We start from the raw sequence: 144,179 nt of genomic DNA, 5'->3' as shown, positions 1-144,179 counted from the left end.
GCACATAAAAATTTCTTTGTGCTAATGGAGCGGGAGAAAAGGACTCATGAACTTAGAAAATGACAAGTCCTCTACGGTTAGGCGCACTACCTGCACAATTTTCTTTTACTTACTCGTCACTATCAGTGAGAAAACAAATTATTTTTACGCATGTCGCCAGTTATTTTTCATTACACATGTACTATACTGAATATGTCTACCTTTTACAAAGGCAACTTGCTGAGGAGAGTCCAGGTTAGACATAATCAGGCTTAATCTGTCGGCCAATATTTTAGCAATAATTTTGAAAAGGAAGTTGACAACAGCAATGGGACGAAATTGACCAACCTCAGTGGCTCCATGCATTCTCTGAATCAAAGCCACAAAATTAGAATTTAAGTTTAGGAGAATCATACCCTGCTTTAAAATTATTGAATATAAAAAACGATCATTCCCAATAATATCCCAAAACCAATGGAAAAATAAGCCAGGAAACCCATTGAGACCTGTGGCACTAGAGGCATCTAAACCAAAAATACCATCCTTTTTCCAGACACATTAGGAACAATAGTTAGCATATCATTATCATCAGGACTAGCTTGGTGATAACATTACAAATGGAAAGATCTGTATTAGAATCCAAATACTCAGCATACAGATTTTGATAAAAATTAAACACTGTGAGAATGGATTCAAGTTTAGTTTCTCCATTTACATCAGTTGGAAATTTTTTTGTTAGATTCAAGAGTAGACATCAACTTGTTTAGTACATCAATATCATAAACACATTTCAGTTCTCACATATTAGTTCAAAATTTAGATTTTATGTTTATTTTTACGATAATACGCTACCCATTTAATAATTATGAGTAAACTAAGGTCCTCAGTTAACCAAGGTTTTCAGTTGGAGACTTGAGAAAGCAGCTATGTTAAATACTTGGTAGGAAAGTTTTGCCACCCTAATTGTCCTACTTAATGTGACCTAATGTGATCGCTGGATACGAGATGATTTAATATAAAAAAAAAAAAACTAATCAAGCTCACCAAATAAACAAAACCACAAATAATCTCACAAAATAAGAAAGCCAAAAAAGAAAGTCATTAAAAAAAATGCAACAGGAGTAGATTTTTGTCGGAAATTTTATAAAATTATTATTTTTTAAGTAGAAGGTGGACAATTGCAAACAAACTTTAATTCACTATCTTTCCCATGATATCAAAGAAAATTTTAGAAATTGTCTACAACATATACGATAAAAGATTTGGCTAAAAGCGACTTTAGAGAATTGTTAGTTTGCATGTGAGCGTCGACACTGATTACTAGTTGTGACGTTCCACACTCTAATAATTAAAACGTGTGCATAAATATCTTCACGGATAAAATCATACAGCTGTCTTTCAATCGGAGAAGTCTATCTTACAGATTCTGTAACATACATCCCCCACTCCATGCACTCCACGTGTCCCACCATGTGAAAACAAAGCAAGCAAATGGCACCACTGGGGGCTGGTTAACCGGGTCTGTATGTTACAGAATCTGTACCGTAGCTAGCTCCCTTTCAATCTCCTGAAAAAAAAAGCATTTCATTTGGAAAAGTGTGGCCAGAATCCATTGACGTCTGACGCACTAAACATAGTTTGTTGGCAATAATTAATTACAAAATAAACTGAACGGTGTGTTTAGTCGTATAATTAGACAATTGGAATCTGAAATAAGAGTAATTGGTGATAATTATTATGTTGTGTTTATTTGTTACAGTGAGAGTGGAGAGTTTAGATTACTAGATTTTTTCTACTCTAATATTTATTTATTCATTTAAGAAAGGAAGTGGGAGTCTCAATTCATTCCTTCATGGCTCCCATGCATTTTTAGAATGAGGAGGGGGATTTGCACTCCCATTGGATTTCCATTTTCACCTCTTTCTTTTTCCCTTCTTTTATTAAATATAACATAATTATATTTACTAAAATAAAATATTGTTAAATTTATTTAAAAATAATAATATTAAACTTATTTAAATATAACATTGTTATATTTGATTTAAAATAATAATTTATGTTAATTCTAAGTTAAAATTATTTTAAAATAATATTATAATATCCATAGAGAATTAATAATATCATTACATAATATCTTTATTTGAAAATGTAACATTATTATATTTGTTTAGTATCAATAATTAACAATAATAAATAGTTTATTTTAAGAAAATATTAATTTTGTACTTTATTATTAATAATAATGTTTCATTTGTGTTGCTCTTATCAATAATTTTTAGTTTACATGATTAAGCTTAAAATTAATAAAAATTGTGATTTATCTAAATAAAAATAATAATTACTATTAATTTATATAATTAAAATTAATAATAAAATAAATATTTTATTTTAAAAAAATATTTTTTATTCACTTTATAATTCAAAACTATAATTCTTTAAAATAAGGATAAAACTGTAATTTAAAATAATTCACTCACAATCCAAGACAAAGTATACACATAGATGAAATTTTAATTTCTATTTCACATGCTCATTCCAGTGTAAGTAAAAAATTACTCACAGTCTCACTTCACAATTCCAATCCCAGGATTCCCACTCCTGATGAATTCCTACTCCAATATGAAAAGTAAATGCTATCTTATAGTAGAAGGGAGAATGAAAAGAAAACTTGCAAGGTCCACATATTCTTGGATTAACGAATGAGATCTTCAATTACTATGGGATTGGGAATAAAGTTTTCATTCTTCAAATTCCTTATTTTACCCTTTTTGAATTTTCATAACTCTAAATTGCCTTCAATTAAATTTTGTCAGTTTTACGTTTTGTAGTATTTACAAATAGTTCCTTCATTATTATTATTATTAAGAATAATTATTTTGAATAATAATAATAATAATCATAATCACAAATATTATAAAAATAACAACAATAATCAACTAAAGTAATTTCGGTAACTTGTATAATTCATTTTGATTTCAATACATAATAAACACATCAATGGTCTGTTGTTAGGAATGGGAATGAAGTGCTAGGGCCCACACAAATTTAGGGGTGGGCAAAATTGGATACAGATTGGATTTGGATCAATCCAATCATATTTTGAATTGTTTGGATTGATAAAAAAAATCATCCAAATGCAATCGAAACTTAAATATGATCCGAATATGTTTGGATTGGACTTGGATCAGATGAATAATTCACATTAATTCAAATTTGGATTGGATCGATAATATCATTTTAAAATTGAATTTGGATGTGTTCGAATATATTACAATCACTTGCAAGTTGCAATAAAAAATTAAAATCACACAAATTAAAAAACAAATGCAGTAAGCCGGTAAATGGAAAAAAAAAGGCAAAAAATGAAAATGTGATCATTTTAACTCTTCAGCAACAATTGCATCCCAAAAGCAAGAAAGCTAAATCAAACAACTAACTTTACAATCACCAAAAAAGCAAGTACAGTGACATGCAGGCAAAAGCAGTTTCACAAGCTATTCAAAATACCCAAACCTCTGCAAGTTTCTCAAAGTATCTATTCTTATAACCTCTGCACCTAATAAGCTTTGATGGATTCGACTCTATTTGAAATGCTTGCAACAAACAATTAAATGCAGCTGCTAGAGAATATGTTGTTGTTGGCATAACCAATGCAGTTAGCTCAAAAGGGAGTTCAGTCACTTTCGGATCCAGATTCAATGATTGTTGAGTGAATGAAGTTAGTAGCCAATAGGGCTTGAGAGATACGAAACTTTAAGTGGCCAAGAAAAGGATGAGTGTCGCTTAACTATTTAGGACTAAAAGAATATTGAACATGGATCCTAGGACTTCTGTGATGTGTGGCTCACGGGCTCAGCGGCTGTCGGCTGGAACGTCGTCGGCGTGTGGCTGGGGCATGGACGGCAACTTGACTTTCTCTCAAAGAGAGTGGCTGAGTTTGTGGGTGATATGGCTAACGGTTTTTTTTTTTTTTTAAACAGATGTGGCTGAGTTCGTGGGTGATTTGCGGCTTTAAAGATTTAGGGTTATCTTTTATTTTTATTTCTTATTTATAGTTAAGTTTTTTTTTTAATTGTAAATGCAATCCAATCGGATTAATCCAGATCTGAACCAATCTGAATTAAATCGGATCAGATCTTAAAATTTTTATCCGTTTGAATTTTGAGTTAAATCCAAATCTCCGAATCTTACCCAAGGCCCAACCCTACAAAAAATCAAGTTTGATTACTGGAGTTTTGATTCTGTTGGGGCATTGGGAATCTCATTCCCCCGAATGACAAATTATCCCCACTATGTTCTTAGTTTTCTTAAAATACACTCTTTGCAATTATAAAAAAAAACAAACAAAAAACCAGAGTCCTTAACCTAGATGATTAAAAAAAAACATGAAATCTTTAACCTTCCGACTAACCCATCTTGTGTTTATCACTAGAACCAAAGAAACGATTGGCAGTAGCACCTTCGCCAATTGCAGCCCATCTTTGTCGCTGGTCGGAATCATTGTCACTGTCATGGTTAACCTCTCTGTCATCGTCGAAGAACCAGTCGATGATGATGATTATTAATGGTAAGATTATTGACGAAGATGATGTTTTATGACAATAATGATAACGATTGATGATGATGATTATTATTATTGATAAACTAATTGTGGTGACGATGATGATGATGAAAATGATGTAATTGTGATGACGATGATGAAGATGTAAATGAATTTTGATGTTGATGAAGAAGAAGAAACGAAATTAACAGAAGGAAGAAGATGATGAAATTGACCTGATTGAGGATGAAGAAGTAACAAAGAACTTGCAAAAAAGAGAGAAAGAAAACAAAGAAGAAGAGAAAAGGAAAAATAATAATAAAAAACAAAAGAGGGAAAATTTAATGTCATTTTAACTATTATTATTATTAACAATAATTTTCTTAATAAATAATAATCATAATCATATAATAATAAAACAAAAGTAATAATAAACTAAGGGTATTTTTATAATTTTAAACAATTCATTCTGATTCCAAGACAAAGTAAACATATTAACAGCAACACAGTTCATTCTGATTCTTACTGCTAATAACAATTTATTATAATTCTCATTCCTTATTTCTATTCTAGCCTATTCTAATTACTTATTAGTAAGCACACTATAATGGTAATGTTTCTGCTTTCTATAAGGGAAAATTATCATTCGTATACCCTTAGTTTACTCCGTTATCAAATTTACTACAACATTTTAAGGGGGTATCAATTGTCCACCCTAAATTGATAAAAGTTATCTGCTGACCACTAAACCGTTAATTGCCGTTTGAAAGTTAACGGGACTATAGTTGATTGACAATTTTACCCTTTAAAATTATCACTTGTATACCCTTAAAATCTCTTATTATCACTTATATACCCTTAAATTATCACTTGTATCATATGAAAAGACCAAATTACCCTTTTGATGTCATCCTATTTAAATGGCAAATAAAGGTTTGGTGGATAGCAGATACATTTTGTCAATTTAGAGTGGACGATTGATATACCTTAAAAGTGTTGAAGTAAATTTGATACCGGAGTAAACTAAGGATATACGATTGATAATTTCCCTTTCTATAAGTAAAGTTAACAATTCATTTTGATTCCCATTTCCCATTCTGATTCCAGTTGAATTTTATTCCAGTCCATTCTGATTACTAATTAGTAAATGCACATAACAATAATTAACAGTCTTTTAATTTATTTATTCTAGAACTTATATTAATAGATATGATTAGGTATGCTAGTTGCACACTTTATAATATGCATGTGTGAAGTAATATTTGGGAATTGTAGGATTAACAGCACAACATCCTCCAATCATAGCGCACTTAATCAAGATTCTACATATTAATTGCATTTATAAAGTTTGGTGGGAGTTGCCAAAGTGTGGTAATCTATTGAAACATTTTTTTCCTCTTCCATAAGTAGTAATGTAGCTTATGGCACAAGTTTCGTTTAGTTTGCACCCTCTTTGACGTTGCAAATGAAAAGGTAGTCTTGGGAATGAAAAATGAGGAAATTAAGCCGAAAGAATAAGGACTATATGTAGTTTGGTACGTTATGTAATATCCCAAGTTATACATATATGTTGAAATGATCTCAAACTCATTCGAACAACTTGTCATTTTAAAGTTGTAAAGATGAGTGACATGTCATTTCAGTTGATCAAGATTCCAAAGCCGACAACTTGGTAATGTCGTCTAAAATCATTAAACTCTCACATGATTAATGCACACATGTTCTAAGCTTAAACGACATAGCTTGCTGTCATTTAAGAAAGGTTTTAAGTTGCGCGTGAGGAGCTCGTGATTAGTTAGTTAAGGCTGTTTATTTTGGAGGGAATTTTCTGGATCTGTAACGCCAGCAACAACTGATATATATGTGCTGGTTCTGGTGTAGTCTTGTGATATCGAGGAAAGAGTGATAATGTAGCTATGGTGAGAGTAAAGCTTTTCTGAGTGTTCTCTGTATTACTAGTTGTCATATCTGTAACCTTGAAGCTTAATAAAGTTGCTCCCTGAGTTGTTTTCTCCAGTGGATGTAGGCACCCTTAAAGGTGCTGAACCACTTAAGTTCTTGTGTGTTCTTAATTGTTTGGGCTGTGTTCTTTGATCTGTTGGTTGTTTCGATTAGCTTAGGTTTGATTCTTAAATCTTGGAGTCTGAGTTAGGTCTTGGGGTGTGATTAATCCTATGATTAAAGGCACAACAATTGGTATAAGAGCTTTAACTATGATTTCAAGGTTCAAGAATGGGTTCAAAAGTGGATCTTGAGAAATTTACGGGGGCAGAATGATTTCAACATGTGGAAAATCAGGATGGAGGCTTTGTTGATCACGCAAGGCCTGGGAGATGCCATAAATGCAGTCTCTGAGCTTGAAGGAAGTGAGGCTTCATCATCCAAGACCCTAGAACAAGTAGCAGAGATAGACAAGAAAGCCAGAAGCACAATCATTCTGAGTCTTGGTGACTCTGTAATTAGAAAAATGGCTAAAGAAAAGATTGTTGTTGGTTTATGGGCCAAGGTGGAGAATCTGTATATGACAAAGTCTTTAGCAAATAGGCTTTACATAAAAAAGAAGATGTTCTCACTGAGGATGATTGAATGAGCATCATTAAATGAACATGTAGATGAGTTCACTAAGGTCTGTGATGAACTTGAGACTATTGATGAAGGACTGAGTGATGAGAGCAAGGCTTTGCTGTTAATCAATTCTTTGCCAAAGTTATGCAAGCACTTTGTGGATGCATTGCTGTATGGGAGGCAAACACTCTCCGTGGAAGAGTTCAATATGCTCTTAGTACCAAGAAGCTGAAAGATAAGCAAGATAATCCAGAAAGTAAATCAAGTGAGGCATTAATGGCTAGAGGCAGGTCTGAGAAGAGGGAATACAAGGGAAAGAAACAAGGCAGATCAAAGTCTAAGTAGAAGAATTTGAACTGTTTTCATTGCCATAAAGAAGGGCACTTCAAAAGAGATTGCCCTGAAAGAAAGAACAAGAGTAAATAAATCAAGGAAAAGACAGGAAATGCAGCCATAGCCACAAAAGAAGAAGTAAGCTTTGAAATAACTGGAGTACTCATTGCCACAAATCAGAAACCTCAAGGTCAGTGGGTTCTTGACTTAGGTTGTACCTTCCACATGTGTCCAAATAAAAGCTATTTTACTTCTTATCAACCATGTGATGGGGGTATGGTTTTAATGGGTAATAACTCAATGTCTAAAGTACTTGGTATTGGGACTATTAGCCTTGGAATGTTTAATGGTGTGGTAAGGGAATTAAAACAAGTTAGGTTTGTTTATGATTTAAAAAGGAACTTAATCTCAATTGGCATGCTAGATCAATCAGGTTGTGTAATTAAGGCCAAAAAAAGGGTATTGGGGGTAATTAAAGGCTCAATGGTGATTATGAAAGGTATAAAACATAATGGCTTGTATGTGTTGGATGGACATACTACTGTTGGAGAGACAAGTGTAACTGATAGTGGAGGGAACAAATTAATGTTGTGGCATTTGAGGATGGGGCATATGAGTGAAAGAGATTTGAGAGAGCTACAAAAACAAGGAGTGTTCGAGAAAGATCAGATAGGAGCTTTGGGGTTATGTGAAGATTGTATTCTAGGAAAGTCTTCCAGGCTAAGGTTTGAGACTGCAGCTCATACCACCAAAGAGAAACTTGGATATATACACTCTAATTTGTGGGGGTCTGCATAAGTGAATTCACTAAGTGGGTGTAAATACTTTCTGACTTTTATAAATAATTTTTCAAGGATGGTTTGGGTCTTTGCACTCAAAAGTAAAGATGAGGTTCTGGAAAAATTTAAAAGGTAGAAGATTTTTGTTAAAAACCAAACTGGTTTGAAGGTGAAAACTCTAAGGACAAATAATGACCTGGAGTACTGCAATAAGCTGTTTGAAGAATTCTGTGAGAAAAATGGTATTCAGAGGCACAAAACTGTCACCTATACTCCTCAACAATGGCCTTACTGAGAGGATGAACAGAACTTTGGTAGAGAAGGTAAGGTGCATACTGATCTATTCTAAGCTTCTAAAAACCCTTTGGGCAGAAGCTTTAAACACAACATGCTATCTAGTCAATAGGAGTCCATTAACTGCTATAGGTTGTAAAACACCAACGAAACTGTGGTTAGGGAGAATGGCTGATTATTCAAAGCTCATAATATTTGGCTGCACAGCATATGCTCATGTAAAGCAAGGTAAGCTGGAACCAATAGCATTAAAATGCAGGTTTTTGGGGTATCCAGAGGGTGTCAAAGGCTATAGATTATGGTGTGTTGACTTAAAGCCACCACAATGCATTATAAGCAGAGATGTAACCTTCCATGAAGATGAGATTTTAAATAGACCAAAGAGTCCTGTTAACAATTATGAATCAAGTGCTAAGACTGATAAAGTGAAGTTTCGGGTGGAGCCTCATAACTTGAAAGAACTTGAGCCTGAAATTGAGGGTGCTGAAATAGAACCTGAAATTGGTGTTGAACATGAATCAGCAGAAAGTAAAGAGGACACCTGTTAATTGGCAAGAGACATAAAGAGAAGGACTATACCTAAAAGATAAGCAATGACTGATCTAATTACATATGCTTTGACTGCTGCTCAAGAGCTGAATGATGATGAACCTAGGACTTATTAGGAAGCTATCACAGGCAAAAACAAGTTGGAATGGAAGAAGGCAATGGATGAAGAGATGACATCCCTGATGAAAAACAATACTTGGGAATTGATTGAAAAACCAGCTAAGAGGAAGACAGTAAGCTATAAATGGATCTTCAAGATTAAAGATGGGATACCTGGAGCTGAGCCTAGAAGATTTAAGGCTAGACTGGTGGCAAGGGGCTTCACGCAAAAGGAGGGAATTGACTTCACTGAAGTATTTTCTCCTGTAGTGAGACATGCTTCCATCAGAATTATTCTTGCACTTGTGGCTATTTGGGATATGCATCTTAAGCATATGGATGTAAAAACAGCCTTCCTGCATGGTGAATTACAAAAGGAAATTGTAATGTAGCAGCCAGAAGGGTATGTGGCATCTGGTAAAGAAGATTGTGTTTGCTTACTTAAAAAGTCTCTATATGGGTTAAAGCAATCACCTAGGCAATGGTATTTGAAGTTTGACAACTTCATGATAACACATGCCTTTAACATGTGCAACTATGATTGTTGTGTGTACTTCAAAGAGACAAGTGGAGGGGGAATGATATATCTCTTATTGTATTTAGATGACACGCTGATTGCATGCCATGACAGGGAAGAAATCAATCATCTAAAGAAACTCTTGAGCAGGGAATTTGAAATGAAGAAACTTGGAGAAGCTAAGAGAATTCTAGGGATGGAAATTATCAGGACTAGGAGCAAGAAAATTTTGTTCTTAACTCAACAAAGCTACATTAAGAAGGTTCTGGTGAGGTTTGGAATGAATGATGCTTAGCAAGTGCAAACACCACTGGCAAGCCATTTCAAGTTGTCTGTTGCTCAGTGCCCTCAAACTGAAGCAGAACAACAGAAAATGACCTGTATACCCTACTCAAGTGCAGTAGGTAGCCTCATGTATGCCATGGTACTCACCAGACCTGATATCTCACATGTTGTGAGTTTGGTGAGCAAGTATATGTCAAATCCAAGATATGAACACTGGAGAGCTATTCAGTGGATTATGAGGTACCTGAAGAGGACTTTGGAGGTTGGTTTAGTTTATGGTGGAGAAGATAAAAATGGACGCACACTAATTGGTTATATGGATGCTGACTTTGCTGGTGATCTTGATAAAAAGAGGTCACAAATAGGGTATTTATTTACTTTGGGAGGCTGCACAGTTAACTGGAAAGCAACATTACAGAATGTGGTGGCTTTGTCCACCACAGAAGCAGAGTATACTGTAGTAGCTGAAGTTTTCATAGAAGCAATTTGGCTTAAAGGCATGACAACTGAGTTGAGAGCTAAGCAAGAGACTGTAACAGTATACAGTGACAACCAGAGTGCTATACATCTGAGCAAACATCAATCTCATCACGAGAAGACAAAACACATAAATGTTAAGTTTTACTTTGTGAGGCTTGAGGTATTAAGGGGGGCTATGAAGTTGCTGAAGATTCATACTGAAGAAAATCCAGCTAACATGTTAACCAAGGTTGTGCCTACTGCCAAGTTCATCCTTTGCATGAACTTAGCAGGAATCTGCAGGTTTTAAGAAGCTGTAGATGAGGAGAAGACAATAAAAAAGGAAGGAGCTATGAGTGTTGAGTTCAAGGTGGAGATTGTTGAAATGATCTCAAACTCATTCGAATAACTTATCGTTTTAAAGTTGTAAAGACGAGTGACATGTCATTTCAGTTGATCAAGATTCTAGAGCCAAAAACTTAGTAATGTCGTCCAAAATCATTAAACTCTCATGTGATTAATGCACACCTGTTCTAAGCTTAAATGGCATAGCTTGCTGTCGTTTAATGAAGGTTTTAAGTTGTGCGTGAGGAGCTCGTGATTAGTTAGTTAAGGCTGTTGATTTTGGAGGGAATTTTCTCGATCTGTAATGCTAGCAACAACTGATATACATGTGCTAGTTCTGGTGTAGTCTTGTGATATCGAGGAAAGAGTGATAAGGTAGCTATGGTGAGAGTAAAGCTTTTCTGAGTGTCCTCTGTATTGCTAGTTGTCATCTCTGTAACCTTGAAGCTTAATAAAGTTGCTCCCTGAGTTACTTTCTCCAGTGGATGTAGGCACCCTCAAAGGTGCCGAACCACTTAAGTTCTTGTGTGCTCTTGATTCATTAGGTTGTGTTCTTTGATCTGTTGGTTGTTTCGATTAGCTTAGGTTTGATTCTTAAGTGTTGGAGTCTGAGTTAGGTCTTCCGGTGTGATTAATCATGTGATTAAAGGGGTTAATTTCACAACAATATATGTATATGTGCTATACTCATTTAATTATTGTTATGTGCATTTACAAATATTTAAAAGCTTAATTTATTTAATATATATAAAAGCGAAGTACATTAATCCTTTATGTATATATAAGCTATTAATAAAAGCAAAAGATAGAAAAGCAACATTTTCCATTTTAAAGGAGAGCTCACAGCCAATAAAGGAGAATTGGGTGAGGGTATGGTTTCATCAAGAATTTGGGACTTTCTTGGAAAATTTTGATTTGGAGAGTGATTTTAGAGCATTTTCAACCTTAAATTTGTTTGGGAGTACCCACTAATAGAGAAATTAAAGGTGAAAAGTGTAGAGAGAGAGTGTTTGTTTAAAGTGAGTGAGGTGTAAATCAAGCAAACAATTTGGATTTTCTACCAAAGGGAGCACGATTAGTAAGATTTATCATTCTATATTTACGTTGAATTCCATGGAAATGAAGACAATTTATGGATTTTGTATTTCATTTAAAGTTGGTTCAAAGTTAATTTGTGTAATTGGTGGATTATTTTAAGAGCACAAGGGTAACAACAAAATATTTTAGAGTTGGGAACGTTTACCCCTCATTTTTTTTTTGATTCGATAGATAAATAGCTAATGGTTCTGGATTATCTTTATATAGTTTATGGCAGGTAATAAAATTATAGATAATTGGGATAGTTTATTAGTATTATATGACAAGAAAATTTAATAATTGAGATTGAGTATGGAATTTTTGTTGTATATATTATTTAAATTAGCAAGTGATATAAGATTGCTCATGTTGTATGTAAAAATACACCAGTTAGGTTCCCAGGAAACACTGTAGTCATCATGGTCTTACTAAAAACTTAAACTCCTTAGACAATGTATATGGTCTTAGTGACAGAACCTTTCTAATGGACTTAAGCTTACTAATAAGCCTCTTACACAATTATCACTTATCATAAGTTTATAATAATAATAAAAGTAAATTGAAATGGCATATATATAATATATAAATAAAAAATATGTAATAAGACAAAAAACCACTAACTTAAGGCTGTAAAGATACAATGTCCTTATAATAGACTCGCCACCTTTACAATCACTACTAGAAAAATAGTGTTCACTGACACTTGGTTTGTGACACTTTATTGAAAAGTATTAGTATTTTTATACATATGGGCCATTTTCCATGTTTAGCACATAAGTATCACAAATTAATGATACTAAGGTGTCTGAAATTTTGACATTAGAAATCCCTGACACTAAAGTATTAATAATAAAAATAAAGTAATTCTAATAATGTATCAGATGGAATTCAAACCAGGGACCTCCAGTATCGAAGCATTTAAGTTTAAAAAAAAGACCATTAGGCTTTTTCTTGGTGACACTAATGTATCAGTAAAAGAAAATAAAATTTGAATCTCGTTTCAAATTGACATTCGAACCGAAGACCTTCCAAAGCCAAAGCTTTAAAGTTTCAAGTTAGAACCGTTGTGACTTTTTGTTACTTACACTAATAAACCAGTAAAATAATATTTTTGTGATTTGAAGAACTTGAAATGTATAGAGCGCGCCTAAGTGAAATTTTTAGTGGGTTTTGGTTGAAATTTTATAGGTAAATTTATTATTTTCAGTTAGAAGCGGTATTGTTTCACTTAGAAAAAAAAATAAAGATAAGTAAAACACATCGTTTTATCTTAACCCTAACGTCAAAATCAAACCCAATTTTTTTTCTAAGTCATTCACTAATCATTCTTCACTTTTCGGTTCTCCTTCTTTGTCAAAGCTAAGTAAACAAAACCCTAAAATCATATCCTTTACCGTTGATACTGTACATTCTAATGAAACTCCACATTAATCCCAGCCAAGCCTGAAAAAAAGCAATTTCTTTAAATCATGATTTGGTTATCTCTCTCTACTGCGATAAATTCATTTATGAAGGTATCATTTATTTATTTTTATTTTTTTAATTATTATGTTTCCAATTTATAGTGCTTATTTTCCTCATGCATGTTGTTTTGTTCCACTTTAACTATAGAATGGGATTTTAAATTCTTAGTTTTATTTGTAATCTTGATTGTTTATAATTTGGGACCTGGGAAAACATAACAAAAAGGTAAAGGCAATTGAAGCTGAGGTATTGTACCAGAGTTTTTAATTAAGAGTGGTTTTATAAGTGCCCGATTTAAATCAATTTTCTTTCCTCTCTTTCTTTAGTTGCCATGTCACTGGACTTTGAATTTCATGTACACTTTAACTGGAATTGATGGATTACAATGTCAATGCAGATTTGGATTTTTCTTCTTTTCCCAATTTATCGAAATTGCATTTAAAATTTTGCATGATGCTTTCAATTTTTGGCCTAACTTGTTCCATTTAATTAGCCATTGATAAAGATACATATTCAATTTAGGTCAATTCATCAATCCTTTCCCTATAATGCACTTGCTATGAAATAATATTTAAGCAATCCAAGAGGGTGAATTGATATTTTAAAACTTATGCACAAAAAACCACACAACAATTTAAATCTATTGCTTAATAAGAACAAATAAATTTAATCAAGCACAATAATAAAAGAGTAAAGGAAGAGAGATCAAACACTTGAATTTTTCGTGGTTTGACTAACCGTGCCTACGTCCATGCCTCAAAGCTCACTGGGCTTGAGAATTCCACTAAGCAAGTATCCAAGGCTTCAACCACTTTTACAATTGACTTCAAGGTGTCAATAAACCTTTACAACAAGAGATTATTCCCAATTTCTCAACCCAAGTGTATCCCAACAATTACAACCTCTCAATTTGATTTTTAAAAAGATTACAAAATAAATCTCTCTCACATAATGAGTTTGATTACAAATGAAATTCCAAAGTGTGAGTAAGTGAGATGTATACAAGAATTTAAAACTTAATGAAAGTTGTATGCTCAATGATAATGTTGTGATCAACCCATGTTTGAATTTGATTGAGCTTATTTATACTTGGAGCTGAAAATAGCCATTATTGACTTTCTGCTCTCGGATCGCCGTTTTGACTTGAGCAAGTGACCGTTGGACAAATTTTCAAATTATCGGATCACCGTTATAGAAATATCGGATCGCCGTTTTATTCCAGTGACTTGCAAAGAAAATGTTGGTTTGTCGTTAGTGTCCAGAAGCTAAACTTCAATTCTGTTCGATGTCGATTAGCTGTTATAACGAAGTCGGATTACCGACAGTGTCTAGAGGCTAATCCTTATTTTTGTTCAATGTCGGTTAACCGTTATTAAGATGTCGGATCGCGGACAATGTCCAGAAACTAAATCACCAAGTCTGTTTGATATCGGTTAGCCGTTATCATACTGTCAGATCGAGGACAGTGTCCAGAAGGTATTATAAAAAGGACATGAATTTGAAAAAAAACTTTCATAGAATCATTTTTCATTTAAGTTCAAACCTATACTATTTCAAAATAGCGATTTATTTAAAAAGTATGAAAAACATTTGAGCTTTTAAAGACTTAATCAATCTTAATCAAGTTTGTTATCATCAAAATCATTATTAAAGAAATATTCATGTTAACAATCTCACCCTTTTTTACGATGACAAACTTTACAAAAAAATATTTGTGCAATTTTACTGCCCCTAAACTTGTGCTCCCCCTAAGTATATGGCCAATCAATTTTTCACCAAAAAACGAATTTGTATCAACAGTATAACTTATCTCCCCCTTCATTATAAAAAAGAAATGAACACGAAAAGATTAAAGAGAGAATTGCAGATATTACCCATCATGTGCAAAAATTTTGGCAGAATCTGTTAGCCAGAAGGGCTACACATATTGTAATTTTGATGATAACAAACATGTGTCTTAAGTAATTTGAAAAATATTGTATTTCACATTTCCACTAGTTCTTGAAGGATAATATTTACGATGAAGTGAATCACGTGAAATCAAGCTCAAGACACTCAACGGACAATAGCGCGATCAAGAATAAAGTTTAAAGCTCAACGGACTCATTATTGCGACAATTCTTGTAAAGCCGGTATAATTTAATATATGAATAATTTAACATTTGTGAAGCTTAGTATTTTATTTAATAAATTATTATTTTATCATAAATCATAAGTTTTACAAGTATAAGCTAAGAATTTTATGAAATTAGTTATTTTTCAAGATGTGGACTAAAATGAAAAAGTTTTGTAATCTTTGATTTGAATAAGTATTGTTTTGAATTCCGGAGTTAGAGTTATTTGCAAACATTTGAAACTTTTGGGCCACATTGTAATTTATGAAAGTTTGAGGGCCTGAGTGTAAATACTATAAGTGGACAGAGAGTTAGCAGCTAACTGCCTAAGGGCTAGCCATATAACAATTTCAAAAAGTTTTGGGAATAACAAGTATTATTTAGAAATTCTGAAATTGGACCTGTTTGCAAAGTTCTATGACATTTTAGGCCATAGTATAATTATAGAAAGTGTGGGCAAAAATGTAATTTTGTGAAAAGTGTTACTGTAGCCAAATTCAAATTTAACAATAACTTTACTGTGCTGAAGCGGAGAGTCGAATAAATTAAGCGGCTAGTTGTTTGGTTGCTGGAATTTGCCTATAACAGCTAGTTTTTGGGTTTTTGCTGTAAAAACTCAACCCAAACTTCAATTTTAAGACTCAACCTTTAGGGAAGGACAGTCCACAACAAGACCACCGTTCTTTGACGGTAATGACTACTCATATTGGAAAACTAGGATGAGAATTTATTTATAAACTTTAGATTATAAAATTTGGGAAGTTGTTTGTGAAGGTCCATACATGCCTATTACTAAAAATGAAGTAAAAGTTAATATTCCAAAACCTTCAAGTCAATGCAGTGAGTTAAAAAAGAAAAAGATATCTTTAAACTCCAAGGTAATGAATGCTTTATTTTGTACTCTAGATAAGAAAGAGTTTCATAGAGTGTCAAGTTGTGAGAGTGCTCAAGAAATATGGCACAAACTTAAGGTTGTCTATGAAGGAACAAATCTAGTTAAAGAGTCTAAAATTAGTAGATACACTCGATACGAAAAATTTTCTCGAATAGCGAGAAAGTTAAGAAAATTATTAGGTCACTTCCAAAAGAATGGAGACCTAAGAGGACTGTCATTGAGGAAGCCAATGATTTCAATGCCTTACCTGTTGATGATTTAATTAGCTCTCTTATTTCTTATGGGGAAGACTTGGCAGCGGAAAAAGGAAATGATGAGAATAAGAAAAGCATTGCTCTCAAAGCTTCAAAATATGAGAGTGATGCGGAAAGTGTGCCGGATGATGAGGAGATGGTTATGCTATTGAGGAGGTTCAAAAAAATTTTCAAGAAAACCAGTGAGCAAAGAAAATTTAGAAACCTCAAGAATCAAAAGGAGAAGAATGAAGTAATCATATGCTATAAATATAAGAAGCCTGACCATATAAGATTGGAGTGCCCACTTCTCAACAAACTCAAGAAGAAAGCCATGGTGGCTATTTGGGATGATAGCGATGAAAAAGATTCGCAAGGAGTGTCAAACCTAACACTTATAGCAATAAGAGATGATGATGAACTTGATGAGGTAAATGATCTTTCTACTTATGATGATTTGTATGATACTTTTAAAGAATTGCATGATGATTGGATAAGAATTGTTAAAAAGAATGCATGCCTTAAAAAGAAAGTTGTAGAACTCACAAATGAAAAAGAATCTCTAAGTGCAAAGATTGCATGCTTAAAATTAGAAAATGAAACTTTGCATAATAGAGTTATATTATCAAATGAGAAACCAAGCACTTCACATGAGCATCTAGAGCCACATGTAGATGATTTGAAAAAGGAAAATGAAATGCTCAAGAACAAGAATATTGAACTTAGTGATATTGTCTTAAAATTTACAAATGGGCAAAAGATGTTGGATAACTTCCTTAATTAAAAAAAATGTGTGTTTGATAAAGGAAGACTTTGCTATAAGCCTAATTTGAAACAAAAATATTATAAGAACTACTTTGTGAAGAGTACATCTATTAACAATCAAGTAGTATGCCACTATTGTAATCAAAATGGTCATATAAAGCTTAGATGTCCTGTTTAAAGAAATGCATATTATGGAGTAAAATGTATTTGGGTTCCAAAAGGAACCATTGCTAACACTCAAGGACCCAAAAAGATTTGGGTACCTAAGACTTAAAATTTTCTCTGCAGGGCTTGAAGAAGAATAAGAATAAATGGTACTTGGGCAGTGGTTGTTCAAGGCATCTGACTGGAAGCTATATGTGGTTTTCAAGTTTCACCAAAATCAAAAATAGTGGAGATGTTTCCTTTGGAGACAATTTAAAGGGAAAGATTCTCAGAATTGGTAATGTCGGTAAAGTTTCCTCAATCCTAATTGAAAATGTATATTAGGTTGAAAATTTGAAACACAACTTGATTAGTATTAGTCAATTGTGTGGCAAAGGTTATAAAGTTGTTTTTGATAAATCTAGATGTGTTATTGAGAATGCATGTGATGGCAAGATTTTATTTGTTAGAAATAGATGTGGTAATGTTTATACCATTGGCATAGAATGTGCATATACTCATAATAAATATTTTTCGGCATTACATGATGATGGTTGGTTATGGCATAGAAGACTATGACATGCAAGCATGGATTTGATTTCAAAAATTTCAAAAAATGATTTGGTTAAAGGTCTTCCAAAAATCGGCTTTCAAAATGATAGAATTTGTGAAGCTTTCCAATTTTGACAACAAATCAAAACTTCTTTAAAAAACAAGAATCATGTCTCTACTTCAAAACCACTTCACATGGATTTGTTTGGACCTTCTAGATATGCTAGTTTAAATAGAAAATATTATGCATTTGTGATTGTGGGATGATTATTTTAAATACACATGGGTATTGTTCTTAACTAATAAGGATGATGCCTTTGATGCATTTAGAGTTTTCTTGAAAATTGTTCAAAATGAAAAGGGATATGTTATTTCTTGTATTAGAAGTGATCATAGTGGGGAATTTGAAAATCATGCATTTGAGAATTTTTGTAATGATTTTGGCATTGAACATCAATATTCATCACCTAGGACTCTACAACAAAATGAAGTTGTTGAGAGAAAGAATAAGTCTATTCCAAAAATGGCTAGGACCATGTGGAATGAAAATACTTTACCAAAATATTTTTCGGTCGAAGCCATTAACACCGCTTGTTATGTTTTAAATCGGGTGTTGATTAAACCTCATCTTAATAAAACTCCCTAAGAGCTTTGGAAAGATAGAAAACCCAACATTGGTTATTTCAAAGTTTTTGGATGCAAATGTTTTATTTTGAACACAAAAGAAAATCTTGGTAAATTTGATTTAAAATATGATATTGTTATCTTTCTTGATTATTCAAATACAAGCAAATCTTATAGAGTGTATAATAAAAGAACTATGGTTGTGGAAAAGTCTATGCATGTTACATTCAATGAGTCTAACCCTTCGTCTATAGAGAAAGTTCTTGTTGATGATGATGCAGATGAAAACCTACTGGAAGATTCATCAAGGGATAGCGAAAAGGATACACACCTTGAAAATCAAGAGGATCAACATGAAGAAACAAATGTAAAGTAAAATGAAGATACTTCTCAAACACTCCCCAAGGAGTGGAGGTATAGTTCTTCTAACCCTAAAGACTTAATTTTAGGTGATCCTTCAAGAGGTGTTACCACTAGATTATCATTTAGAAATAATTGTGAGCATCTGTATTTATTTCTCAAATTGAACTAAAATCCTTTGCGGATATGGAAAATGATGAATCTTGGATTATGGTAATGCAAAACGAGTTAAATCAATTTGAGATAGATAAAGTATGGGAATTAGTTCCTAAATCGGAACATCAATCCATTATAGGCACTAAATGGGTATTTAGAAACAAAATGGACGAATCATGTGTGGTTGTAAGAAATAAAGCTAGGTTAATGGCTCAAGGGTACAACCAAAAAGAAGGAATTGATTTTGATGAAACATTTGCACCTGTTGCTAGATTAGAATCCATTATGATGTTGTTAGCATTTGCATGTCATAAAGATTTCATTTATTCCAAATGGATGTCAAGAGTGATTTCTTAAATGGTTACAATATGAAGAAGTGTGTGTGAAACAACCCTATGGTTTTGAAAATGAAAAATTTCCAAATCATGTTTATAAGTTGTCTAAAGCATTGTATGGATTAAAATAAGCACCTAGAGCATGGTATGATAGGCTTAGAAATTGCTTGTTGGATAACCATTTTTTTATGGGAATAACGAATACTACTCCCTTTGTTAAGTATAAGAACCAATATATACTTGTTCAAATTTATGTTGAAGATATTATCTTTGGTTTTACTAATGAGTCCATATGCAAGTAGTTTTCATCTTGTATGAGTAAAGAACTCGAAATGAGCATGGTGGGAGAGTTGAAGTATTTCCTTGGACTTAAATTCAAACAAAACAATAAGGGAATCTTCATCAACCAAGCTACTGCTCAAGAGATTTGACATTGATGACTCAAACACCAAGAGCACTCCAATGAGCACAACAATCAAGCTTGACAAAGATGAAAAAGGTAAAGAGGTTGATATTAAAAAGTATCGAGGTATGATCGGCTTTTTATTTACTTAACCGCAAGTAGACCCAATATCATGTTTAGCGTATGTTTGTGTGCAAGATTTCAATCATGTCCCAAGGAATCTCATTAGTTTACTGTTAAAAGAATTTTTCATTATTTGAGTAGAACTATAGATCTTGGCCTTTGGTATCCTAGAGGAACCCATATTGATTTAACTTGTTATTCGGATGCTAATTTTGCCGGGTACAAGGTTGATAAGAAAAGTACTAGTGGAACTTGTCATTTCCTAGGTCATTCTCTTGTTTCATGGTTTAGTAAGAAGCAAAATTTAATTGCACTCTCAACCACTGAGGCTGAATATATTGCCGCAGGTAGTTGTTGTGCACATGCCATTTGGATGAAACAAACAGTTAGAGATTATGACATTAATCTTGAACAAATTCCTATCAACTGTGATAATACTAGTGCTATAAATCTATTAAAGAATCTCATTCAACACTCTAGAACCAAGTATAAAGAGATTAGACATCATTTCTTGAGAGATCACATTCAAAAGGGTGATATTGCATTAAAGTTTATCTCTACGAAAAACAACTTGCCAATACTTTTACAAAACCTCTTTACGAAGAACAATTTTCAAAAATTCGGCATGAATTTGGGATGATGAAATTTTCGCATTAATATCTCTACTCATGTTATTGAGACTATTAAAATTGATTGATTAATAATTTTTTACGTTTATGAAGTGTTTAAGCATGATAGATGAATGATGTGTTTAAATTATTAATCCTTGAATGCTTATATGTTTCATGATTGTGTAAAATATATGTTTGAATTAATCATCTCTTGAATATTTATAATTATAATTCATGCATTAAAATGGCTTTTGAGATGTTTCGAGATCACGAAATGACCTCGGGATTGCTCAAAACTCAGCCAGACAGCAAAATTGTTTAGAATTAATTTTTCTCAATGTTTTAAAATTTGTTTAATTTGTTAAATTTTTTTATTTTCTCTTATTTCTTTGTGTTAAATTATAGCAAGTAGAAGTTCATATAAAAAAAAAACTTGGCAAAGAAATTAAAAGGAATTGCTACAACATCACGTATAGCATGGCAGTTAGAGGATGGTTCTCAAACAACAGAGGCATTTATCACTATTGCTGCAGCAACAGATTACTTGTTGCAACAACAATTTTTACCGTTGCACTGACAGCTTTGGATTTTTATCGTTGGAGGGCTGACATGCTTATGTCAGCAGATCATAGTTTGTGGTAAGGACGATTCTGCAATCTCTGATTTGCCATGACATATATCCTTCCCTTTCTTTTTTAAAACTTGTTTTGAAATTCAAAAAGAATATTTCCAAGATTATCCTATTACTTATCTTTCTCTTTCCACTTTCCTTATACTATAAATTACGGATTATTTCACTATAACTCTTTCTCCCCCGTTTGTAAAAATCTCAACATATTTACAATTCTTTTTCACGTTCTACTTTTCTTTTCAACAAAATAAAAAACTCAATTCAAATTGCTATAGCAATGCCGAAAATTAAAGCATGTGCTAGTAGATTGAAGGAATCTGAGCGTTTCCACCACTAAAAAGTCAAGGAAATTTTTGAAGACATTTTCGAGCCTAAAAAATGCTAGAAGAAAAAAGTTTTCAATTTCCAAAACAGCCAACGGGGATGATGAACAACATCTATGCTGCTGTAGCAAGGAGAGGATGGCTAAAGTTTTATACTCACCCCTAAGACATTGTTATCCCAATCGTTAAGGAGTTCCATTCCAACATATTACAGTAAGACCAACGCAACACCTTTGTAAGGCAAGTGCATGTACCTTTAAACTCTAGAGTTATTAATGCTTTTTATGACTTGCATCCTATGATTGATTGTGAATACACTAAATTTACTGAGAACATGACTACAAAGAAGTAGGGGGAGGTTTTTTAAGACCTTAACTGTTCAGGGTAGTGAATGGATGAATGAGGAGGATAGAGTGGTTAATAGGATAGACTTGAAGCCTATTGCTAAGGTTTGGATGAAAATCTTATTTCTTTCTCAATGATCTTCCCAACTTCTATGACTAAACCCTTGACCATAGCATAAAGAAGTATAAGTGGGAAATAGTGGTAGTGTGGGCAAGTGATGATAGAGTGAAGAATGAAGAGGCTATCATAGCTAGGGCAGTTTAAAAGATTATTGTGGAATCCACTGCCCTAGCAACCCTAAAACACCTTACTGCAGTTAAGGCAAAGAAAACCACAGGGATTTAGAAAATGTTGCATGGGCTCGGTGAAAGTATAAATTCATGTGTCCAGGCGCAAAAGGATGAAAATTAGAGCAAACATGATGAAATAGTGTGTTTATGATGAAAACCGAAGTTACATTGATGAGAAACAATGGAGAGATGTTTTAACAAGCAAGAAAACTGGTTGCAATTTAAGATTTTATAGTGAGAGAGAGAGAGAGAACGATTGCCTTTGTAAGGTATGGAGAGAGAGACTGCGTGAGGAAGACGAAACAACAATTCTTTTAATCACGAATCTGTGTAACCGACTAAATTAATAATGAATTAACCAATTAACTTATCGATTTCAGCAACATTTGAGCATCGTATCGACTAGCCGGCAAATTCATCAAGGAATTAACCAGTAAACCACTTCCACCTTAGAAATAGATGTCGTTGAATTGGTTAATTAGCTGGTTGATTTAACGACTGAACAAGCGGCTAACTGCCTCCTTTCAAGAAACTACTTAGGGGTGGGCATAAACCCACAACCCATGGGTTTATCCAAACTCAAACCAAATTAAATGGTTTGGGTTGGGTAAATCATTAAAATGGGTTAGATGTGGGTTTTATGTAGAAAACCATTTAATTATGGTTTGGGTATGGTTTACCCATGGGTTATGGATAAAATCCCAACACTTAAATTTTCAAATGAACTAAATGAAAACAAAATAAATTAACACAAATAAGTGAAAGACCACCATTAAATTTTTTACGGCGTGATCAATTGTCAACAGTTTGAAAATGAAAATAACAGTAAAAATAAATTTAAATTAAATAAATATTGTTGTAAATAACATAAATTTTTTTTCTTATTTACAAAAATAATTCCTCCCACATGGAAAGATCATCATAGAAAGAGCAGGAGACTCTATTAATGATCAATAATAACTCGGCTTGGACTGGGTCCGATATGCTAGATGTCGAGTAATTTTTGGTTAATAATTGAATGTAATGCCCATATTAAGTATTAAAACAAGAAATATATATTTTGATATGAGTAGAAAAATTAATAATAAAATTTTTTTCTTGTAATTATTTATTTTGTGAACATTTTCTTATAATAAATATTTTGTAATATTTTAAAATTAAATGTAAAAAGTATAGGTAAAATATTTTATTATTTATCTTATAATAAATTTTTATTTGTCAATCAAGTTTTCTTATAATAATTTTTTTTATCATTTGACTAATAATTTTCTTATATATTTATTATAAGAAAATTTTCAAAAAATAAATAAGTATAAAAAAATTTTATTATTAATTTTTTTGTTCATATCAAAACAAATATTTCTTATTTTTAATGCTTTATTTTTTATTTAGTTTCTATTCATGTGATTTATTTAATTTAGAATAAATATAAATAAAAGAGTAGTTGAAAATAAGGGTAATATTGTAAACTTATATTATTAGAGGAGTTTTTGGCCATTATAAAAGCAGAAGGGGGAAAAATAATATATGTTGATTACTGTAGGGGGGAAACTGGCAATCTCCCTAAAATTAAACATATAAGTAGACAACATAACGTAAAACTACCAAAACGATAAATAAAAACAAATATTGCATAATTAAATAAATAACAAAGTGGCAAAATTTATTATTAGATTGTTAATGTCATGTTTGTGAAAGTTTATTATTAAAGTGTACGTTCTTATTTATTGAGAAATAATAATTTTTGTGATTAAACTTTATTTTGATTTTCTAGTATTCTTTAATTTAAGGATTAAGTTATTGTAAAATTTATAATTTTTATCCACTATATTTTTTATATTTTAATATCAATTTAATAATTAATAACAATTAATAATTATTATAATTTTGATATAATTAAATTTTATTAAAATAAAAATTATTTTGATAATAAAATTCAAACCAAACCCAAACCAAACTCAAATGGTTTGGTTTGGTTTGGGTTAAAAATATTTGGGTTGGTTTGGGTTGGATCCAAATTTTTATGGTTTGATTTGGGTTGACTTAAAATCCAACCCAAACCAACCCATGCCCACCCCTAAAACTACTCACAATTACCCGGCTAACTGATTTGCTTACGAAGGAATGAGGCACCTAACTGTTTCCATTCAATAAACTAACAATAATTAATTGGATAGCTGAAATTTTTGGTGAACAAACAAGTGGTTAACTGCTTCAACTCTAGAAGCTCCTCACAATTGCCCAGCTAGCTGGCTTGTTTTATCAAGGAATGAAGTGGTTAGCCACCATTCCACAAACTCCCAACAATTACATGGTTAGCCAATTTATTTAATGAACAAATAAGCAGTCAACTGCTTCCACTATAAACACTCCTCACAATTATTGGGCTAGTTGAAATATGTTATTATTGATGAAAGGTCAACCGGTGGAGCCCCATTTAACATTGTGCTAGAGTGTTAGGCTTGCATTAAATGTTAAAAAAACAAAACACACTTTCTCTTAATTAATGAGGAACTATATAGTGCCATCTCTACTGGAGAATATCTCAACAACACCCACTCATTAAACAACAATTACTTTGTACTTATATCTCTTTCAACATTTCCAAACTTGAAAGGTATTCTTCATCTTAGAGGCTTAATGTTCATAACGGGCATTTATCTCCAACTAAGATATGTGTTGTTAATAAGCCATCAAAGTAGAATTATTATTGCCAATATGAATATAGAGTATGTTAAGCCATTATTGTTTTTTATGGTATTACATTTTTAATGATTTACAAGTGAATCCTGCATATCCATAATCTATACATTATGTTATTATTTTATGACTACTGGGGTTCAAAGTGGGTTCAATCATATAAGTAACTCTTATTAGGTTATTATTGTACATGGGTTAAATATGACTAGTCCATACAATAATAGCAATATACAAATATCTACTGCTCCAAGTACTCATGAATTATCATCATCATATGATAGACTGATGCAATAAACAAAAAATGAGGTTTTATTTGCATAAGATGTACTTGGCAACCATACTTCATCATCCTCTTGATAGATTTCAATGCCAAGAAAATAATGCAACATACCCATGTCGCTTAATTCATATTTTTCATCAGCTCCATTTTGAATTCTTCAATTATTTTCCCATTGTTGTCAGGAAAAATCAAGTCATCAACAAAAAGAGCAATAATAAAAATGTCAAACATACCTTGGCACTTCACATATAAAGTGAGTTCACTCTTGCTTTTGTTGAATCCTTTCTCTCAGAAGTACCCATCAATCTAAGTGTACCAAGCTCTTGGAGCTTGTTGAAGACCATACAAAGTTTTATTTAGTTTATATACCTTATGTTCTTCTCCAATGACAACAAATCCTTGAGGTTATTCAACATAAATATCTTCTTCCAATTCTCCATTCAAGAATACCAATTTGACATCAAGTTGATATAGTAACTAGCCTTTTTGTTCAACCACTGCAATAAGAGTTTGTATGCTATCAAGCCAAGGAACCAGAACAAAAGCTTCATTGTAGTCAATACCAAGTTGTTGTGAATAAACCTAGCCACTAATCTTGCTTTGTTGCTCTATACACTTCCATCGATATTATACTTCACTATATAAACTCATTTTACTCCAATTATTTCTTTGTTAATTGGTCTCTCAACAAGTGGCCACATTTTATTCTTCTCAATGACATTGATTTCTTATAGCATGGCTTTTCTCCAAGGTTCATCTTCTATGCCTCGCTCAAAATTTTCAGGTTTGAAGACACCAAAGTTACATCTTCCATAAATATCATCCAAACTCTTCATTTTTCTTGGACTTATAGACGAACTTGATGAGATGCTGACAATGGACTTGATGGTGGAGATACTTGAGATGAATTTTCATTGTTTCAATTTCAAGGATCAAATTTTTTTATTTCTTCCACATTAATAACATTTTGTTCACTTTGCTTTGCCCCTGATTCAATGTTGTTTTTTCATAAAATAACACATCACAACGTATGACAATCTTGTTACTGTTTAAACTATACTACCTATAGCCTTTAGATTGCGAGCTATAGCTTATAAAAATGCACTTTTCACTTGTCTCATCAAGTTTATATCTCTTTTCTTTTGGAACTTGTGAGTAGCAAATACAGCCATATACTTTGAAATGTCTTACCAACAACTTTCTTCCTCTCTAAGCTTCAATTGGTGTTTGATTTTAAAGTGCTTTTGTTGGGCACCTATTTATCAAATATATAGTCGTATAAACTATTTTCAACCTAAAATGTTTTAGGCAGTCCCTTTTCATGAAACATTGACTTGACCATCTCTATCACTATTTGATTTTTCCTTTCAGATATGCCATTTTATTGTGGAGTATAGCCAATGGTAAGTTGTCTTTCAACACCATTATGTTCACAAAACTTAACAAACTTTCTTGAATTTTGTTCTACTCTATCATTTCTCGAATTCTTTATACAATTTTTACTTTGTTTTTCAACAGAGCTTTTAAATTTCTTGAAAATAGTAAAAACTTAAGATTTTTACTTCATAAAAAATACCTATGTCATTCTGGTAAAATCATCAATAAATAGAATGAAGTACATATTTTTACCATGAGAGAGTGTAGATATAGGTCCACAAACATCCATGCGAACTAATTCAAGTGCTTTCTTCGCTCTCCATAGGAGTCCTTTTGGAAAAGGTTGTCAATGATGCTTTCCAAGTGCACAATCTTCACTACCTCCTTCGTCTTCAATGCAACTTGGCAGCCACACAGCCATATTATTTCAAGAAAGTAATTTCAGTCCATGGAAACCTAAATGCCCAAATCTTTTATGCCACATCCATGATTCTTCAAGATTGTCTATTTCATAGCTATATTTCTCCTATATTTGTAAACAACCGGAAAGCTTTAATTTTTCTCGATGTTTGTCGTCTTTACAAGATGCATGTTGTCGCTTTTATCATGAATACAACAGTCGTTGTCTTTAAAATTAGCCACTTATCTATGCTCTAAAAGTTGTCCAATGCTAAGCAAATTTTGCTTTAAGTCTAGAACAAGTAATACATCTTGTATAAACTTGGTTCCAACATTGGTTTGAACCTTAATTGTCCCTTTCCCTTTTACTTGTACTAAAGCATCGTTCCCCATCTTTACTTGTGAGGTAATTGAAGCATCCATATCCAGAAACATTTTTTCATCAATAGTCATATGATTACTACAACCACTATCAAGAAACCAAATAGTATTTTTATGTTCAGAGGCACTTTGACTAGCAACAAGTAAAATTTGACCTCCTGTTTTTCTCATCTACCACACTTGCTTGTTGATTGTTTTTGTTTTTACAATCGTTTTTCAAGTGTCTGATTTTTTTGCAATTATGACATTAAGGTTTGCCTTTGAACCAACAATCTTTTTTTTCCATATGACTGCTCCTTTTGCAAGTATTGCATCCTTGTTGCGTTTGTGACCCTTCTTCATCTTGTGGTTTTCTATTATAATTTGATTGTCCTCTTCCTACACTTCCTTCTCTTCCTTTCCCCCTTCCTCTTCCTTATTTACCACCCTTGAGGAATTGCTTTGATAAAAATTAAGCTTAGATTGAAACACATCTAAACAAATTTTTCAGAATGTTGCAATAATCTCAAAAGGTTTTAAAGAACCTATCAATTCTTGAATCGTCATTATAGAAAGATCTTTTGTCTCTTCTATAACAGAAACAATAGGATCAAATTTTTCCAGCAAACTAATCAATACCTTTTCATCTATTTTCTTATCTTTAATTTTATCACCATAATTGTTTTTCATTTGATTCACAAGTTCTATAAATCTATCTAAAAATACTTGCATAGTTTCAATCTCCTTCAAATTGATATTTTCAAAATCTCTTCTAAGATCTTGAAGTTTACAGAGTCCCACTTTTGAGCTCCCTTTGAATTCATTATGAAGAATATCCCATGCCTCATTTGCTTTTGTTGCACCAAGATTCTTGGAAACCCTGAGTTGGACCACTCCTTGTTGAATTTTCCCAAGAGCACTAGCATCTCTTTGTTGCTTTCCTTTTAATAATTTTTTTTTGTGCCTGTGAAAAATTTTCCGTTGATTTAGGTTCTTCGAATCCTTCCTCTACTAAGTCTTATAAATTAAGAGAGATGAAAAAAGTTATCCTTGCGTACCAAAAATCACAATTCTCACCCAACATTAGATTTTTCTTTTTAATTTTTTTTCTAGTACAGCCCCCTTTGTTCTTCAAGCTCTAATACCACTTTATGTTAGTTATGTGCTTGAACAAGTTGAGTCAAGGAACAAGCAAACCAGAAAAATAAAAGAGAATAGAGCACGCAGGATAGAAGAGAGAAGAAAGATTTTTTTTTTCTTTGTTGGCTAACTTAGTCTTACAATTGAGACATATATATACTAGCTTCAATCAACTGATAATAAGGAATTGATCTAATTTGACTTAATATTGAACTAGGATTCCTAATAAGACTAAGATTAAGTAAACTTGTAACATCACATTAATTAATACGCCCCCTATGTGATCATTTTTACAATAAAAGAGTTTTCATGACAATTTCATTAAATCATGGGTATCGTAGTTCTTTCCTCTTTTTTTCATTCCATGACTCTCTTCATTTGCAACGTCCAAGAGGAAACAGACTAAACGAAACATTTGTGCCATTAGGCACGTTACCCCTCACAGGAGAGGACAAAAATTGTTTCAACAGAGTACCATATTTTGGCATTTCTGCTCACATTTTCCAAATGCAATGACATTTTGAAAGAACTATTTAGAAGATTGTTAATTGTTGTTAATAGCCATAGATTCTGACCGCATTTTGCAAAAGAATGATTTTTTTAAAGAAATTATAAAAGACTGTATGATTTCATATGTGAAAAATTTGATCATATCTTTTAAGTTTTGAGTGGGGACCATCATAAGCATGATTTTTATATGCAAACTAATAATTCTCTATAGTCGCTCTTAAACGTGTTGCATGTTTTTTTTTTTTTTTTGGCGTTTGGCTAACTTATTTAATTTTTTATTTATTATTATTTCAAGATTATTTGTCATTTGGTTTATTTGGATAGTCGTCTTCGGTGTGCTTGAATGATTTCTTCATAGTTATTATACTGCTGGTGTACACGTGTTATCGTAAAATTAACAATAAAAAAAAAGGTCTCAATAATGCATGAACTATGCATGTATGTAGCTAGCAACCACAATGATTTTATCACATGTGCAGTAATCTGAAGCTTTCTATAAATTCAAACCCTTGTACACCAAATTGATCAACACAACAAACAGAAGTTAGCTATCCTTCAAATAAATAAATAAAATGAAGACTTCATTCGTAGTAAAACTCTCATTCCTTATCCTTGCCTTGGCCACAAAAGCTCAGTTGGGCACCTCAGAATCTGAACCAGTCTTAGATGTCTATGGCAACAAGGTCGAATCCAACCTCGAGTATAAGCTTCTCGAAGTCAAAAATGGCACTAGTGGTGGATTCAGTATACATGGAGGCACAAGTGGAGAGTGTCCGTTGGACGTTGTCCAACTAAGTTCTCCTACGGAAAGGGATCATTATGTAAGATTATTACCGTTTGACAATTCTACAGTTGTCCGGGAATCCACTGATCTCAACTTGATAGAACCAGTATGGACAGTTGGAAACTATAATGATTCATTAGGAAAATGGTTTCTAACAACCGGCGGAATCATCGGCCACCCAGGAGCTAAAACGTTGCTAAATTGGTTTAAGCTTGAGAAAGTTAGTGTCAGTATATACAATCTTGTTCATTGTCCATCTGTTTGCGATTCTTGCGTTAAACTCTGTAACAAAGTCGGCATCTTCTATGTGGACGGCGTTCGACGTCTAGTTCTGGTTCGTGATGATGATCAGCCTCTGCGGTTGGTGTTATTTCCAGCTCCTAATCCTTCAAGATCCTCTATGTAATGAATTACCTAGCTATATTATATATTCTGAATAATTTACCAGGCTAGCTAGTACTCTAATCTCTATGATTAATAGTAAATAAATTAGCTAGCCTGGGATATATTTATGCTGTTAATTTCTACTTTGTTATGTGTAAAAGGGGGAAAAAAATGACGATCGATTCCGTGGCATTTTGGACTGAAGGCTCAAGAGATTGCTAGGTTTGAGTGTTTAACACGGAGGCAATTGTTATTTTCTACGATGTAAACATGCGTCTTGATGGCAACTCCTCATTGGATTTATATATACAAAATGCAATGAATTATGTCTCTTTTTTCAATAAGGATTTTTTAGAATATTTTCTCACTTTTGAGGATTTTTATTTAAGGAATAAATAATTTTTCCTTTGGAACTTAAGTTATTCAAGAAAAAATATAACTTATATGAAGAAAGAAATATTTCTCTTAAGAAAATAATCACTATATATAGGAAGGTCAATATTTCTAGTATGATAAAAAGCGTAGGTAGAAATTGCGTATTGATGGAATTTTTAGGTGTGAGAAAAATGTTAGTAACCGTAATAATTTTTTATGTAGTAAATTTCTATTTCATTATCATTATCATTGACAACCGTGATTTTTATCTTGTATAGATAACCAATACTACAACAAAGAGAACCGCTTGACAGATCCGTTAATAAAGATAGATAACCAATAAAAGTCGAGTGAAAGTCAAACTGAATCAGAGCCCGTAGAAGAAACTCCCATTGGAGAGTACCTAAAGCCTTGGCGATATCAATATTTAGGCCCAAATTTCTACCAAAAGATTTTCGATCCAAAAGGATAATATCCTCCAGAAGCATACGTGTATTTAGAGCTGGCAAAACGGGTTATCAGATTGTGTTTGTGTCATGTCAGATTTATATCGTGTCAACATTAGATCGATTCAAACCCCACCCTTTTAATAATCGTGTCAAAATATTGAGACGCAAACTTGACACGGAAAAATAATCGGGTTACCCAGTAACCCCCTTAATATCTATATATTAAATAAAATTTACATCAAATATTTACACATTGTCGTACATACGTAAATACATATATAATTTAATGATATTATAAAATGTACATAACTACTAAAATATTACACATTTACACTATTGAAGTTTTAATTTTTTATATATATATATATCAATATTATAAAATATATATGTCTAACAATATTTTACTCATTTATATTATTGAAGCTCTAAATGTATATAAATTTTATAAATAAAATATTGTGTTTATATTCATCTTTTCAAAAAATAAAAATAAAAGAGATAATCATCTCTAATATTTGGGTTTTGATAACAAGAAGTTACAAACTATTTTAAAATATAAAATATAATCGGGTCATTGATAAGGTAAATGGGTCAAGAACTTTAACCCTAACCTGACATGAAAAAAAAAGATATCGACCCAGACCCAACTCATTTAATAATCATGTTAAATTCGATAACGCATACCCATTTATTCGTGTCGTGTTCGTATCAATAATCAGATCGTGTTAAATTTTGCCAGCTCTATATGTACTATACTGAATATGTCTACCTTTTACAAAGGCAACTAGCTGAGGAGAGTCCAGCTTAGACATAATCAGACTTAATCTGTCGGTCAATATTTTAGCAATAATTTTGAAAAGGAAGTTGACAACAGCAATGGGACGAAATTGACCAACCTCAGTGGCTCCGTGCATTCTCTGAATCAAAGCCACAAAATTAGAATTTAAGTTCAGGAGAATCATACCCTGCTTTAAAATTACTGAATATACAAAAAACGATCATTCCCAATAATATCCCAAAACCAATGGAAAAATAAGCCAGGAAACCCATTGAAACCTGTGGCACTAGAGGTATCTAAACCAAAAATACCATCCTTTTTCCAGACACATTAGGAACAATAGTTAGCATATCATTATCTTCAGGACTAGCTTGGTGATAACATTACAAATGGAAAGATCTGTATTAGAATCCAAATTCTCAGCATATAGATTTTGATAAAAATTAAACACTGTGAGAATGAATTCAAGTTTAGTTTCTCCATTTACATTAGTTGGAATTTTTTTTGTTAGATTCAAGAGTAGACATCGACTTGTTTAGTACATCAATATCATAAACACATTTCAGTTCTCACATATTAGTTCAAAATTTAGATTTTATGTTTATTTTTATGATAACACGCTACCCATTTAATAATTATGAGTAAACTAAGGTCCTTGGTTAACTAAGGTTTTCAGTTGGAGACTTGAGAATGCACCTATGTTAAATACTTGTTAGGAGAGTTTTGCCATCCTAATAGTCCTACCTAATGTGATCTAATATGATTACCGAATACGAGATGATTTAATATATCAAAAATAAACTAATCAAGCACACCAAATAAACAAAACCACAAATAATCTCACAAAATAAGAAAGCCATTAAAAAAAATGCAACATGAGTAGATTTTTGTCGGAAATTTTATATTATTTTTTAAGTAGAAGGTGGACAATTCCAAACAAACTTTAATTCACTATCTCTCCCATGATATCAAAGAAAATTTTAGAAATTGTCTACAACATATACGATAAAAGATTTGGCTGAAAGCGACTTTAGAGAATTGTAAGTTTGCATATGAGAGAGTCGACAGTTGTGACGGTCCACACTCTAAAACAATAAAAACGTGTGCATAAATATCTTCACGGATAAAATCATACAGCTGTCTTTCAATCTGCTGAAAAAAAAAAATCATTTCATTTGGAAAAGTGTGGCCAGAATCCATTGACGTCTGACGCACTAAACATAGTTTGTTGGCAATAATTAATTACAAAATAAACTTAACGGTGTGTTTACTCGTATAATTAGACAATTGGAATCTGAAATAAGAGTAATTGGTGATAATTATTATGTAGTGTTTATTTGTTATGGTGAGAGTGGAGAGTGTAGATTACTAGATTTCTTCTACTCCAACATTTACTTATTCATTTAAGAAAGGAAGTGGAAGCCCCAATTCATTCATTCATGGCTCCCCTGCATTTTTATAATGAGGAGGGGGATTTGCACTCCCATTGGATTCTTATTTTCACCTCTTTCTTTTTCTCTTCTTTTATTAAATATAACGTAATTATATTTACTAAAATAAAATATTGTTAAATTTATTTAAAAATAATAATATAAACTTATTTAAATATAACATTGTTATGTTTGATTTAAAATAATAATTTACATTAATTCTAAGTTAAAATTATTTTAAAATAATATTATAATATCCATAGAGAATTAATAATATCATTACATAATATCTTTATTTGAAAATGTAAGATTATTATATTTGTTTAATATCAATAATTAACAATAATAAATAGTTTATTTTAAGAAAATATTAATTTTGTACTTTATTATCAATAATAATGTTTTATTTGTGTTGCTCTTATCAATAATTTTTAGTTTACATGATTAAGCTTAAAATTAATAAAAAATGTGATTTATCTAAATAAAAAAATAATTACTATTAATTTATATAATTAAAATTAATAATAAAATAAATATTTTATTTTACAAATGTATTGTTTATTCACTTTATAATTCAAAACTACAATTCTTTAAAATAAGGATAAAACTGTAATTTAAAATAATTCACTCCTAATCCAAGACAAAGTATACACATAAATGAAATTTTGATTTCTATTTCACATGCTCATTCCAGTGTAAGTGAGAAACTACTCACAGTCTCACTTCACAATTGAATTAGAGAAATTATCATTGTACCACATTTATTTTGCCTTTTGTTCATCCAACCACTATAAAATTCTAACATGTTCTCTGCACTACCTTCTTGTTTAAATTTGTATCAACTAGCCATTTGAATTAACACCATTAAATAATTTAAACGAAATGATAATTTTACCCCTAAATAAATTAAAAGACCATTTTATTTTATAAAAACTTTGATAAATAAGAAAATTATTATTATAAAAATACCCCTAATTTAATAAAAATAAATCCCAAACTTAGAATTTTAATTTTTAATAAAAATCTAAATAAAAATTATAATTATAAAAACAATTACAAAATTTTAGGATTTAATAAAATCTCCTAAATTATTAAAATTTTGGGATTTATTTTTTAATAAATAAATTCCGTTATTTTTATTAAAATTTTACAAAATTATAATTTTTAATAAAAATAATTATTAAAGTTTTGCAAAATCTTAATTTAATTAAATCAGCTGAGCACTTCTATTTGAGATTTATTTTTTATTAAATTTACTGGCCATTTTATAATAGTATTTTTCTTATTTTTCAAAGTTTTAATACAATCAAACGGTCTTTTAATTTATTTAAAGATAAAAATTTTATTTCGTTCAAGTTATTTAACGGTGTTAGTACAAAAGTGGCTAATTGATACAAATTTAAAAAGAAAGTGGTGCAAAGAACATGTTAGAATTTTATGGTGGTTAGATGAATATAAGACAAAATAGAGGCGGTGCAGTGATAATTTTCCATTGAAAAATATAACATTTTGGAAAAAAAAAAGATATATTTTATCAAAAAAAATAAAAAAAGGGACTAGGACTTTGTGAAACCATTGTTAATCAATATTTATAATCATAAATTAAATTTTTGCGTGTCATAAATAAATTAAAGTGAAAATTATCTTCATATCACTCTTTTCAGAGCATTAGATCCCAACATAAACCACAAGAAAATTTTCATTTTTTTTATTTTTCACTTAGTGCGGTCGTCCTCCTATTTGTCTGCATATTTAAGATTTCTTGGAGGAAAAGCAATGACTCTCGTGGCTCTAAATTCTAATATTTCCCTTTAGAAACACCATTCGGCAAAATAAACAATCACTAACTCTTTTGAGTTTTCCACGTGAGTCCAAGATGGCGATAAAAATAACTAGCCATGCACAGATATACAAGTATACAACAAATTGCTTCCATGCTAATAAAAGTTAACCTCGCAATTTGAGGAATCGCGCCCCTTTCACAATATTATTATTTTTGTGTCTTCCTTTTTTTAAAAATAATATGTACCCATAAAGGTTGGAAAGTGGCCATAAAAATAGGATTTAGATTCAATGTTGAATTACTAACCTTTTAAAAATATTTAATTGATAGTTATTGGATAAGAATATAAAAATAATTAAATCCTAAACTGCATATTGTTATATATGCACATGTAACAAAAGACTATAAAGAGCTGAACATAGGTTCTCTGCATTGGATCCAAATCCATATAAATAACGGTAAAATCATATGGTGTTCGTATTTTTAATTAGGAAAGGATCTGAATCCTTTCCTAATCTAATATCCCTAAGATTTGTAAGAGATATAGGCACATGTCATTTTAATGACTCTAGGGACAACATTTTAATGAATTATGAGATGTTATTGTTTCGTCATATGTTTGCGAGGAAATATACTACAAACGAGAAGTGTGCCATTAGCTACATCACAACACTTGTCAGATAGCAGGAAAAAATGCTTCAGTGAGTACCACACTCATGCATTTTTCAATATTTTTGAAAAACGTTTGTCTCGTGCCATTGACGTTTGCTTTTAAAAAATTGGTTTTAAAAAATATTTTTTTTAGTAAGAAATTTGGTGGATTAAAATTTGGCAACAAAAAAAAAAAAAATAGAGTACTAGAGTTTTTAGTAATGAAATTTAAAGTTCTATTGCTAAAACTTAATTTTGTTGGAAAATAATCCATCAAAAATTTTTAAATTTGCACAATTTTTAGCACTGAAATGTAATTTATTGAAGAAATTAAAATTTCGTTGCTAAATGTGCACTTTTAGTGACAAAATTAAATTTTCGTCTCTAAAAGTACATACTTAGCCAATTTAGTTTCATCGCTAAAGGTCTTAAATTTTGGTGGAAAGTCATCTACCAAAATTTTTTAAACTTTCACATTTTTTAGTGACTAAATACAAGTTTTGTTGCTAAAAATGCACATTTAGCAACGAAATAAAACTTTCATCGCTAAAGGTTTTAAATTTTAATAGGAAGTTGTCTATTAAAATTTTTTAAATTTCACTTTTTTTTTTAGTGATGAAATACAAATTTTCGTCGTTAAAGGTGCACATTTTGTGATGAAAATATTTTATCACTAAAAATGGGTTTTAGCGACAAAATAAACATTCTATTTCAAATAACCTTTTTGGAAAGAAAAATTTTGGTCGCAAAATGTGGTTTTGGCGGTGAAGATATTTTCTCGCCATATTGAGCTTCTGCAACGAAGATGTTCATTGCTAAAACAACATTTTGTGATGAATATTCTTTCGTCATTATAGACGGAATTAGTGATGATCAGAACTGCCGTTATATGGTGTATTTCATTGCTAAATATACACTTTTTGCTAGAATAGTTTCGTCACAATATGTCAAAATTTGGTCACCAAAGATTTGGGCACCAACAATTTTTTTTACCGCTAAAACATTTTGGCGATGAAACAAATTTGTGGTCGCAATAACCCCTCTTTAGCAACAAATTTTTTCGTCGCTAAAAGTAACAATTAAATATTATTTTTATATTGTACCTTTGGCGACAAAACATATTTTTCCTCACTAAAAAGTCTGATATTCTTGTGGTGTTAAGAGATAAGTAACAAAACAAAAAAGGTGTTAATTTTATTCAGACATACAAGTTTTTGGGTTGAGTTAAAGGAAATTTACACAATTAATTAGAGAAATATAATGAATTGTATGTGTTAATTTTAATAATTTTGCTAATCTTGGCACAATTGTGGTTGGTTTTCCTTGGTGGTTTGAACCGTAGCTTGAGATATTATCGTGTTTGCATCGTGATGCTTTAGGTGCCCTAATTACCATTTATGTATTTATTATTATTATTATTATTTGGGCATGCATGTCCATTTGCTTAGGTTATTCCCTTGATTTGGGTAAGACTCATTATGTTCCTGCATTTAGGTGTATTTGTTATTTTTATTTTCATTAAATTTCCTCAAACCATCAAGGTTAATTTGCCAATGGCTCTTGACCTGTGCGAGCTATCACCTATAGGTAATGGGCCAATATTTAATATTAAAGACCTTAAACTGTTGATGAGAAAATATCCATTGGCTTAGAAATAGTTCATGGACTAAGAATATAATTTTGAGGTAACCCTCAACCTATGAGTTAACTTTTGAGTGTGATTTTAGGTCATGAGCTTTATATAGTATCAAAGCCAAACTTATGAATAATCAGTAAGCTCGCACTACCTTATCACATTACGAGAAACTAGTACTAGTCTGCATGTGTTGAGGTGTTAAGGTGATAATCCCACATTAGCTCAACTAAGAATTGATGTTAGTCTAAGTATATAAGCTTGAGGCAACCGTCAACTTTTGAGCTAGTTTTTCGATAAGAGTTATGCTCGACAAATTATTAGTATTAAAAATTGTTTGATTATCAAGCGATAAAAATGTTAATTTATGATTATATTATAATTTATAGGGAAATTATCATTCATCTACCCTTAGTTTACTCTGTTATAAAAAATACTACAAAAGTTTGAGGGTGTATTAATTGTCCACCATAAGTTGACAAAATGTATCAGTTGTCTACTAAACCGTTACTTGCCATTTAAATATAATGTCATCATAGGAGTAATCTGGTCTTTTTATATGATACAAATGATAATTTAAGGGTATACAAGTGATAATAAGAAATTTTAAGGGTATACAAGTGATAATTTTCCTTTCCTTGAATTTAAGTTTCAAGGGTAAAAACGTCAATTCGTTATAATTCCGTTAACTTTCAAACGATAGCTAACAGTTTAGTGGTCGGTAGATAGGTTTTGTCAATTTTGGGTGGACGATTAATACACCCTAAAAGTGTTGTAGTATTTTTAATAACAGAGTAAATATAGGGTATACGAATGATAATTTCCCTAATTTATATTTGTGTTTATACAATATATTAGGAATTATTAATTATTATGTCTTAACTATATTTAATTTTGTGTGTTTATTTGATAAAATATTAATTTCCATAATTCGAGGGATGTCAAATTTGAGTTCTGGAGGTCCGAAAACCTTCAGATGAGTCAAGGCTAGCTTGAAATTGAGCTTGTGCAAAAAAGTTGACTTTCTATGTTGATTGACCACTGATTGGATAATAAAATGAGCTTACAATAAATATGAGTGCATTGGACAACTGTCAATTTTAACTAAATCTTAGCCATTCATAATTCAATGGCCATGATCATGCCACATGGCAATGTTGATGAAGCAAGTTGAAGGATCTGAACCTTTGTATTTAGGTCAACCCAATCCACCTATTAACTCGTCAAATCTCAACCATTCTTTGACCAAATCGGATGCTTAACATGACGTCACGTGTAATGTTGATGTTTGAAGTTTGATCAGCCGTTGCATCTTGATCTCATGGCTGTGTGGAGTACACGCATAAAGCTTATGATGGACCGCAAAACACTAGATTATGAATGTCTTTTTCTATAAATATTACCGAATATTTGTGGAAGGTTTCTCCAAGATCGCGATGCCATTGACCCAACTGACGAAGAAAAATGCCAACTTCGTATGGATGCCAAAATGCAAGAAAAGCTTCGAAGAATTAAAATGGCAGTTGGTCACTGCTCTAATCATAGCCATTCCTAATAGCTCTGAGGAATTTTTCATCTATAGTGATGCCTCTAAAAATGGCGTAGGATGCGTCCTTATGCAAAATGAAAAAGTCATAGCTTACGCTTCGAAACAATTGAATGAATACGAGAAAAATTATCCAACATATGATTAAGAGGTGGTAATGGTGGTGCACGCATTAAAAATATAGCGTCACTATTTAATGGGAGTGAACTACGAGATTTATATTGATCACAAGAGCCTCAAATACTTCTTTACACAAAAGGAGATGAATATGTGGTAACGGCATTGGCTAGAGCTCGTCAAGGACTACAACTACGAAATAAACTATCATCTTGAAAAGCAAGTGTGGTAGCAAACGTACTAAGTTGAAAGTCAAGCCTGTAAGCTTTAAGGATTCTACCCAGGCCATTACAAAATGATAGATGCAAGGTAGAGATCGAGCTACTTATTAGAGAAAATTTAAGATAGGCAAGAAACCGATTCCGACTTGAAGAACTTAAAGATAAATGCCAACCCAAAGAAAGAGACGTTGTTCAAAAAGTTCGACAAAAGATCGTCTTGGTTAAGGATAGAATATGTGTACCAAATAATGAAGATCTAAAGAAGAAATTCTACTTGAAGCTCATACAGCCCCATATTTGCTTCATCCTGGCACTAAAAAAAATATACAGAGACCTAAAGAAATATTATTGGTGGCTTGGAATGAAGACGGATATCATCAAGTTTGTGGCATAGTGTCTCACTTATTAACAGATCAAAGCAGAACACCAAAAGCCAGCAAGACTTTTGGAATCCAATCAAATTCCTCAATGGAAGTGGGAATAAATCACAATAGACTTTGTCATTGGTCTTCTGAGGACTACATAAGTGCATAATGCCATTTTGGTAATCGTTGATCTACTCATAAAGTCTGCTCACTTCTTGCACCATGGACCAACTTACAAAGATATACGTAAAGGAGATAGTAAGACTACATGGTATACTCATTTTTATTATTTCTAACTAGGATACAAGGTTCACCTCGACATTCTGGGAAAAGTTACAAAGCACTATGGGAACAAAATTAGAATTTAGTATGACATTTCACGAACAATTCACACACTCAAAGATATGCTGCGAGGATGTGCTATCGACTTTCACGGATTATGGAGTAAGTATTTACCATTGGTTAAATTTGCCTACAACGATAGTTACCAAGAAACAATCGGCATGGCACCATACCAAGCTCTATAAAGTATAGGTCACCTATTTATTAGGATGAGATGAGCGAGCAAAAGGATCTTGGACCTGACTTAATCACTACTTCATCTGAAGCGATCAAGAAAATACGTCAAAGAATGCAGGCAGCTCAAAGTCGACAAAAAAGTTATGTAGATAAAAGAAGAACATGGGTTGATGAGGTTTGGGGAAAAAGGAAAATTAAGTCTGCAGTTTATTGGGCCATTTGAAATACGCAAACGTGTTGGGAACGTTTCCTATCGACTTGCCCTCCCATCATCGTTATCAAGAATACACGATGTCTTTCATGTCTCCATGTTAAGGAAATATATTCCGGACTCCTCTCATGTGTTAGATTATAAGCCTCTTCAACGAAAAGAAGACTTAACCTGTGAAAAATATCCAATTCAAATTTTTAATAAGAAGATAAAGTAGTTACGGAACAAAATGGTCCTTCTAGTTAAGATACTATAGCGAAATAACTCGGTGGAGGAGGCAAAGTGGGAACATAAGGATGAAATGAAGAATAAGCATCTTGAGTTATTCGGTAAGTAACAAAATGTTTCAAAGGGGGAGGAAATTGTGAGGTATGAATTTTTCACTTGAGTATAATAGAATTAACTTCAACCAAACTGCTCCCGTTAAGTATTAAATAATAATAACAACAGCAACAATAATAATAAATGTAAAATATTTAATTGTAAAGTAATAATGACATGAGCAATGACATAAGTGATGATGCAATAAGAGATGTTTGCAGAGATATCTAAGAAGTCTAGAAATTACTAAGATATTTATGGGAGGATAAATCTAAGCCATTAATCAAGAGTTGTGGTGGCAAAATCCTAATTCCATTAACTTTAGGAAAACCTATAAATACCCCCTAGCCCGTTCATTTTGCATATAATCCTAGAAATCTAATCCACTTCCACTCTAAGCCAAAACATCACAAGTAGAGAAATCCTCAAGTTAGTGAGGTTTAGAGAAGTCACGATTAAGAGGTAGGTAACAATTCAACTGCAATTAAAGAAAAAGTTCTTTTTATACTTAAATTTAGTTTTAACTAATCCTTTGTCTTTCGATAGCTACTACGATATGATTGTTTATTTTCTATTTTCTATATGGTTGGTTATTTCGCCTATACTATGATATTTTCTTATTTACCCTTCCATGGTTAGCTATACTGCCTATATTATGATATTTTCTTACTTGTTCCTTGTATGGCTAGTTGTGCCTCCTAATCCGTGAGACTTTAACTTAATTATGCTAGGGTCGGCTCCGCTATCTGTATTATGATATTCCCTTGTTTACTCCTAGCATGGTCGGTCCTGCCGCCTATATTATAATTTCATTTGTTTAATTTCTTTATGGACAACCCTGCTGCCTATATTAATGATTGTTGCCTAAATATCTTTGTGCGTTGGCTCTATTGTATATCTAGAAACTTCATATGCGATTAAATACTTCATATGTGATTAAATAAGTTGCATTGGACATATGCATTTTTCATGGATTACTTTATAAACAAGATTTTCTAAAAATAAATTTCGTAAAATGGTTGTTGTAGTACTAGGTGGCAAAGTTTCCAAGGAGGGCAAGCCCTCTAAGCTATGTAAAAAGTAATCATTTGGGGACAAGGATATGTAATACCCAAAAGATCAACTAATTAGGCCCAAGGGCGTGTTGTTTTAAAAAATAAAAGTGCTAACCTTGTAGTACAATATACCTAGGGCCCTAATAAAGTTGTTTTGTATTCCTATGTTTCTTTTAAAAACTCAATGTCATCTATGGGCATAATAAGTCATGCATACGTCAAAGTGTTAGCCCAGTATGTGCACAATAATTCATGCATGCGTCAAAGTGTTAGCTTACTGGGTATTAGCTTATGTAGTCCTTACATTGCAGGCAACATTGAGTTGGGCAAGTTGATGCTAAGTCCCAACTGAGGCAAAGTGCATATAGGAATAGTAAACATTGGGTATTACAATGGTCTCAATTGAGTTTCTATCCAGCCATAAATATCATGTGTTAATTTTTGTTTGTAACCGCAGAGTCCTTTTAAGATATATACTAGAGAACCCTTTCATTTGGTAATGAGGTTTTTATGTAACAATGTTTTATATTCTACATTTATAAAAGGCTTAATTTAGAATATGTACCTATACTAATTGTATTGAGGTTCTAAATGTTTTAAATAAATCACCTTATTTAGTAATTAGGGTGGAGCGTTGCGTGTCGATAGATCAGTTAAAGTACCAAAAGGAATAGTGGAAGACGTTTTAATACAAGTTGATAAATTAATATACCTTGTGGATTTTATTGTCTTCGAAGCTAAACTTGTTGTGAATCATTATAAACCAAATCCTGTAATTATTGTTTGACCATTTTTGGCAGATACTAATGCTTTGATTAATTGTAGGAATAGTTAAATGAATTTTTCTTTTAGAAATAAGACTTTAGAATTGAATGTTTTCAACATGTGCAGGCAATCTAATGAAGAAAATGAGAATAAAGATGATACTAATGAACAAAAAGAATTGCTTGAATCTTGTATAGAGGAAAATATTCAAAAAGTGGATTTTTTTGCATTTATTGATGTCTGTTTAGTTAATTCAATTAAGTCAAATAAGCAACTTGAATTTGATATTTCTAATATAAATTGGTTGCTTGATTCTGTATAGACTTTACAAAATTATGATGAAGAGTCAAAATTTAAAGAGTTTGGAATTATTGAAAACACAGAACAACAAGAAGCACCTAAACTGGAATTGAAACTTTTGCCTGAAAGATTGTTTTTTCTTAGAGAAGAACAAACTTATGCCGCTGTGATTTCTTCTACTCTAACAAGCGACCAGGAAAGTAAATTATTAATTGTTCTTAAAAAGCATACAAAATGCAATTAGATGGACTTTAAATGATATTAAAGGCATTAATTCTTTAATTTGCACACATAGAATTAATTTGGAAGAAAATGTTAAAACATGTCAACAACCTCAAAGAAGATTAAACCCACACATGAAAGAGGGAGTCAAAACAAAAATCCTTAAATTACTTGATGTGAGAATTATCTACCTTATTTCTGATAGTAAGTGTGTAAGTCCTACACAAGTGGTGCCAAAAATCTAGAATCACTGTTGTTAAAAAAGAAAAAGGTGAATTAATTTCAACACGAATTACATTTAGTTGGCACATGTGCATTGATTATAGACAGTTAAATGAAGCGACTAGGAAAGATCATTTTCTATTGCCATTTCTTAACCAAATCTTACAAAGAGTAGCTGGACATTCCTACTACTGCTTGTTAGATGGGTATTCAAGTTATCATCAAATTCCTATAGCAGTAGATGACTAAGAAAAGACTACATTTACATATCCTTTTCGGACATTTGCATTTAGAAGAATTTCATTTGGGCTTTGTAATGCTCCTGCAACATCTCAAATATTTATGTTAAGCACATTTTATGATATGGTTGAACATTGTTTAGGGGTCTTTATGGATGATTTGACTGTGTTTGAGAATTCTTTTGATGATTACCTTGATAATTTGGAGAAATCTTTAAAAAGATTTGTTGAAAAAGAACTTATGTTGAATTGGGAAAAATGTCACTACATGGTTACTTTCAGAATTGTTTTGTGTAATATTTTATTTGTTAAAGGAATTGAAGTTGACAAAGCAAAAATAGAAGTCATATCTAAATAGCCACAACCAAAAACAGTTAGAGATGTGCAATCCTTTTCAGGACATGAAAGATTTTATAGGAGGTTTATAAAAAACTTTAGTGTCATATCTAAACTACTTTGTATCCTCTTATTAAAATATGTGCCATTTGAATGGACAGATGATTGCCAAAAATCTTTTGAAAATATAAATTTTCTTTTAACATCTGCACCTATTATGCAATCTCCTGATTGGTCTTTACTCTTGAATTAACGTGTGATGTAAGTGATTTTATTGTTGGTGTTGTTTTAAGACAAAGAAGATATAATAAGCCTATTATGATTTATTACATGAGTAAGACTTTGGATAGTGCTCAAATGAATTATTCTACAACTGAAAAAGAATTATTTGTTGTGATATATACATTAAACAAATTTCGTTCATATTTGCTTGGTTTTAAATCTATTATTTTTACTGAGCATGCTGTTGTGAGATATTTGATAAATAAACAGGATGTCAAACTAAGACTAATTCGTTGGACTTTTTTACTTCAAGGATTTGTTCTTACCATCAAAAATAAAAAAAGGTGTTGAAAATGTTGTTGTTGAACATTTATCAAGACTCACATCCAAATTCTGCACTGACATAACACCCATCAATGATTCTTTCCCTTATGAATTTTTATTTTTTGTTACTTTAATGCCATGGTATGCTAACATTGTTAATTTCCATGTCACAGGTAAAATTCCCTTGCAATGGAATGCTCAAGAGAATAAGACATTTTTTTTTTGTTGAAGTAAATAATTTTTATTGAGATCATCTTTACTTGTTTAAATATTGCCCAAATCAAATTTTTCGGAGATGTTTTCCCGATAATGAGGTAAGCATGTTGTGGACATTTTTCTTCAAGAAAAGCTACAATTAAAATTTGTAATGTGGATTTTACTGTCTACGATATTCAAAGACACATACGAATTTTGTAAAAATTGTGAAAATTGTCAAAAATTGGGATCAGTTACTAAAAGAAACATGATGCCCTTAAATCTTATACTTGAGATCGAAATATTTAAGTGTTAGGGAATTGATTTCATGGGTCCATTTCTATCTTCTTTTGGATTTTTGCATATATTAGTTGCAGCTGATTATGTCTTAAAATGGATTGAAGTAATTTTTTGTCGAAATGGTGATAGCAAAACTATGGTTAAATTTTTAAGAGAAAACATTTTAAGTCAATTTGGAATCCCTTGAGCCATTATCAGTGATGAAAGTAAATATTTTTGTAACAAACTATTTGAGTCTTTAATGAATAAATACAAAATTACATATAAAGTTGCTATCCCATATCATCCTTAAACAAATGGTCAAGTTAAATTAACAAATAGGGAGATAAAATAAATTTTAGAAAAAACTGGTAAAAGACCTGTTGTTTAAGTTGAAAAAGTAGGTTGTCTGTCATTTTAATGGATTATGAGATTTTGTTTTGTCGAATGTTTACGAGCAAATATACTATAAATGATTAGTGTACTACAATTACATCACAACACTTGTCAGATGGCAAAAAAAATATCGGATTCGAATCATATCATATTGTGAACAAATTTCATGATTCGATCGGATGCTTTCTTGCCAACCTAATCGGATTGTGATCGGATCGGGTGAAACCTGGTTCGATCCGAAAAACCGATCAAGTTGGCTTGAAAATTAAAAAAAAATAATGAAACAAACAAAGTCACACCACGCATTCACACAGTTACGTCACACCACACAATCATATGCACATACACAAGGCTCAAGCCTCGGGGATTAGAGATAGCGGACACCAAATAGCAACTGCACGAAGCAGCAGCAACCAGTAGATTGGAGATGCAACCTCGCGAAGCAGTAGCGAGTAGTCACCGATGCAACCACACTAAGCCAAGTCATCGCTGCTATCGCGACTCACCGACGCAATCTACTTTACCTCGATGCAACTACACTAAGCCAAGCCATCGCTGCTATCGTCACTCATTGATGCAATCTACTGCACCTCGAACGGTGCTACTTGTTTTGGCCTTTATGGCTATAAAATATTGATTTTGATGATAATAAAACACATGTTTTGGATAAACAAAGAATTACACATTACGCTTTTAAAACAAGAAAATGATTTTATAAAATTAGTTATTTTTCAAGATGTGGACTAAAATGAAAAAGATTGATTTTAATAAGTATTGTTTTGAATTCTGAATTTGGACCTATTTACAAATATTTGAAACATATTGGCCATATTATAATTTTTATAAATTTGGGCTTGATCATAATTTCAGCAAGTTTTGGGACTGACAAGCACTATTTAGAAATTCTAAAATTGGACATTTTTGTAAAGTTTTATGACGTTTTAGGCTATAGTATAATTTTATAAAGGTTTGGAGTAAAACTATAATTTTAGAGAAATAGTTTTTTCACTATAGCAAAGCGGCTAACCGGATTGAAGAAAACGGCAAACCGATTATGGACAGAAACTCTCTAGAATGAAAGTGGCTAACCAGATTTAGAAAGCGGCAAACCGAATGTGTAAAAATTTAAATTTTTGAACATAACGGTAACATAAAGCGGCTAAACAAATTCACAAAAACAGCAAGCCGGTTATCACCAAAAAGTCAATAACGACTAGTTTTTTTCTTCAACTATAAATTGGCTCAAATCAAACTCATTTTAGATGATACGACCATTGATATTTTGAGCATTTCTCTACAAATCTAAAAGCATAAACTTTGTGTATTCATTTCATTTATTCACACATAATGGGCTTTCATTAGTATTCAAACACATTGTGTGAGAGAAATTTTTGTAATATATTTTTTTTTGTAAAATCCAATTGAGAGGTTGTAAGTGGTAGGATAATTTTGGGTTAAGAGGTTGGGGATAATCTCTTGTTGTAAATGTTCATTGACACTTTGGAAGTCAATTGTAAGCGTTTGAAGCCTTGAGAGGTTTGGATAGTGAAATCCTCAAGCCCGGTGTGCTTGAAGGCGTGAACATAGCGGCGATTGCCGAACCACGTAAAAATCTCATTGTTTGTTTTCTCTTCTCTTACTCTTTTGTTATTGTGATTTATTGAATTTATTGCTTTCGATTCCATTAAGGCATTAGATTGAATTACTGTGTGGTTTACTTAGCTTAAGTTTTAAAATTCCAATTCGCTCCCCCCTCTTGGGTTGCATAACTTGTATTTCAACTTGTTGCCACTTGCTCCACCAGTTGTCACAACCACTGCTGGTTGCTTCACCTCCATAGTCATCATCACCAAGCATTTCATGGTATTTCATTAGAATGTTTTAAATAATTAGTTTAAAAAATTTTGAAACAATATTATATGATGAGGTTTATTATTTTGTCTGATTGCTTTGGTGAAAAAAAAAAGATTTTGAAATTATTAAGGCTATAGACATATATAATGAATATCCATATGACCCAAGTGCATTTTAACGCGAATCCAATCCGAGCCCAATTTGAATTTTTAATCCAATCTAATCCCATCCGATTCAAACTATCAATAATTTGGGTTGAGTTTGGATGACTTTTTTCCTAATCCGATTAACTCGAAACACTATTGGGTTGATTCGAACCAGATTTTAATGAGCTAATGGAATGTAGCCACATTTTCCAACTAATTGATTTACTCTTTAGCACCACTCTTATCTTCAAAGTGCCTTATCGTATGGCACCTCTTGAGTTGAAGGAATCAAAGGTTTAACTATAAGAACTTTATGATAAGGGTTTTATCTACATAATTATCTCCTTGGGGAGCACCAATATCGTTTATAAAGAAGAAAGATGGTTCTATGTAGTTATGTATTAATTATTGACAATTAAATTCAGTCACCATTAAGAGCACATACCTCCTCCCCACATTGATGATCTTTTTGATTAACTTTCAGGTGTATCAATATTCTCCAAAGTTGATCTATGGCCTCAATATCATCAATTGAAAATGAAGAATTAGGATGTACCTAAGACAATGTTCTAAATGCGGTATGGGCATTATGAGTTCCTTGTGATGCATTTTGGGTAACCAATGCTCCAACAACTTTTACGCAATTGATAAATAGAGTATTCTGGCCTTTCCTTGATCAATTTGTCATTGTCCTTATCGATGACATATTGATGTACTCCAAAACCCTAAAAGACCGTAAGGAATATATATAGGGTGATTTTCAAACACTTAGAGAAAGGAAGCTCTATGCAAATTTCGAGAAGTACGAGTTATGACTCAATTGAGTAGTTTTTCTAGGATATATTGTTACTAAGGAGGGCATCTCTATTGATCTAGCCAAGGTTGAGGCCATGGTAAATTAGCCAAAACCTGCTAATGCTGCTGAGATTAGAAGCTTTTTGGGTTTGGCTTGTTCCTATTTTAATAATTCCTTCTTGGAGTGATGCTTATGTCATTTACAGTTATGCTTCTAAAGGGGGATTGGGATGTGTATTAATGCAGTATGGTAAAGTAGTTGCGTTTGTGTTTCAATAATTAACGAGTTATGAGCCGAATTATCCAACTCATTACTTAGAGTTAGTAGCTGTGGTCTTGGCCTTAAAGATTTAGAGACAATATCGTTATAGAAAAATTTGTGAAATTTGTACAGATCACAAGAGTTTGAAATACTTGTTCATCCAGAAAAAATTAAACCTGGGACAGAGGAGATGATTAGAGCTGGTGAAGGATTATGATTGCTCAATTAATTATCATCCTCATAAAGCGAATGTAGTGGTTGCTGGCCTTAATAGGAAGTCATCAATTGCTTTACTGGTATGATCACTACTCAAGGTCAGATACTAGAGGATTTGAAAAAGATAGAAATTAGGGTTATTTTATATGCATATTGAGGTTTAAACTCATTTGAGGGCTCAACATACCTTGATTGATAGGATAAGGTCACACATAATAAGGATCTATAATTCAGAAAACTTTTTAAAGCAATGAAGGCTACACATTCTGAGTTCAAATTTGATTAAAGTGGTGTCGTATGGTTTCGATAGAGACTTTATGTATCAGTAGAAGGATGAGTTGAAAAGGGAACTTATACGAGGAGGACACGACCAAAGTTTAAATGTTCATCCTGGAAGCACTAAAATGTATTGAAACTTGAAGTAAAATTTTTAGTGGAGGAATATGAAAGATGATCTTGGTGATTATGTTTCGAAATATTTAGTGTACCAGCAAGTGAAGACTGAGCATTAAAGACCTACTGGGTCTCTTCAGTCACTCCTTATTCTATAATGGACGTGGGAGCACATTGCCATAGATATTATGAGTCGATTGCCTCAATCGAGGAAAAGTTGTGACTTGATGTGTGTTATTGTGGATAGATTGATCAAGTCAGCATACTTATTGCCAATAAAGAGTACTGAGGAGTTTTGGAAGCTCGGGCAACTTTATTAGATGAGATATTAAGATTACATGGAGTGCCAGTGTCTATTGTCTCAAATAGAGATCCATGATTCACTTCTAACTTTTAAGGTGGCCTATAGAAGGAATTTGGGATGAAGTTGAGGCTTAGCACTACCTTTTATCCTCAGACCTATGGATAGTCAACAAAGACTATCCAAACTCTTGAGGACATATTATGGGCTTGTTTGTTGGATTTAAGAGGTAATTGGAAAGAATTTTTACCATTAGTGGAGCTTTTACATAATTATAACTTCCACTCTAGTATAGGCATGACGCCTTTTGAAGCTCTATATGGGCAAAAGCATAAGTTGCCTATTTCTTAAGACCAAGCTGGAAAAAGGAAGCTATTAAGGCTAGAATTGGTTCAGTTACTACGGACAAAATTAAGTTGATATGCGACCGTCTCTATATAGCTCAAAGTAGGCAAAAGAGTTTTGCTAATCAACTTAGACGTGATCTAGAGTTCCAAGTCAGGGATTATGTTTTCTTAAATTCTCATCTTAGAAAGAAGTTTTCCATTTCGAGAAGAGTGGTAAATGATTATCATGCGATAAAAATGTTATTTTGTGCTTATATTGTCATTTATATTTTTGTTTCTAAAATGAATTAGAAATTATTAACTATATCTTAGCTATATTTAATTTTGTGTATTTTTATGTTTATATTAGATTAAATATTAATTTCACATAATTTTAGGCTCTAAACAGATAAACGGATGTCAAATTTAGATTGCGGAGGTCTGAAAACTTTAAAACGAGTCAAGATCGGCTGAAAATTTAGCTTTTGCAAAAAAGTTCACTTTTTCGGCTCTAAACAGATAAAAGGATGTCAAATTTAGATTGCGGAGGTCTGAAAACTTTAAAACGAGTCAAGATCGGCTGAAAATTTAGCTTATGCAAAAAAGTTGACTTTTTCTATTGACCGAGTACTGATTGGATGATAAAATGAGCTTACAATAGAAATGAATGCATTGGATAGCTGTCAATTTTGACTAAATCTCAGCCATTCACAATTCAACGGCCAAGATCGTGCAACGTGACAATGGTTGGTGAAGCAAGTTGTAGGATTCGAAACTTTGTATTCGAGTCAACCCGATCCACCTATTAACTCACTAAATCTCAATTGTTCTATGACCGAATCGGATGCTTGACATGATGCCACGTGTAAAGTTTGACCAGCCGTTGGATCTTGATCTAATGGCTATGTGGAGCACATGCATAATGAAATACTAACTAGGCAACCCAAGAGGGGGTGAATTAGGTTTCTAAAAAATTAAGCAATTAAAACTAAATACAAATTAAACAAAGCAACCAAATTTGAAATAAACAAATTAATGTGCAATGAAAAATAAAGAGATAGGGTAAGAGAGAGCAAACACCCAATTTTTACGTGGTTCGGCCAACTGTGCCTATGTCCACGCCTCCAAGCTCACCAGGCTTGAGGATTTCACTAAGCGAGCCTCCAAGACTTCAACAACTCTTACAATTGACTTCCAAGGTGTCAATAGACCTTTACAACAAGAGATTATCCCAAATCTCTTAACCCAAGTGTATCCTAGCACTTACAATCACTCCAAAATAAAGATGACAAATAAATTTTCTCTCACACAATGTGTTTGATTATAAATAAAAGCTCAATGTGTGAATGAAAAAAAAAACAAGTTAAAAGCTCAATGATGGTTATATTCTCAGTAGTAAGCTCAATGATAACTCTTGGATAATTTTTTATTTGAATTTGATTGAGTCATTTTATAGTTGGAGTTGTAAACTAGTCGTTATTGGCTTTCTAAACAAAATTGGATCGCCGTTAACTGCTATCGGTTAACCGTTTTGACTAGTCCACATGACTGTTGGGCTAAATTTCAAATAATCGGTATACTGTTTAGAATTATCAGTTAGCCGTTAATTTCTAGAAACTTACAAAATAAATTTGGCTTGACCGTTCTTGCTCAGCGGCTCACGATTAAAATGTAATTCCTTTCTGGAAATTATCAGTTAGCCGTTTATTTCTAGAAACCTACAAAACGAATTGTGCTTATCTATTCTGTTCTTGCTAAAAGGTTCAAGGTTAGAGACTAATACCTCTCTGGAAATTATCGGCTAACCATTTTCAGTTAACGGTTCACCGTTATTTTCCAGAATCAACATTTTTACAGATTTTTGCAGAGAATGGTTTTCCGATTAAAGTTAACGATTATCCAAATACATAAACATGTCTAGGAATATTATAAGTCTTTTAAGTTTGTTATCATCAAAATCAATATTATAGACATATACATGTTAACATTCTCTCCACTTTTTATGATGACATTTACAAGATAAATAGAAAAGTAGATTTACTCCTCAAATGTAATTTTACTCCCCCTAAGTATATTGCCAATCAATTTTTAATAAAAAAGTATGTTTATCCAACAACAGCATATAATCTCCCCCTTCATCATCAAAAAGAAAGAAAAAATGCAATAGACGAAGAAAAATAGGTTCAAAGATTACCCATTTGGTGCGAGCAAAAATTTCGGCAAAATCTCCCCTAAGAAATGAGCATATCCTCAAATACAAAAGTAGTTAAAAACATTTCCATAGATTCTCAAACAAACTCCACTCCAACAACAAAATCAAAGTAGCTCAACTTCATCAATCCAACAACTCAAAGACAATATCCAATCCAACAAGCAACATGCATATAACCATCAATAATCAAAATCATCAAGTTAAAAATATCCATGCAATCTAAAGCCATCATAAAAACTAAATGAGTACATATGCCATAATAATATCATCCAAAATATAAAATGACAAAAGTATGCAAAATCCGAATGCTAAATGAGTACATGTACGAAAATCATATGCAAAAACTGAGATCGGGGCTGCGAGAAGGAACCACGAGGATGGGAATCGAGGATAGCAAGAATACGTCGCTGACCATCAAGAAGTTGTTGCTGATCAAGAAGCTGCTACTGCTGTTGAAGCTGAAATGCAGCAAACTGAGACTCTAGTTGCTGCTGTTGCTCGGAAAGACTTTGAGCACCACCAATTAATTTTTGTATGAGGTCATCTAAAGCTGGTGGATGCTATGAAGTTGGGGGCTGATTAGTGTCCATCTCAAGCTCCTCAACATCAGAATCTGCTGGAGGCTGTGATACGGAGCCACGACGAGGGAGTGGAGGTCTAACTCCTAACCTAAAATTGGGTAACTAAGCAGTAGGGTAAACATCATTAAGCATGCAATCGTCTTATGGAGTAACAAGGGTGTCTTGGTTCTTAAAAGTAGATGTCTTGATTGACTCCCCATTCCTTCAAGAAAATTTGATACTTGTCATACCAATCCTCTTGGTCTCCATATAAATTGAGTCTGGAATAGGTACTTGAAAATTTCGCAATATCTTAGAAATAAGACTGTCATATGGAAGTAACCGATGGTTAAATCCAAGAGTACTCAGCATATGTCTCAAAATAACATAACATAAGTTAATAAGTTAATGAGTTGTATAATAACCCAACATCCATCCTCGTCACCTTATCCGAATACTACTTCTTAGGAGTAACTATCTGCTGTAATATGGTGTGGAGCATCCTAACTTGTAATGGTAACATCTGTGATGGGAAAAGAAGAGCACAAATATCATTTGTTAGGTCTTGACGTCTACAAATATTTTGAACACCATGATGATAAACAAAATCAGCAAACGAGAGAGCCTTCCTAGAGGTATATATCTTATGTCCTTTATTCAAAATACCTAGGATATTGTTTAAGTCATTAACAACAAACTCTATGGGGACACCTACTACATGGGTAATTATTTGATCTAGCCTTTCTGCGGAAATTTCCATATTTGAGTAAAAGACACAAACTAGATTAGGATAAACACATTCATAAAGATCTATTGTCGACTCCCAGGGCAATAACATATCTCTCACACTTCTACCGCATACATAGTAAGAGTGAATTACCTTGCGTCCCATAAAGCGGGATTCAAAGCATTTGGCCAGAGGAGCTGTGGGAAATTGGATCCTCTTGAATTTTGAAGTCTCCCGTGGTGGTATTGGATTCCTACCAGAGACAACTTTTCTCTTGCGAGCAGCCCTTGAAGATTCGGCCAGGGATACAACTAAGGAAATTGGGGGTTTTGGGAAATGATGAAAATGAAAGAAATTGAACCGATGAAAATGGTAATGTAAGATAAAGAAAGTGATTATGATGCTCAATTTGGCCAAAAAGTGATAAAAATTCAGCCAAAATTGAAGAGAATCTTCCGGCTGTCCCTAGGGTTTTAATTTGGGAATTTTTTATTTGAGGCTTGATTTGGTGTTTTGAGTTGATAAAACTAGTCTGAAGATATTGAGAAATGTTTCTATCGGATTAATTTTCCAAGAAATGGCAAGAAATGAAGGATTTTAGAGAGAGATAGAGCTTGGATAACGTGGCTTAGAGAGAAAACGGTGAAGGGGTAAGTGAAAATAGAGAAGAAAACCTGGGAACAGTTTTTATCGCATGAAAACGCCGAGCCGTTTTCTGCAATCGGTACACCAATAATTTCCAGAGAGCTACTAATGAAAGACAGCTATCTGGTTGGCACTAACAATGAAGGATTAATAAAAACTAGTTCTCTATTTTTAATCAGTTCACCAGTTTTGACAAATGATTTGCCAATAATTTTCATATAATTTCCTAGTTTCTGTATTTAAACGGTCAGTCGTCTATTACCAAACGGTTAATCATTTATTTTAACTATGATTTTGCACATGTGTTTTAATTTTTGGCCAATAATTAATCCACTCTAAGATCATTTCATTGATAAGAAATATCTTAATGGCCAATTTAATGGATGATTCATGAATTCACACAATTCAAACAACCAATCTAAATAATCAATCACATTATGAACAACAAAATAGATTTGACATCACATAAAACTAAGTTATTGTGCAATATTCATCATTCCAAGTTCATGCCTAATTTTAGTAAACTATTCTTAATTAAGGGGTTTTGTGAAAATATCAGCAAGTTGTTTTTCAGTTGAAACAAAAATTAATGAAATATCCTATTTTTTAACATGATCTCTTAAGAAATGATGTTTAATCTCTATGTACTTAGTTTTTGAGTATTCGATAGGATTCTTTGACAAGTTTATAGCACTAGTATTGTCACACATGGTAGGCATTTTATCAAGGTAAATGCCACAGTCTCAAAGAGTTTGTTTCATCCATAAGGCTTGAGCACAACAACTTCCAGCTGTAATATACTCAGCTTCGATAGTTGATAGTTCAACCGAATTTTGTTTCTTGCTAAACTAAGAAACTAGAGAATGACCTAAAAAGTGACATGTTCCACTAGTACTTTCACTATCAACCTTATATCCAGCAAAATCGGCATCCAAATAACAATTTAAATCCATATGAGTTCCTTTAGGATGCCAAAGGCCAAGATCTATGGTTCCACTCAAGTAAACGAAAAATTCTTTTCACCGCAAGCAAATGAGATTCTTTAGGACATGATTGAAATCTTGCACATAAGCATATACTAAACATAATATCAATTCTACTAGTAGTCAAGTAAAGTAAAGATCCAATCATACCTTGATAAATTTTTATATCAACTTCCTTACCTTTTTCATCTTTGTCAAGCTTGATTGTTGAGTGAAATACTATCTAAGCAACCCAAGAGGGGGGTGAATTGAGTTATCAAAACTTATGCAAAACAAACCATACAACAATTTAATTATAATACCTTAATAAAAAAAATAATAAATTTAATCAAGCAAGATAATAAAAGAGTAAGGGAAGAGAAATCAAACACGCAATTTTTGCGTGTGAAATTTCACTTAAAAACCCTAATACAAAGTTGTAACTCACATCCAATTTGAGATCTGCAACCACCAAAATCAATGTCCCACGTTAAGGATCTATAAAGACAATTCAGAGAAATAGAGTGGTATATATGAATCTCAATTGGAGCTTGAGGTTAACTCACTAAAAGGACGAATGTAAATCCATTTTTTTTACATTGTGTTATTTCTTTTTATTGTTCTATTCACTTTCATGTTTGATTTAATTTTACAGTTTTCTTCTCTTTACTTTGGTATGTTTTGATTTATTTTCCCATATAAATGGTGGATAATGGTACTATGTGACTTCTTAAGTCGGTATTCTCAATTTTCCACAATAATTGAAACCCCAAAATCAAACATGGAAGAAATAAAACACAAACTATATAAATGTTTTTCCCCTCTCCCTTAGAATGCCATTAGAAAAATTTACAAAACTCGTTATGAACGAATACGTTTGTTAAATATCAATGGCATTCCTTCTAATATTAATTGGTTAATTGAAGCAAAGATCTGGTTAATAGGTGAGTTTTCTGATCCATTTATTTCTTACATGCCTGGTTTTGGTAAAAGCACATTTGCTAAAAAAAAAGGAGAGCTAAAAGACTTACCTCAAAATATCATAACTATGTAAGACTTAGTTGCAAATGAGAAATTTATAAATCTTTAAGAACGGTTTCTAATAATCGTGAAGATAAAATTAAATTCGTTAAAGAAGCCTGAGTAAAGAATCGTTAGATGATATCTTATGATCTCTTAAGACGTATCGAAGTGGATATGTACAACGTGAGATTCATAATTTCTGGATACCATTCCCAAAAGAAAGTTCACAGTTTAGTCTTAGGAATTAAACTTAAAAAGACTCTGTTTGCCAGTTTATAAGAAAACTAGATCGAAAGCCTATCCTTGACACATAGATAGCATTCAAGCCGTTACTGGATGTCCAAAAGAAGATGTGAGATACAATCACAGCTGCCAGTAAATATCCTTTTATTTTGCTATTCTTTTATCATTCACATTATTGTATTTGTGGTGTGATTTTTTATTTAGTCATTAATTGTTCTCTTTTACTATTTGCTTTTTCTAATCATTGTTTACTTTTTCTTTTTGATGTTTCCTTTTGAATTATTAAGGCACGAGCTTTACACGTTATTTGACAAATATGTCAACCTATTTACAGTTGTTTCTCATTATTTATATCACTAAGATCTTTAAATATGAGCTCCTTTTTTAAATACTCTCAACTTGTTTTATAAATTACTCCAATGACAACATCTTCTAGTAGGCAATTAAAAACAAATTGTGTGCTTTCTGTGTTTCACTATAGAAAGTACAAGGAGTTTGTTCATGCAGCTGTAGATCTTGGTCATGTCATAGCTGAGAGGAAGCTACACCTTGTATATAGAGGAGGTGACCAAGGGTTGTCAAGGCTTGTCTTATAAGCTATTTTCAGTAAAGGAGGCCAAGTACTAGGCATTATCCCAAAACCCATTAAACCTCCAGAATGCTTGTCTGGCTCACCAATCGGAGAAACATTAATAGTATCAAGTATGCAAGAGAGAATTGTTGTGCCAATTTGATTGAACTCGCAAGTGCACTAATCTATTGTAGAATAGATCAATGGTAACGAGTGTCGATCCCACGAGGAGGTGAATTTTAATTGCGTTTAGAGTTAATTTTCTAAGTGGGTGATTGGATTTATGGTGGAAGTGATTTGGATTATCCTAAAATTTAAATGAAAATGGCGGGAATCAATTAAAGTGAAAACTATTAAAATGAAGCGATTGGGTCTCTGGATCTGCACTCAACATACAGAATAGGTTTAATATTCATTATTAGTGCCAATTAAATCATGAGGGGGGTTTCCAATCCTCACGAACTGGAACTAGAGGGCGTGGCTGGGTTAAGACATGTTTATAATTTTCAGCAATCAGATAATGAATAGATTTCTTTTCAAATTTATATAGTTCTCTCCAGTGAGTTTGTTTTAACTCAAAATAATAGTAAGTGGGCTCAAGGAAGATATTTTCTAAAAAATAAAATATCCATGCATAAACAATTTGATATAATATTCACAATAAATGACAAAAATGCAAAAAACCATAAATGCATTTTTATTTATTGTAACGATAATCTAGTACCGTTTTGACAAACTATCCATTGGGGAAGTCATGTCTACACTTAATAGACCCAATTATCCATTAGATTATTTACTTTTATGTAGAGATACGATAAATAATTATTGTTATCCTTTTGGGCCTAAGGTTGTCAACAGAGTTTCGTTGGGAAGGCTAATAACAAATTTTAGTTAAGTGTATAACCATTCTTTTAATTTACGTACATTTCATATCAATAGTCACCGTTGGGGTGAACAATCGATTGAAAAATATTTTAATTTTATCTTTGAAGAAGTTCATCAAATAAAATATCTAATATATATACCATCCGAAGGGAGTATCACCGTATCATGAAGTCGAGGTATATATATAATTTATTATTGAACTAACAATGGAGCCCATGGGAAACATTATCTTGAATTTTCCATGTCCCACTCAATATTTTAAATTAGTTTTTCCTTTTTAAAACATACATTAATTACATATTGTTAATTGCATGCTTCCTATAATATTATATAGATGATATCTAATATTATTAAGGATATGCAAATTTCAAACAATATAATGAGATTCATAATTAATGAATGACAAGTATCATTATGCTTAGAGTGACACTACCTATTCTATATGACATGTTATCATGGTATGTTATCATCCAAAACATAACATATAGAAAAATAATTAAATAATTTTAATTCATGGCTTTCCTAAAATGAAAAATACATTAACCTTAAGCCTAATATTCATTGGGTTTCTTATCAATGTCCATCTTCCATAGGCTTGTCTTTGTTAATGGACTAGGGGAAATTGAGCTTTCAAATTTACTATTTGTCCAATTTTAATTTTGAAAGAAAATAAATGAAATTTTTTTAATAAAACATTTTGGACCAAAAATAAATTTAATATGTTAAATTTCATTTATGCATTTTAATCCATTAAGCCCAATTTCTATTGGGCCTAAAATTAGGATTCGTTAAGTCCAAAACTGTTTTTGGACTTAAATTCATAAAATGAAACTTGTCTGCCCAAAAGATAAAACTATAGAACTATAGAGATCTCAATGATAAAAACCATTGGAACCCTAAAATCCATCTTTTTCTCTTCCTTCTTCCCCAGCCACCATCACTACAAAACACAGCCGCTGTTCACGATTTTCACCGGTCAACCGCCATTGTTCGAGACGCCTTCCGCCAGCAGTTGTCTTGCGCACACGACCAGCATTCTCTCGCGTTTGCTGGCCCCGTTATTTGCCGCTGCAACGATTGGTTTTTTATGCTTGCAGCGCTGGTTGCAGTGTGTGCTACTGGCCACGCAGGTCATGCGCGTTGCTTGCTGCGCGTACATCGTGCGCTGTTTGGTGGTTGCCGCTGAAACTTCCAACCTCCTATTACTTCGATCTGTCGTCTCGTGATTATTCTCTAGTATTTTACAAATTTCCTAGGCCAATTTTGGCTTACAAAATTTCTATAACAGTAAACAAAATCAAGAGGGAAAATGGTGATAAAAGACCACCCCTCTAGTTACAGATCCAAAGAAAAAATGTAGCAAAAAATCTAACCATGAATTAAGACAAACCAATAGCATGCTTTATTCATATATTAAACAAATAATATTTATTTGAATAAATCGTGCCACTCTAATACAGAAATATCAAGATTGATTTCTTACAAAATTCTTATATATTAATATGAGATGACTCTGATACCAATTTTTGGAGAAAAATTAGTTTTTTTAAATTTTTATAAAAACTTTCAGGATCGATCTCATATAATACATAAGAATTTGTAATCTAGAAAATCATCTATTGAAAATCCGAGAAGATGAACAATTGAAAATAATCCAGGCTTCTAGATCATGATTTGTCACCACCACTCCTGGTAGATCATGATCCGTCACCGCCACGCTTATTGGATCATGATCCGTCACCAATGATCTTCCAGGTTATGACTCAGGTTTGATCTGCACTCGAAGAGTGGGTGCCCTTATCACCACTAAAAACAACTAGCAGGAGAAAACTTTTTATCTCAAAATTAGCGAGAAAAGATCCTTTTCTCTAATTTGTATAATGTGGCCGCCTCTTCTTTTTGGGAGAAAATAAGTCTTTTTATATCTCTATCTTAGTGGAAACCCTATGCTCCATATTTTCATATATTTTTTAATTCTATTAAATCAAAATTTGATTGAAATTAAGAAATAATAAAACCAAAAGTAGCGTTACTTTTCCTTCCCATAGGGGCCCACCTTGTAAAATAACACAAGGCCCCTTAGACACAAGTATATTATATGGAGCCTCCCACTAAATAGTATATTTAGGCTTTTAACCCAAATAGCTGGTTATCTTTGCATATTAATCCAGTAGTGGTGCAGTCAATTAAATGAGCTAACTCGGGGATCATATGGGTACATACAATAGTGGCTACAATAATTAGGCCTGTAAGTAAACTAACTCAATTATTTAATTCTAAATCTACTCCACTAAAAGATTGGAATTGACCTCCATAATTGTATGGTATCTAGGATAGTGTACTCGAATAATAATTCGACCTATACTATATTAATTTATTTACTGCATAATCATTTATACCACATCGTTAATTAAATTGATATCTCAACTGTCCAATCAATTTAATTACATCTTGTTCCTTGATACTTACTGGTTTTCTCTAATGATTATTTTCAACAAACTAAATATGTTAACACACTCGGCCTAGAGAATTCTATGATCAAGTACCGAAAACCCATCAAGAGATGTGTTGTATAAATTCTATATTGTTAATCTATAACTCCAGTACTCATAATTGCTCCCACCAAGATACCGGGTAATCTTGACAACAAGTGTGTGTCGTGCCCATTAGTAACTCAAATGGAATAAAAATTATAATCATGAAATCATAACTAACTCAAGATTAAGATTACAATAAAATCAAGGCCTATGAGGTTTAATAAGTCTGACAGTTATTAAAAAGTTAATTAAATCTCATATGTGATCATGTTCAATGTAGTCGTACTACATCAATGAATTCATACATGATTAAGACAAATCGTTCAATGAATTTATTACAGTCTATACCTAAATAAAATGCCCAACTTTATTTATCAACTGCGAACTTAATTTATTTAATCATAAGATAACTTGTATTTATGTCTTCTGTGAATCCACATAGTGATCACATAAATAAATATAATATGATTAAATGGATTTTACTCAAAATATCAATGCAATTAAGATATTTGAATAAAATAACTCATTTATTTTATTAACAAGAAAAATTGTTTATTACAATTAAATAAACATATCTGCTTTTAAAGAGTATATTTTCCCAACAGTTGAGGTCTTGCATTCCTGATGCAGCTTGTGTGATATTTTCCAGTCGCTATAGGGATGTAAATCAATCATTGTAGGTATGTAAATCAAAGGGTATGAATTTTTTTCTATGTTCAAATTGTTCTATTTATGAATTTCTATGTTGTTATTATTTTGAAGTTTTGGATGCTGATTGTGGTGTATTATATGATTATGAACAAGATTATCCTAGGGTAAAATGAGGAATGATATTTTCATTCATAGATTTTGTGGACAGGCGTATATCTACACTGGTGCACATAGTCTTTATGTCTTTTTTTTTTTAAACTCTTTTTGCTTAGGTGAGGTACTTTTGATGATATAGTTTCAGGAGCAATACGAATTAATGACTACAAGCCCAATGACTTCTAGATGGCATTCGAAGAGCATTTTCTGGTTCATCAGGGGTTTACGGAGAAGTTGATACAAGACATAAACATAGAAGTTGGAAACCCTACTTATGAGGAATCTGTTCTCAAATAGGGTTAGAAGGCTACTAGTTCAAGCGAGGATCTTGACTATCTGTTTATCGAAATGGCATGTTTCCTTTTATTAATAACCATGAGTAGGTAGGCACCTGACTTACCAAGCCTTAGTTCCAAACGTTTTACATAATTAGGACCTCTAAGTCACCTAGATATCATGCTGGGAATTTTGTATGAAATTGATGGTAATCCTATGTAAACTATTATTAAGAAATTAGACAGCAAAAATTTTTAGAGATTGTAATATAAGATTTCCTTCATATCTATTTTATTCTTAATTTTTAATTAGAATAAAATCACTAAAATACCTTCTTTTTAATATATATTTTGCTATTCTGTGAAAAGACATTTCTGCTAATCTTAGAGAGCATAATCAATCAATGCTCTAGAAGTTAGGAACCTTTTTCGTTTTCTAAGAGAGTTATGAACAATTTATAGGTTGGTCCCAATGGAAACCATAGTTTTATTTATATGTAGCCTCTTTTATTTATTTTTTTTTCTTTCTTTTAAGGACGCATAGCAGTCCCCCACCCTTTAAAGAAATTAATTCCTTTTTCTATATTTTTAGAGAAATAAATTGTTCTCTTTTAATCTAGAATGGACTGAATTTAGTTTTATCGGTGTAGGTCTCTCATGGGCAAAGAACAAATATAGAAGACCCTGTGATGGCTGTGGCATGACCCTTCCTTCTAAATCTACAAAGACAACAAAGGCTTCAATTACCAATTATTTTGTGGAACTTGTGCCAGGGTTCGTAACAAGTGCATTTGCCCTCATGGTTTTCTTATTTAGTTTCCCATTGTTGTAGTTCTATGTTTATTTTGCGCATTTTCTCACAACTGCATGCATATTTATTTCAGTTAATGAAATCAAAACAATTTTGCGGGATATGCAAGAATGTTTGGAGCCATTCAAGGAGTGGAAGTTGGGTAAGGCTATCATGTATCTATTTTAGAGTTTTGACTTATTTTCTTTTTTTGGGTTGGACATAGTGGTAATTTGAGTTTACATGATATTCGAAATATTATGATGGATAGATATAATTATTACTTCTTTTATTTGAATAGGAATAACATTTGGAGCTAAGAGTCTTGTGGCACGATCGATCACTAGTATTCTTGAGGGTAATAGGCAAACTGAATTTCAAGTTTGATTTGAATGGTGATTACAAAATTTCATGTTTAATGTATTTGAAATTTTGTATTTGAATTCATATTTTTTTAACATTAGACATTGTTTAGATTTGATTACATTTTATATTTATTTTTATATTAAAATAAATTTATATTCTCTGACAGAAAACATATATCCTCTGACAGAAAACATCAATCATAAATCTATAACAAACAAAATAAATGATGACAGAAAATGTCAATCACAAATTCCATCACAAACAAAATAATTTATCCACTAAAATTACCAGGCAAAAATCAATTTCACTACCAAAATTTCAAATTTAAAAAAAATTCAATTTTCCTGCCAAAAAATTGATTAAAATATTCATTTTTCACAAAATTTTAGTATGATAGATATATGACTTGTAAACACTATCAGAAGTCAATGACAAACTTTTTCTTTGTCTTAAAAAAGTGATAGGTACATAGATGATGGATATGTTCACTGTCATCCACCCCCTGTTATGATAGCTTTCTCTCGTCATCTATTGCTTGTTTTCTTCTAGTGTTTCAATAACCCATCTATAGAAATATGGCACTAACCTCCATGTTTCAAAACCATAGGGTTGGAAAATATTAACTCCTTGTACTTATTCCCTACATTAGTAAAGATTATCTCTTGGTTTTTTTAGTGAAGATGGTGATTTGAGTTTTTGAAAGGATTTGTTCTGTGATGTGGAAATAATTTTTTTTTTTTAAATTTTACTTGCATTTCATCCTAAGTTTTGATGGATCTTGACCTAAGGTTTTTATAGCCATGTTTTAGCATTTTCTTTAGTAAGAAATGAAAAAACTTATGTCTAATTATATTCATTATACAATTTTGATCAATATAGGTGTTACAAACTTGTTCAAATTCTCTTAAATACAAGTATAGATTTTCATACTGAAAACCATAAAAAGTAGGTAGAAGTTGAATGATACTAGACTTGAAATTAAAACAAGATGCATTAAGAGGATAAAGTATGCATGATGGTGCTCTTGTTCTAGTAGGATGCATAAAATCTCTAAGTGTCCTAGGTTGATCATGGAGATTTTAAAGGGCTTGGTTATGTCCCTACTCCGTATAGTTGTCATCGTCATTGTCACCCATGTCTAAAGGTGATGAAGGTGATCTCCTAATTAATTGGTCACTATTTGTACAAGACCAATATATCATTCCATACTGATGATATGTGAGTGTGTGTAAAATTAAGTTAAGAAAGTGTCAAATTAAGTTAAGAAAATGATGCACAAATAAATGAATAATGCATGAAACACTTAAGTAAAAATTGCACAGATGAAAAAAAATTGAGAAGTATAAACAAGCAAGTAATATAAATGTACACGAAAAAAAATACCAAATAAATAAACTGAAAATTAATTAATAGAATCTAAAAGAACTTAACAGGTAGTTAAACCAGCCATTTAAACAAATTAATTTGCAGGCAGTATAATAAAACTAGCCATGTAAATTAACTGCATAAGAAAAAGAAAAAATGGAGCTAAAGGAAAATGAAACCACAATTATAAAGATATACTTATCTGGAGATGTGAATTTCTTTTAAAACAACTATTAAAAATTACCAACTAATTAAGCAATCAATTTAAATTTAGGCCTTAATTATAAGTTTTGAAGTCAAAATTCCAAGTTCATTTAGTTCATAATGTCCAAAAGTCCAAGTTCATTTAGTATATGATGTCCAAAAGTCTAAAGAAATAAGTCACAGTTCAACGATCCAAGTTCAAATTCAGTTTAAGGACAATTTTGTAAGAACTTTTGCGATAAAATGAAGTTTTCTCACAAGTTTGATGGTAAAACTATGATTGTAGGAGAAGAAAGAGAGTTAGCTTAAATTTTACGAAAATAAAACAAAATGGCAAAGATAGGAATAAACGACGAAAATAAAGTAAAATTGACACCAAATTTAGGAAGTTGCCGGCAATGGTGCCAAAAACTCGACACAACTCAAAGTATTGATTACTCTCAAATACAATAACGCCTAATTATAATAGAACTTGGTGAGTTCGGGGTCAGACTGCAGAGAATTTATAAATCTAGTAGTAAATTATTAAACAAAAGTTAATTGTAGAAAAAGAAGTTAATGGAGACCAATCTAGAAAAGTGTCAAGGTTATAGGATCCCCTCTCGCTTTTTAAATTATGGTCATATTACTCTCTCATATTTATATTTTGGACTTCCTTGGCCAATTAATTATTATGCCATTTAATTCTCAATTAACTATTTGTACGGATAAATATGGGATCAAGTATTTAATGTGTCACAAGTATATTAAAGTATCGACACTATGTCAAAATTCTATATAAATCCAAGAAGATTTAGATCTACAAATTAATATGACATAAAGTAGCCGGTAAAAAAAATAAAAATTATAAACATGAAACAAGTAAAATGAACTTAAAACTCACTTGCTAGAATAATCAATTGCATTATTTGAATCCTTCACCTTCATCTTTCACCTCAGTTTAGAAAATGTTGCCATTCATATTTAAAAGGAAAACACTCATTTTATTTAATAAACTTATGAAGTATAACACAAGAAAATTTAAAAAAAAGGGAAAGAAAAGAGATTTTTTCCCCTTAAAATTCACTCTTGATTTACAACCAAATAGCTCGCCTCTAAAGTCCCCCACGCAATTCTCTCATTTTCTTCTTTCTCCCAAAATCTAGCACATCTTCAAGTGTGGGTCTTTACATGATATTTTAGGTGAGTTTAAATCACAACCTTACAATGAGATTTATTAATACTATCCAAGCATCTTAAATTGCAATCATTAAGAATCTTTGGATTGAACATAATCAATAGCTAAAATTCAAGTCAAACTTTATGCCTCCTTTTGCTCATTTGTCAAGGTGGGTTCAACTACCAAGATTGGTATGTTAAACCTAGTGTAATAGGGTGCACATAAGCTCGACATGTGGTACGATCTCAATCGTTTATAAATAACATCGGATCAAACGGCTAAAACTCTTCCAAAGGCTTTTGAACCTCCATCATCTAAATTTCACGTTGGTTTTTCCAATCCAAGCATCATAATTTTGGGGATTTTCCTATGAAACACAAAAATCATACTAAAAAACAAATAGCAATAACAATTCATTAAATAGGTTAGGGATGTGTAAATGTGATGAAATTGTTAGTTTATCAACACTGTAAGTAAAAAATAATAATTTTAACCTTTCTAAGTTACATTTTCTAGTGTTAATCAGTGCTCACCTCACATTGACCTTGAATACATCTCCATAACCAAAAGGTAACCAATGAGCAGTATTTTTGCGAGGGGATGTTTAAACTAAGCCATTTAAAAAGAAGACTCAGTCAAAACTATTTCAAAGAAATCAGGGATTGAGCTCCATCTTCAAACCATCATTCCGTAGTCGAAGGGCAAGAGGATTCTAACCTCTATAAAACTTCCCAAAAAGTATGGGATCTTAACCATTTTTTTCACTTTTTAAACTACTTTATCTTACAGACTCTTCTTCATTATTTACTTTTTTTGTTAAGTAGAGAGAGAGTTCGTTATTTTTTTCTTAATTCATCTTTATAAACAACCTGACACTATATTCTTTTTTTCCATTAAACTTATAATCGACTTGAGCGTTGAAGGGTTAGCGCTAGAAAAAGTTCCAGCATCCCTTATATTGAGTGCTAGAAAGTGTATATTTATAAAGGAGAAAATCGTTATTTTACACTCTTAAGTCTCACTAACATCCCTAATTTTATATATTTAAATCCCTTGTGATTTAATTATGTGTGTTTTATTTTAATTAAGTATTTTATGTATTTTTGAGGTATTATTGTCATTTCATAATGAACAAGAGATCAAAGAGCAAAGCGGACAGTAATTTTAGACTCAGGACAGTCGAAAACCTTAGAAAAAACATAAAAGGGTAAAACGGCATTGTTCACTTGTACGGTATAGTTCACGATAATGTTCGCATATACGGTCCGATGACATGGCGTAGACTGATGATGTGCCAACATTCGATTAGATGAATGATGTGGCATTAACTGCATATGTGGCGTTGACTGATGAGTTGGCATTGACCGATGATGTGTTGTGATCCTATTGGACTAAAATGATTATGTAGAGTTGATCGGTGACGTTGCAATATGTTAGTGGACCAAACACGTGCGTACGATAATGCATTACACGGAATGACAGCCCTGATGATGTGTTCTATCCAATCAGAACTTGCCACGTAGTGCAATCTTGAGTGTCCAAATTATTTTAATCTGATGGCCATGATTTACTTAGTGTATCTATAAAAAGGGGGATCCCCCCCAATTTGACACCCCTGAATCCATTTTTTAACTTCATTTTCTGTTATTCCTTCTCCATCTTGTATTTTCTATATATTGTAATAAATTTCCATTTTACCCCTAGTTCAATTATAAGTAGTTAATTTTCTTTCAAGCTTGGCTTAAAGGTGAAGTCTCAACATGTTCCATGGGCTTAATTTGGTAAATTTACTTTCTCTTCCCCTCTAATATATGTGGATGTTTTGACTTTTCGTTGACAGATAGTAATAATCTTGTCTAGACCTAGTACAAGGTTATTACTATTCGGCACGATAAGCCCTTAGCACCATATTTATTTGAGTGTGGTTCATGAGGAGTGGAAATCCCCCTCATGATTTAATTGGCACTAATAAATAATATTTAGCCCATGGTACATATTGATGCAGATCCAGATACCCAAGCGCTTCATTTTAATAGATTTTACTTTAATTTATTCCCGCCATTCTAATTTAAATTTTAGGATAAGTTTAAATCGCTTTCACCACAAATCCAACCACCCACTTAGAAAATTAACTCTACACGCAATTAAAATCCACCTCCTCGTGAGATCAACACTCGTCACCATTGATCTATTTTACAATAGATTTGTGCACTTGCGAGTTCAATAAAATTTGCACAGCACCTTATCGCCTTCTATATTTGCAGGTGCTCCTGAAGCTTTATCTCATAGTCTTTTATTTATGCTATGAGGTCTGGCTATTGGTGAAACCGTCTCTCTATATAAATAAATTCAAGTGCTGACATTGATATATGGTTGATAGCCCGCACATTGACTTGACTACATTTTGGTGTGAACAAGCATAATTATCCATAAAAAATTTGTGATTATTTTTCAAAATAGTGCAATTTTCACGAATTTTTCACCAAACCACAAGTGTCACTATCCTTCCTCATTTTTCATAATTCACAAGATTATTTTTAATTCATTAGCAATGTCCAAGAGGTAATAAAATGTTTGTTATTTACAAATTATTGTAGCAGGGAAATGTAAGCCATTAATTAGCTTGTCTGCTACATCATGACCGCCTGATTCAAATTTTAATGTCTAACAATTTTCAAATTCACAGTGCGTGCCCACCACATCCCAAATCAAAGAAGTAAACAATTTTCAAAATTAATAAAGTTTGCCGGTCCAGAAAGAAATCATTTCTGAAAAAACTAAAGAGATTTCCTGATCATTTTAATGAATTTTTGTCAAATGTTCACAAGGAGATATCTTTTGTATGATAAGTGTGCCATTAGCTCCATCACGACACTTGTTCGATAGCAGAAAAAAAGCTACAATAGAGTACCAAATTCTTCGACTGCAGTAATGATAGTTTGAGAAAAATTAAAAGATGTCTTGCAACTATTTATTGCCTAAAAGGAACTCTATTGCAAATAGATGTAGGCAGTTAAAACTTTAGAATTAACAACTTAGTTAATTTTTTAAAATATTATTCACCATTACTGTTCACCTGTTTACTATTACTATTCACAGTAACTGTGTACGGTTAATATTTATCCACATCAAAAATATTAATTTTCTAAAACATAATAAATTGCAGAAATTAAACGACATGGAGATTTTTACATTGTTTGGTTCAATCAATCTTGCATCCAAGAGACCACGCTCAGATGAAAAACAATTCACTAAGTTAAGATTTTACAACCTATGGATTAACCAAACATAAAACTCTCACTTATAGTTCATCGTAATACAACTTACTCAACCTTAGACTAAATATGCTTCTCTTGAATAATTATTACCCCTCTTGATCCACAATCCTCAAGGCACTTAATGTTTCTTCAATTCTTCAATGTCTAGTGATCAAAGATCCACATAGACTCTCAACAGAGATAAAAAGAAATAGTCTCATTACAAGACTTTAAATGAAGAAGATAAGAAAATCAACACAACATTATACGCCAAATGCAGATTCTCTAGGTAGGAGACCCAATTTTGCTTCTCTATTTTATGCTCCCTGTTGTGCTTTTTTAATTGTGAAATACCTCTCTTTATATAGGCACTGTTTCACAAAATTTGCAAGTCTTAAAAGACTTGGATTCTTTCCAAATAAGATTTTCTTTCCTTTTATAATTTCTATGAATCTGAATAGGAATAAATCCGATATTCTTGCTTTACTTGTCTCGCAAGAAATATCTAAAACATTTAATAAATTTTCTGTTTAAACTAACTTCGTACTCTAAATAAATCTTATACGTCAATTATAGAATCTCGTCACTAATAGACTTGCTAAATTAGAAATCTAATAAAACTAGGAAATAAATATTCCTAGTAAATTGGAATATCACTAAATTACGGAATAAATAAATTAATCCCTATTACAAGATATGCAACAAATAAAATCTCAATTTAACTAACTTGCCTTAAGATGTCAACTCTATAAATAATGGACTTAACATTGCCAATAAACTACATTTGGTGAGCCAATGGATTCTTGTGGAAAAAGCAATCCAACACAAGTCCTCCATGAAACTTGGTGCTAAAACATGAATAAAAAACAAGAATAAACATCAACAAAGAACTAACCAAAATAATTGGCAATTAGCATTTAGTTCATCAAATATACCAAGGCAAGAATTAAAATAAAATGATGATTTTATTGATCAATAAATTGTAAGGCAACATTAAAAACAAAATCAAGATCAATAAAAAGATAAACTCCCCCTAAGAACTAGAAATCCGAATATCTAAAAATTCTTGAACAAAAATAAAATCACCCACTAGAATGGAAGTACTACTTCCCTTAATTTATTGCATCATGCAATAAATGACTTAAAAACAAATTAGTCCCCTTCTTTCGCCAAAAGATTGCAAAAGAGAAGAATCTAGAGCATCCAAAATTATGAAGAGGAATCCAAGACAAGTGAGTGAAAAACAATGATCCCAAAGACTTCCTTACATAGAAGAACTGGTCTTGTTTAAAGAGGAGTAGAAATTCTACATTTTTAAGAAAATGAGTAAAAAAGAAGATTTGTATCCAATTTAAGGAATCATTAATCCTAAATCACATAGAAGAATAATAACCAACATAATCTAACTCAAATAAGTTAGGAATATTAAGAAAAATGCAAAAATGAAATGTTATGAATGATTTTTTTTTAAAAAAAAAGACACAGTGCAAATGAGTGAACTTTAAAATTAAAATAGAAACGAATGGGATGGAATTAGAATTTGACATATACCATTGGAATTTTTTTTAATCAACTTTCCATAGAATTTTATAGAACTGAATTTGGAGTTTTGTAGACAAAGTTATGGCCAAAAGAGTGCAACTTGTTCAGTTGTGACGGGCAAAAACATTTTAATGCACTTAAGAAAAATACAATTTGGGTTTTGCTTCAAAAATGGGTAACTCATAAATTCTAAAATCATACCATCATGTAAGAACATGAGAATGCACATGTATCAGAATTTTTTTATTTAAAAAAATGTATTAATAACAAACCTGAACAAGTAAAAAATTAATATGTCTGGAAATTTTCCACAACAAACATTAATCCATGAAATTAAGACTTTAATTTCCTATAAACTTGTGTGCGCACACACGCAAGCAATTCAATTCAAACCTTTTTTTTTTCCAAAACTTCATCAATATTCATATTCAAAGTCTTAAGTATAAAAAATAGAGCTGGTCAAATTAACATTATCCTCTTGTCTCTAATCTTTAACTATTTTAAATTTGACAGACATTTTTTCTTTTTCTTTTTCTTTTTTTTGTAGCTTAGCACTAGTTTTTTGATAATTGACAATATCTATAGTTAGGAGCTTTCACGCTACCTCTTAAGGTAGCCTTCTTTTTATTGTAGTGTTGATATATATTTATGATCTTATGACAAGATAAGAATCAAGGCAAACAGTCATAACTCAAGTTAAATATTTTCAACAAAGACAATTTCAATATTAAAACCTTGAGTCAAAGAAAAGACTAAATTGCCACTTATGTGCGTTTGAAGAAATGGTAGATAACTCTAATCAAAACTAGTTCAAAGCTTTTAAGTTTTTGAGAACATGAAAAATTGTTTATCATTTATTAATCCAAGACTTATCAAAAATATTTTAAACAAAACACAAAAACAAAAATTAAAAATTAAAAACACATAAATGCATGCCCTATATCTAATGCACAAATGCATGACTTAAATCTAAATGCAAAAATATTTTGACTTATATGGAACACACACCAAAAGCTTTCCTTAATATTCTTAGGCTCAGTTAATGATATAAAGCAAGTAAATCTTACCATATTTGCATACATTTTCCTTATGACCATTTGTTCATCAATATTACCTACAATAAAGGCATATGGGTGATTTTTCTTAATTCTTGATCATGGTTCCTTTCTGATTGGTCTTGTAGGTCCATAGTTGCCTGGAGCTTTGAAACTTTCTCCTTCACATTCTCTAGAGTTTCCTTAGAGATGTCTTCTACAAATGGTTCTTTTTTTTCTTTTAAAAAAGGTTGACTAGATTGACCTTCTACAATGACTTTATTTGTGGGAGTAACTGTAACAACCTTTGGTGTTTCCAAAATGACTGGTTATCTCTTCCTCAATTGAACAATCTATAAAATCTTGATAATCATCAATAACCGCATTTGCAGATTCAATAATACTTTGAGTTCTCATATCATAAGCATAGAATGCTCTACTATTATTGGAATAACTAAGAAAAACACCTTTATCACTTTTTGAATCAAATTTACCAAGATGATCATGATCATTCAATATAAAGCACATGCTCCCAAAAATATAAAAGTAGCCTAAATTAGGATTTTTACCTTTCCATAACTCATAAGGAGTTTTCTTAGTACTTGGACGAAGATAAACATGATTAATGATGTAGCAAGTAGTGTTAAGTGTTTCAGCCCATAATCTCTTTGAAAGCTTCTTCGAGTTTAATATCTCTTAAGCTATTTCCTGTAAAGTCATGTTTTTCCTTTGTACAATACGATTTTGTTCTGGAGTAATAGGTGAGGAAAACTCGTGAAATTCCATGTAAATTACAATTTTCTTCAAAACTAGATTTTTCAAATTTTCTTCAATGATCACTCCTAATTTTGACAATATTACAATTTTGTTCATTTTTAATATTTTCAAATAGTTTTCTAAACACATCAAATGTATCTAATTTCTCTCTAATAAAGCCAGCTCATGTACACTAGAAAAATAATATACATATACAAATACATACATTTGTCTAGCTAAACTTTCAACTTGCATTGGTCCCATAAGGTTTATATGAAGTAGGTGTAGTGCCTTTGATGTTGTTCTATCTTGAATAGGTTTATGTAACGCCCTTTGTTGTTTGCTAGATATACATGAACCATATATTCCAGGTTGTTTCTTTTTTAGTATTGGAATTCCTTTGACAGCACCTGTTTTCACAATCTTAGTTAATAACTTGTAGTTCAAATGAACAAGCTTTTGATACCATAATTATGTGTCATCAAGAGTGGTCCTATTGTAAATAATTGAACTAGTCAACTTATAACAATGATCAAATGATTGATGTCTTTCCAAAATGCAATTTCCATCAATATCGAGAGCACGACATTTGTTGCTGTCAAAGTTGACAATTAGATTTTGATAATACATTTGACTAATGCTGAGTAAATTTGCTTAGAGATCCTCCACATGTAGAACATTGTCAAGTTTTGGAAAACCTTCCATGTTCAGTGTTCCTTTTCCAAGTGCATGACTTTTCACGCCATTAGCAAAAGTTAGATTTTGTCAATCAACTTTTTGATAATTGATCAAGGCACTTCTATCACCTGTCGTGTGTCCAGAACAACCACTATCAAAGTATCAAAAGTCAACAGTACAAGTTCTCAAGGAAATAAAGAAAACATAAGCTTTATAATCAGTCTTCCTTATCCACGTACTTCTAGGTTTATTTTCATTTGTCTCAACCTTATATTTAGGTGTCATCCTAGGTTTTCCATAAGAATAATTAAATAACATAGCATTTTTTAATATATTTTATGTGCTTGAAGTAATTAGGTCTTATATGTCTTTTTATATGGCAAAAATGACAAGTGGGAATGAAAACTATTATTCTTACCTTGATGAACTAGTGAAGAAGTTGTAGCAGCTTTACTTTTTTGATGATATGAAACTTAGCTACTGGTGGAAAATTTGTTAGTGGAGAAGCTTCAACAAACACAACTTGAGAATTTGAGTCTTTACCAGGTTAATATCCAAGACCATGATTATTTGAGCTAGATTTGCCAATTGACAAGTGATAACTCTATGAAATAAGAGTTATCATGGCACTTTTAGACTTAAATCAATAATACTTAGAGAGTAAATAATGTTTTTTCATTGAATTTTTATCATATTTTGCATAAACATTCATCTTAGTTTATTCGTAATAAATTTTGTTTGATTTAAAATAATTTGTGTGCTAAATCATATGCATAATTGTAGGTGTCCAGAAGCCCAAATTTCAAGGAAGGAATGCTGATGGAATAGGCTTACAAAAGATGGAAAAGAACTTAGCTACAAAAGAATTGAAACAAATTTAGAATAGTGCAGTTGTTGTAGCTGTTGCTGTAGTAATCCTAAAACAACGATAGAGAAAATTCCGCGCTGGATACTTGCAGAATTGCGATCTACAGTTTCCTAATTTGATTTATGCGCGCCCTAGGCTTCCGTTTACCTTAATTTTCAACTATAAAAGAAGCACACATTATAAGGAATAAAGGGGGCCGTCACCCAAGGAAAAAAACCACAAAGAAACAAAAGAAAAAGAAGATTCAAGAGAGATTAAGGGCTGCACAAGAGGAGAAATTGCAAAGATCAATTGGGAGATCAATCCTTCTTATTCTTCTCTTGTTTTCTATTTATTCATAGGGATTTGTTTCATGGCCGAAACCTTGTTCTTTATTTTTTGTCTGCAAATCATGAACTAAATTCATTTGTAGTTGAGTGATAAACAAGCTTGATAGTTTATTGATTAAAAATATGAGTTGTTGCATATTTGCTGTAGCATTTTGTTTTGATAGAATTTATTTTTATTCATTATTTCAACTGATCACTCATTTAATGATACTAGCTAAGAAAGAGCCACAAAAGAGCTTATCTTAGTGGAACATATCAAATCAATACTTGATCTTAAATTGGGTTTCCTGAATTGAGTTTTACTTGAGTCCCAAAAGGGCCATACTTGATTTAAGATTAATGATGAACTAGACATAGAGATTCACCTTGTAGGGTAAATAGAACCTAAGCGTGTAATGCTATATCTTATGTTGGCATAACAACTGATCACTGTTATGTTGCATATATATATAAAATATCCAACATGCGACGGTAGAGGATGCATAAGGATTCTGCTCAGTGTTGTAGCAGATATTGCAGCAACCGAGCCAACCATTATAAAATAGTCAAAACCATTAAGAAAGTTTATTCAGTCAACTACTCTATATTCACATTGGTTTTGTCCTTGAGTTTGATGTGATAATTTGCTTTATTGCATTTTATTTATTGCGTTTTTATTTTAATTGGTATATTAGTTTCATTAATTGTTTTATTTTAATTTAGAACAAAATCTGCAATGTTAAAATTATTGTAGCAAATCTTATAACATCAATCATTATATTACTTGTTGTGTACACTTGCACATTGACACTAATAGCATTAGTATTTATACCCAACAACAAGATATGATCTAACTTTTGAGTTCTAGAATTCATCATTTTGAGTGACTTTTTGGTATTCTCTAATTTTGTGGTCACTGCAAGCAATCACTTATCTTTATCAATAAGTAAAGACTTGTAATAAATTACCTCACTTTTAAGTTTTGATTTGTCATCCAAAAGACTAGATACTTGGGTCATCAAAGTTATATTCGCATTGTAGACTTCCTCCCATTCAGTGAACATTTCGCCAGCAATAATATAGGCTTATTGCATGATGCCAAAAGATTTCTAACTACGAATTTTGAGATGAAAGATCTTAGTGACGCCTTGTTTGTTTGACATACAGATGCATTGGAATCACTCCCGGGATATTATTGGATTATCACAAAGAGCTATATCGAAACAGTTCTCAAACGATATAGCATACAAGATTACAAACTACGTGATTCCTTTGTGGCTAAGGGGGATAAATTTAGTCTCAATCAGTGTCTTAAGAATGATTATGAGGAGAAAAGAATGTAGAAGATTCTTTATGCATCAGTAGTTGGAAGTCTGATGTATGCTTAGATTTGTATGCGACCAGGTATTGTATTTAAGTCATCCATCAAGGAGTAGACCATTGGAAAGCAGCCAAACATGTCGTGTGATACTTACAGAGAACAAAAGCCTATATGCTCATATATTAGAGGTCATATCAGCTTGAAATCATTGGGTATACTAAATCGATTTTGCTAGATGACCAGATAATATAAAATTCACTTTGGGTTAAATCTATATACTAGTTGGGGGTGCTGTCTCCTGAAATAGTGCTAACCAACCTCTTATAGCCTCTTCTACGATGGCGATAAAGTTTATAACATATTATGAGATATTTAATCACAGAATATGGCTACGAAATTTTGTCACAAAGCTGGGTATAGTAGATGGCATAGATAAACTACTTAAGTTTTTTTGTGACAATAAGTCAGCAGTGATATATTCCAATAACAACAGGAGCTCGAAGTATCTAAACATCAAGTTCTTAGCTGTTAAAGAAAGAGTTCAGAGTGGATAGTTTATTATAGAGCACATCAGCACAAACTCCATGATTGTGGATTCACTTACTAAAGGATTGCCACCGAATATGTTTCATAAGCACATTGTTCGTTGTGTGATTAAAGGATATTCAATTTTAGTGTGAGTTTTTGTAATATATGCACTTGGACTTTCTTAATAAAGTGCCGATTTTTATTTTCCTCTTCTCTATTAATTTTTAATTTCGTCACTATAGTTTAATTGGGATAAATTGAGCTCGATTACACGCGCCGATGTCCGGATTTTATTTTCATCACGGGTCCGAATTGAGCTTAATTTGTATTAAGCTTAAAAAAAAAAAAAGGGGCAGAATTGTATAACTGGAAAAGGGGGGAAACGGGTTTGTATTTTTTTGAGAGAGAATACCCGAGAGAGAGGGAGAGAGAGAGAGAGAGAGAGAGAGAGCTGGACCTGTTAACCTGAAAACCCGACCCGATTCCGCGATATTGACCCGACGAGTTCTCCCGTTTCCGGCCACCTTACCGGCCGTGCTTGGTACCGATCTGAAGCTTGGAAGCTGACCGTCGTATCCCCGTGGTCCTCGTCGCCGAAAACTGGCCAGAACGTCGGCGATTGGAGCTCGAAAGTCACGGCCAAGATCCTTTTCCGTCGCCGTTGATTCCGCCGGGTTTGTGACGCGCCACCACTTGGAACTAGTTCTTCACATCTTCAGCAACAATTTCCGACCAACCACGATCACCAGGGAGGCCGGAAAACCGCCGAACGATCACCGGAAACTTACGGATCTTTAGAGCTTCGATCCGCCGCCGGTAGCGCGCGTGGCGACTCACGGCCACCACCATTGCACTCACCGAGGTCGGAACTAGCAGACCTAAGCTCCCCGTCATCGTTGACTGAAGTCCGGTCACCGTTGACCGGCGAGGGGCAATTCGGTAAATTCATGGACTTTTGGGGGTGATTGTGTAATTTTATGTAAATAATGGACATTTTGGTAATGTTGGTTGAGGGCAGTGAAGTAATTTATGCTTTCGAGGGTAATTCGGGAATTTAAGACGTTAAGGACATTTCGGTAATTTTACGAACTGAGGGTAATTTCGTAATTTCGGACAATGTGATTAATTTATGTAATCTGGATTGAGGACAATATGGTAATTGACGAATATGAGGATAATTTGGTAAAATAATGAAGTTTGAGGATAAGTTGGTAAAATATTGATGTTGGGGGTATTTTGGTAATTTTACTCATGTGGGAATAGTTTATCGTTAATAGGATTCGAGATTTATTATATTAAATTGGTTGTATTTCTATTTACGGAGAATAATTATAGTGTTTCCGTGATTAGGAGGATCCGCATCCGCGAACGAGAATCAACCCGCGGACGTTGTTGATACCGAGTCTAGACATCATCACTGTGAGTGGAATATACAAAACCTATTTTCATAGTATATGCTGATTTTATGATAAGTATTTAATGCTTCGATTAAATGATTTTCCGGTAAATTAATTTTTATCTATGTGTCAGTCTTTATTGTTATTGAGAATGAGTTTGATTAATGATTTTATTAGCGTTTTTGAGTAAAGGCATGATATTAGAATTGAGCAGATTTTGAGATATGTTGAATAGAAAGAAAATGAGATTTCATATGAGATTCTATGTTTATGTATATGTTATTTTTGAAATCATTAGACAGTACCCTTCCCTCCAGATACAGAGAAACAGATAATATGAGATGAGAAAAGAGATACAGACAAGAGATACAGATAAGATGAGATAGAGGCCTTTGGGGCCCGTCGGGACACACATAGAGGCTTTGGGCCGTGTGTTCGGGCGCTTTTGCCTTTTGGGGGCTTATGCATGCACAGTACAGATATATGAGATAAGAGATATGAGATATGAGATATGAGATGAGATCGTCCCCATCTATCCATTGTAGCTCCGGGGAGTGACGTTACCCAGATAGTACGTCATTGCCCGTCCGTCGAGGTCCGGATATGATCAGATTATTCCCTGGGTACTTGTTTGATGACAGTTTTTAGTATTCAGTATTTGATATGATGAGTATTATATGATTCCATCGATTTTATACAAATATATGTATTATAGTGTTTCAATGAACTGATTTGTATTAAATGAGTTTGAGCAAGTTCTTATGATATTTTGAGAAATTGAAATTGATTTGAGAAACAATTTGAGAAATTGATTTGAGAAAGATTAAATCATTTTTAAATAAATTTATTAAATTGTCAGTAACTACTATCCACTCACTGAGCTTACTGAGTTTTATACTCACCCCTCTTTTATTATTTTATATTTTCCCCCCCTACAGGAGATTTACAGGTACATCAGTCAACCCAGTAGCGAACGTTAGTGTGATATTGTGGCCACGTGATGGTGCTAGGAGTCGTGGATTTAATTATTATTATATTTGAGATTTTTGCGAGCTGTGTTTATTTATTATTTTATGTTATTAAGGATAATCGTTGTATTTTAATATTCGGATGATTTTGGTGATGTTTGATATTTTGATTTGAGAAGTTGGTTATGGAGGATGGTTAGATATTAAATTATTTGGGAGTGTTGCTTTATAATTTGCAGGATTGGATATGTTTTATTTATAAGGGAGACTCTGCCGAAATTTTTATAGAATAGTTTCGATTTTACGAGTTTAGATAGACTCGCCCTGGGGAGTTGCGGGGCGGGTCGTTTCAGTTTTTCACTTTAGATGTCTTATGTTACAGATACTTTTTCAGTTATTTCGGTTTATAGATGTTTAAAGTTATTTTCTACAAAAAAAAATTAGTTTATTCACACTCTAAATTTAGTATGGTTTGATCTCACTAAGGTTTAAGGTGGACCAGTTGGAAATAGGTATGTTAAGATCACATTTCATGAAATTCCATACTACATATCCACATTATGATCCATGTCATTCACTTGTATTAGCATAACAATCATTGATGGGTTGAGTTATGATAGTGCAACGAAGGCCACTTTGATCCTATATTGGTATGATTGATGGACTAGATTGGTTATAGGTACATTTTGGTAATGACAATAAGGTTGAGCTCACACAATTATTTTCGCAAAGTATAATTATAAGGTTACACATGTAGCCCAAGTGGGAGATTGTTGGATTTTCTAATCTAATATTGTTAGATCTTTAATCCAATGTTGGGCTTATATATAAATAATTATGTGTTGCATATAATGCTAAGTTCAATTAAAAGTGACCCATTAAGGTTTTTGGTAATTTGAGCTTTAATGTATCTAATAGAGTATAGTCCTTTTATGTATAGAGGCTTGAGGATAATTTCTACTTTCATGACTGACTGAAATAGAAATACCTAAAAACAATGGAAGAGTTGTCTATATAAATGGTCATGGTCCGAAGGTCACAAATATCTTTCTACTCTTTCTGACATCCTATCATCAGAGAGAGCGTAGAGAAAATTACAGGATTATCTAGGAGAATGTGTTAATCTAGAATACCAACCACACAACCTTAGAAAGCAATGCAGCATTATAGATTCAGGTACGCTTCTGAATAATGTGTTATTAATTCTTGATGATACAAAATGAATGTTCTTGAGTTATAAGTGATGATTTTCACCAAGAATTTCTTGTTCTAACAATATCTGGATGAGATTTATGAGGTATATTAATTGTAGTGATGTATGACATCAATACATTGGAGGATGGGCTGAATGTAGTATTATTTCTAAAAGTGTTTATTTTCGTCTAATTCTTCAGGTAATAAGGTAATGCCCAATGCGGGACTTGTTGCACATAAATTTATTTTAATTCTATACAAAAGTCTATAAACCTCTAAACTATAGTCTTGCATTCCTACCTTAATAATGTATTAAAGAGTTTTGCATGATAGCGAAATGAAAATGAGCTTGATGACAAAATTACTTTTCATGGTAAATTAAGACACATGGTGGAAAATGTTTGCTTAGGGACAACAGGTGAAAAAATTACTTTTCATAATATTCGGTCCCCAATTTCTTTCATAGAAAATAAACACCTATACAGTGTTAGGTTTTAGGTGTATGCATCTTTCTTTTTCCTATAATGAAGTTTTCCTCAGGCCGTTGATGTTTGCATTTAAAAAACGGTTATATAAAATAACATTTGTTTTTAGTTAGAAATTTGGTGGATGCAAATTTGCCAACCAGTATTATACAGATTAAGAGATAAGTACTAAACAAAAAATATGTTAATTTTATTCAAGCATAAAAGTTTTTGTGTTTAGTTGAAGAAAATTACAAAATTAATTAATTAGGGCGTGATAATGATTTGTATCTATTAATTTAAAAAGCTCAATAATCTTGGCACGACTCACACTGGTTTTTCTTGGTGGTCTAATCCATCGCTTGAGATATTGTTATATTTGCATTGTGATGATATAGGTGTCCATAATTATTGTTTTACGTAGTTTTTAATTGTTATTTATTTATTAACTTTGCATGCATGTTCATTTTTTAGACAACATTTTGCTTAGGTTGTTTGCTTTATGACCTTGAAAGAATTTTGTTCTTAGTTTGATTTGAGGTTAGACTGATAATATCCCTTTATTTAGGTGTATTACTTCTTTTTAATTTCATTAAATTGACATATTCTCATTTGAATCATTCAATCTTACTTTTATTCACTACTAGAAAAATGAGAAACACTGAAACTACGTTTATGATGCTAAATAAAAAAGCACCAGCATTTCATGACCTAAGCGGATTTTAAAACTTTTTACATCTAAGTGTCAGTGATCATTGATACAATTGTATCATAACCAAGCATTAATGCTAATTGGAAAAGTAATTTTAATTTTATTTTAATTTTTTCAATTTTCTTAAATCTAAACGGCATCATTCTAATTGCTAAAACGTTATCGCTATAAATTGAACAGTTGGAAGTTTTTTGGCTCCTCATTTCCCCCTCCCTCTAAAATCGATTTCCCTCCTTGCTTTCTACAGGAACCCTAAAACAAAATCGACAAAAGTTGTGACCCTAGAATCTTTATTCTTCTAACTCAAATTTAAGGCCCCTTGTTTGTTCCACTGAAATCGAAATCCCCTTCAATTTCCTTAAATCCCTCTTGCTAGCTTTTTCACTTCAATCACCCTTCGGCCAGATACATACTAATTAACAAGCATGCCTTTCTTTGAATATGCAAATAGAAATTGATAAGCCACATCACCTAGCGATTCTAAAGAAGAAGATTTAAAAGAGGATTCAAGCAACAAGCCTGTCAAACCTACAAAAGAAGTAAGCCATTATAGTTTCTTCAATTTTGACTATAATCAAATCAATAGTAGAATCCTTTATTTTAGAAGCAATTGGGGGCTAATTTCATTTAATTTCTGAAATATCATATTATCTGCTACTTTATTCTTTAATCTCTCATCAAAATAACAATATCCAATAATGGAAAACATCAATTTGAAACACTTGGAGCTAGTTTTATTTTTAATTTTATCCAATTTGGGCTGGGTATTGTTTTTTAACATTTACATGTTTTTCTGTTGTTGGGTATGGTATTTGTGCTGGTAGAATTTAAAACACGATTTTTCAAAAGAAGATGATACAAAATTGTGCCTCTAAGGTATTTGACAAAATGTATGAGTTATTGATTATTGTACTAAGGATAAGTTATTTGCTTATTTTCTTTTTATTTCAAATTATACATTAATTAAGCTTTCTTTTGCAACTAGTATCATATGTATAGCATTTTGAATTCGTAATGATTTTATGAAATTACTTATAAGAGGTAGAAATTTTATCCACCTTTCTCACCATGTTGGATAAGCTTCTAAAATTGTATCTATTGGCTGTGATTTTTTCATACCTTGTTTCCACATCACATTATACACTTATCAACCTTTCATTTACAATTGGAATCATATGAATAGCCTTGGTATTGAATTTTTAAAGATTTTGTGAATTTGACTGTAGTATGCAGAAATTTAGTTCATCTTCCTCGTCATCCTAGATATACTATTAAAACCGTATTTATTGGTTGAGGTGTTTTCATTGTTTCTTTCTAATTTATATTATGTACTTGTCAATCTGTCATTTGAAATTGATATTATATGAATATTGATTCTAATATATTTACTAATAAATTTACCTTTCTGACCATGATCAATATATTTACTGATAAAAGTACTAATATTGTTCTAGTTTGCATGTGGTTGGCAGATTGTTTCTTCAACTAATTCAATTTTATAAATTGTTGTTCTACTGCTGTGCTAAAATCGTCTACAAAATTACGAGAAGGTGTTTGATTGCTGAAGATATGAATACATGTTTAACATAAATACATTTTCACTTTAGCTATACATTGGTGACTTGTGATAATGGGTTCCTTGACAACAAATGTCTTGTTTTGTCCTTTGTTGCTTTACATGTGAGGAAGGCATGCATGGCTACTTAATTTAACAATTTTGGGTATGTTGGGAATGATACGTGATTGCTTAATTTAATAATTTATTGTATGTTGGGAATGATGCATGGCAACTTAATTTCCCCATTTGTTTCAATTAAATAAAATTTTACATTAATATGCATCATTGTTGAAATGGATAAATCTTGGATATGGCCAACAAAAGTGTCCAAAGAAAATGAAGATGGAGTTGAGGGGTTTGTGAATTTTGCTACGCTTAATTCTAAAAATCATAGATCAGTTAGATGTCTTTGTACAGAGTGTTTCAACCTAGAGTTCCATACTCCTGAACGAATAAAGGGTCATTTATTTCAAAATGGTTTTTTACCAACATACATAGTTTGGGATAACCATGGAGAGGTTGATTCAAATGCAGCCTCTGCAAGTTGCCCAAAATATTATGAAAATCACGAATTTAGGTTCCAAGATCACAGTAATGTCGAGGACATAATCTATGATGCTTATGAACAATGTGATCAAAATCCCAAGTGTTTTAGGGATATACTTGGGGATGCTGAGAAGCCTTGGTATTTAGGTTCAAAGTATTCTAAGTTGTCAGGGTTAATGAAATTGTATAATGTGAACAGGAATTATAAGTGGTTTGACCAAGGGTTTAGTGCTTTGTTAGAAGTTCTTTCTGACATGTTTCCAGAAATGAATAATGTTCTAAAGTCAATGTATGAGGCCAAAAAAAAAAAAAAACAATGAGAGTGTTAGGATTAAATTGTGGGAAAATACATGCATGCAAGAATGATTGCATTCTGTTCTATAAAGAGTATGCATATTTGAATAAGTGTCCTACCTGTGGAGAGTATAGGTGGAAAAACAAAAAACAAAGTTAAAAAAAGGAGTAACTAGGTGCTTAGAAAGGTATTATAGTATTTTCCTCTTATTCCTACATTCAAACATATGTTTCAATCGCCCCAAATTGCTGAGAACTTTACTTGGCATGCTATTCACTGAACTAGAGATGGAAAACTTCGTCATCCAGCAGATTCACCAGTATGGCATTTAGTTAACTCCAAGTGGTCTGATTTTAGCCATGAATATAGAAATCTCTGTCTACCTCTCTCAACTGATGGGGCCAATCCACAGAGCACTCTTAGCTCTACCTACAATTGTTGGCTAGTTGTGTTGGTAATTTACAATCTTCCTCCATGGATGTGCATGAAAAGAAAATTCATTATGTTGTCTTTGTTGATATCTGGGCCTAAACAACTAAAGAATGATCTAGATGTCTACATAGCACCCTTAATTGATTATTTGAAAACCCTTTGGAATGTTGGTGTAGAAACTTATGACGCTTTTAAAAAGCAAACCTTCAATTTGCAGGCTATCATGATGTGGACTATTAGTGACTTTCCTACATATGAGAATCTTTCAGGTTGTACTGTTAAAGATTACTATGCTTGTCCAGTCTGTGGCCAAGACAAAAAGTTATAATGGCTTACACATAGTAAAAAGTGTGTATTTTTAGGGCACCATCGATTTTTACCACATGACCACTCATTTAGATCATTAAAGAAGGTTTCAATAATAAGGCAGAATGGGATGAACCTTCAAAAACTTTGTCTACTCAAGAAATTTTTAAAACTGGTAGATGGTATTAACTATAAGAATAGTAAGCATAGAGGCAGTAACCGAAAGCGTGATGATTGTGATAATGATATTGACAAATTATTCAAAAGAAAATCAAATTTTTTTATTTAGAATATTGGCAACATTTATTAGTTCGCCATGTGTTAGATGTGATGCACATTGAGAAAAATATTTATGAGACATCTATGACACATTACTTCATCAACCTAGAAAAACAAAAGGTGGGGTCAAGGCTAGAATAGATCTAATTGAATTATAGATTAGGGGCAAATTAATTCATAGTGAAAATGATAAAAATTCCATATCTACAGCACCTTACACCTTGAGTAAAAAAGAAAAAAATGTTTTGTCAAACTTTGTTTGAAACCAAAGTTCCATAAGGTTATTCTTCCAACTTCAGAAGTCTTGTAAACTTGGATTATTATCGGCTTCAAGGTCTTAAATCTCATTACTGCCACACTTCAGGAGTATTTTACTTTAATGCATTGTGTAGTAAGGTGCTAGAAACAAAATCTCTTGACAAATTGGAAAAACAACATTACGTCACTATGTGCTTGTTTGAACAATTTTTCCAACCTTATTTTTTTTTATATAATGGTCCACTTGACGGTACATCTTGTTGACCAAGTCCGATTATGTGGACCTGTTCACCTTTGCTGGATGTATTCATTTGAGAGAAACATGAAATTGCTAAAGGGTTATGTTTTAAACCATTGTCGCCCTGAGGGATGCATTGCCGAATGTTATGTGGCAAAGGAAGCACTTGAATTTTGTGCTGAATAATTGTCCAATCATGATTTCATTGGACTGCCACCTAGTTGCATGGTAGATTATACAATTGAAAAGCCCTTAGGAGGAGGAAAAGCTATGGTGGTTGATGCTTCATTGTTGCAGCAAGCACATCTTTGTGTTTTGGAAAATACCATTGAGTGTGAAAATTATATCAAGTAAGTTTATTATAATTGGTGACTGTTATGTTGAAAACTAATTTAACTTATAGCAAATTTAAAACAACTGATATTTTTATAATGATATTGTAGGGAGCATAAATTGTACTTGCAAATAAAATACCCAAAGCAGTCAAAACGTGGTCACTAGTTAGAAATTGAGCATGCTCATACCTTTACTATTTGGTTACAACATAAAGTTTGAATACATAACTAGTTTGAACTAACATTGTTTCATTTATTTTTAAAATTTATAAGTGTTTATTTAATTGCAGGTAGCAAATGATATTACAGTTGGTATACATGTACCAAAAACAGTAAAGTGGTTGGCCAACAAACCTAGCTCTATTGTTATAGCATATTCAGGGTATTTTATCATTGGTTTCAAATTTACAACTAAGGACCACAATAATAACCGTGTTATAGAAAACAGTGGAGTCAACATTTCAACAACAACATTACAAGTTTCAAGTTCAAAGGATGAAAATCCACACACTAGTGTGATGGAGTATTGTGAGGTCCTTGTTGAGATTTGGGAGATTGAATATCTCATGGCTAAGAGAGTTGTTTTTAAGTGTGACTGGGTAGATAGTAGGTGGGTTAAGATTAATGATTTAGGGTTCACTATCGTTGATCTTTAATCGTGTTGGTCATAAGTTTGATTGTTTCATTTTAGCTTCACATGCAAAGCAAGCATTTTATGTGAAAGATCAAGTAGATCCAAAAAAATCAATTGTTTGTTCAATGGGTCAAAGATTCAATAAATCAGTAGGTTATGATGGGAGTGTTGACATGGTTATACATGAACCTTTATCTAAAGAATATTCATCTTTGAACATGGTCATATATGAACCTTTATCTAAAGAATAAATCAGTAGGTTATGATGAGAGTATTTACATTCACTTGCTGTGTTTTTTGCAATCTGTTTTGATTAATAATTTGTGCATTGGTTTTAAATTTTAGTGATATGTCTAACAAAGAAGAAAATGAAAAGATGAGTGAGCCCGAATGTGATGAGAAATCAACGAGGAGAAAAAAAACAAAGATAAAGCATTTGATGAAATTAACACCTGACAACAAAATCATAATCGATTATAATGACTATGGACTTCCTGTTGGAGAAAGTATCACTAAACTGAGATCGTATATTGGTGTTGTGGTCAGGGATAATGTTTCAATCTTGTACGATGATTGGAGACATGTTCCGGAATATCCCGTCGAACCTCTTTCATCCGAATCTCTTTCCTCAACATTACATACAACTATCGACCACCAGCACCCTAGAGAGAGAAGAGCGAAAGCAATTCCTAGCGGCCACAGCTGTGGCATAATTGTAATATCTTCTTTTCCAAAATCCCACTCTTCCAGTTCATGTATACGACTTAACTTGAGCCTTTTTAGTTTAGGGAAGGCAACAATTGATGAAGATAAAGATGATGAAAAGGTGCCATGAATATGATTATGATCGTGAATCTCTATTCCTAAAATTGTTAGGAATATTCTAGAAAGCTCCAGATTTCTTCAGTAACCTCAAGGCTGCTCAGGTTGTTGAGAAGCTTAGCTGGTGCTAAGAGAGTTAATTAACACTCACGTGAGTGTGTAAGCCAGCATGGTGTTAGACTGTTATAAATTGTACAACTATCAAATTGCTATTGGTGATACATTAGTTAAGTTTGTTTTGTGAATGTAATATAAATACTAGCCTCTGTATTACTTCATTCAGTTAAGTGAAATGAAACAAACTTTCTTTCTTTCTCATCTGATATTTTCTCTTTGATTCTTGGAAACCAAACACTTTACTATAAAATTTCACATGGTATCAGAGCCTTGCAATCATGGCAAATGTAAATACTTCAGCATTATCTTCACTATCCTTTACCTACATTCAACCTGTGAAGTTAGATCGAGCTACTTGCCTTGTGTGGAAAACACAAGTTGAAGCTTTAATAATTGGAAACGGTCTTGAAGGTTTTATCAATGGAGATAAACCTTGTTCTACTCAATTTTTAATTGAATCAGATGAAGAATCAAACAAATCTGAAATCATTCCTGCGAGGCAAATTGAAAATCCAGAGTACATTGCATCTAAGAAGACTGATAAGATGCTTTAAACCTAGATGTTCTCTTTAATGGTGGATAATGTGTTAATAATGGTGATTAAGTTGTGAGACCTAACAGGAACTGTGGAAAAGGCTTGCTGAGATCTTCATGTCTCAATCTAAGGCACGTTACATGCCATTATTGATGCAAATACAGAATACTAAGAAATGATCACTATCCATCCATGATTACTTTAACAAAATGAAAAAGATCTCTGACAGCTTAGCAATTAGAGGTAATGCACTCTCATCAAATGAATTTATCATGCATGTTCTGGCCAGATTGGATGATTCTTATGAGTCAACTAGACTAGAGAAAGAAAAGATCTTTGTTGAAGACTTATTCTCAATGTTATTAAGTCATGAAATAAGACTTGAGATGAGTAAAAGAAAGGCTCAATTTGAAGTAATGCATGATATGAGTGCAAACTTTGCTAAAAAAGGACACAATTATAACAAGGCTAATACTAGAAATAATATGGCTGGTAATGGAGGATATGCTAATTCTTTTGGAGGAGACAAGAATGTCATATACTAGATCTGCTTCTGATGTGTAAATTAGCAAGTTTACTAGTCGGCACAAGTAATATAATGAAGAGTAGAGTATCATCCCACAGAGATTGTACATCCTATTAGCTACCGAAATTATTCTAACTCTAATTTATTTGAACAATCGAATAAGCGAATTTAGATTAAAATTAAATAAAATAAAATAACTAAAAATTAAATAAAGATACATGCAGTAATAAAAAATACCAAGAGATTAAAACACTAGGACATCTGATTTCACTATAACCAATCCAATTTAATCCTCCATCTATACTATTAAAGTTTATTACCCATGTTGACAGTGAATTTCCCTAATCTATTCAATATCCTCTCTCGAGTAATATCAAAAATATCTCCATGTATTAACCTACTATATCTCTATGTGAATTTAAATATGCAAAGATTCATTAAGCTCTATGGAAACTTTTAGAAAAACTGCATGAATCACGTTGGCACATCTTTGTCTTTCGTTTAATTCATGGCATTCATTATACAGAGCAAAAATACATAAATCTCCTCTCAGTCTCATTATGTATCCTCAAATCATTTAAATATTGGCCAGATATTTAAAAGCATTAAACACAATAATGAACACTTAACCATGGAATAATAAATTAAAAATAACACAGATTTATGGAATTAAATCTTCATAGTTAGGCTACATCGTAGCCCTAGTAAAATAAATTAGTTCATGGGAATAGAAAGAGAATTCATGAATTTAATTGGAAACATTCAAGCAAGATAATAGAGAAGAGGGAAAGAAAAACTCAAGAATTAATGCGTATTCCTCCTCCTTCAAATTATTCTTGCTACCCTCGGCTTTTGCTTAAGACTTGTGGCTGCTGCTCTATTCTTTTTTTTTTCTCTTGGCTTAAATTCTTCTTGTGCGGCTGCCTTCTTGTCTCCTTAATTCTCCCGCAAGTATAGCTTTTATAGTGCTTTTTAGGGCTGGACAAACGGTTCGGTTTTTTCCGAACCGAACCGAAAAAACTTAATTCGGTTCGGTTTGGTTCTAAGGTAAAAAACCAAATGATTTGAAATTACAAGAACCAATTGGTTTACATTCGGTTCGGTTCAAAACTGAACCGAAGAACTTATTGGTTCAGTCCAATTATTTACAAATTAATTTAATCAAAATTCAAAATCAAAAATATAAAATGCTAAATCACAAATTCCCTTTTTCTAATTCCTAATTTCGTAACCCTAATTCCTAAACCTAAAGTCCAAAATCCAGCTATCTCCCTCGTCGGATCGGTGACTTGTATTGAGTGTTAGAAAATGCATATTTATAAAGGAGAAAACCATCATTTTACATTTCAAATCTTACTAACAACCCTTACTTTTATGTTTTTAACATTCTTGTGATTTAATTACGTGTGTTTTATTTTAATTAAGTAATTTATGTATTTTAGGGGCATTATAGTCATTTAACAATAAAGGAGAGATCAGACGGCAAAACGGACATCACTTTTGAACTCAGGACGGTCGAAAACCTTAGGAGGAGCATAAAATGAAAAATGGCACTATTCACATGTACAGTACTATTCATATATACGGTACTGTAAACGTTACTGTTCACAGCACTGTTCACATAGACGGATCGATGACGTGGCATTGACCGATGATGTGGCATTGACTGATGAGGTGTCACGATCCTGTTGGACTAAAATTCTTTTGTACTGTTGATGGTGACGTGGCAGCATATCAGTGGACGAAAAATCTCGCGTACAGTGCATGCATCACACAAGATTATTTTCAACCAAACCGCGTTATTGTTCATCCGGGTCAAACTGTGTTACTGTTCATCCGCGTGGTCAAACCGTGGACTGTTGACTGATGACGTGGCGTAATCCTGAGCGTCCAAACTGTTTTTAATCCGATGGCCATGATTTACTCCATGTATCTATAAAAAGAGGGCCTCTCCCCCCTAATTTGATATCTCTGAATCCATTTGGGATCCATTTTCTGTAATTCTCTCTCCATCTTGTATTTTCTTCGTATTTTAATAAATTCTCATTTTGCCCCTAGTTCAATTATGAGTGACTAATTTTCTTTCAAGCTTGGGTTGAAGGTGCAGTCTCAACATGTGTCATGGGCTTAATTTGGTAAATTTATTTTCTCTTCCCTCTAGTTTTTATGGATGTTTTGACTTCTCGTCGACAAATAATACTAATCTTGTCTAGTACCGCCTTGGTTTCACCGGCCCTCTAGTACAAGGTTATTATTATTTGGCACGATAAGCCCTTAGCACCATATTGATTAGAGCATGGTTCATGAGGTGTGGATTCCCCCCTCATGATTTAATTGGCATTAATACGGATTATTTAGCCCATGATGCATGTTGATACGGATCCAGATACCCAAGTACGTCATTTCAATAGATTTCGCTTCAATTTATTCTCGCCATTGCAATTCCAATTTTAGAATTTATTATCGCCATCTCAATTCCAATTTTAGGATAATTTAAATCACTCCCACCACAATTTCAACCACCCATTTACAAAATTAATTCTACACATAATTAAAATCCACCTCCTCGTGGGATCGACACTCGTCACCATTAGTCTATACTACAATAGATTCGTGCGCTTGCGAGTACATTAAAATTTGCACAAGTTTTTTGCGCCGTTGCCGGGGAGGTAAGTAATTTTAATTTATAGAATTAATTTTTGTGAATAATTTCTTTTATTTGTTTTATTGTATTTTTTATTAAAAAAAAAAGTGAATCCGCATTTAGAGGTTAGTAATTTCTTTTCTTTTTCTCTTCTTTAAATTTCTGTAATTTAATTTTCAAGTTATTTTTTTTTCTTTGTAATTTTTGTTTATCTTACTAATTCTTTTTAGTTCATTTATTTCACGTATTTATTTTTGTGTATTTTTATAGAAAGTTTGTAATAGCGCAATAAGGTTAGTATCGTAATTCCTCCCTCTTCTTTATTTTTATTTATTTTGTTCGCATCTTTATTTTTTATTTTATTTGTTTTGCATGCATGGTCGAAGGTCATTAGTACCCAATCTTGAACCTATAGACCTTGAACTTGAGAAAACACTTCGCACACACAAACAAGTAAAAAATAAAATGGATTTGCAACCACAGGAGAGGCCATTTAAAGATTATTTCAGTCCTTTAGCAAATTTGAGCACATCATGTATAAGATACCCAAATGTAGCTGCTAGGAGTTTTGAATTAAAACCCAGTGTGCTAAATTGTCTCCCCACATTTTATGGCCTAGAAAATGAGGATCCATATAATCATCTGAATGATTTTCATGCCATTTGTCAAACTTTTAAATATGAAAATTTTTCAGACGATGATGTTAAACTTAGACTATTCCCATTTTCTTTAAAAGATAGAGCTCGTTCATGGTTAAATACTTTACCTGCTAATAGCATTTCATCATGGGAACAAATGGTAATGAAATTTTTGAATAAATATTTCCCGGTGCATAAAACCAACGCTATTCGCAGGGAAATCTCGGAGTTTATCCAGAGAGAGGACGAGCAGTTTTTCGAAACATGGGAGCGATTCAATGGGCTACTCTTGAAGTGTCCACATCATGGGTACGAGAAATGGCACCAATGCCAATACTTTTTAGAGGGATTATTACCAAATGTGCAAGAATGGCTAATGGCAACAAGTGGAGGAGAGCTAATGTCAAAAAGTGCATCAGAGATTTGGGAATTCTTCCAGCGACAAGCGGATAATTCCCAACAACGGAGTCGATCATTCAGGAATACTAGAAGAATTAAGGGAGTAAATGAGGTTCACATTGGTGAGTCAACTTCGGGAATCAAAGAAGTCAAGGAGATAGTTGAAGGTCTTGCTCGACAAATAGCATCGTTATCGACTGCTAAATCAACAGAACCACATGACCCTGACTCATACTCCGATCAAGCCAATGCCATAGGTGTAATGAGAAAGCCATCAAATTACAACCCATACTCCAACACATATAACCCTGGATGGAGAGACCACCCCAATTTTTCATGGTCTCAAGGATTCCAACAAAATGGACCAGCAGCTCCAGCTCCACCAATTCCTCAAATTCCTCAAGCCTCTCAGCCCCCATTTAGACCATACAATCAGAACCAAAACTACTCTCAACCTAGACCATGGGAGGATTCATTCCAGAATCTCAAGAATCTTACTCACTCTACGATTGAGCAACAGAACCGCACCATTGATGGACTACGAAATGAATTGAGAGCGGGCTTCAACTCACAAGCCCAATCAGTTTCAAGCCTCGAGAAGATGGTGGGACAACTTGCTTCTTCAGTTCAGACCTTGGCAATGACCGTTGAGAAAGGTAAGTTTCCAAGTCAACCAGTGCCTAACCCTAAAGGAGTGCATGAAGCAAGTACCAGTTCACCACAGCAGCATGGGGAAGTCAAAGCAGTAATGACCTTGCGAAAAGGAAAAGAAGTCGACAACAAAGTGGAGATGCCGGTGACAAAAGAAAATCAAATTGTACCTGTGAATGTTGAGGAATCATCACCGGAGGAGAAAGAAGAAACCAACCCACGAGAATACGTTCCGAAAGCTCTATTTCCTCAGAGGTTAGCGAAAGGAAAAAAGGAAAAATCCACAGGTGAGATTCTCAAAATCTTCAAACAGGTAAGTATTAATATCCCTTTACTTGATGCTATAAAACAAGTTTCATCTTATGCCAAGTTTCTTAAAGACCTTTGTACTAAAAAGAGAAATATGCATGTTCAAAAGAAGGCATTTTTAACAAAAAACGTTAGTTCTATACTCCAACATAAAATTCCTTTAAAATGCAAAGACCCAGGCTCCCCCACTATCTCATGTAGTATAGGGAACCACACAATTGAGAATGCTTTGTTGGATTTAGAAGCTAGTGTAAATCTTTTGCCTTACTCTGTATTCGTGAAACTTGGACTTGGAGAATTACACCCAACTCCAGTGGTGTTACAACTTGCAGATCGGTCCACAAAAATACCTCGTGGTATTGTGGAGGACGTGCTTATCCAGGTAGACAAGTTTTATTTTCCTGTTGATTTCATTGTAATTGACACTCAACCAATACAGGATTCAAGGAAGCACATCCCCATTATTCTAGGCCGACCTTTCTTGGCAACTGCGGATGCTCACATTCAATGCAGGACTGGAAATATGCAGTTATCTTTCGGCAACATGACTATGGAGCTGAACATCTTCAACATTGCCAAACAACCTCACAGTGCAGATGATGGAATTGTTGATGTGGATTTAATTGAAGCATTAGTTGATGATACTTTTGTTTCAAACCTTAGTGATCCTTTACAAACATGTTTAACTCACTTTGGTTTGGATTTTGATATTGACAGATCGGTCGATGAGGTCAACGCCTTGCTTGACTCAGCACCATCTATGGACACTAATAAATGGAAGTCAAGAGTTGAGCAACTAGCACCATCAGAGAAGAAACTCATCCCATCATCAGAATCACCACCGAAACTCGAGCTCAAACCATTACCCAACACTCTGGAATATGCATTTTTGGGAGAAGAAAGGACTCTGCCGGTAATCATCTCATCACCCCTAAATGACGAACAAAAAGGTAAGTTGTTGGATGTTTTGAAAGAGCACAAAGGGGCATTAGGATGGACCATAGCAGACATAAAAGGTATAAACCTAGTAGACTGCATGCATTACATTCACCTTGATGAAAATGCTAAATCTACTAGGGAAATGCAACGTCGGTTAAATCCTAACATGAAAGAAGTTGTTAGAACAGAAGTCCTTAAGCTATTAGACGCAGGTATCATTTACCCCATTTCTGATAGTTCATGGGTCAGTCCTGTGCAAGTTGTCCCCAAAAAGTCAGGAGTCACTGTAGTTACCAATGCCGATAATGAATTGATACCCACTAGAGTAACTACAGGATGGCGTGTATGCATTGATTATAGAAAGTTGAATTCTGTCACACGTAAAGACCATTTTCCTTTACCATTTATTTATCAAATGCTTGATAGATTAGCAGGCCATGAATTTTATTGCTTTCTAAATGGCTACTCAGGATATAATCAGATTCCCATAGCACCAAAAGATCAGGAGAAAACTACTTTCACTTGCCCTTTTGGCACATTTGCATATAGAAGAATGCCATTTAGATTATGTAATGCACCTGCTACATTTCAACGATGCATGTTGAGCATTTTTTCTGATATGGTGGAACAATTCCTTGAAGTCTTTATGGATGATTTTTCTGTCTTTGGTGACTCGTTTTATCAATGTTTACATCATCTAACACTAGTTCTGTAGAGATGTATCGAGAAGAACTTGGTCTTAAATTGGGAGAAATGCCATTTTATGGTAAAACAAGGTATTGTTCTCGGTCACATCATTTCGAGCAAAGGTATTGAGGTTGACAAAGCCAAGGTGGATCTCATTTCTAATCTTCATCCACCCAAAACAGTCAGAGAAGTAAGATCTTTCCTTGGGCATGCTGGTTTCTATAGACGTTTCATTAAAGATTTTAGCAAAGTTTCTAGACCCTTATGCAATTTACTTGCTAAGGATGTACCTTTTATCTTTAGTGATTCATGTCTTATGGCGTTTGAAAAATTAAAACAGTTGTTGACATCATCACCCATCATTCAGGCCCCAAACTAGAGCTTACCATTTGAGCTAATGTGTGATGCATCTGATTATGCAGTAGGAGCTGTATTAGGACAAAGAGTTGATCGAATTCCCCACATTATTTACTATGCTAGTATGACATTAAATGATGCACAGTTGAACTATTCAACTACTGAAAAAGAAATGCTAGCATTAGTGTTTGCATTGGAAAAATTTCGATCTTATCTCATTGGTTGTAAAATAATTATATTCACGGATCATGCTGCTCTTAAATATCTTCTCACAAAGAAAGATGCAAAAGCCAGACTAATTCGTTGGGTGTTACTTTTACAGGAGTTTGACTTGGAATTCAAAGATAAGAAAGGCACAGAGAATGTTGTGGCGGACTACCTCTCTCGTCTCCATTTTGACACAATTACAGAATCATTACCATTGAATGAGTCATTTCCAGATGAACAATTAATGAATGTGGAAGTATTACCTTGGTATGCTGATATAGTTAATTATCTTGTTACATGTAAACTTCCAGAGCATTGGACCAAGCAAGACAAGGCTAAATTCTTTGCAGAAATAAAGAATTTCTTTTGGGATGACCCGTATTTGTTCAAGTATTGTGCAGAGCAAATTGTTAGACGATGCATCCCAGAAAGTGAAATTCCGAATATCCTTTCATTCTGCCATGAACAAGCTTGTGGAGGCCATTTCAGCGCTAAGAAAACAGCGACTAAAGTTTTACAATGTGGTTTCTATTGGCCAACTATATTTCGAGATGCTTACACTTTCTGTTCTTCATGTGATAGGTGTCAACGAATGGGGAGCATTACACGAAGGAACATGATGCTATTAAATCCAATTTTAGTGGTTGAAATTTTTGACGTATGGGGTATCGACTTCATGGGACCCTTTCCCCAATCTTTTGGCCATCAATACATATTGGTTGCTGTTGACTACGTATCAAAATGGGTAGAAGCAATTCCATGTAGGACCAATGATCACAAAGTGGTGATAGCATTTTTTAAAAGCAACATTGTTTCACGCTTTGGATTCCCTCGAGCAATAATTAGTGATGGTGGTGCCCACTTTTGTAACAAAGCATTCAAATCTCTTTTGACAAAGTATTCAATCACACACAAAGTGGCGACCCCGTATCATCCGCAAACCAGTGGCCAAGTTGAGATCTCCAATCGAGAAATAAAGCACATATTAGAAAAGACGGTGAGGCCGGACAGAAAAGATTGGTCATTAAGACTTGATGATGCCTTATGAGCATATAGAACGGCTTTCAAGACCCCGATTGGGATTTCACCCTACAGGCTAGTGTATGGAAAAGCTTGCCACCTACCTGTGGAACTCGAGCATCGTGCATATTGGGCCATCAAGAAATTCAATTTTGACATGCAGCAAGCCAGCTCAGAAAGAAGATTACAGTTGGCAGAACTTGAAGAAATTTGCAATGATGCATACGAAAATACCAAGATTTACAAGCAACGAATGAAAGTCTTCCATGATAAGCAAATTATCAGAAAATCATTCACTCCAGGTCAGAAAGTGCTTTTATTCAATTCTCGCTTGCACCTATTCCCAGGTAAGTTACGCTCTCGTTGGTTTGGCCCATTTATTGTTCATACTGTTTTTCCACATGGGGCAATTGAAATTAAGGACCCAAAGAACGGTGTCACGTTTAAAGTTAATGGTCAAAGATTAAAACCATATCTAGAATACCAACCACATGGAGAAGACACCGAAATAAATTTGAGTGACCCACCAGATTTGAATTGATTTTTTTTTCTTTTCGTTGATTTGATTTTTTTTCTTTCTTTATATTATTCTTCTGCTAATTGAAATTATTTTTGCATAAGTGTGTTTGTTTAACTATTAAGTTTTCTTTTATCTTTTTTAATCATGAGTACCTTACTTAGACCGTTCCTCCTGAACATTCTTAAACCACTTCAACGTGTCAAAACTCATCTCAAAAGGCAGATTCAATTTTGTAAAACACGTCGCATTTGGGCTCTACAACCACCAGAGTTAGTAGCCTATGTTGAGGGTCTAGAAAGCCAACTCAGAGATATTGAGAGAAGTGTTTACGACATCCAGTTGGAGCTTGAGGTAAATTCAATAAGAGGACAATTTTAATTTTCTTTGTGTGTTTTAATTTGTTTTTCTCTTTGTGTGCTTTAGTTTGTTACCCCGGTGAAGTGGCGGATAACAGTACTCCGTGACAATCAAGTCGATTACTTCAGTTTCCCATAATAACTAATATTCTGAGGCGAAAGTATGGACAGTAATGAGATTCTAGCGAAGCTTCACAAGCGATTACCTTCACTTCCTCAGAATGCCCTCCTTACGATCTATAAAGCTCGGTCCGAACGCATGCGATTACTCATGAGGAATAACATACCTGCTAACATCCGTTGGTTAATCGAGGCTAAAGTACGATCGGCAGGTGAGTTACCTCCAAAATTTATTGCATACATGCCTGGTTGTGGTAAAGGAAATTATGCAAGAAAACGACGAGCCCGAAGAATTTCTGTTGCTTGTCATAAGTGTGCCAGAATGAGTTGCAATAAAAACCCATGTTCTTTAGGAATGATATCTGATAACAGGGAAGATAAGATTCAATTCATTAGGGATAGCTTGAATAAGGAGTCATTGGATGATATCCTTTTGTCTCTTAAAACGCATCCCAGTGGATATGTGCAAGGAGCGATTCTCCAGTTATGGCCATTATTCCAGAAAGAGCATGCACAATATAGTCTCGGGAATCTGACTATAAACGACCATGTTTACCAGTTTATAAGAAAGCTGGATAGGAAGCCTATCCTCGACCCATAGAGGGCGTTCAAGCCGTTTCTGGACGTAAAACTAGAGGAAGATGTGAGCCACAGTCGCAACTACCTGTAAATATCCTTTCACTTTACTGTTATTTTATTTCACTATTATTTTATTGTGTGTATTATTGTCCTTAATAATTTTATTACTGTTTGCTTTTTCCTTTTTACTGTTTCCTTTTTGACTCGCGAGCCACGTGCTTTACACGTTATTTGACACTGACATGTTACCTCATACACAACTGTGACCCATTGTCACCAATACTCTTAAATGTGATTTTTTTTTTGTCAAGCACTCACGAATTATTTTTTGAGAAGTATCCCAATGGCAGCTACTCCAAATAGACAATTCAAGAACATTTGTGTGCTTTCTGGATTTACATATGGCAAACATAAAGAGTTCGTTGAGGCAGCCATAGATCTTGGTCGCAGCATAGCAGCGAGAAAATTACACTTGGTGTATGGAGGAGGTAATCGAGGGTTATCAAAAATGGTCTCAGAAGCAGCTTTTATCAGAGGCAGCCAAGTGTTAGGCATTATCCCAAGAGCCCTAAAACCTTTGGGCAGTTCGTCTGACTCATCAACTGGAGAAGAGTTAGTCGTCTCAGGTATGCAAGAAAGAATAACTGAAATGTTTAATCATGCTGATGCTTTTATTTTCCTTCCAAGAGATCTTGCAACACTAGAGGCACTTATCACACTAGCATCTTGGGCCCATCTGCACATCCACCAGAAACCCATCGGTTTGTTAAATGTCAATAACTTTTATGATGGCTTTATTGCATTTCTTAACCATGAAATAAAAAACTATTTCATTCCCTCTAATGCGAAAAAACTCTTTATTTATGCTCACACTGCTAATGAGCTACTTGATATGTTACAAGCTTATAGACCAGAGCCAGACCCCTGGACCTTTGTGTTGGAGCATCCAAATAATGATGGTAACAGTAGCCGCAGTAAGAAGTACAAATTATATTTAACTCTCCGCTTGTAAATATTGTTTTCTGTGCTGCACCACCCAGGTGATGTCTTCTAAACTCTACTTCTTTCCTTTCAAACATTGAGGACAATGTTTTGTTCTGGTTGAGGGGAGGGAATAATCGACAATTATGGAATTTTGGTTAAGTTTTTACTAATTTTTTGTTGTAGAAACTAACTGTTGTAACTTTTTGTGTTGAAGATGGCTGAATATGGAGTCTAATGACTCTAGAAACGCATCTTCATCGTTTAAAAAAAAATTAAAAAACTAAAAAAAAATTCAGACATTTTCTTTTTCTTTATTCTGTTTTTATGTTTATTTTTCTTCTTCTTTTTATTTTCTCCTCTATAAATATACATTTTCCAACTTTTGAGTCGAAGATGGCTGAATATGGAGTGTAGTGCCTCTAGAAACGCATCTTTTTTATAAAAAAAATCATTTTCTTTTTCTATCATTTTAAGTGTAACTTTTCTAATTAATTTTTCTACATTATTTTCACATTTCTGCATGCATATTTTTCTTTTATGTTTAGAATAGGTTGGGGGGTAGAATGTTGTTTAAAAAAAAAAATTTATGTGGTTTGTTTTAACATTAGATGACATGATTAATTTCAAATTTTAGTATTTGTATTATCTTTGGTCTTAAGTGATGTTACGCTATGTTTGCTACTTTACATGTTGATGTCGGAGACAAATATGAGTTGCTTGAAGGAATGAACATGTCATAAATAAGTGCCAAGTGAGTTGTTGAGCCTATCATTTTCTTGGAGAGTAACCCTTTTGCCCATTCTCTATACAGCTTAGCAGTTTATTATTTTATACATGATCTCTAGATTTCTTTTGAGTTAACCCTTAAAAAAAATGTAAAATTAAAAAAAAGAAAAAAAATGTGTGTTGCTACATTTGGAGGCCCATCTAACTAGTAGATATGGATGATTATTTAGAGCCCTAAAAGACGATAGAAAGGCCATCTTTGATCCGTTTGAGCCTTTCTAGCCATCCCTTTTATTAAATATCCATAGTTAACCCTTTTGAGCCTTTAAAAAAAAAACATTTTCTTTGTCAACTTATCATCTTGACCCACTCTGATTTGGAGTATTACCCGATGCCTTATAAGTTCCATCACCTATTTATGTTTGAGAAAATGTAAATAATTATTTTGTTCAGTGAAGTTATGCCAAATAAAAGCAAAAAAAAAACAAAACAAAACAAAAGTTGTTGTTTCAAAAGAATAAAAATAACAACAATAGGTGAAATCCACCTCGCATCTTCTTAAAAAAAAAAATCTCTGCATTTTTCTCAAACATATACTTTGTTTTCCTTATTTTCCTTCTTTGTTAGCCATGTCCCTAGCCTACGTTACGTCCTAATAAAAGTCCGTCTTGATTTTAAGGAACTATAGTTTGAAGTAGAAGCTAGTTATATGGGCTAAAAAGATGTAGTGATGTATAATAAAAAAAAAAGATAAATAAAGTGGGTTGACTAGCATTTTTGTTTGACTTGAGATCATATTATTTCTAAGCTGAGGGCATATTTATTTCATCTTGGTGAGAGCATGTGATATCACTTCTTTATTATTTTCTCTCTCAATTACCATTCATTAGAGTGACTATTTTTATTGGGTTTAATTTATTTGTGAGAGTGTCACTACTTCCAGTGAGATTTTGGGGTTTGACATGTCATTCTTGAAAGTAACTATAACAAAGTCTACTGGGCTGATTCATGTGAATGGTTAATATGGGTGTGATATTTCTTTAGACTGGAGATAATGCTTATACTTTTATTTGATTGCTATCATTCATCTGATTGAATAAATACGAGTGTTTCAAAAAAAAATCATTTTGAATTTGAATTTTGTTTTCGCTTTATTTGCTAGGGACTAGCAATAAGCTGGTTAGGGGGTGTGTTGAGTGTTAGAAAATGCATATTTATAAAGGAGAAAACCATCATTTTACATTTCAAATCTTACTAACAACCCTTACTTTTATGTTTTTAACATTCTTGTGATTTAATTACGTGTGTTTTATTTTAATTAAGTAATTTATGTATTTTAGGGGCATTATAGTCATTTCACAATAAAGGAGAGATCAGACGGCAAAACGGACATCACATTTGAACTCAGGACGGTCGAAAACCTTAGGAGGAGCATAAAATGAAAAATGGAACTATTCACATGTACGGTACTATTCACATATACAGTACTGTATACGTTACTGTTCACAGCACTGTTCACATAGACGGATCGATGACGTGGCATTGACCGATGATGTGGCATTGACTGATGAGGTGTCACGATCCTGTTGGACTAAAATTCTTATGTACTGTTGATGGTGACGTGGCAGCATATCAGTGGACGAAAAATCTCGCGTACGATGCATGCATCACACAGGATTATTTTCAACCAAACCGCATTACTGTTCATCCGGGTCAAACTGTGTTACTGTTCATCCGCGTGGTCAAACCGTTGACTGTTGACTGATGACGTGGCGTAATCCTGAGCGTCCAAACTGTTTTTAATCCGATGGCCATGATTTACTCCATATATCTATAAAAAGGGGGCCTTTCCCCCCTAATTTGATATCTCTGAATCCATTTTTGGGATCCATTTTCTGTAATTCTCTCTCCATCTTGTATTTTCTTCGTATTTTAATAAATTCTCATTTTGCCCCTAGTTCAATTATGAGTGGCTAATTTTCTTTCAAGCTTGGGTTGAAGGTGAAGTCTCAACATGTGTCATGGGCTTTATTTGGTAAATTTATTTTCTCTTCCCCTCTAGTTTTTATGGATGTTTTGACTTCTCGTTGACAAACAATACTAATCTTATCTAGTACCGCCTTGGTTTCACCGGCCCTCTAGTACAAGGTTATTATTATTTGGCACGATAAGCCCTTAGCACCATATTGATTAGAGCGTGGTTCATGAGGTGTGGATTCCCCCCTCATGATTTAATTGGCATTAATACGGATTATTTAGCCCATGATGCATGTTGATACAGATCCAGATACCCAAGTACGTCAATTTAATAGATTTTCTCTTCAATTTATTCTCTCCATTGCAATTCCAATTTTAGAATTTATTCTCGCCATTTTAATTTAAGTCTTAGCATATTCCAAATCATTTCCACCATAAATCCAACCACTCATTTACAAAATTAATTCTACACATAATTAAAGTCCACCTCCTCATGGGATCGACACTCGTCACCATTGGTCTATACTACAACAGATTCGTGCGCTTGCGAGTACATTAAAATTTGCACAACAACTCGCGGCCTCTCCCTGGGTCCCTTGCATCACGGTCAGCGGTGGCGCATCTCTTCAAGCGTGGTGACGTCGTCAAAGTCGTCGGTCCCTCATAGTTTCATGCATTTAGTAGCTCGGTCCCTCACGCTCACCGTCAAAGGCTCAAAGCCCTCAGTCCCTTACGCTCACAATCTTCAAGCGTGGTTACGCCGTCAAAGACCTCGGTCCCTCACGCTCACGCTCACGATTTCACGCCGCTCGACTTCGGGCCTCACTGCTCTAACCGCCACTCATCACTCAGCCCGCATCTTTAATCTTCACCGCTGCAGGTTATTTTTTTTAATTTATATTGTGGCAGTCTGAAATTGTGTTTGAATTGAAGCTTATGTGGGGTTAAATTTGTGGAGGTGTTGGTTGCTGCTGGCAGTCTGAAATTGTACAAGTAAAGTCAAAGGTGTTGTTGTATAATTTTATATTGTGAAAATGTTTGTGAAATTTTACATTGCTTTCGGAATTTTTGTGGAGGTGTTGGTGTATATCGGATACAGAGAATGTTTGTTGTCCTTAAACTTCTATTCAGTTCGAAAATGAATTCAGAATTTGGATACAGAGAATGTTTATTGTACTTCTATTTAGTTCGAAAATGAATGAGAAAAAGCTCCACCCTTCAAATTTTTTCTTCTCTTCAAGCACTGCAAAGAATATTACTTATAATTACATTAATCTGCGATTACAATATCTTTGACTTTCTTGTTTCTATTTAATTATGTCTCAATTGAAAAGTAATTTATTTGCATGCATGATTGAGTTATTTAGCTGTGTTTGCTGGTATCTTGAAGTTACTTAAATATTCCATTATTATCATGTTAACTAGTTGAATTTGAATTGCCAATGCCATAATTATGCAATTGTAAACAATTATTGCCGCATAGAAAAGAAAATTCAAGAATAAATTTATAATTAGTTAGCATAATTGTGAAGTAAATTAAAGTTGTTGTTTCAATTCTTTTCATTGAAAGTAAATCAAATTATTAAATAAATCATGATTGCTTATTTCTTTTTATTTGATTTATTTTAGATGTCTAATTATTCAAGAGTTCAAGACAACCTTGATTGTGTAGCCGATGATTTTGAGCATGAAGTTGAAGTTAATGATAATAAAAATGATTCAGCAACAATTGTCACTGGTGGAAACAAGTGGAAAAAGTCATCGTCATCCAAACCACCACTACTAAGGAAACAAATGGCTCCAAGATCAACAGTGTGGCAACATTTCACTAGAGTTCCAAATGATCATACAAAGTGTAAATGCAACTACAGTGGTCAAGAATTTGAATGTGGGACGGTCGGATACGGGACTAGCACTTTGAGAACTCATAACCGTGAAAGATGTCAAAAGTTCAAGGACTTGCAAAAAAATCAAACAACATTAACTCAAGATGTTGGTAGTGATGAAGTTGTAGGAAGAGGATTTAGTCAAGAAGCTTGTAGACGGGCAACCATGAAAATGATTGTTCTTGATGAATTGCCTTTTTCTATTGTGGAGAATCCGGGTTTTAGGCATTTTTGTAGTGTTGCAGCTCCGAGATATCTTCTCTCATCACGAAGAACCATTAGTAGGGATACTATTGAGATGTATTTAGAGGAAAATGCTAAGTTGAAGAGTTTATTGGCGGGGAATAAGTAGAGAGTATCTTTGACCACAGATATTTGCACTTCCATTACAACAGCTAGCTACATGGTCATCACCGCTCACTTTATTGATAGAGATTGGAACTTACATAGGAAGATTATCAGTTTTAACACTGTTAATGATCATTCATCGGAGACCATTGGTAAGCAGCTTGAAAAATGTTTAATTGACTGGGGTATCGAGCGAGTGTTTACTGTAACTGTTGACAATGCAAGTCCAAATGAGGGTGCTCTTAGGTACTTGATTGATAGAGTGAAGACTTGGAGGGGTGATGGCTTAGTGTTGAATGGAGATTATTTGCATGTTCGTTGCTGTGCACACATATTGAATTTGATCATTACTGAAGGGTTGAAGAAATTAGAGCAGAGTATAGTTAGTGTTCAGAATGTGGCAAAGTATGTGAGATCTTCCACTGCTAGAATGCAAGCATTTCAAATTCGTGTGCAACAAGAGAAGATTAATTGCCGAGGAAGTGTGATTTTGGATTGTCCCACTAGGTGGAATTCTACATATTCCATGTTGAATACGGCATTAAAATTTAAGCCGGCATTTGATCGAATGGCACTTGAAGATAAGCTTTATGATGCTTATTTCAATGAAAAAGAGGGTGGGAAGAAGAAAAAGGAGGGGCCGCCATTATACAGTGATTGGGAAAATACTCAACGCATAGTCAAGTTTTTAAAGACGTTTCATGATGCGACTTTGCAGTTTTCTTCATCTTTGAAGGTAACATCAAATCTTTATTAATTTCTTTTAATTTTTTATATAACATTGTTTTTATTTATATACTTTAGCTTTATTAACATTGTTTTTATTTATATAATAGAATACAAAAGACAATTAAAAAAAAAAAAGAAATTCTATAAGCTATATTTTCTATGAGCTATATTTTCTATGAGCTATATTGTTTTTAATTTTTGATATATAATAATATGATGAAGTTTATTTTAGCTTTATTAACATTATTTTTTTTTAGGTGACATCAAATATTTGTTACAATTTGATAAGTCAAACTGAACAATCTTTGGGATCATTGTCTGCTAGTAACGATAGTCTTTTGGGTTTCAAGGCAATTAAAATGAAGGAAAATTTTAATAAGTATTGGGATGGTTGTTTCAAGATAAATAAGTTGTTGATTGTTGCTTCCATACTTGATCCAAGGTGAAAAATGAAATTCACAACACATTGCTTTGAGAAATTATATGGCAAAGATAGTGCCAAATGTGTTGAGATGAAGGAAATGGTCAAGAATTTGTTGATTAAGCTTTATGAGTCTTATAATGCACAATACAAACTGGGTGGAAGTGGGAGTGCAAGTGGAAGTTTAAGCAGGAGCCAAAATTTAGCTATCGGAAGTGGAAGTGGTTCGAATTTTTGGGATTTGGGTGATGATGATGATGTTATGATTGAGGATCCTTTCTCCGAATTTAGTAAAGCGGTTGCGGTTAGTGAAGGTAGCCCAGAGTTATCGAATGAGTTGGATCTTTACTTGATGGAGAAGACTAAAAAATTGCAAAAAGTAATTTGGGCACTAAATTTGATATTTTATTATGGTGGAGGGTGAATAGTGCTAATTACCCAATCTTGTCAAGTATAGCAAGGGATGTTCTTGCTATTCCGGTGTCTACTGTTGCCTCTAAGTCTGCCTTTAGTACTGGAGGTCGTATATTAGATCAGTATAGAAGCTCTTTGACTCCAGACATGGTGGAAGCATTGGTATTGTTACAGAATTGGTTGCGGACTTCTCTTTTCGTGGATACAACGGCGGACCTAAATAAATTAGTTGAAGACAATGAGTTTATGGATCAACTTGCGGAAGGTATATTTTGTAAAACTTTAATTTAAATTTACTTTTTAAGTATTATCAACATTATATAATTTGTTTAATTTTAATCTAAGTTTATTTTTTTAGTATTACTAACCTTGTTCAATTTGTCCAATGTTTTTATGTAGAACTTTGCAAATCAACAACGGCCGACCAACTTTGTAGGTCAACATGAAAATTGCAGTTGAACATAAACCATTTTAGGTAATTAAATTGATATATATTTATTAATTAATTATTAAATCACTTTATTTTATTTAGTTTAAATTTAATTATTGAGTGCTTTGGCTCACTTTGAAAGTTTGAATTTTGATGTAGGTGATGTGGGTGGCGGATGAAATTGTTGCTTGTGTATTGAAGTTGAAGGCTTCTCTTATTTTGTTTTGTTTAGAGTATGGGTTTTCATGTAAATGATGTGGGTGGCGGATGATGTGGGTATTTGAAGTTGTTGCTTGCGTATTGTAGACTTGTTGTGTTTTATTTTTCTTGTTATGAACTTATAATTTGTAATAGATTTTAAATTTAGGTGTATTTTTTAATTGTGACTATTTTGTATTAGTACTTTTGTTATTTTGCTTTAGTAGTCTCTTTGATTAGTTAATTAGTTTTGCATTTGTGCGCAGTGATATATGGTTCATGGCTGCTATTTTGTATTAGTACTCTTTTTTTTTAAAAAATGTTAGTATACAAGACTATTGGAAAATATTAGTATACAAGACTTTTTATTTTTCTTGTTGTGAACTTATATTCTGTAAAATGCAAGTAAAAATTGTAAAATGCAGTGAGATTAAGTGAAAATCATAAAATGCGGTAAGACATTTGGTTAAAACTGTAAAATACAGGAATATGTGCGAACCGAACCAAACCAAACCGAACCGAATTTTAGAACCGAACTGAACCGAAATATTTCGGTTCGGTTAAGTTCGGTTCGGTTTTAAAATTCGGTTCGTGTTCGGTTTGAGTTTTTAAGAACCGAACTGGAAAATGCCCACCCCTAGTGCTTTTATTGTGTGCCCTAAATCCTCACATGGAAAGGAAAACACAATCCCAACTGCCACTTTAGTTCATGCATGCTTAACTTGTACAATTAATTGGCCAATTTGCAAAGCCAAAGCCCAGCACGCGAATCATTCAAATTGCCAATTAATTTTTTAATGCTCCCCCACGTGCTTGAAATATTTGTCTTTTTATTTCTTTCCCTTTTGCTTCCACATTATTTCTATTAGACTCCAATTTGTTTCCTCTTTAAGCTTCATTTCACATGAATATTCCCAATATTGCTGCAATGACAAAATATAAAAATGAAGATAAAAATTAATATAATAAAATATAATTTAACATAAAATTAAGTTATGGAAGCATTAAAATAATAGATAAATTATGAGCACATCAGCTTCATTCTTGGTCATGGAGCTTACAAATGCAGAAATAGGTGTAATCATACTTTTGTTCCAAAACAAAGGAGAGGGGCTGCAGGAGGCTTTAGACCTAGGGGTGGACAATTTTTTGGAGGAAACTTTGGTAAAGGAGGAATCGGAAGAGGATTCAGTGGAAATTTTCTTGGAAATTTTCCTGAAAATTTTCCTAGAAGTGGAAATTTCCAAGGATATGTTGCATATCAACAACCACCACAGGGCCATCAGCCACAAATGACACCAAGTTTTGTGAATCCTCAAGGTGCTCTTAGCTTCTACAATGGATACACACCTGCTGCAATGTATGCAGGGAATGCCGGTTCAAATTCTATAAATGTTTCTTCTAGTACTATGTGCAATACTTCTGGTTATAATGCTGGAGTTCCTCTTGCTTATTACAATGTTGTTGTTGATTAGGCTTGGTGTATAGACTCTGGAGCTACAAATCATGTAACACAGAATGCAGGTATTCTCTTATCCTGTTCAAATTATACTAATGTTGAGAAGTTGCATATAGGAAATGGCTTAGGCTTACAAATTCAGCATGTTGGCTCAGCAATCTTGAATACTCTTGCAACTCAAAATCTCTATCTCACAAATATTTTACATGTGCCTGATATAACCAAAAATGAGATTTACTGGGTTACTTCAGAGATTCAAAACAAGTTTAAGGATCTCCACAATGTTAAGTGCCATTATACACCAAGATCTTGTAACGCGATTGCCCACTCATTGGCTAGTTTAGCTTTTGATCACTTAGAAGCTGTTGTTTGGTTGGATTCTTACCCAATCGAAATTATGAATGTATTCAACTCTTTTGTTTGAATGAAAGTTAGTATTCCTTTTCAAAAAAAAAAAAAAAAATCATGCCTCTGTAGCTCAATGTCCATAATGAATCTAAATTCAGAGGTGGTCTTAAGGCTTCAATAATTGCTTTGTGGTTTACTTCATTTTCCCCCTTCATCCCCTCCGGCACTTCCTTATCAAATTTTAATTCCAAATCAAGGAGGCTCCTCTTTTTCTCAAGCTCTATAATTTTAAAGGGAAATTAAAATGAACTAACTTTCACAGTTAAACTTAGAAGATAGTAAATTTACTTATATTATAGAGTGATTTTAGTTTTGAAAATGGAGTCTAGAGTAGTAGATACGAGGAAGAAATAGTCCATTTTATAAGAAAAATAAAAACGTTAAAAATTAGGTTAATCGTTCTTGTCTTTAAGGCATTACAATTATTATTACTACTACTACTATTATTCTTATTTAAGTGGGTTGGGTTTGATTTGACGGATTCATCGTAATTAACCCAACAAAACCCAATTATTTATTGGGTTTAAAAAAATTAACCAATTAACACACAATAATTCACTCAACTCATCAAAATTAGATTTGATTGGATTGGGTTGAATTAAATCCATTGGATTGGATTGGATTTGCCCAACCCTAGTTGGCATAACATATATATGCTTATAACATTAGAAATTTAGCCAAGCCAAATTCTTATTATATTGAAGACAACAACAAGAGAAAGGCAATTGCAATGAAAAATCAAACATCCATCCATTTAAATTATAATTAATAATTATTCTTGTGCGAAAGCATCATTGGCCACTATATTTATAGGTTTAGGTTGAAAGAAAGATTCCAAGTAATGTCATAGAACATTTCGCTGAGCCCAAAGACATGGTGAAACTTCTTAAGTAAAAACATAAAAGTATTGAAATCCCCAAATTGATTCTTGTTAGTGATTTGAGTTGGTATCTCAAAATATCAATATCCCATGCATATTGCTTAGACAAGAGCGCACAAGCTAATTTATATATAGAAATCAAATATAATGCGATAGCAAGCCTATTAAGAGGAGGCCCATGCACATGAAACCAAGCCCAACGGAGAAGCGCATTCTGATAATTTATTATTATCAGTAACACGTAGGGGAAGACAATAACTAACACACACGCAGGGGAAGACCCTATAGAGATGACGTGCACAGGCTTGGCCTCATTTATGCTTTTACCTTTTATTTTAATTTTTATTTATATTAATTTGAATTATATTGAGAATTTGATTCCTAATCAAACTAGGATTTAATCAAATCCTTTTATAATTATGATTCAGAATTGAAAAAGGAAAAGTAGCTAGGGCTTATATCTATTTAAAGAACAAGTTGTACCACACAATAGGCATCTGAAATCTGCTCTCTGTTTCTCATTGTTTCCTCTATTTCTTTTCTTCGTCATTGTACATTCTACTATTCTAAACTATCGTGTTGAAATGCAGCATCACAATAGTAATCATTTTATCCAAAGATCAAACATATCTGTTAATCCTTCTTCGACTAGATATTGTATTTGAGGTGTGGAATTTAGTCTTAAGGACAGTACTATCGCATGCCTTGATTGTTTGTTGTTTTCTGTCAAAATTTCTGATCCTAAATTTCCAAAATCTTGAGACCAAAATATGAATAATATCCCACCGCAAGATCTGTCTTCATTAGCCGCCGAACATCTGCTCCTGTAGCCCTTGGACTTCCTGCTCTTGCTGCTGATCTTCCTGCTGCCAACCTTTTCATAGTTGCTTTTGTTATCGTCACTGGAAAAATCTTGCCAAATGCCTCCAAGATTAATTTGTTCAATGGAAAAAATTTCAAGCGCTAGCCAAAAAAGGTTTTTGATGTACTAGATGTTGATAAACTTGCTGCTTATTTACAGTCATCACCACCAAAAGAAGGCACTGAAGATTATGACAAGAAACTCCAGACTAAAAATATTGGTAATAAAGTCTGTAGGTACACTATATTGAAATTCCTAGTTCCCTCTACAATATTTGTTATCTATTTAAGAATGCATCTGAGTTATGAGCACTATTTAAGAAAAAAATATGTGATTCAAGATGCTAGGACTCAATAATATTCTATTGATGATTTTCTACATTTTAGGATAGTGGTGGTAAATCTATGTCTGGCCAAATCCATGACTACCAAATATTGGTTAATAATCTTAAAATGGAGGAAGTATTTCCCCCTGAATGATTTGTAACTGATTGAGAGAAAAACAAACACATCAAATTAAAAGAAAATTATTGAAAGAAAAACAAACACATCAAATTTTTGCATGGTTCACCAATCAGCCAATATACATCCACTGCTCCAAGCAAACTGATCTTTAGTACATTCCTCTAAAATAAGTTGGTGTTATACCTCGAGACTTCAAAAATTACAATTGACTTTAAGGTGTTAATATATCTTTAGAAATCCATGGTGCATATCCCGCACTTTCTTCAACTAAGTGTTTTCCAATACTTATAATTACTTAATTAAACAAACAAATAAATTTTAGAAAAAAAAAAGTATGTAAGCAAGTGATAGCTTAACAATGTGTGAATTTATATGTAAGCAAATGAAAATTTTTAAAATATTAGAAATATCAAATTTTATCTCAAACCAACCTTAGAAAATGATTGAAGTTTGCTTTAACCATTAGAGACATAAAGCACAAAATTTGCATGCAGTCGACCAATCATTTTGCTCAACTAACTAGCCACTTGCCAAGGTCTGGCCACAATGCCACAATATGGTGCCGGGCTCTCTTTGTCTGTGGTTGCCATTTAAAAAAATAATATATTACTTAAGAAATTGTGAAAAAAATAATACTAATAGTAAGAAGAAAATAAATAAATAGAAAATAAAAGAAAGATATAATTTTATCACAATCAAGTGAAAAAAATAAAAAAATTCTATATAACAAAGGGAAATTATTAGTCATGTACCCTTAAATGACATCAGTATCAAACGTGCTACAATGCTTTTCGCTTATATCACTCGTATATCCTAAGTTGACAAAAGAGTTCTGACGTCCACCTTTTCGCTTACTACCGTTAAGAACTTAACAGAATTTGAGTAAAATGACTATTTTACCCTTTAAACTCAAAATGAGGTAAAAAAATAAATTTACCTTGAAACTTAATGTAAATTTTCAATACACATTTTTTTTTATTTTGTTATTTACAATACATTTTTTTATTAAAAAATATGAATTGTTAATGCTACATATTATTAACAATTATCCATAAACAATATCCATCTTATATCATAAAAAATTATTAAAAACATATTATTTACAATTATACATATTATACCATAAAAAATTCAAGTTGGAGTTTGGAGGAGTAGATCTTCAATAATTTAGGTTAAATTTTGGAGAAGTAGATTCGGTTGTAAAGTAGCTTTTTTTTTTTAGCAATTATTAACAATTATCCGATAAATGGGATGACATGTCATTTTTATCAAAATATATCATATGACATGTCATTTTTTACTAGGTAAATGGGATGACATGTCGTTTTTTTTAAGACTAGATTACCGTTATGATGTCAGTGCTCACAAACGGCAGTTAACGAATTGGTGGGCGGTAGAAGTGTTTTGTCAACTTAGGGCATACGAGTGATACACTTGAAAAGTGTTATAGCACGTTTGATACTGGTGTCATTTAAGGGTATATAGCTGATAATTTCCCTATAATAAAAGACAAATATTTGTTTTATATATTATATGTGATATTTTATATTTAACATCGAAATTTTCACATAGTTTGTTTCTTGTCTCAACTTTATTATTTTAAATACACCAAAAAAAAAATTCCTGTCCATTTATGTTTTACCTCAGCTGTTGCTTGTTCAACCTCAGTTGTTGCATGTTTCACGTGACCTTTTTACATATAAATTTCATGTTAAATGTTTGACCTCAAGTGTTGCATGTTTCACTTTAATTATTGCATGTCTTGAATAAAGTCAAAAAATGAACATTTTTGGTCTGTTTCATATTTGACGTCCATGTTGCATGTTTGAGTTAGTTGTTGCATCTTTCACGTAAATTGTTGCATGTTTATGTGGCTCTCATGTTTAACATTAGTTATCACATGTTTGACCTCAATTGTTGTATTTTCATGTGATTTTTTTACATGCAAATTTCATGTTACATGTTCAACCTTAAGTGTTGCATGTTTCACTTGAATTGTTGCATGTCTTGAAAAAAGCGAAAAAATAAAAATTTCCCCGTCTGTTTCATGTTTGACGTCCATGTTACATGTTTGACCTCAATTGTTGCATCTTTCACGTGAACTATTTTGCATGTTTACATGGTTCTCATGTTTAACCTCAATCATTGCATGTTTAACCTCACCTGTTGCATGTCTCACGACTCACGTGACTTCTTTACATGCAAATTTCATATTGCTTACTAACCTCAAGTGTTGCATGTTTCACTTGAATTGTTGCATGTCTTGAATAAAGTCAAAAAATGAAAATTTCCCCACCTATTTCATGTTTGACATCCAAGTGACCTTAGTTATTGCAAGTTTGGCATGACCTGTTGCATGTTTACGTGGTTCTCAGTTTAAGCCCAGCCATTGCATCTTTGACCTCACTTGTTGGATGCTTCACGTGACTTATTGCATATTTATGTCATACTCATTTTTAACCCCTTGATATATGCACCAATTTTTTTGTTGGACAAATTTATCTTTTGCCTTAATATTAAAGGAATATTGGAAATTAAATATAATGTAAACTTTCGTCCATTAAAACAAACCAAAATATGAATATATATATACGCTTAATTGCTAGCAAGTTTAGATACATACATTTATTGTATCTGTGTAAACCAAAATCAAATGCACTAGCTAACTAGATCTTGCTAATATGGAGTGTACTACTTTATTTTGCTTTATGTTCATCCAACCACTACAAAATTTTAACATGTACTTTGCACCACCTTTTTTTTCACACTTGTATCAACTAGCCACTTTTACATTAACACTATTAAATAATTTTAATAAAATAACAATTTTACCCCCAAATAAATTAAAAGACTATTTTATCTTATAAAAATTTTTAAAATTAAAAATTATAATCATAAAAAAATCCCTAAATTTTTTATAAAAAAATTCTCAAATAGAGGTGCTCAACTGATTTTTACTAAATTTAGATTTTACAAAATTTTAATAATTTTTTATTAAAAATTATATTTTTACAAAATTTTAATATAAATAAATGAATTTATTTATTAAAAAATTATAATTTTGTAAAATTTTATTAAAATAACTAAATTTTTTTCTTCAAAGAATAAATCCTAAAATTTTAATAATTTAGGGAATTTTTTTTAAATCCCAAAATTTTACAATTATTTTTATAATTATAATTTTATATTAAAATAAAAATTCTAATTTAGGGATATTTTTATCATTATATTTTTTTTATTTTTTAAGGTTTTTATAAGATAAAATGGTCTTTTAATTTATTTGGGGGTAAAATTATCATTTTATTAAAATTATTTAATAGTGTTAATGCAAAAGTAGCTAGTTGATACAAACGTGAAAAAAAATGTGGTGCAAAGTACATGTTAAAATTTTGTAGTGGTTGGGTGAACATTAAGGCAAAATAAAGGTGGTGCAATGATAATTTCCCTTTAATTTATTCATATGAATGAGCCCTTTTTATTCAATAAACGGAATCCCCTTTTTCTTAGTTTATTTATACAAATGGGCCGAATGGCAAAGTTGTAAATAATTGAGTGGTTACAGTTGTAAATAAAAGTACAAATAATGATAGTTTTGTGAACTATGCCAATGGTATTTTTGTAAATTTTCTAAAATTTTAGACGGGTTGTAGCCCACCTCAACCCACACATAGCCTCGCCCCAGCATTTATGTCATTATAAATCAAAATAAAAAAACGAATTAGGTTTTATAATTTAGGAAATAACCATATTTTATAAAAATATTCTTAAAATATAATATTTACTTCTTATTTAGATAAAAATTATAAAAATTTACTTTTTTATTTAAATGTGAACGTCTAAAAATCATACATGAGTTATTAAAAAAAATTTAAAATTTAAAATTAATAAAATTTCAAAGTTTAGATATTTAACAAACAAACACTAGACTTTTTACACGATTAAGTGAATGCATCTATTTTGTTACACTCTACAAGTTGGCGTGACAATAATTAATTTTAAAACCACGGGCCAAGAGGATATTAGTCAAGACAACAGGGCCTAAACTGAAACAATCCGTCGTGCTAAATACAAGGCAAATGCTATGTTACAATTAATGTAACATACACACTCAACAACAACCACACAAATTGTGTGGGTCCATCATTTGTGTGGTTGTTGTTGAGTGTGTATGTTACATTAATTGTAACATAGGGGCTCCCTAAATACAAACGTTTATATGCTGCAAAGAACAGAAATGCCGAAAGAAAGTGCTGTATATAATAATATTAAACAAAATCGCTGTCATAACTTAAGCAAATTATACGAGGAAAATTACTTTATCTATCTCCGTGGCAAATCACATGATAGTATGAACTCAAATTCAAGGGCTATCTTTTGCAGCAAATTTCATTTGTGAACATAATATGTGTAGTTCGTCCCACCTGTTCGTTAAAATGCCTCCATGAAGTAGTTATATATGTTTTGTTCTTGCTGCAGTTTTAAAGTTGGACAGAACATCATTTATATATATATATACGAGTTTGTAGTAGTAATGTATTGGACTGATGAGTTTGCATTTCTTGTTGAAGCTAGTTTGCAGTAAATGAATTTGAAGAGGAAAAAAAAAAAGAAAAGAAAAGAAAAGAGAAGAACGATGCGCTTCGTCGGTTTGTTGAAAGTTGGCAAGAGGAACGAGAAGCTCGTTCCTGTAGTTTCATTATTGAAGACTGTTGTGGGTAAGCTTATATATCTTTATTGCAATTACTCTGTGTATGCGTCGGACTGTTTAAATGTCTTGAAAAGGATAATGTTTGAGATGGGTTTAGTCTTTTATATCTGCTGAGTCCAGTGGGTTAAAGAATTAGAGTAAAGCATCTGGGCATTCTTTCATGCAAAACTAAAAATCCTGAAAATAGTTGGCTTTAACTGATTAAGACAAGCTTGGTCGAATTGAGTTGAACTTCATATTATGTTTCTGTATTATCAGATTATTTTCTTCCTTCATAATGACTTATTCTGAGAGTCATTCGGTTGATAGATTGGACTGTTCTTAAGTTTCAGTAAATTTAAAATCATTAGTGACATGCTTAGATTTTAATGTGGAGCTGTCGCTTTTTGCCTCAGCTGAAAGTTAATAATTATTTATGACAGCAGGAAGAGATACGAAAATGGGGCAAGCTTCTGTTGGTTATTCTACTCTTTCAGCAGCTGATGATGTTGATGATAAGGAAACCTGAAAAATGGCACTAGCAAAGAACTTTGCCAGTCTTATTGAAGACTCTTCTGATTTGATGAAAAACAGCCCAAGAGTCAAATGGAGCTCAAGAGGTCTTATGAATTTCGCATAAAGAAGAGGGTGAAGGAGCAATATGTTAATGGGAAGTTTCAAGACCTAATGGAAAAAGTGATTATCAATCCAAATGTTGATATAACTGTTAATAATAACCGTCTATCTTTTGAATCCATGGCAGAAAAGCTATGTAGTGGAAATTTTGATGTCAAAGCTAATACCTTCTCACTCTCAACAAAGGGTGCAAGGAAAGAAGTCCTTGTTCTTCCTAATCTAATTTTGAAAGTGGTTCAAGAAGCAATCAGGATAGTTTTGGAAATTTTTTACAGGTCCTTCTTTTCTAAGGTTTCGCATGGTTGTCGAAGTGGTAGGGGGTACTCCACCGCATTGAGGTATATTAGCAAAGAGATGCATAGTCCTGATTGGTTGTTTACATTAATTTTAGATAAAAAAGTAGATGCTTGCGTGCTTGCTGAACTCATCTCAGTGATGGAGGACAAGATAGAAGATCCTCGGTTATATGATATCCTCCGGAGGGTGTTTGATGCCCATGTATGAATTTGGAGTTCGGGGGTTTTCCAAAAGGCCACGGTCTTCCACAAGAAGGAATATTGGCCCCTATACTAATGAATATATATCTTGATCAGCTGGACCGTGAATTTTATAGATTGTCAATGAGATATGAGGCTATCAATCCAAATTTTCATATAGGTGGACATGGATCTGATTCCAAGCTGCACAGTTGGTTCAGGAGACAGCTAAAAGACAATGATCTGAATCATATGGTTGACAGTAAGTCTGGACCAAGAGTTCACACTTGCCGTTTCATGGATGAGATGTTTTTCGCTGTTTCTGGACCTAAAGAAATTGCTCAAGCCTTCAAGTCTGACATCATAAATTACTTGCAGAATTCTTTACACTTGAATGTTGATAATCGAACAGAAATATTACCCTGTGAGGGGCATGTTGGAGTTTGCTTTTTAGGCACTTTGGTGAGTAGACGAGCAAAGGAGAGTCCTGCTGTAAAGGCTATTCACAAGTTAAAGGATAAGGTCAAGTTGTTTGCTTTACAGAAACGAGAGGCTTGGGATGCTGGGACGGTTAGAATTTGGAAGAAATGGTTGACTCATGGTTTGAAGAAGGTTAAAGAATCTGAGATCAAGCATTTAGCCAATAGTGATTCTACTTTGTGCCAAATTTCTAGCTTTCGTAAAGCTGGGATGCAAACTGACCACTGGTACAAGTTCTTTCTAAAGGTATGGATGCAAGACGTTAAAGCCAAAGCAGCAGAAAGTGAGGAATTAATCTTATCTAAGTACATTGCAGAAGGAGCCCTTCCTCAAGAACTGAGAGAATCCTTTTATGAATTTCAGAAGCATGTGGAAGAGTATGTTTCTTCTGAAACTGTGGCTGCTCTCTCACTTTTGCCAAATTCATGTTCTTCTGCCAAATCTATCACCATTACCGAAATTGTTGCTCCTGTCAATGCGATAAAAAAGTGTATGCTTCGGTATGGATTGATTACATCTGAAGGATACCCCCGTGCAAATTCTCTGCTCATCTTACAAAACAACGGCCAAATCATTGACTGGTTTTCAGGAGTAGTTCACCGTTGGCTTACATGGTATAGAGAGTGTGACAACTTCAGTGAGATAAAGCTTTTAATTTCTAATGAAGTTAGGAAATCGTGTATCCGTACTCTAGCTGCAAAGTATCGAATTCATGAAAGTGAAATAGGAAAGCATTTTGATTCAGAACTGAGCAGAATTCCCTCTACACGGGAGATAGAGCATGAAATGGCTTGTGCTTATTGTCACTAGCAAGAATGGTAAGCCAGTCCCGGCCTTGCAATTGCTTTGTTTTTGGGTGCTCAGAAGCAGCACTCAGTGTTTATTCTCTTCATGTTATGGAAAGGCAGAAATTTCCAGGTTGGAAGACGGGGTTCTCAAGTTGCATTCATCCCAGCCTGAATAAAAGGCGAATTGGATTGTGTATGCGGCACCTAAAGGATTTGTATCTTGGCCATATATCACTTAGTCAGTTGATTTTAGTGCATGGAAATGAGGGGTTCCTGTCAGTTTGGAATATCACTCTATTATGTAGAAACCATGGAACCTGCCATCAAAGCTTTAAGTCGTCAAAATACTTTGTAAATATGCACAAGGGAACATATGATATGATATTTTGCACTCTAGTTGCATTTTTCTTGTAGAATACATGAAAAGCTTTTTGAGAAACTTTCTTTTCTGGTTCGTATTCTTATGGTTGTTATAGGCATTAAAATGGTATATTTCTGATCAAACGTCTTGACAATTAATTGTTGGTAGCAAAAATATTAGAGATTAAAGATATTTGCACATTTTGAAATTCCAAAAATAGTTTAAATAGTGGGTACTCAATTTGTAGCGAACAACGTTGGGGATGTTTTCAGTAGTGTAAAATGTTGATATTTACTCGAACTGCATTGTTCAGCACACCTCCTAAAACGGTTCCAAAAGAGGACCAGTGGTTCAAATGTTCAATACCCATAACATCTATGGGAGTTGCTATGGAGTCGAATGTGGTTGATTGCATTCAACGAGCTTTAGAAAATATCCGCAATAGGAATCAGAACAGATTTAAGTTCATGCTTCTATCCCATTGGTAATTCCGCGAAAGGATTCATGGCCTGTAATGCAGTCTAATTATGTTGCTTTCTATCTAATTTCTCTATTCCATGAGCTTAGAAGGTTTAGTTTGAAACTTGAAAAGTAATCTGAAGCTGCATGGCCTTGACAGTGAACAGCTATTCTGCTTCTCCCTTGTTCTGATTGGGTACTAATTGATTTATCAGTTGAAGTTAATGGTTTCTCTGTTTGATTTTTCTACTTTTATCTCCTAATATTCTCTAGGATAACCTAATCCAGATATGAGTGTTCAAATGTCTCCCTGTGGTTTCACAAGCATGTTCATATGATATTTGCTATGATTTTCTGATTAAGGAGTCGATTGAGTACTGTTTTAGTTAATTACTTCACTTTTCCTTAAGAAGTTGAACTTACAGTTAATGCCTCGGCAAGGGCAAAAGATGTCAGCAATTAAGAGTGAAAATGTTTACTCTTACATTGATTTCCCTGTACATCATTATTTTCCAAAGAAGATCTGAAAAATACGAGAAATACAAGGATTAGACGATTTATGTGTTACCGATAAGAAAATCAAATTCAAATCCATCAATAGCTCGTCGGAGATCGGGCGTAGCCAAAGTAAAGACCAAAAATAGAAACCAAAAAGTATGGGCGGGAGGCATAACTAGAACCACTCTAAAGGATAAAATTGTAATATGAGAAGTTTTAAAAAAAAAATAAATTGGCGTGTTTTTACACAAAATTAACGGTGAAAATACAGCCACTCATATTTATTTATAATATAGAAGAATTTCAAATTATTGAATAAAAATTGCGGGCTCGCTGTACTTGAGAGCTCATGTAATATAGTACCAATGTTTCATCATGAGCTCGTAATATAGAGCTACGAGGGACCACTGTCCATATATTACTCAAAAATAACACCAGAACCCATTTGTCTGCCCTCAGTTTTTTCCATGCACCAAAAACTAAGAGCTCCCCGCGAGCTTGCAGTTTCAGGCAAATAGATGGAAGAGACAATAGATCATCACTAATGATCACCAGCATCAAAAGAAATTTTGACCATACTGACGAATTATGTACATGGTGTTGATTGTTTAAGAGGGCCACAGGGAAGAAGAAAGAGAGGAATTTTCCCTGCAAAATTTAACCCCATGTCAATAATATTGGGCATTAACTTGAGAGGCAATCTTGCATAATACCGTATAATACTATAATTCTTGTGGAGAATGATTACATGACTGAATTTCTCTTTCGAATAAATTCTAAAATACATCTGATGTATTACAACCAATTGATGTATGTATGACATGTGTAATTAAATTTAAGAAAATTATCAGCCATATACTCTTAAATGACACAAGTATCAAATGTGCTACAACACTTTTCAAGTATATCACTCGTATATCCTAAGTTGACAAAACACTTCTGCCAATCCACTAATCGACATTGACAGCCTGTCCGTCTAATTTGTGACTGTATATATTTCATCTCATTATTCAGATCTATCGTCTGGGTCCCAATACTTCCACTTTTCTCAACTAATTACATAATTTGTTCACTTCTAATGCATAGATCCGTGACTCTATTGGGCTTACATCAAATAGACAAATGTAAATTTCAAGTTGGGGTTAAAGAATTTTGAACGTAACTAATTGAATTGGTCCGACTTCAGAAAAATGCCCACTCCCTTGGAGTTGGGAATATATTTTTAATTATATTGATTAAAAATTAAAAATTGATGTCATAGTAACATAATTTGTTGTTTTTCAATAAGATATTATCAAAGGTATTAATTTTTTAACGTCAATTAAATAAAACTGTTTAAAAATCATTCGACTGAACTTCAGAGAGAAACAAAAGTATTTTTTTTTTCTTCAAATAAATAAAGAATAGAAAAACAAAAACATGGTGAGCCAAAATAACAAAAGGTATAGAAGCAACAAAAATCAAATCAATTTCTTAACTCTACCTCTTAAAGATTACTTGGCTAAGCTATGGGACAAGATAGGGCCTATCTAATAAAGATTGAGTATTTTTTGCTTTATTTGAGAAAATGTAAAAATTCAGGGCCCACCTCTTAAAACACACTGTGAAGAAGATAAAAACAGAACCTAAGAGAACTATAGCAAACAGAAGATCTGTCATTCAAAAGAACATACTTCTTTTAAAAAGAAAGAAATAAGCCAGAAGACAATGAAGGAGTTTATTCTTTGCTTCATGATATCAAAGGTTTACATGACCCTTGTAATATATACAGAGTAAACATATGTTCTGGAATCGCCTATAGGAGTGACCTTTGGCTGTAGATACAATATTTGCTTGGCTGGACTGATTCGAAGTTCCTGGAAGTAATTCAGAATTTGCTGTATTAAGGTTGACTGAAGATATGGCACGTTTCTGTATTGTATGGACTTGGTAGTTAGATGGAGAATCTGCTGAGAGGGATCCTTTTGGCAAAAGCCGCACAATTTGCCACGTTTGATTCTGATGGCCGTGTGCTTGCTTGCTTTCTGTCGTGTAGACATACGTATCAGTTCCTGCACTACTTTTCACCTTAACAAGTTCTTCACTTGTCATTCTCAGGGGCCAATCCCTCAGAATTTTCTCAAGCTTCGACAGTGGAATTACAACGCTTCTGAAGGAAGAAGCCCAGAAAAAGTCTCCACGTTAACCATATCCATTAAGCAATCATACAAACAAATCCGGAATTACACAACGAATTAACAATCCTCTCTCCTCCAGCAAGAAGAACAAATTCTAAGATGATGGGAGCAGCCAAAAAAGTGTGTTATGCAAGACAACGGTGCTACTGCATCCAATGAAAATTGCTGAATCGTACAAACACAAATACCCATCACAACAAGAGTGGGACTGTCAAAGCTTGAGAACATTCCGAGGTATACGATTGCTGGAGACCGCGTCACCAATGACATTGACTTTATAGATCTCCTTGGAGCTGAAAGTTTTAAGGGCTGTGAGAATCTCGCCAGCATTTTTTCCCGGGTAAACATAGCTCACAATTGATGTTGGCTGTGCATCACGCAAATCATCATAGTCACCCAATACAACCAGTCACTTCCAGCCCCCAAGGTGGTCGGGGGGCACACAGTAGTGTAAGCTTGTGCAGAAGAGACAGCTCCATTTGCCACGACTGCAAACACCAGCGTCATTAATGCAATATCAGATTTCATACTTACAAAGTTGTGCTTGATTGAAATCAAATATTAATATGAGTATTGCAATATTTTCTCTGTATTGAACTTTACTGAAACCAAATAATCAGTAAATTTGAAATGCCTCTGTTGCAAAATTGATATTTCTAAAAAATCTTTCCTTGATCTAATCCATGATTAAAAACAGCAGCCGCTTCCAAATGATGTCATGCCATAGAATTTTTTGTTATTTAAACTTCGAAGATTACAAATAACAAATAACAAATAACAAATAAATTAAAGAAGGGAAGAGAAAAAAAATTACCTGTGAATCACTGGTCATGGCTGATGTAATAACATATTCACCATTAATTTTGATGCTACGAATTTGACAGATTGTTGAGTCCTCTCATAGTCTTCTCTGTCTTTTTCGAAATGTTCTTCTAAAACAAGACAGAAGTCAATAGCCAGATCCTCCGATGTGCTACAAAGAAGTTGTTCTGGCAGCATCTGTTGATGCTGAAATCTGGTCTCCCTTTGCCCGACCAAATTGGCTCACCAACGGTTGTACTGACAACGACGGGAATACTGCACTCCACAAGCTTTCGCAATTGCACAAACCTCAGAAACTCTAATCAACTTTCCTCCTCCTTCGTGACCCTGTGCTCACAGAAACAAATCAACAGCATCATCAATTTGCTAAACTGTATATTTTCGAGGAACTGAGATGAGGCATGATTGTAATGTAGAAATATGAAGCCCAAAAGAGTTCACAATAAGTTTAACTGACTACATTCTGTACCAATGGGAAATCATATACTTCCGAAAAAACAGATTGCCTCTCTCCTTTGGCACTCTGCCACTTATATTGTGCTACATAAAATCCCTGGCAACAAAACACATATCGAGGAAGAACAATAAATGATAGCTCAGTGATTGAAATGGTTGAACGTTGAAGATTTTCAAATGCACATCAATTGTATTTCTAGATGACTTACTGAAAATATTGTCACACTGGAGAGCTGCCCAAGTTCCTCCTTATAGCCAAATCAATCAGCCTTGCAACACAAAAGCCTAAGTTAACAAGACTGAAGCACAATCTCATGCCACTCTACAAATCTTCAACTGAACCTACGAAGGTAATTAAGAGAAAGATCAATAAATTTAAGAACCTGGAAACCCAGTCATGCTTATTGTGATACTGAATTCAGAAAATTGGGCATGTATCACGATGAAATTTCCTAGACAAGTTACAGCGACCAAAAATGGTATCCGAACTTGTTAGTCTTTTATACACCTTCTGAATTATGTGACCACATCATATCTGCCAATATTGTCTTGCATCAGTGCTAATGAATACACTGCGGCAAGGACTAGTTCTCATAACCATGCTTCAGGAAAAACAAAGGACAGAATAGTAGTTGTTACATAAGATGCTTTTAAGGAATGGCGACGTACAGAATCTTCAGCGTTGACATCTTAGGAAACTCTGGTGCAAGATATCCTGATAAGTTGCGATCGTCCAGCACTTTGCAAATTTTGAGAATTATATGATCAGTACAGCTGTTAGATGCATGTGAAAAAACAGAGGATTCTCCAGTTCAACTTTATTAAAGAGAACAACAGCAATAAATTTCTGTTCAACTCACAAGTGTTGAAGCTTAGGTAATGCTGAAATCTGTATTTGAATTTGACAAATGATCGAATTGTTGTTCATGTGACTGCAGTTAAAAGAAAACATCTGCAAATGCATCAAAAATAGTATAAAAATAGTTTCTTTCCAACAAAGAAAGAACATTTGACTAACTCAGAAGTGCTTGGAGTGGATCAATTTGCAAATGTTTTAGGCAGTGATAGTTGGTTTCCACTCAATAACTAGTAAAAGAAGAATAGTATTTCAAATGTTAGTTTTCATACTGGCTTCACCAGCCAAAATTAACGCAACCAACCACTGGCCTAAAGTAGAAACAATACTCAATATTGTATTAAGCAACACTTAAAAGAATATTAATTGAATGAGCTTCAATTGACAAATGAATATTTGACATCAACTCTAAACTATGAAATTTTAACTTACAGGAGCTTCAGATATAGCATTGTAAGCTTGTTCAGAGCAGGAGACAGCTCCATTTGTCACGACTGCAAACACCAACAATATTAATGCAATGTCAGATTTGATATTTATAGTTCTTGAAGGTCATGACAGCTCAGACTTAACAAGAAAACAGAACTGTATTGAAATCAAATAATCCATAGCACTGGAAGGTCTCTGTTTCCAAATCAATATTTCTGAAGATCTTTCCTTAATCTAAACCATGATTAAAAACAGCAGCGGCTTCCGAGCTATATCATGCCATTGAATTTATTGTTATATATACATGTGTCAAGAATGTTTGTGTTAGAGATTATTTCAAATCATCTGAAAATATCATGTCTTAAAAACAAAAAGAAAAATCTCAATCATCGTAAGACAGAGCAGAGAGCTGAGGATAAAAGCCGTACCGTAACTCAAAAAGTAACAAATCAGAAACTTCTTCTCCTCGCAAGCCGGCCACAAAGCACAATCATGTGTGGCGCAAACCACTACAGCTGCCGTGACAAGATGTTGGTCGTTTTTAAGATCATTTCTCTCTTGAAAATTTGCTAGCAAACCTGAAATGATACAAAACTAAGCATCATAATAAAAATAAGTATCAATAAAATTTTCCCACAACACATAACTTGTCCATATTTCACATGTAAACATCATACATGCATGAATCAGTCAAGAAAAGCAAGTCTTGCTTGGTGTGATCCCAGATTTGGACAAAATTGGGCATCCTTGAGAACATTTCTGCTTAAAGCGGAAAAAACCTGTAGAATGATTAACCAAGCAATATAGAAATATTGGGCCCAAAAGATTTCGGCAATAATTTTAGTTAATTACATTCTGTACCAATGGGAAAGCTATATACTTCCCAGAAGGCAGATTGCCAACTGCTTATCATGGGTCAAGTTTGCAAATGTTTGAGGTAGCACCAGTTGGTTTCCACTCGACAGCCTACAAAAGAAGAACAGTACAACCTGTTAAATGTTTCTTACTGGCTTCACCATCCAAATTAAACACAACCTGCCAAGCACCACCCTAAATTACAAATTAACAAAATGCATTGTGTATTAAGCATTCCATAAGAGATAATTAATTACACCTTAAGCATTCCATGAATCCTAACTGAGGGAGCTCCAAACAGAGCAGATTGCGCATCTCTTTTAGTATTCTGCCGCTTATATTGTTCCACATAAAGTACCTGCAGACAAAATACATATCAAGGAAAAACAATAAATGGTCGAATTTTTTCAATGCAGAACAATTGTGTTTCTATATGACTTACTCAAACCATAGACCTGCCCAAGTTCAGGAATCAGGAGCCAGCTTTCCAAAAATTAGCAACCAAAAATATATTAGTCCATGAGAATCCATGATCTATTTGATCAGTGCAAAGTTAAGAGAACCGCTGACAATTCAAAACATGAATTATACAAAAAAAAAAAAAACAATTGCTAGCTTATTAACAAAAAATATTAATTAAAGAAGCAAGAGAAGAAAATACCGGTGGGCTAGGTAAATGGTAGCTCATTGCTGCTGTCATCGAGATCAACGAGAAGGGCCTCCTTGTTCATATCTACGAGAAATTAGGATGTTTGGAATGTGGGAGATCTTTGACCAGTCCTTTCCTGTGTCTTTTTTGAAATTTTCTTCGACAATAGGCACCGCATCAATCTCTAGTGACTCCAGTGTCGTGCTCCGAAGAAGTTGGTCCGGCAGCGATTTCAATTTCATACAATAGCGAAGGGTAAAGGACTTTATTTTTGGCATGATTGTAATATCTTCTTTTACAAAATCCCACTCTTCCAGTTCATCCATACTCCTTAACGTGAGTTGTTCTAGTTTAGGGAAGGCAACAATTGATGAAGATAAAGATGATGAAAAGGTGCCATGAATATGATTATGATCGCGAATCTCTATTCCTAAAAATTCATCACCCACTTTTTTCACACTATTCACTGACCTTACCGTGAGTATTTCAAGGGACGGCAATTTTCCTAAAGGAGGCATAATCTCACATCTAGGGAAGAATTTGAGATTTAACCTCTTCAGCTTGTCTAATGACACTGTCCAATTACAGGAAAATATCAGCCTCCTGCCTTCGAAGCCCGTTATTTTTAACGACTCTATATTTGGAGGTGCCCGTAAGGCTTCACAAATTGCTTCTTGCTTTGCTTCATTTTCCTCATTCATCCACATTGGCGCTTCTTCATAATCTTCATCTTCTCTTTTAGTAAAATCCAAAATCAAACAAACGAGATTCTTCTTTTTCTCAAGATGTGCATTTTTAGCCTCATCAGCATCTGTCACATTCCCTAGCCCACAAATTCGAAGAAACCCTCTAAGGTGATTCAAGTTTCCCAGACCTTCGAGATTACAAGCTTTACTACTATATTCGCCATCAACCCTTGCAACAGTAAACCCACTCAATGTCCTAAGACCTGTTAATCTCTCAAATCCATTTGGCACGTAATCTACCCCGAACTCATCAAAAATTAAATGCCTCAGATTGATTAATTTTCCTATTCCTTGAGGTAATCTTATCAAACTGAGACAATCTAAGGTTTGCAGATTTAATAGCTCACAACATGTCTCAGGTAATTCTTCTACGCTAGACAACTGAAGATATCTTAAATGTATCAAATTTTCTAGCCCTCTAGGAATTTCAATTGTTTTATCTCCCAACGTCAAATCCTCTATTTTCAATGCCCTCAAACATGTCAGTTGATCAAATAACCCTTGTAGGCCTCGTGACGCGGCCAATTCACCTTGGCAATCATAAAATAAAATTAGGCCCCGTAACTTTTTGGCATCCAATATGGAAACGGGAAACTTAGCCCGGAGGCCAAGCGTCAGCGTCAAATGACGAAGTTTCTCCTGACAAGTACTTGTTAACGACAAGGGGTTTTCATCACCATCAACTTCTATTGCAGCAAATTCCTTTCTAGTGAGATATTGTGCAAAATCATGCACTATATCATGCATTTTACATGTTACAATACCCTCTTCGTCTTCATCAAAGTCCTGGAAGAAAGACCGCGAGGCTAAGAAATCAAAATACCACCCACCAGTCATCTCCATTTCTATATTTCCCTTTTTCTCAATATAACCTTGAGCCATCCATAATCTAACCAATTCATCTTTATCTAGATCGTAGTCTTTTGGAAAGACCACACAATACAAGAAACATAGTTTTATTTCAGGTGGCAAATCGTTATAACTTAGTTGCAGAGGGGCTAAAAGGTTTTTTTCAAAATCTTCTAGCTGCCACATCTCACTATTTAATATTAGTTGCCACTCTTCTCTGGTTTTTTTGAACCGCAATAGACTCCCTATTGTTTTGGCTGCAAGTGGCAAGCCTTTACACTTGCCAACAATTTTCCTACCAATTTCTTCTAATTGTTCACAATCAGTAGGAGATCTACCGGAAAAAGCAAATCTTTTGAACAATGACCAACATTCGTGTTCAGACAGTTCTTTGATAGAGATAACATCAGTCGACTCCATCATTCGAGCAACTGTCTCCTTACGGGTGGTAACCAAAATCCTACTTCCACAAAGTCCATTCATTAGACAATTATGGAATGGTTCCCATTTACTGTAATCATCTGTCCATACATCATCTAAGATGAGAAAAAACTTTTTTCCCTTAATAGATGTATGTATGTACTCCAAAAGTGAATTCAATTCACCTAAATTTGGGAGAGAACCTTCTAAACCCTCAATGATTGCTTTCGCAATCCTAAACTCATCAAATGGGTCTGAAACACATACCCATATTCTTTTGTCAAAGTTTTCTATCACATCTTTGTCATTGTATGCAAATTGAGCAAGAGTGGTCTTGCCAATCCCACCCATCCCTACCAGAGAGATGATTTGGACGGCATTTTGCTGCTCATTGCTCTCGCATAACAACTTGCTCTTTAAAGTATTCTTCTCCTCATCTCGACCACGTACATCAGAAACATTAATTATGGCAGTACTATGTATCCGCTCAGATTTCTCAGTACTACCTCTAATGACATTAAAGTTAAACACATCTTTTTGTTTTGCAATATCATCCAAATTTTCATTTATCTCAATTATCTTCTGAGCAATATCCCGACGCAAAACAACTTTTTTGAAACCAATGCAGCAGGAGAGAAAGAAGGAACATACCGGCTTCTTACGAACAAGAGCATTCTCATCAACACCTTCGATTTGCAATTTGAGCCTGGCAGTGATCCACTCATCCAGCACATCTTCCATGTCGTAGGATGCCTCTTTGAGCTGATCCAGCCAGAGTCTGACACTTTCTTCCTTCACTTGCCTTTGCTCTGCATCATTCAGCACAGCTTGAATAGCTCGAAGATTGCTGGTGAGCTTTTTGACTTGTTTCCCAACACCGGCAACAAGCCTGACCTGTTGTTTTGCCTCTTCATAAGAGATTGAAATCAGCTGCTCCAAGAGAGGGGACACAATTGCATCAACCATTGTGAAGCCTGAGTTTAATTAGACGGAAACTGTAGGATGCCTCTTTTGTTTGTGTTTATGTTGTGAAATGAAATGCTACCAAGACCATTGTTCTAGTTCTTAATATACTAGTAAATTAACGAATATTTCACGTAATACGCAAAGTGAAAATTTAGAAAAGAAAGAAAAGTCTGTAAAGTAATTGATATAACTAGAATTGGTATATATGCCCTGCCGCAGGCTTTAAAACAAAGCTAAGAATTTTAATTCGCATAGCGCTTGCATCAACCATCGTGAATTGCGAGTTTAAAGATTGACAAAGTGGAATTACGTGTTTGTGTTGTGAAAATGCTGCCAAAGACCATCCTTCCTGTTCTTATTGTACAAGCTAATTAACGAACATTTCGCGTCACACGCAAAGTGAAAATGAAAATAAATTGATTTATTTTATTAGAATTGGTGGCACAGGCTTAGAAGCAAAGTTAAGAATTTTAATTCAGTAGATACCAAACGTCGTAATAAATAATTCGCTTGTGCTTAGCTTGCTTTATTAAATTTCTTTTGGATTCGCTTTTACGATCTATTTGTTTACAATTTCTTGGATTAGAAGCATACAAAATCTATTAATTAAAGCATCAAAGAGGCTTTAATTAATTGAGAAATCATTAATTTATTAATGACAGAGTCTCTTTAGTGAAGTCAATATATATTACTTGCTCCCTATTATTTTCACAATATCTAAAACCGTCCTTGGCATAAAAAATTTAAGGGAAAAAGTCGGTAAATGAGTCATTTGTTTGATATTTATGTTGGTAATATAAAAAAAAGTACAAGAAAATATCTTATGGTTAATTTTTTATTCACAATAAAACTTATGTTTCTTATTTTTAGTATTTAAATATTTTATTTTTATTTTTATTCATAATCAATATGAATAATAAAAGTGTATTTGAATAATATAAAGGGATGATATTTCTTCCCCACATAAACCAACACAAACCACGTGTAAATAAATCCCACTGAAATATTTAAATTAAAGTTATTTTGTTAAATAACACAGCTAAATTCCAAAACTACCCTATACCTTTGTTTCTGCATAAAATTCTTTTCTAATTAATTAGAAGAGAAAGAAAAACTATGTACTATTAAAAAAACTTTTAAAATCATATTTATGAAACTTAATTTCATTTCCATTATTTGTCTTTATTCGAAAAAGTTGATTTACCGAATTGTGCCGAAACGGTTCGCCCGTGTTTGACTTCCAGCAATGGAATGCTCATTTTATCATCATTCATTCCTAACTTTCATCGTAACCGCTAGATTTTGTTATGAGAATTTCAATTTTCAATGTGAAGTCGTACTAAATTTTCAATCTATGCATGTTGGTTTTTCAAGGGAAAAATGAATAAGAAACTCTTTGACCGTTGCCTTGTTGGTCGTTTTTCCACAAATATACCTCCTATTTTATCAACATCATTATTTTCCAAACTAGATCTGAAAAATACGAGAAATACGAGGATATTAGACGATTTATGCGTTACTGATAAGGAAATTAAATTCATCCCCTACCTTTACACCTTTTAATTAGACTCCTAGTAAATTGAATATATATGTCATGTGTCCGTGTGTAAAAATACAAATATTGCAACTTTTTGTCATAATTAGACCCTTAATTAAAGTGAATATATATGTGTGCGCACTAAAAATACAGATGTAACTTTGAGCACAGTAATTATGTTCTCACTTTACAAAATACAAACTAGGGCAATATAGCATTCTTGTGCACGAACTTCGGAGAAAATTTATAGATATATAGTTGAATTTCAAATTATCGAATAATAATACTTCAATAATTGCGGGTCTGCTGTACTTGAGAGCTCATGTAGTATGAATCCGAATCTAACAACTTAACAAGGCTTCAAAATGGTACCAATGTTTCATTATGAGCTAGTAACAAGGGACCACTGTCCATATATTACTCAAAAATAGTTTTTGTACCAAAAACTATGAGCTCCCCGCAAGCTTGCTGTTTCAGGCAATAGATGGAAGACACTACATCGTCACTAATGATCAGCAATCTAACTCTCAATATGCATGTGCAGAGCCTATTTGGAAGGATATATATATGGTGACTGGTAATCACATCTCACGACTCAATTAATTATATAATATGCATACATATAATCGCAACATGATATTAAATTATACTATTAAACATAAATGATTTATGGAATATATAATAGTAATAATAGCAATCTATCCACAGATCATGTTTCACTTTGAGATTCATTAGGACTCATATGAGTTCATATATACTTGGATTTCTCCTAAAATAAATGGTTCGAAAATTAACTATTAAAATTGATATAAAAATTAGTACGCATAATGCAAACTAAATCATAATTACTTAAATTTCATAAATATATTGCCCACTAATTCACTAGATATTAATCTATCTGCCCAAATCCATTTCTTGTAATGTTTCCTCGCAATTCCTCTCTTCAACGTCTTCTTCATTCTCGGCTTCTTGATTTCTCTACTCTTTTTCTTCATTTTTTTTTTCTCTTTTCCCACACTCGCCTTCTATCTTCTCTTTTATTTCTTTTCTGCTTTCTTTTTTTTCCTTCCTCTTTTCTCTTCTTTCTCCCAATTTCTTTCTTTTCTTTTGACTGTTTTGCCCTCGATTTCAAATTGACAAATAAAGTAGCTATTGATATTTTTCACTTTATGTAGCCATTGAATCCAAGCAATCATGTGAGCAAATTAGTAGGGCTAGCAGGTGCAATCAAATGAAGCAGGCAGCTAGGTGCTTGTAAAGCAATAAGCCATGTTTTTCCTTATATCAAAACCACGCGTGTTACATTTGAGCCGATTCCTGGTGCTGAGTTTGGCAAGAAGAACCAAATCTAATGCGATTTGGTTCACTAAATTTCCATATGAACAAAGTTCACTAACTAATTGTTAATCATCATGTGATTTCGACAATAATCTTGTGAGCAAAGGCATGTAAACTTTAATTTGACTCCATCTCCATTTCCATTCTATTGTGAATTAGGGGTGGCAATAAAACCCGCCTAGCCCGCATCGGAACCGGACCCAGTCTAGGCGGTCAATAAGACCTAGCCCGTATTAAGAAATAAACCAGTTTCGGGTATTGATTTTTAATACCCAGCGCTTTCCGAGCATGGGTCCCGGCATTAGCCAAATAATCCACAACCCAGATCTGTGCCTGATTTTATTATTTTAAATTTAATAGATAAGTTTAAAAAATAAAATAAAAAGAAAACATAAATACTACACTGTATTTATAAACTCTAAACTCTCATAACTTACTCACAAGTCGCCACCCATCTCCAACTCTCCAAGCCAACATGCCCAGCAGCCACAACCAATCGTTGCACTTTACCTCCAACAACCAATCGCTACACTTTTAAAGTTAAAGTTAGAAGATTTAGTTTTGGAAATAGAGTACAGAGCAGTAGATACGAAGATGAAGTCTTTTATAAAAAAATAAAAATGTTAAAAATTAGGTCAACCGTTTAGGTCTTTAGGGTATTACAATTGAGGATTAACATATTATCATCATCATCACCATTATTATTATTATTATTATTATTATTATTTACATGGGTTGGATTGAATTAGATGAGTTCATTGTAATTCACCCAATAAAATCTAATTATTAATTGGGTTTTAAAAAATTTGACCAATTAACACATAATAATTCACTAATTAAACTCGTCAAAATTAGATTGGGTTGGACCGGATCCATTGGGTTGGATTGGGTTTACCCACCCTAGTTGGCATAACATATATATGCTTATAATATTAGACATTTAGCTAGGACAGGTTCTCATTGTATTGAAGACAACAACAAGAGAAAGGCAATTTCAATGAAAAATCAAACATCTATCCATTTGAAATTTTTTACTTTTTTTAATTATGATTGATAATTATTCTTGTATAAAAGCATTATTGGCCATTATATTTATAGGTTTAGCCTGAAAGAAAGATTTTAAGTAATGTCATTGAAGATTTCGTTGAGTCCAATGACATGATCACACTTCTTAATTAAGAATATAGAAGTATCAAAATCTCACATGGCTTAGACAAGAGAGCACAAGTTGGCTTATATATAAAAATCAAATATAGTGTGGTAACAAGTCTGCCCCATAGGGATGACGTGTATGTGCACAGGCTTGGCCGTGTTTTACATTTTAGTGCTTTATTTTAATTTTTATGATTTATTTTAATTTTTTATTTATTTATCTATTTCAAAAGTCAGTTATATCACACAATAGGCATCCAAAATTGCTCCCTGTTTCTCTTTATTTTCTTTGTTTCTTTTCTTCATCATTGTACGCTCTGGTGTTCTAAACTATCATGTTGAAGTGCAACATCATGATAATAGTCACTATACCCTAAAGATCAAACTACCTTTATTAGTCTTTCTTCCAACGAGATGTTGTATCTTGAAGCAAGAAATTCGTGCACCGAAATTTTTGCATGGTTCACCAATCAGCCAATATACCTCCATAGCTCCAAGCAAACTGATCTTGAATACATTCCTCTAAAATAAACTAGTGCTATATCTCGAGACTTCAAAAGTTACAATTGACTTCAAGGTGTCGAGATATATTTAGAAATCCAAGGTGTACATACTGCACTTTCTTCAACCAAGTGTTTTCCAACAATTATAATTACTTAATTAAACAAACAACAATAAAAAAAAAATTTAAGCAAGTGATAGCTTGAGAATGTATGAATTTATGTGTACGCAAGTGAAAATTTTTAAAATTTTGAAAATATCAAATTTTATCTCAAACAAACCTCAGAAAATGGTTCGATTTATATAGAATTATCAAAAATTAACCATTAGAGACGTAAAACACAAAATTTGCATGCAGTCGGCCAGTCACTTTGCTTAACTAGCTAGCCACTTGCCAATAGTTGTCGTTGCGAAATTTTAAATAATCGGCAAGCCACTTTACCTTACAAGATAGCCGACTTGCCCCTTGGGACTACACCAGTTAGCCAAGTTTCCATAAACTAGCTAGCTGCTTTAGGCTTTTCCAATATTTGAAGTTTTAACCCAAAATAACAAAATTAAAGACACTTTATAAAAAGTTTCTTATAAGTTCTGAAACAAAGCAATCAGGTCCTCTCTCTCTCTCGCTCTATAAATATATATATTCAGAAAATATCAATATTCAATCGGACCACACACCTTTAAAAAGCTTGCAATTTAATAAGTATACTTTGAAAAAAATTATATTAATCAAAATTTTCATACTTCTATTTTCTTCAATTATTATAAAAGTATATTTCCATGGAATCAAAATTATATTCAAGTGGAAACATTTGAGCTTCTAAATGCTTAGCTTATGCATAAATTTAACAAATTAGCTTTACAAAAATTATAAAAATGAAAGATTGCTTACACTTGTGTTATTCACAATTGAGTCTTGACTTAATGAACATGTCCCCAAGTGTATCTCACATGAATGACTTTTAACCTTCAAGAAATTAAAAGTATTTTTCTCATATTACCCTCAACATGTATTTTTTTTATCATATAAAATAAACCCTCTTTGGGTCAGCAGAAACTCAACATCATATCTTAGATTAGTTTGCATTTTGTTGGATATTGTTTTTACAATTAATAGAGATTTTATTAATTACTATTATTGTTATTATATATATTAATTTTATTTTAAGAAAACAAATATGAAAAGAAATATGAGTTGTCTCTAACCAAGTTAAAAAGTTATATGGTATCCTAATCTTAATAAAGCTATTATCATATGACTAATCAAGTTAAACAAATCAATATGGTCATTTTGTTCTATCCTATTGCTTATTAGATATTTCACGTCCATATTTATGTAGTACGTATGCTTTTGTTTAAAATTTGAATGGGTCGAAAGGATATGTCTGTTTCTCTTTTTTAAATATCTGAATATAAGCAGTATCTTATTTTATTTTTATAAAAAAAATCTTAAACATGCTTATTTGAAATTTATGTCCTTATAAATCAAAATAGATAAGAGATTAGAATTTATAATTTAGGAAATAAGCATATTTATAAAGATATTCTTAAAATATAATATTTATTTCTCATTCAAATAAAAGTCATAAAATTTTATTTTTTCCTTTGAGATGTGAATGTTTGAAAATCATATATAAGTTATAAGAAATAAACAAGTAAATTTAAAAAAAAAATCTGAAATTAATATAATTTTATATTTCAGATGTTTAACAAACAAGCACTAGATTTTTTACAAGATTAAGTCAATGGATTAGTTTTGTTATACTCCACGATTTGGTGTGACAATAATTAATTTTAAAAGCACGGGCGAGGATGATATTAGTCAGAACAACAGGGCGTAAACTGAAACAATTCGCGCTATATATAAAGGTTTATATACTGCCCAAAACAGAGATGCCGAAAGAAAGTCCTGAATATAATAATATTAAGCAAAATCACTGTCATAACTTAAGCAAATTTACCATGAAAATTACTTTTATCTATCTCTGTGGCAAATCACATGATGGTATGAACTCAAATTCAAGGGTTATCTTTAACAGCAAATTTACGATGTGAACATAATATGTGTAGTGCGTGCCACCTGTTCGTTAAAATGCCTCCGTGAAGTAGTTATATGTGTTTTGTTCTTGCTGCAGTTTTAAAGTTGGACAGAACATCATTTTTCTGTAAGCAATGGCTAATGTATATATATATATAAAGTAGAGGTTTAGTAGTTCAGTAACTTTATGTTGTATGCTTTCACTGTTGAATTATTGGTTGATCGTGTGAAGGTTTAGTTTTGTCTATTAAGTTTTAAGGCATCGTGCCTTTTCTCTTATGACGTCATCAAACCTGGGCAACGCTTTGTGTTTAAAATATATATATATATATAAAGTAGAAAGTAGTGTCCTGTATATGAGTTTGTAGTAGTAATGTTTTGGACTGATAAGTTTGCATTTCTTGTTGAAGCTATTTTGCAGTAAATGAAATTTGAAGGGGACCTTAAAAAAAAAAAAAGAAAAGAAAAGAACAATGCACTTCGTGGGTTTGTTGAAAGTCAGTAAAAGAAACGAGAAGCTCGTTCCAGTAGTTTCACTATTGAAGACTGTTGTGGGTAAACTTATATATCTTTATTGCAATTACTGTGTGTTTGTATTGGACTGTGTAAATGTCTTGAATATGATAATGTTTGAGATCGGTTTAGTCTTTTATATCTACTTAGTCAAGTGAGTTAAAGAATTAGAGTAAAGCTTCTGGGAATTCTTTCATGCATAATTAAAAATCCCGAAAATAGTTGGCTTTAAGTAATTAAGACAAACTTGGTTGAATTGTGTTGAACTTCATATTATGTTTCTGTATTATCAAATTATTTTCTTTCTTCATAATGACTTATTCTGAGAGTCATTCGGCTGATAGATTGGACTGTTCTTAAGTTTCAGTAAGTTTATAATCTTTGGTGACATGATTAAATTTTAATATGGAACTGTTGCTTTTTGCCTCAACTGAAAGGTAATAATTATTTATGACAGCAGGAAGAGATACGAAAATGGGGCAAGCTTCTGTTGGTCACTCTACTCTTTCAGCAGCTGATGATGTTGATGATAAGGGAACCCAAAAAATGGCACTGGCAAAGAACTTAGCCAGTCTTATTGAAGAATCTTCTGATTTTGATGAGAAAAAACCCAAGAGTCGAATGGAGCTCAAGAGGTCTTATGAATTTCGCATAAAGAAGAGGGTGAAGGAGCAATACGTTAATGGGAAGTTTCAAGACTTAATGGAAAAAGTGATTGCCAATCCAAAAACTCTTCAGGATTCTTACAATAGCATTATGCTCAACTCAAATGTTGATATAACTGTAAATAATAACCGTCTATCTTTTGAATCCATGGCAGAAAAGCTATATAATGGAAATTTTGATGTCAAAGCTAATACCTTCTCCATCTCAACAAAGGGTGCAAGGAAAGAAGTCCTCGTTCTTCCTAATCTAATTTTGAAAGTGGTTCAAGAAGCCATCAGGATAGTTCTGGAAATTATTTACAGGCCCTTCTTTTCTAAGATTTCGCACGGTTGTCGAAGTGGTAGGGGCCACTCCACAGCATTGAGGTACATTAGCAAAGAGATCTCTAATCCTGATTGGTTGTTTACATTAATTTTAGATAAAAGAGTAGATGCTTGCATGCTTGCTGAACTAATCTCAGTAATGGAGGACAGGATAGAAGATCCTCGGTTATATGATATTCTCCGGAGGATGTTTGATGCCCAGATACTCAATTTGGAGTTTGGGGGTTTTCCAAAAGGCCACGGTCTTCCACAAGAAGGAATATTGGCCCCTATACTAATGAATATATATCTTGATCTGTTGGACCGTGAATTTTATAGATTGTCAATGAGATATGAGGCTATCAATCCAAATTTTCATGTAGGCAGAGATGGATCTTATTCCAAGCTGCGCAGTTGGTTCAGGAGACAGCTAAAAGACAGTGATCCGAATCATATTGTTGACAGTAAGTCTGGACCAAGAGTTCATGCTTGCCGTTTCATGGATGAGATGTTTTTCGCTGTTTCTGGATCTAAAGAAATTGCTCAAACCTTCAAGTCTGACATAGTAAATTACTTGCAGAATTCTTTACACTTAAATGTTGATAATCGAACAGAAATATTTCCTTGTGAGGGGCGTGTTGGAGTTTGCTTTTTAGGCACTTTGGTGAGAAGACAAGTGAAAGAGAGTCCTGCTGTAAAGGCTATTCACAAGTTAAAGGATAAGGTCAAGTTGTTTGCTTTACAGAAACGAGAGGCTTGGGATGCTGGGACGGTTAGAATTGGGAAGAAGTGGTTGGCTCATGGTTTGAAGAAGGTTAAAGAATCTGAGATCAAGCATTTAGCCAATAGTGATTCTACTTTGTGCCAAATTTCTAGCTTTCGTAAAGCTGGGATGCAAACTGACCACTGGTACAAGTTCTTGTTAAAAGTATGGATGCAAGACATTAAAGCCAAGGCAGCAGAAAGTGAGGGATTAATCTTATCTAAGTACATTGCAGAACCGGCCCTTCCTCAAGAACTGAGAGAATCCTTTTATGAATTTCAGAAGCGTGTGGATGAGTATGTTTCTTCTGAAACAGCAGCTGCTCTCTCTCTTTTGCCAAATTCATTTTCTTCTGCCAAATCGGTCACCATTACTGAAATTGTTGCTCCTGTCAGTGCTATAAAAAAGCGTCTGTTTCGGTATGGATTGATTACATCTGAAGGACACCCCCGTACAAATTCTCTGCTCATCTTACAAAATGACAGCCAAATCATTGACTGGTTTTCAGGAGTAGTTCGCCGTTGGATTACATGGTATAGAGAGTGCGACAACTTCAGTGAGATAAAGCTGTTAATTTCTACTGAAGTTAGGAAATCGTGTATCCGTACTCTAGCTGCAAAGTATCGAATTCATGAAAGTGAAATAGGAAAGCGGTTTGATTCAGAACTGAGCGGAATTCCCTCTACACAGGAGATAGAGCATGAAATGGCAGATGAGACATCTGAAGCATTTACTGGTAATGAGGCATTGATTTATGGATTTCCTTACAATGGCTTGTGCTTATTGTCACTAGCAAGAATGGTAAGCCAGTCCCGGCCTTGCAATTGTTTTGTTTTTGGGTGCTCAGAAGCAGCACCCTGTGTCTATACTCTTCATGTTATGGAAAGACAGAGATTTCCAGGTTGGAAGACAGGGTTCTCTAGTTGCATTCATCCCAGCCTGAATAAAAGGCGAATTGGATTGTGTACGCAGCACCTGAAGGATTTGTATCTTGGTCGTATATCACTTCAGTCAATTGATTTTAATGCATGGAAATGAGGGGTTCCTGTCAGTTTGGAATATCACTCTGTAGAAACCATGGAGCCTGCCATCAAAGCTTTAAGTCGTCAAAATACTTTGTAAATGTGCACAAGGGAACATATGATATGATATTTTGCACTGTAGTTGCGTTTTTCTTGTAGAATACATGAAAAGCTTTTTGAGGAACTTCCTTTTCTGGGTCATATTCTACTTGTTGTTATAGGCATTAAAAGGGTATATTTCTGGTCCAACGTCTTGACAATTAATGGTTGGTAGCAAATAATTTGGAGATAAAAGATATTTGCACATTTTGAAATTCCAAAAAAATATATTTTAAATAGAGGGCAGTCTATTTGTAGCGAACAATGTTGGGGATGTTTTCAGCAGTGTAAAATGTTGATATTTACTCGAACTGCATTGTTCAGCACACCTCCTAAAATGGTAACGTCTGGTGATCTTAACCTTCTTGATCGTGTTCGTGGCTTTTAAGAGAGCTTCTCCGATGTACTGTTGGTTGAAATGGCAGCTGTTGAATGACACTAGTACATTGTTTGTTTGTCAATTTTAGCACTGCCCACTAAACAGCTTCCAAAAGTGGACCAGTGGTTCAAATGTTCAATACCCTTAGCATCTATGAGAGTTGCTATGTAGTCGAATGCGGTTGATTGCATTCAACGAGCTTTAGAAGATATCAGTAATAGGAATCACAGCAGATTTAAGTTCATACTTCTATCCCATTGGTAATTCCACGAAAGGATTCATGGCCTGTAATGCTGTCTAATTATGTTGCTTTCTATCTAATTTCTCTATTCCATGAGCTTAGAAGTTTTAGTTTGAAACTTAAGAAGTAATCTGAAGCTGCATGGCCTTGACAGTGAAGGGCTATTCTGCTTCTCCCTTGTTCTGATAGGGTACTAATTAATTTATCAGTTGAAGTTAATGGTTTCTCTGTTTCATTTTTCTACTTTTATCTCCTAATATTCTCTTGGATAACCTAATCCAGATATGAGTGTTCAAATGCGTCCCTATGGTTTCACGAGCATGTTCATATGATATTTGCAGAATTATATTCTGGTTCTATACAATATGTAAATAAACTTGTTCGATAAAGAATTTAAAAATTTGATATGCTTTTCTGATTTAGGAGTCATTTATATGCTTTACTTTTTTAGTTAATTACTTCACTTTTCCTTAAGAAGTTGAACTTACAGAATGCTTCGGCAAGGACAAAAGATAAGAACTGATGTCAACAATTAAGAGTGAAAATGTTTACTCTTACATTGATTTCCCTATAAATGAAAATCTATTATCAGCATAATTACAATTGTTCGAAAAGGAAAACCTACAAACCAGTTTCTAGCTGTTGTAAAAATAATTGGTGGCAACTTTGGAAACGGCAAAAATGAAAAGCAAAAACATTTTTAGCTTCTTCCAGCTTAAGTTTTTCAGAATTTGTTTCCCTGAAGTTGCTTGAGAGTCATCCCTGCAGCTGATGTTTAGTGCTGTGGGTTAAACATAGCTTGTGGTGACCGGTGGCTTATCAGCTCAGTGTTGGCAAATTGCTCTTCTCCGTGCCCTGGGCTGTCAGGGGTTGCGACCCCATCGCTTTGTGGCCCCATCCCAACGTACTGTTGCACGACCAGCACAGAGACGGTCGAAGCAAAATCAGATGAGGCTAGCAGATCCCCAATTGCCCCAAGCTCTGGGCACTCACTCCAGTCAGTGAGTCCGTCCGTTAGTGGTGATGTCACCCCTTGTCCTCTTCCCACTATGAACAAGTCGTGAGCCTGGTCCATTGATCTTATTGCTGCAAGTGTTTCCTCCCCATTGTTTGCTAACTTCTCGGTATAAACAACCGATTCATCATTTGCAATCTTCATCCGGAATTCGTTTATGTACTCTTCATCAAGCTGCCTTTGGTTATCGTTTTCTGTTTCCACTGTTAGTCCGTTTTGATCGGGGGATTGCCGCGCTGCTGGCTCGACTTCTTCAGCTGCTATAAATCGCATCACAGTGAGGTTATTTCCCGGATGCTCGGACATTCTCCACGCATACGCTAATGCTTCTCTGTCATCTGGTCCACCAAAGAAAAGCACGGCAATATTGTGAGTCACTTGATTTGCAGCCAATCGTGTAGACCCATTTAAGCCTCTGTCAACAAGAATCCCTACAGAGCAAGGTGCATTTGCTAGCAAATTCTGGTTCACCATGCGAAATGCTGGGTTTGTTGCTTCCATCCCTCCATCCACTGTTTGATGTTTATGGAAGGGGATGATGATCAATGCAACACGTTTGTCCTCTGCCAAGTTACAGATGTCTTCATGCATTGAGGAATAAGGAGAAATTGCAGTTAGGGGCTGAACAGTGACACAGCCAGTATGCTGCTCATAGTTTTCAAAGGCATTGATGATGTGGTCGGATTGAGCTTGTGTTCGGTTGAGGGCTGGTCGGCCACTTTTCCGAGTGTTATGGACAATGAGCATCGCAGATGCTCGGCCAGTAAGTTCAACTAGATGGAGCACATACACACATATGGGTGACCTTTTGGTGGGGTGCGAGGCTTCAAGGAGGTTGATGATTGTTGGGACATTTCGAGGAGTATGGACACACACCAGTGCTCGGAACTCTGAATCTGGTTTTGATTTTTGGATTGTTCGTCGTTTATATGGTAAGAACCTCCTTGCGGGCTTGTAAATTGATGTTACAATTGGCGTGATGATTCCTGTCATAACTACAGCTACAATCACCATAATCGCAAATGATTCATCATCTAACACCTGCAAGTGATTGCTTTAGATCAAATATCATGCAAATGTGACTCGGGGAAAGAGAAACCAACAGTTGCGGTAAAATATTGCATACCTTTTGGTCCTTTCCAACATTGAGGACAATCATTTCAACAAGGCCTTTTGTGTTCATCAACAGGCCAAGAGTAACTCCTTCACGGATCGGCATCTGGTACATGAGTGAAACTAGGAGAGTACCTGCAATTTTCCCAGCACATGCTAGTACTATAACAAGCAACGTAATCATCCAAGTTGAGGTTCCATGAATAGAGCTGATATCAGTCTTGAGCCCGCTAATAGCGAAGAAGAGAGGCAGTAGAAGCCCTGAGACAAAGTCCTCAAGCTTCTCAATTAGAGTAAGTCCCAACGGTCCATTGGGAATCACCAAACCAAATACAAAAGCTCCAAAAACAGAATGCGTTCCAATGGCATCTGTAATGAAACCTGAGATCATAACCCCTGTAAGAATCAGACATACATAGAATTCACTGAAGCTTTCGCCTTCTGGGGTTCTTCGAATCATCCAGCAGATGGCAGGTCTAACCACGAAAACACAAAAAATAACAAAAGCTGCACCAGAGAGTATCACCCAGAGAGATGCCAAGGTTGAAGTGTCATTCTCACCCAAGGCAATGGCAAAAGCTAGGAGAACCCAAGCACACATGTCATTGATAAGAGCTGAAGACATAGCAATCCTGCCAAGTTCTGTGTTGATGAGTTTGAGCTCTGCGAGAATCCTCGCGAGCACAGGAAATGCAGTGACAGAAAGGGCAACACCAAGGAAAAGCACAAATGTGCCTTGATTCATGCCCTGATTCTTCTTGTGCAAAATGAATGAGAAACAGCCACCGATGACGAAGGGCAAGGTCATGCCACCAACAGCAATAGCTAACGCCTTTTTACCAGTGCGACGGATTGCCGATATGTCCATCTCTACTCCAACCAGGAAGAGAAAGTAAAGAAGGCCTACGTTTGCCATTGTTTCAAGCACCATTACACTTCTTAGAGGGAATATAGTGTTTGCGAATGCAGTGTTCCTTCCAAGTACCGATGGACCGAGTAATACTCCACCCTGTACCGAACAGAAACCAATAAAAGGTGCAATCTTTAGCATAATTCATGTTATTATCGATTTCACGTTTCATGTTACAATTTATTCACATCAACAATTCAGAATCTCATCATCATAAGTCAAATGGTCCAAACTTCATGCCGTTATTATAGGAAAAGACTACAACTTTCTCATATAATGATTAATCCAATGCCTAAGATTGAAATTCTTTCATGCAGGATAGGGCAACGCGAATGATGCAAAAACATCGTTTGTCTGATGAACAAAAAGTCTTAACAGGTAGAAACTTTGTGAAGGTTATTAATCGATAAACTTACAATAATCTCAGAGATTACACGAGGTTGCCGGAAGGGTTTCAATACAAGAACAAGGAGGCGAGTGGTCACGACCACCAATGTTAACTGCAAAATGAAGAGAGGAAGAGAATAATCTAAAGGATTATCGCCTTGCCACACGCCATTAGTCGTTATCATATTGGGCGAATAGCAGACAATCGTCTCATCTGTTTTGTTTGCCGCCGTCGCCATTTGCTGCTCCATTTTTGCCTCGTCTGATGATTTCTATATGTATCAGGCAAAGAACCGAAACCTCCTACCACCTTTTTGTTTTTCTTGTTATCTTTGTTTTAATTTGTTTTGGTTCTTAAAGCTCCATTCGTTTAATCATCGCCATTTTTAATTATCAACTTTTGTTATGACATGCAAAGGAGACCAAAGGGAAAAAAGTGTAAGAATAATGTAGTTTAATTTGTTTTAATGATCTATCTGTGAGACGAGAAGTGTTGTTTTTGTTAGTTGGAATGATTAAGAAAGAAAGGCTGTAAAGGAAGTTAGATTAGTTTTGGTGGTTGCCCGGAGCATTTGGGAGAGACTTGTTGGTTACCAGGTAATTGTTTAGAGATAGTGCCCTATTTTTAGCAAAAAAAGAAAGAAACAACAAAATGGGTGCCAATATTGGCTGCATGAGCTTTTGCAGGACTGCATGCATCCAAGTAATAATCTTAGAGAAAACAAAACCAAGTATTAAAATGATATGCCAACAATATGAAATTCCAATTTCTTAAAAGTTTCCCACAAAATTAATATGTTGGAGGCCAAGTGCATGATTCTTCTGTTTGCTTGAGTGGAGTCAATGATTTATTTACCTTTTCTTGTTTAGTAAAATTCGTAAATTGCATTAAAGGATTCCAAATTCGTTAATAACAATACATATATAGTAACCACATCGAGCTTAAATACAAGACTTAGCATAACATTGAAGACTCAAACTTTAGTTAAGACAATGCATAGTGACATAAAAACAAATTTTGTTTTTTCCAAATGGTTGTGGCTCAGTTGGCAGCGCAAGCTGAATTTGTGAAAAGAGCTCAAGAGCTCTCGAATTCGATTCCCACTAAACACACCAATTGAGAGGGGTAAAGAGTCTTAACTGTGACTATACCACGAATCCAAATTAGTCGAGGCCGAATGCGGTCGCAGGACACCGGATGGTTTACAACCAAAAAAAAAAAAAAACTCCGTTTTTATTACTGAAAAGATAAATGACTTCATACCTTAAAATCTAATGACGGCTATGAAGAATATTATTGGTTTAGTCCACTCAACCACATAGTTGCACAAGGAAATAGGTCCCTGATAATGAAATATATACGCTCGCATATATATATTATTGACTTGTTGCAGCTTGGTAGTTGAATTAAATAAATCATTGGCTCTGAAGATGGCGCGTCGAGGTTTCGATGGCCTGGAGCGACACTTGTCATGTAAGCCATATGACAAATTACTTTTAGGTACATTCTGCTTTGTCATCCTCTTTAACCATAAGTTGCCATGTTTCTGTTTTGATCCTCAAACCAAAATCTTAGTTCCACCCTTAATTAGGACAAAGACTTTATATTTTAAATTTTTTAAAATTAAATTAAACTCGGTTTGATATGTTTGCTGAGGCTGGTTCTCACAATATTTTAATTGTAACATCAATGAATTGTAATGTAATATCAGTGCTTGCTCTTTTTTTAGGTTAGCATCTGATGAGTTTGCATCAAGTATGTATAGAGTATTGGACTAGCGAGCCAACTTGAGGGTTACAAATAAAAGCCACTATCCTTAATTAGCTAGACTTTTCTTTTCTAGACAATAATGAAGATGACTAGATTGTATTTATTTTTCTGCTGTATTGTATTTAGAAGAATGTAATAATGTCTGCTTTGTTAAGCATGGCGTTTGTACTAGTTTCTTGAGTTGATAAATTTGTCAATTGTGTAATTTTAGCAGACTCTTTCTCTCAATTTCATGCCTTGCTTTGTGGTGGACCATGTAAGACTTCCCTCTTTTATCTTGCCTTGCTCTATGGTGGACCAAGAGTAAGGTTATATATTTTTCCTGTTCTCTAGCTCTACGGTTGACTAGGAAAAGGGCTTTAAGCCTTTTAACTTTCTTTTTCATTTTTTTTTCTCTGTTTACTGCTCTCTCCCCCAAGGCGGCAAGAGAACAAAAGTTATTTTTCTCTTTTGTGCTCTCTTATATGGTGAGCAAGACAGCAAGACCATTTTTCCTCTTTCTCACTGTTTGCTCTCCTCTTTCGATCACTATGGCTTATAAATTCCTTTCTATTTCCTATTTATTTGATAGATTTGGATTTAGTATTGAACTGATATGTGCTCAACTTTTCAAAATATGTTGCCATACATGCATTAATAATAATATCTGGTTAAAATTTAATTAGTTTTAAATTATTTTCCAATAACTACCAATTGTATCTTTCGAAAAAGTTAATAAAAATGTCATTTCAACACTAAATCCAGTTCCTTCTCAGATAGGAATGATAAAATTTTAGGTCGATGTTGGGTATGTCAACATCCAACTCTGGCCTAACCTCATTTCAAGATTGGGTTATTGCTCGGGTCCTGACTAGACAAGTGATTTTTGACATCCCCACTAGAGATGAAAAAATTATCTGCCACCTACCCAAACTCACCTGTTGTATGGTAATTTTGCAAGTTATGGGCCTATTTGGTACTTTAAACTAAAATCCGCTGCTAGTTGCTGGTGGATTTGACATTGAGAAAAAATTCACCAGATACTCGTGCGTGTATCTACCAACCTGAATTCTTTATTTTAATTATTTATATTTTTAATTTTAATCGTAAAAATTACTTTTAAAAAATTAATCATAAATATATATAAGTTAAAGTTCTTAATTGCTAAACTTAACGTATCTCGCCGCAACGTATAATATGTGTGTGTGTGTGTGTGTGTGTTTACGTACAAAAAGCTTTTCATTACTAAAAATTTTATAACTTTCAAGTTTAATATTGTTGATATTTTATTTTAATTGATTGATTTTATTTGTTTTGCTTTAATGACTTGAACCTAATGATTGCTTACTAAAGTTGGATTTTTATTTGTTTAATTAATTGCTAACAATAGTTGTACAAAATTTACTTGTTAATATTATTGATAATACTTGTATATATAATGATTAAAAGATGGAGCAAGACATTGATATTAGTTATGGTTATTTGTCTACAACAAAAATATTTGTTTTAGATTAATATATTTTGTGTATTTGTCTTAATGTTGAAATTTTAATTTCTTATTTACATTGTAAAATCTAGAATTGACTATTGCATGCAAATTTTTTTATACTATTATTATAAATTTATAGTTTGAATTACATAATCTAATTTTTTATTTATTATTAAAAATATTTTTTTAATATTTGTGATTTTGAAGTCCACTATCAGTTGCGAATGTATTTACTAATTATAAAAACCCGTAACGGGGGGAATTTTTTATTGTGGCATTGAGTGGTGCCTATTGTTAGGGCCGGCTTTAGAGTGTTTGGGGCTTTAGGCGAAATTTTTTTATGAGGCCTTTATTTGTTTTGCAATTTCAATACTCAAAGAAATTAAAAAAAGTTAAAAATTTATTTCATTTGTAATTCTTGAATTTTAAAAATAAAACCTAAAAAAAAAGTAATTCTTGAATTTTAAAAATAAAACCTAAAAAAAAAGTTAAGAAGATATTTTTTTATTCCATTAAATCCATTACAAAATAAACAATCAAATAAATACGAATAATATTATTTTCAAATAGGATATTTCGAATGATAGAACATAAAAAGTTGAGATGATGAATTAATGATCAGATAATAGAAATGGACTTTGTATTTCTATAAATTAATTTTTTTTAAATGAACCAATGAATATAATATTTTTCTTTCTAGAGAAGTGCGGAAGAAATTTTTTCATTTACTGATTTTTGAGATTACAAATTTTTTAATGGAAATTAAAAGAAATACTAAAAGTCAAATATTCTAACATTAAATAATTAATTTTTTTGAGGAAATTGAAAAGATAACTAATTTAATTTTTTTGGAAAGACTAATAATGAATGAATTAATGATTAAATAATATTATTAGTTATATCTATTTAACATTAATGTTATCAAATATAGATTTTTCATAAAAAATAATTCTTAACTATATGATAATTAATAATTAGAGAGATGTTAATAAGCTTTTTGATTTCCTGAAATACGCAATTTTAAAAAAATGAGAATTATTAAAAAAAATTTTAAAAATGAGGCCTTCACAAAATATAGGGCTTTAGACGACCGGCTTGTTCGTCTATACCTAAAGCCACCCCAGCCTATTGTC

General features: G+C 33.1%; 6 protein-coding genes, 1 long non-coding RNA gene and 1 other non-coding gene across 34 annotated transcripts; 5 read left to right on the top strand and 3 right to left on the bottom strand.

Moving 5' to 3' along the window:
- Window positions 1-29,464: 29,464 nt before the first annotated feature.
- On the top strand, window positions 29,465-30,467 carry LOC102623961 (kunitz trypsin inhibitor 5-like). Its single transcript, XM_006464976.4, has one exon. The coding sequence runs from the start codon at window positions 29,528-29,530 to the stop codon at window positions 30,143-30,145; it is 618 nt and encodes a 205-aa protein (XP_006465039.1). The 5' UTR covers window positions 29,465-29,527; the 3' UTR covers window positions 30,146-30,467.
- A 45,332-nt stretch (window positions 30,468-75,799) lies between these two features.
- Window positions 75,800-77,491, top strand: LOC127903849 (uncharacterized). Its single transcript, XR_008056732.1, has 3 exons — window positions 75,800-75,932; window positions 76,344-76,412; window positions 77,340-77,491. It is a non-coding gene; the product is annotated as an uncharacterized LOC127903849 (long non-coding RNA).
- Window positions 77,492-79,900: 2,409 nt separating this feature from the next.
- On the top strand, window positions 79,901-100,933 carry LOC102624241 (uncharacterized). Of its 9 annotated transcripts, none has more exons than XR_008050639.1 (3): window positions 79,901-80,267; window positions 81,201-83,990; window positions 85,156-85,749. XR_008050639.1 is itself a non-coding variant. In XM_052431451.1 (2 exons), the coding sequence occupies exon 2, from the start codon at window positions 89,626-89,628 to the stop codon at window positions 92,902-92,904; it is 3,279 nt and encodes a 1,092-aa protein (XP_052287411.1). In that variant the 5' UTR covers window positions 79,901-80,267; window positions 88,052-89,625. The 9 variants fall into 9 exon arrangements, 1 of the variants encoding a protein (XP_052287411.1); XR_008050641.1 differs by having other exon boundaries at window positions 81,183-83,990; XR_008050638.1 differs by having other exon boundaries at window positions 79,901-80,604.
- On the bottom strand, window positions 90,100-90,203 carry LOC127899007 (small nucleolar RNA R71). The gene has a single exon (XR_008050775.1). It is a non-coding gene; the product is annotated as a small nucleolar RNA R71 (small nucleolar RNA).
- A 12,423-nt stretch (window positions 100,934-113,356) lies between the features above and the next one.
- Window positions 113,357-115,729, top strand: LOC102623193 (nuclear intron maturase 4, mitochondrial-like). The gene is given in 5 exon segments (XM_025098688.2): window positions 113,357-113,486; window positions 113,489-114,043; window positions 114,046-115,284; window positions 115,287-115,523; window positions 115,526-115,729. Coding segments are annotated over 5 exon segments (2,106 nt in total). The 5' UTR covers window positions 113,357-113,440; the 3' UTR covers window positions 115,555-115,729.
- Window positions 115,730-118,299: 2,570 nt separating this feature from the next.
- On the bottom strand, window positions 118,300-126,081 carry LOC102624809 (putative disease resistance protein RGA3). Of its 13 annotated transcripts, none has more exons than XM_025092237.2 (14): window positions 122,863-126,081; window positions 122,644-122,656; window positions 122,461-122,559; window positions 122,199-122,312; window positions 122,024-122,105; window positions 121,775-121,924; window positions 121,350-121,411; window positions 120,922-121,013; window positions 120,731-120,800; window positions 120,445-120,596; window positions 120,271-120,330; window positions 120,075-120,158; window positions 119,598-119,932; window positions 118,300-119,271 (listed from the first exon to the last, which is right to left on the bottom strand). In XM_025092237.2, exon 1 carries the CDS (start codon window positions 125,829-125,831, stop codon window positions 122,907-122,909), a length of 2,925 nt encoding a protein of 974 aa, XP_024948005.1. In that variant the 5' UTR covers window positions 125,832-126,081; the 3' UTR covers window positions 118,300-119,271; window positions 119,598-119,932; window positions 120,075-120,158; window positions 120,271-120,330; window positions 120,445-120,596; window positions 120,731-120,800; window positions 120,922-121,013; window positions 121,350-121,411; window positions 121,775-121,924; window positions 122,024-122,105; window positions 122,199-122,312; window positions 122,461-122,559; window positions 122,644-122,656; window positions 122,863-122,906. The 13 variants fall into 13 exon arrangements, with proteins under 13 accessions (XP_024948005.1, XP_052300526.1, XP_024947984.1 ...); XM_052444566.1 differs by having other exon boundaries at window positions 121,775-121,940; window positions 122,024-122,125; window positions 122,644-122,684; window positions 122,863-126,080; XM_025092216.2 differs by having other exon boundaries at window positions 122,024-122,125; window positions 122,644-122,684; window positions 122,863-126,080.
- Window positions 126,082-132,248: 6,167 nt separating this feature from the next.
- On the top strand, window positions 132,249-135,847 carry LOC102626231 (nuclear intron maturase 4, mitochondrial-like). 7 transcript variants are annotated; one of them, XM_006464988.3, is made up of 4 exons: window positions 132,263-132,524; window positions 132,808-132,952; window positions 133,368-133,693; window positions 133,790-135,847. In XM_006464988.3, exons 2-4 carry the CDS (start codon window positions 132,871-132,873, stop codon window positions 135,677-135,679), a joined length of 2,298 nt encoding a protein of 765 aa, XP_006465051.1. In that variant the 5' UTR covers window positions 132,263-132,524; window positions 132,808-132,870; the 3' UTR covers window positions 135,680-135,847. The 7 variants fall into 7 exon arrangements, with proteins under 7 accessions (XP_006465049.1, XP_052300528.1, XP_006465051.1 ...); XM_006464990.4 differs by having other exon boundaries at window positions 133,368-133,941; window positions 134,050-135,847; XM_006464986.4 differs by having other exon boundaries at window positions 132,249-132,364; window positions 133,368-135,847.
- A 1,238-nt stretch (window positions 135,848-137,085) lies between these two features.
- On the bottom strand, window positions 137,086-140,181 carry LOC102623470 (cation/H(+) antiporter 15). The gene is made up of 3 exons (XM_006465055.4): window positions 139,837-140,181; window positions 138,524-139,519; window positions 137,086-138,438 (listed from the first exon to the last, which is right to left on the bottom strand). Exons 1-3 carry the CDS (start codon window positions 140,056-140,058, stop codon window positions 137,158-137,160), a joined length of 2,499 nt encoding a protein of 832 aa, XP_006465118.3. The 5' UTR covers window positions 140,059-140,181; the 3' UTR covers window positions 137,086-137,157.
- Between the last annotated feature and the right edge of the window lie 3,998 nt (window positions 140,182-144,179).

This window comes from Citrus sinensis, chromosome 7, assembly GCF_022201045.2.
Source record: "Citrus sinensis cultivar Valencia sweet orange chromosome 7, DVS_A1.0, whole genome shotgun sequence".
NCBI classification, from domain to species: Eukaryota; Viridiplantae; Streptophyta; class Magnoliopsida; order Sapindales; family Rutaceae; genus Citrus; species Citrus sinensis.
This window is presented reverse-complemented; position numbering and strand designations above follow the sequence as displayed.

Excerpts from the sequence above, each read along its gene's own strand:
- LOC102623961 (XM_006464976.4), top strand. The coding sequence starts at position 29,528 with ATGAAGACTTCATTCGTAGTAAAACTCTCATTCCTTATCCTTGCCTTG.
- LOC102624241 (XM_052431451.1), top strand. The coding sequence starts at position 89,626 with ATGCATGGTCGAAGGTCATTAGTACCCAATCTTGAACCTATAGACCTT.
- LOC102624809 (XM_025092237.2), bottom strand. The coding sequence starts at position 125,831 with ATGGTTGATGCAATTGTGTCCCCTCTCTTGGAGCAGCTGATTTCAATC.
- LOC102626231 (XM_006464986.4), top strand. The coding sequence starts at position 132,871 with ATGCACTTCGTGGGTTTGTTGAAAGTCAGTAAAAGAAACGAGAAGCTC. Across the intron at positions 132,953-133,367 it reads ACTATTGAAGACTGTTGTGG|CAGGAAGAGATACGAAAATG; the intron begins GTAAACTTATAT and ends TATTTATGACAG.
- LOC102623470 (XM_006465055.4), bottom strand. The coding sequence starts at position 140,058 with ATGGAGCAGCAAATGGCGACGGCGGCAAACAAAACAGATGAGACGATT. Across the intron at positions 139,520-139,836 it reads GTGTAATCTCTGAGATTATT|GGTGGAGTATTACTCGGTCC; the intron begins GTAAGTTTATCG and ends TGTTCGGTACAG. Across the intron at positions 138,439-138,523 it reads ATGTTGGAAAGGACCAAAAG|GTGTTAGATGATGAATCATT; the intron begins GTATGCAATATT and ends AATCACTTGCAG.